The sequence below is a fragment of the Strongylocentrotus purpuratus genome, unplaced genomic scaffold (assembly GCF_000002235.5).
Source record: "Strongylocentrotus purpuratus isolate Spur 01 unplaced genomic scaffold, Spur_5.0 spur5_scaffold_12, whole genome shotgun sequence".
NCBI classification, from domain to species: domain Eukaryota; kingdom Metazoa; phylum Echinodermata; class Echinoidea; order Camarodonta; family Strongylocentrotidae; genus Strongylocentrotus; species Strongylocentrotus purpuratus.
In genome coordinates, this window is record NW_022145597.1 from 25,382,128 (window position 1) to 25,501,523 (window position 119,396).

At 36.8% G+C, this 119,396-nt stretch overlaps 3 protein-coding genes and 1 long non-coding RNA gene across 4 annotated transcripts; 3 read left to right on the forward strand and 1 right to left on the reverse strand.

The window, feature by feature from the left end:
- Nucleotides 1-17,114: 17,114 nt before the first annotated feature.
- On the forward strand, nt 17,115-41,634 carry LOC589419 (heparan-sulfate 6-O-sulfotransferase 3-B). The gene is made up of 3 exons (XM_030982220.1): nt 17,115-17,192; nt 36,182-37,351; nt 38,104-41,634. The coding sequence occupies exons 2-3, from the start codon at nt 36,783-36,785 to the stop codon at nt 38,717-38,719; spliced, it is 1,185 nt and encodes a 394-aa protein (XP_030838080.1). The 5' UTR covers nt 17,115-17,192; nt 36,182-36,782; the 3' UTR covers nt 38,720-41,634.
- Nucleotides 41,635-46,491: 4,857 nt separating this feature from the next.
- LOC589445 (rho-related protein racB) lies at nt 46,492-93,031 on the reverse strand. The gene is made up of 8 exons (XM_789084.5): nt 92,901-93,031; nt 89,514-89,698; nt 63,500-63,533; nt 62,208-62,343; nt 59,616-59,730; nt 56,242-56,359; nt 54,860-55,020; nt 46,492-52,247 (listed from the first exon to the last, which is right to left on the reverse strand). Exons 3-8 carry the CDS (start codon nt 63,510-63,512, stop codon nt 52,167-52,169), a joined length of 624 nt encoding a protein of 207 aa, XP_794177.3. The 5' UTR covers nt 63,513-63,533; nt 89,514-89,698; nt 92,901-93,031; the 3' UTR covers nt 46,492-52,166.
- On the forward strand, nt 63,503-80,326 carry LOC115922728. The gene is made up of 3 exons (XR_004063582.1): nt 63,503-63,535; nt 67,940-67,944; nt 80,315-80,326. It is a non-coding gene; the product is annotated as an uncharacterized LOC115922728 (long non-coding RNA).
- Nucleotides 93,032-97,417: 4,386 nt separating the features above from the next.
- LOC575101 (2-acylglycerol O-acyltransferase 2) lies at nt 97,418-106,656 on the forward strand. Its single transcript, XM_775517.5, has 6 exons — nt 97,418-97,524; nt 98,493-98,640; nt 99,367-99,707; nt 101,246-101,420; nt 104,655-104,854; nt 105,574-106,656. The coding sequence occupies exons 2-6, from the start codon at nt 98,504-98,506 to the stop codon at nt 105,726-105,728; spliced, it is 1,008 nt and encodes a 335-aa protein (XP_780610.3). The 5' UTR covers nt 97,418-97,524; nt 98,493-98,503; the 3' UTR covers nt 105,729-106,656.
- Nucleotides 106,657-119,396: the final 12,740 nt, after the last annotated feature.

A 119,396-nucleotide genomic window follows, 5' to 3' on the forward strand; every position in this document is an offset into this window, starting at 1 on the left:
GTTAATTTTGTTATTTTTTAAAGACCTATGATTAAATGTAATATGATAATTTGTTATTTGCTGCTTCTTCAGTTTAATGTGCATGTCCCCTCTTATCTGTAGTATACCGTTGATATATCTCTAACATATTTTTGCATTTGTAATCATCTCTGAAATTAAAGTTATCAACATTCTACCCTTTTATTCAAAGCGCATAGAAACTTCTATAATAGTAATACGCTAAGGCTCCGCGGGGGGCGCGACGTCTCCGCCAGCCTTTGTATTCTATTGTTTTTTAATGAGATCGCCGACCCAAGTTGGTGCAGCTATCTCCTCCTGAACCCTCCCCTCGGGTACCGGTGACCGGTGCCGTCGTCCGCGGGAGAGTCTACTCTAGCGAATTGGCTATACTCCGCCCGAGGTCCTCCTCCGTGTCGACGTCCAGGGCGAAAACAGACGCGACATGCATAATGCAGGATATGCGTGACGACAGAGATACCTCATGGATATTCAACATGACATCCGTAGACACACGACCGATGACTGTCCACTCACATTAAGTTGCGTATTAAATGCACGACGCACAGGGTCGGGCTTACCCGAGTAAAGCATCTTTCTATAGGATATCCATTGTATAGTAGCTGCACGAGCCACAGAGATACACACGAAGCTTCCCGTCCACGTCCAAACTTAGGGACCTATTTCCATCATTATTGCCGCGATTTTTATATAGGTGTCGTGAATGGAGGTATGAAATGAAAGCTTATTTTGTGATTATTACGGCCATGCTACTAAATTTTGATTATCATTTTCTAAAGGAAAGTTTTCACAAGAAAACCATTGGACTGACAATTCAGTCGCAAGCTGCCTTTAGTCAGTGCAGTGCTGCTGTGCAGTGTGTGTGAGCTGCAATTTAACTCCAGCAAGCTCCAACACCGGCTCCGCGCACCGCAGGCGTCCGAGGCCTGCGGCGCCGGTGTTCGAGCTTTCTGGAGTTACACTGTGTGTGTGTGTGTGAGTTCAGCTGAGCTGAGCTCGAGTCGAATAGATTTGACACTTTGAAATTGTTATCTGTTGGTTTGCATCATTATTGCCGCGATTTCAATATAGTTTCGTGAATAGATTTACGAAACCTGATCTTAGAATTAGTAAAAGTATTACTAATGTTTACGTTTTTAAACGACTGTCTGATTTTCTTGTGAAAATTTTACTTTGAAAAATGATTATCGAAATTCATGGTCAGAAATAATCACAATCTAGGGTCTATTATGTTACAGTTCTTGCATCAAATCAATGCATGAAAACTTAGTTATTGAACTAGAAAAATGTTTTTTTTTTTAAATAGGCAATTATGAAGTATAGGAAGCCTGAAACCTGTCCTGAGCCTACTAAACAAATCTCAACAAAGTGTAGGCCTATCCTTTTATGAATTAATGAAAAAGTAGCCCCAGAAAAAAGAGCCCCCGAAAGTTGGAAAAAGTAGTCCCCGAAAATTTCCCACAAATTTGAAATGGAGCCCCCGAAATGAAAAACTTAATTTTTTGCCTGCGCCCCCTCTAGAATCCCTCGGATTTCCGCGGGTCCTGAGTTGAGTGTATATATAATATAGGCGTGGGGTCCACGGGTTTCAAGGGGCCATAAAAACCCCAAAAGCTCGGGGTTACATTCTTCAAAGTTGGGGGGGGGGGGGTGTGGGAGATCGAGATCAGATCACAGCGAGTTGAGTGTATATATAATATAGGCGTGGGGTCCACGGGTTTCAAGAGTCCATAAACCCCCGAAAGCTCGAGGGGTTTAGGTGTTTAATTAGGGTCAGATGAGCATATTTTTAAAACTTTATTTGTGACACTTGCGGGTCACTAATTGGCGTGGGGTCAATACGTAGAGTTGCGTAGTGTTGCGTACAAACTACGCTGGCCTACGTTACTATATGCTGAGGAACGAAAAGGGGTACGCAAGATGAAAGAAAACAATTCAACATGTTTAATTTTTTTTGCGTACTTTCGGCGTAGAAACTTGACGCAGAAAGCAGCCTTTTTACGCAACACTACGCTACATGCCTACGCAACAGTACGCTACCCTACGCCAGATCGACAAAGCAGTAAAAGCTTTCCACACAGTAAGCAACCATAAGCAAACCTGTACGCCAGCCTACGCATAACCTACGCAGGGACTATTTTCCCATTAATACGCAGCCTAATTTCTGCATAGTCGGTACGCCACACTACGGAACTATACGCAGTTCCAGTGGCTTAAAGAATAATTACCGGTACAGTTGGATCGTTTTTTTAATTTTTATATAAGGCCAAATTAAAAAAAAAACATTTTTAGCATCCTGTTTTTTCGAAAAATGGGAAGGAGGAGGCCCTTTTTTTTTTACTTTCAAAATGGCCGCTCCGTACATTTTTCCCTGACATTCGGGCTATTTTTCAAGATGGCGGCCGACAATTTTTTTTTTTCTTATTTAAAATCAGAAATACATTTTAGCAGTGCTTTTCATGTTTTTTTTCTTTCAAAAAATAAATAAATAAATTTAAAAAAAAAAAAAAATAGGAGGCGGCCCAATAAAAAGGAAGCAGGCGGGGACGCTGTTTTTTTTTCTTTCAAAAAAAAAAAAATAGGAGGCGGCCCCCAAAAAGGAAGCGGGCGGGGACGCTAAACATGTATATTTTTTTAATGGCCTGAATGGCAAATAAAGTTCTTGGTGGTTTTAATTTAGACAGTCTCTATATATCTATTTACACCCCCCCCCCCCCCCCCCCCCCCCCCCACCTCTAGAATCCCGCGGATTTCCGCGGGTCCTGCTAGTCATGATTATAATGCACCAATGGGTTAAAACTAAAATACATAACCATTATTTCTCTTTGTGCGAACACACCCTATGAGCAAGCAAATAGACTTTGTGCATCATGTTGCTGTTAAAGGTAAAGACCAGTATTGAAAACGCCCCAATTTCAAAAAATGAAATGGAAGCTCTCATTACCAATCATGTGAAAGAATATGTTTTGACTAATACATGATGATCAAAAATTTGCCGGGAAACTGCCTACTAATTCATATATTTGGTAAATTTGTTTCTCTAATGGTCTGTGAGAGATATAGGGTAGTCCCATATACATCTTTCTGTGTATAGTGCTTGTAACTTTACGAAGAATGGGCCAAATTTCTTATCATTTTGATGATTCCAGAACCTTGCAGATGCTAGATGCTAGATGATCAACCTTTTCTGATCGATTCCACAACGTTTCTTTCACAATGCAATCGCATGACCATAACTGGTCTTTACCTTTAAGAACGAACTATAGAGTCATATAACACCACCGAATATAAACTCACTTGAAGAGGAATGCTACATGTGAACAGACCTTTGGTCTCCCTGAGATTCAAAAGGCTTATTTAACCATGGATCAAACTACAGATTTGTTATTGCTTGATGTGAACACTCCCTAAGAGGGAAGCTAAACAGACCTGGGGTCTCCATGCATATTATACCCCAGGCATATATAGGGTCATTCATGATTTGGGATAAATTGCACCAGAGACGAGATAAATGAAGTGCAGATGTGAATCACGCAGAATTCACAACAATTCTTGTTATTGCCAGAGTCCGGGGAGAAAGTGGAATAACGTCCCGGCCTCTTTCTCATCGAGGAATATCACTCTGAAACAAGTGATTCATCTCAAAAGGGTGAATATTACAAATTGTATTTGGGAAGGCTGTAGATATGTTCAAGTTTTGAAATGATTGTGTTTGGAAATTCAAGAATTGTAAACAATTGACTGAGTTTAATGTAAGGCCAAGTAGAACATTCATGTATTGTCTGTTCGGAGTTAGAAGGGTGTTAACTCTGTCTGTTTTAATAATGCCCTTCCTGCTCCAAAAATAAAAACAGTATTTTTGTTCATCTCTTCCCCCATCCTTTACTTCTTACTACCTCCCAAGTTTATCAATATTTTTCAAAAATTTGTGTTAAAATAGACCTCATAGCACTTGTCTGTGTAGAGAACACATCAAATTTCAAACAACATGAACGACCTGTCACCCTTGTATATGTTCATAATTCTGGACAACTAGGAATCAATTTTAATTGACCAAATAGCTTTCCTTTGTTCTTATATGTGGTAGCCTTTCTAGAAGCTTAGGTGACAACTCAGCCTCAGCCATCATCTATTTTTTTCCCCTGCATCTACAGCTATTTCGCCCACCCTCAACTATTTGGCACTCCAAATACACACACACATTAGCATTTTGATGATATTATTTCAGCTTCGACAGATCAAATATTGCGCTGGGTTTGGATAGATTCGCCCTCTTTCCGCTATTCATTCGATGTGTAAGTTGACTTCAATGATCTGCGGTTGGAAAAATTGGATCCTTTTTTCGTTTGATGGATCGTGTTTGCCGAGCTGAGATTTTTTTCCCCCAGACCGCCACTTGTCAAAAGAAATGAATGTATATACACTGCACATGAGTGGCATATGGCCCATTGATTAGTGAGGTTTGGATTAGCATAATTACATTTGTTTGCCTAATTCATAACTTCTCGGTTGTACGGTCACTGTCACATTCTGAAGAAGAAAAAAATCACTAGATTTCATCCATTACTAGTATCGCCTGCATACATTTCCAAGTATATCAACCTTCCTTTTTTGTCATTATATTATATTAACCTTCTTCTTTTGTCATTATATTCCACTTGCTCATACCCCTTTCTCTTTTTTGTTTTTATTTTCTTTTCTTGTTTTCAACAATAAAGGAAAATTAATTCAAAGTATTCTCTTGAAAGTACATTTATGATGATTCTTCCGAAGCTTTGTGATGGAGAAGAGATGAAAATTACTTTGGAAAAGAAGTTATGATCACAGGAAGTTATGACAGCTGAATTGATCATAAACCTTTCATTTGCAGGGGGCTGTTATTGTTTGAGGTTAGTTGTTCTAGATCAACTGCTAAATACTTGCCTTTTTGGCCTAGTTACATAATTTGTAATGAAAATGTGGACTTGACCCAGACCCAGACCCAGAGGCAGAGTAATTGTAAACCACAGACTTATTTCCATTATAGCTCAGACCAGTTTCCTAATTCTTTAAAACTCTTGATTACTAAAGTTTGCTGTAAGCCCCACATACTTGTCATGAATTCCATCCTAAGAGGTACTATAATATGTAAAAAGTTACACTATGAATATTACTGACAAAGAAGGCGGACAAAATATACAGTTCCTCGGGTAGACAAAGGAACATCCCTTCACTGCTATTATGTAAAAAGGTGAATATGCATGTGACACCTGTTCTACAATTTTTACATAAGAGCAGTGAAGGGATGTTCCTTTGTCTACCTGAGGAACTGTATATTTTGTCCGCTTTCTTTGTCAGTCATGTTCATAGTGTGTTTAGGTGAATAAGATTATCTAGACATTATGGGGAAGATATCTCTATAAAATTGAAGACAGTAGTAACTGAATTCTATTCAAAACAAAAACAAGTTCTTTTCTCACCCCTCCCCCTGTTCACCAAAAACGTGAAAACAGAGTGACAGCTAAATGTTTGTTTTCCAAAAGAAAGAAATCCATTCCAAGTTTGTTGATACAAATGAATCTACTTTGACATATTAGTATGTATTGTCTGACCTATTTTCTTTTTTGGCTGTGTGGAAGTTACGCTGTATATCTGTGGAAAAGAGAAAGAAATTGATTCACGGACAAAATGGGCTAGGGGCTAGCACAAAAACTAACCTACTGCTCTAGCTGGGTGCTACAGGCTAATGGCACAGTTCTATTTTCCATACATATGTTATCAGTTTGGTACTTGTTTTTTTTCTTCTTAGCCCTGTTCATACAGGGACGTATTTATCCATAAACGTTTGAAATCATAATTATGAAGCTGTTTAGTAATCATTTCAATTTGTGTTAATGTGAACAGACCTCATTGAAACATCAGTTTGATGTAATGATAATAATAGTGGGTTCTTGTATAGCGCTCATGTCAGTCAGATTTGACCCTCCTGGCGCTCCTGATTATTACCCTGGCTTTAGCATGGCTGCCATACGGAATATTTAGGCCAGAATTTATTGGCATTAACGACAACAACAAAAAACAAAAAAAGGAATAAAGAGAAAAAAATTGTTTCTTTTTCTTAGCCTCTTTCACATTGCTGGTGTAAAAATCCTATTGTACAGTATCTCCAAAGCTGTTAAAAGAAAATATGTTCTTAGGTGAATATATGTATAAATGATTTGCACAGATACATCTCGCTGTATGGTGTTTTTTTATGGCTTTACTGCGTTTTTAATTCCTCTTTCCTAAAAAAAGAAATCACCTTAGAGCCCTAACTCAAACCTCTTCATACAATCCAAGCTTTACATTTGGCTACAGAAAGTAAACTGACCGTTACATGAACTTGAGATTGAACACGAACGCTTCTCTCTCTTCCAATTTTCCTTTAATGTCCATACCTGTATCAAAAGCAGAAGTATGTCTAAATGGAATGGGCAAATTCATCTCTTTGTGTATTCTCTCTCACTCCGAGAAGGATCAAGCTCGATGCAATCGAAAGAACAGCCGACCTCCGATTCTATGTTTCCTGTGAACAGTTGCTTTGGAAATTTTTGTAATGCTGCTTTCAAAATTTTAACAAAAAGGGACAATTTATTATTTGATGTATCGACTAGGGTCAGGCTTTTGGCATATAAATCTTTACAACTATCTCCTCGTCTTTTGCGGATTCAGAGACCTTTGCGTGCACATATCCTTGGGTATATTTGACCAGTCAATATTGATGCCAGTAGTACCTGTAATTGTAGGCACGCTTTGATTTTGATTAGCTTTTATGAGCAGTCAAATTCCATATTACAACTTAAAGGCCCACTAGCTACTTGCGCCCTCTATATAACAAACAATGCCTAATCAGTGACCAGTGGTCCCCCATGATCCTCTTTTTCTTATGTTAACTGAGAGCTGAGTTGATGAGATAACCACCTGTCCAGTGACCTTGCAGGGCAGTCTAATCCCTCCTGTAAACTACGGCAGATAAGCTTTAATACCTATGATGAAACCTTACTTAATCTTACTTAAAATAACCCAAGCACGAAAGTCCAAGCAAAGAGTGAAACCCTTTTGTCAAAATGGGTTTAAAGGGATCGTTTAACAATGTTAAATATGAGATACACGGCCCTACGTGTTATCAGTGTCTGTGATATGGTGTAATATTGAAGCCCTAAAAAAATTGCGCTTCAAAATGATCAAGAAGTGCCTCAAAAAAGTAAAAATCTTTGAGTGACCGGTTTTACCATACTCGTTTTCCCCAATAGACTGTAGTGTTATGAAAACCGTCAGGCGAACGGTTTTCAAAATTTGTAATTCCAATCATTAATATCTTGATAATCAGACAGGCGATCGGCTTGTAAAATTCATGGGGTTCCTGACTGACCTAAAGGTTTATAATTATCATTGCATCATGAGCTTAATCCAGAATTTTGTTTCAGAATTTGAGACAAAGTTACCGGATCCCTTTAAATTAAACTGTATACAAGCAATGTGATTGTATGTACCGGCGGATAGACATTGTGCAGTTTTCCCTGATAAACTTTGTTCATGGAAAACTAATATTACGGCCATTCCAGACAGGTGGTCTTTCGATACAGGTTGTTTCCACTTTAATTTGCGGTTATGACAACTGCTTGTTGTAATTGTTTTTTGTTTTAATTGTTGTTGTTGTTTGTTTTTTTTTCGGTTTTAGTTTTTTTGGCTTTTTTTTTAGGGGGGGGGGTGTATTTTTTTTCAATTTAATAAATACCTAGGTCTTATTTGCCCAGGGTAGCCACATCAGTATTAAAACTGGGCTTCATGCAGGCCCTGAAATTATTATTACCCCAGCAATTGCCAGGTACCCATTTACACCTACCTGGGTGGGGAGTGGCAAATATGGATTGATGTCTTGCCAATGGATGTTTGTTATTGCTGAAAACTGTTATTTAAACCTTCAATCCATGGATTTAGACTCAAATGAATCGCTTGAATTCTAAATACTTGACTAGTTCAGAGTTCAGACACTTCAAACGAATTCTCAAAATCTCAAAAAAGATGCTAACGAAGAAATTGCTCCTTAAAATGCATTGAAGACAAAATTGTCTGGTAGCTAATCAAGGATTTAGCAGACCTTGATTGTAGAAACAGCTGTGAAATAAATGAGGAAGGCTTTATTCTTGTTCGCTTCATTAGAAATGAGCATGACATTTCCTAGCCAAATAGAAGCACCGTGTGCATGACATGCTTGAATTACCCAAGAAAGATGAGGAGCTCTACTCCATCAAAATTAACCATCAAAATTAAAGATAGAGTTTAATTTTTGTCATAGGATTGTCAAAGAAATTATCTGGAAACAATTTGAAAAGCTTGATTATCTTGTAGGTGGGAAGATGTGTATTACTGTGAGGTTTGGAATCGTCAAGTTAATTAGATACTTATTTGGTACTGATGAAAAGTATATGGACTGCACACAGAAATGGGTATTTGGGATTATGAGGCTACACAGATTTGGCTTGGCTGTTTGGTCCAAACACTTAAGCAATTTTGTTGTCATGTGTGCATTTGAAGATGAATCCTTTTCAGAGGACATTTCTTCTTTGATATTCGTCCAAACTGACATAGAAACAACGAGATCGAAAGCAAACAAAAAGCTCACTCCAGAAGGCAAAACTCAGCCTTCTCTTTAAATTCAAGTGGGATTCGATACAGTTTTCTGTGTACTGACCGTGACATGATTTGCCAATATGATGATCACTGCGAATAGTGCGAAATGCATCATTTCCCCGTCATTTTAGAATTGTAGATCAATTGAAGTTTCATCTGATATAAATTGGAGTCTGCAGTTGAACAAAAAGTAATATCTTTATTCTCTCCACTATTACTCTAGTTTTCCTTCCCATATTAGTTGTATTCTACCTTAATTATAGATGCCAAATGCTCCCCCTCTATCTCCCTCCCTCCCCCTATCTCCCTCCCTTCCCCTCCCCTCTATCTCCCTCCCTTCATCTATCTCTCTTCCTCCATCCCTCCCTCTCCGCCCCTCTCTCCCTCCCTCCTTCCCTCTATCCATCTACCCCTCTCTCTCTCTCTCTCTTTCTCTCTCCCACTCCCTGCTCACAGGTGTTCGTCACGCTGTTGACCTCCACGACCCCTGGCAATGTCAAGGTCATAGGGTAAACCACACAATCATATCCCAGCTATTCCAAAAATAAGGAGCTGTGTTTATAAGAAGGTCCTCTGTGTATTCTCCAGCAACCCTTATCAAGTCGCATCCACATAACTGCTAACTTCTAGAAAAAAACGTGTTTGAGAACTTTGTTTCCTCAATCTGTATTGACAGATATTTCCAGTTAGAGTTGAGTTTTTTTTAATTACAGGGATCTCTTTTTTTTAATTTCCCTGCTCTTTAAAAAAAAGTTAGATAGATATTGAATAGACCAGGTCTGATTTTCCTTGTCCAAATTTATAATGTTTTTTTTTCAAAGATTGAAAGCTTGAAAACTAAAATTGCTAGAGTTTTAAGGAACTGAAATCATGAAGGTTTCTTGCTTTTAAATAGACTGCTGTGAACAGTTCTTTTGTTGCAAAGGTATGCTGGTACACAGAAAATGAATTTTCATTTATGAATTATTGTACAGTGATAATCTTCCAGAAGTTTTTCTACTGCTGTGGGAATTTTCTCCAGTCATCTTCCAGCAAAGTCTGAGAGGATGCAGATCCTGCAGTAAGGATGTGCTTTACGTGATGAGAGACAAGTGATGTTCAGAGTAAACCATTCCTCTGTCTATTTAGATTACTCTAAACATCCCCATCACTGATTTTTATGAGGAGTAAAGTGGGGCCCCTCTCGTCAATCTTGCTTTCCTCTTTCATGATATTCCATTTACTTTTATGATTTCGACCCGAATTTCTCTCGTGATTTCCAAACATATATGGATTGTTTATGCACGGTCGTTGATTGATAGTGTGATAATCGGGTTGTCTTGAGGTCTTTTGCCCAGTAGATTTTGCATAGTGATTTCAACTTTCCCTAGAACAATCTCTTATTTGTGTAATACTTAGTTTTGATTGATCATATTCTTTACAGTACTTTTTTTCTTCTTCATTTCTTTGTACACTTTACTTAGTCCGTATCTGCCCCTCCCTTTCTCTTTCTCCCTCTCTTCCCCCTCTCTCTCTCTTTCTCTCCCTCTCTCTCTCTCTCTCTCTCTCTCTCTCTCTCTCTATCTCTCTATCTCACTCTCTACCTCCCTGTGCCTCTGCTGTGATAAGTAGGTCCCCATATCATAGTAAACTCCCACTTCTGGGCAAACTGTTTTTACAGATATGCTCCGCTTCTCTACAAAAAAAAAGGACACAAACAATCATGCTTCCTCATTTTTCAATCTCAAAATGTACAAACATATACACAGCATACTCGAGACCCAAATACCGGTGCCTCGATTCCCCTCTTCCCCGCCTCCAAGATTGTGTTTATCACAGGAAATGACATGAAACCTAATGCTAGCAAAATTGGGCCAACCTCTTTTTAAAAAGCATATTGCTTGATAAAACTCTTTGATTGGACCTCTATGTTACCAGCAGGATGCGGGCCTTGGCTGTGTGACTTCAATTGGGGTGGACAGCAAAGGTCATTATTTTGACGAAAGGTTGCCTGAAATTGGTGAAATGGACATTTGGAATAGAATATAAGGAAAACAATGAATTCCTAGAAGTAATACAATGCAAGCTACTTTGTGATACACGATGAAGGGTTCCGCAGTAACATTTTTTTCCTTAGGGTAACAAGCGAAACTTACTTGGGGTACTGTAAAACAGGGTCTTCTTGTAAAACAGTGTCAAAATCACTGATGAATCCACTCTGGTAAATGATGATGTACATTAATGAATGAATAAATAAGTAAATAACAATAAACCAGAAAAATTTCCCTCAAATTCATGCACTGTCAATGACAGCCATTCTTGTAGTAACAGACTTTCACAAATTGCAAAAACTCCATTGTGAATAATGCATGGTTGTCGTACGTGAGAAAGATTCCTGACATAACATGAAATATTCATCCATGTCTGTATGAATCATCATTCATCAACAGAGACAAAGCACATAATGTTATGCTGCATTCAGACTAACATAATTCATTGTATAGCTATACATTTATTTATAGCTGCGTGATTGATTTTCCCTAATCTGAATGGTAATAATCAGCTCTTGTCCCTATGCGCTACCGAAGAGCTTTGGAAATTATTACCCTAGGTTTAACTCGGGCAGCCGTTATCAGGGCACAGTGCATTTCAAGGAATAATCCTACCAGGTACCCATTTACCTCACCTGGATGGAGTGAGGCAAATGTAGATAAACATCTTGCCAAAGGACGTTATTTTTGTGGCAGGGATTTGAACTCCATACCCTGTGATGATTGGCAAGTTATTATGTCAATCAACTTCTTAAAAAAAAATTCTTTATATGTCGTATCTTCTTTACAAAATATTTTTTTCTAGTCTGTATGCTCCCTTCACTATACAATGATTCTTTATATGACGTTTCTTTATACAAGTTTCTTATAAATAGTTTGAACAGACTATTAGATAAGAAATGTGAAATGGGTATAGGCGTATGTAATAACCATTACCCGTAACCTTTTTTTTCTGTTTTGGATAGCAGTTTGTCATTCCATTTAATGAACCATATAATGGAGTCACATGTACTTTTGAGTAGAGCTATTTGAAAGGCAGACTTACATCCCTTCAGAATCGTCATGACATTTGGAGAAAAGCAATATCTGTGCCATAATTCTCTGCCCAAGGTCTCTGACAATAAGTTATGATTCATATGCTCCATATGACAAAGGGAAATATATATATATCTTTTCCCCCAGTTACTTTAGAGAGAAGCAAGGGAGATATATACTGGCCTGTTTTCAGGAGCCTGGGTTTTCAAAATATCCCAGTGACTCTGATCATGATTCTGAAGGTCAAACTTATTAAACAAAACATATATATTTTGTTCCCAGTTACTTTTTAAAGGTACTATGTCCCTTTTGCAGCCAACCTCAAATGTTGTAGAACTTTGCAGGAATTATGAATATGTCACGTATGTCCTATCTGTGAAATTTAAACATTAGCAGTGTCCTCATATTCAAATTATGCAAGGAAACCCGTTTACTTGCTAGACTTCACTGTCAGACACTATTGAGTGACTGACTGGCTTTTTTTCTTCTTTGGTAATAGCATACATGAAAAGAGTTGTAAAGGGTACATGAGCATTTGTCTACATCAATAACCCACTTCTTGTGATGGCCAAGATTAAACTGATTGAATCTTTGCGCAGCATAAAACGTATGACCATTCGGTACAATTGTCTGAAAATCAAGACTATTACTTTTGGGCTCTATAGCCCTAAGGTCGATTTGACAACTAATAGTCGTTATTTTCCCACATGAAGACATTTTCAAGCCCGACCTTTTTTTAGGGAAGTTCTGAATTAGTATTATCTTTCAAATGCAGTTGGAATTTAACTTTTTCATTTTTTTGGCCTGCAAATGGGACATAGTACCTTTAAAGGAAGAGAAAATATGGCCTGTTTTCAAATAGCCTGGTACTTTTGATCATTTTTCTGAGTTTCTGATTTTGAATTGTTTTGTTGAAATTACAAAAGGAAATTAATATATATTTTCCCCAGGTACTTTAAAAAGGAAGAGAGAAGATAGGCCCGTTTTCATTAAGCCGAGTTTTCAAAATATTCTGTGAATTGTAATCTATGGAATTGATACGACATGGTCTAGCTCATTGGCATTGAAGATGCGATTTCATTCCTGCACTTCCAATATTACATATTGGTCAAGATATTTTCCAGAACAAACTAGGACTTTTTCACAAAATAGCCTGCTTTGTAGTTTGTAGCCAATATGCAGATTACTTCTGCGCTGCAATCACATTAGGATAATAATATTCTCTGAAGCTCAAGCTAATTCTTCGAGTAAGCACAGAATACTCGACTTGAGCTATTACTATTATAGAGGCCAGGTAAATTTCAAACTCGTATATTTTTCTTGAGGAGCATTTATTGGTCTACTAACTCTCAAAACTCATGCTTGTTCAGTCTAATGAGGATGCACCTTGTATGCCTGTAACCTTTCAAGAATTCGAATTGAAGAAGAGAACTTTGCATGATGGTGTCCTGGCCTATTTTAGAACAGATTGAGGCCATCAAATCTTCTCCTTTTTTGTATTCCTTTTTTTCTGCAATTTGAAATACAGCCCTCGTTTTTCTCCCCTAGCTTTCTTGGCACCAAGGATCATATTTTCTGTTTGGCGCTATAGAAGGATGTTAAATCATTAGAATTCGTTAAAAAGTTAATGCCCTTCTGTCTCGAAAATATATTTGGATGAAATAATGAGGTTGACTTATATTTCATACAATGGCCAAACAAAATTGGATTGGGCTTTGGACAGAATTCCCCAGGAACCCTCCCCCCCCCCCCCCCTTCTGTCTCTAGAAGACATTAAGCTGATAATGAGGTTGACTTATCTGTCACTGTACTTTGACTTTAATTTCAAACAATGTCCAAAAAAATAATTGACTGAGCTAGGGGCAATTTTTTTTGGACGAATCAACCCCTCCCCCACCCCCCCCCCCACTCCCAATCTCCTACCCTTATGGACATGATCACCAACTCTATAGTTTTGCTTCATAGTAGCCATCTGAAGTGGGCCTTATATTTAGTTTCTTTATTATCAATTATCAATCAAATTGATACAATAATCTTCCTTGTGAATAAAAAGGGGGTTTACCCTCTCCATATTACCGGTACTCGTTTTTCTATTCCTATGTATAGGAAATAACCCTCGAGACTTGAGAAGAGACTCCAAAATCATTAACATCCAATTGTAGTGTGTTCTATATTAATATATTTTAATAGAATATGCCATTACAAATTCTTTATTGGTATTTAACCTAATTTCTCAACAGATGATATAGGGTCAACCGTCTATCACTTTTCACAAAACTCTATACCCATCTGTCTGTACTGCACAAAGAAATAAAAAATATTAAAAATTCTGGAAGAAGCAGATGGATATACAATTAGCCATAAATTTACCTAGATAGCCTTTTATTCAATACACAAGCCTTTGTGAGTTGACCTTATTATTTATATATTTGATTTTGATATCAATTCTCCTAGAAACTTGCTGCATTTTTGGTGCACTTTTGAAAGTGGGTTAAACGCTCCTGGCTGAATTGACTGGATTTCCATAAATCCAGTGATTTATTGGATTTTATTTATCTAGAGTGCAATAATTTGTCAAATTTTGAAAGTTAATGTACATTCCTTTCATCTGTGGGTAGAATATGAAGTATAAGATTTACCATTTAACTCCCATTAATTGTCTTTGTTATACCCACCCAAGGTTACCAAAACTTATTTTAAAAAAGGTTTTTCCATTTTCACTGTATTTAACCTAACCTAGATCTGTGTTCTCTTGATGCAGAAGAGTTGAAATCCGCTCTTTTAGGAGTCGTATTGGGGATCACTACCATTGGAGTGAAATTCACTCCATATATAGTGGAATCCACTCCACAGTAGTGCATTAAATAGCATTTTTGAGAGTGGATTACACCAATTTTTTAGTGATCACTTCAGATTAAGCCATCCTAAAATCTACCTTCAAAAAGTCATGAGTGATATCAGTCCTTTGTGTGTGTGTATGTATGTTGTTGTTTTGTTGTTTTTTTTGTTGTTGTTGTTTTTTTGTTTTTTTTTGGGGGGGGGGGTGGCGTGGTCCTTTGTTGCACGGTGTTTTTTCCATATTGAAGGTCAGCTTCTGCATAATCCTCCCAATTTATTTTGAGATTCCCAGCACTAAGTACCGGTACCACTTTTTGGGAAGCAGTACTTGTAGCTTTTTCGTTATTGAGATGAGAAGTTGGGAAAACACAATATGCGAGTAAAAAAGGGTGAAAAAGTACCTGGGAGTGGAGTCAGTGGACAGCAATTAACATTTTGTAGCTGTTGGAAGCACCAACAAAGCTCAGGTATATCTATATTGGATGTGTGGAAAATATGAAGAAGCCTTACAAATTGCTCAGTGGAAATCCTAATTTTCTATAGAAAATTTGGTATTTTTCACCTTGCTTGAGATTTGACAAGTGCACTGTGTGTTATTTGAAAATATTCAATTTTATTGCATAGGAGCTAGAAAGACGTTAACTCATGATCATATGATTGTACATAGAGTTAAAGCCCTTTTGGCTCTCTGCAGATGATTGCTGTGACCTTTTCTGTGCATAACTCCAGACGTGGCTCACCAGGAAATGTGCTCATTGGATATTGTGGCAGTCTAAGGGTTAAGAAACAATGATTTGATATTGGAAGGGTTAAACTCACAACCCCAATAGCCTTGAGTGGTTACTTAGCATGCGAGTACATAAATAATAATCAATAATGCTACAGTCTCGAGCAAGGCTTCATCACCGCTCATCCCAATGGTTTCTCTTCGCCAATTTTAGGCTTATAATTGCCCTTGCCCCAGCCCAACATGCTAGTGTCTCCTGCAAGGCTTCATTTACTCCTCCTTGAAATGGCTTTCCTTTGCCAATTTTGGGCTTCTAATTGACCTTGCCCCAGCCCAATAAACCCTGCACCATCAGCAGCATAAATATCATTTGTGGGGCCAAGCCAAATAGACATCATTTTCATCTAATCACATTTTGCGCTTCCTTGGAGCCTGCCTGCATGCATGTATTACAGGCTCTTAAAGAAAGAGTACCGGTCACGCAATTACTTAGTGAAAGAAACTATACTGAAGCAACTTTCACTTTCGCCAAGCTAGGAGCTTCCAAACATTCTTTGAAGTAGCCTTTTTTTACCATATGGGCGATAACGAGAAATGGGAGAGGTAGATCATGTATTACATAGGAACTGATGTACTTTGAGGTTTTACAAAGTGATCAGAATGAAAAGAATGTGACTCAATCTTGCTAACAAGGCACGGTGGCCCATTGGTAGAGCAGTGGTCTCGTAACTGGGAGGTCCCAGGTTCAAAAACATTTTGGTAAGGCATTGATAATCCCTATTACCAAGTACCGCGGAGAGTTTGGTCCAAATATTTCAGCTATAACTCGTCATGTTTTGAATATGAGGGTATTACTTGAAGAGCAATCCTTTTCAGGGGACATTACTACTCAAATATTCTTCCAAACTGACATAAAAAGTATGAGATAGCTCACAAATCATTTTTCATCTTCATCAGAACTCCACCTTCTCTTTAACAGAGTCTCAGCCCACACGATCTTGAATAACATTTGCTCGCACGCACGAGAGAGATAAAAGCCAATGCACTATTCAGGTTGAATCCTATTGTCATTGTCAAGTGGCATATATGATACAGGCCATAAATAGCAAAACATGTTTTGCTTTCTCTAAAACCACTTTCCTTGAGTAGACTTATAATGAATACATAGTGGCTCGGAGATGTTAGAAGTGGTTTTGCTCATGCGATTTGATTGATATTAAAACTGTCTAGAAATTATGAGGAGGTGTACAGAAAAATAGTTTTGTATTGTGGCGTTGAGACTTAAGAACATATGCGAATGAAAGCAAATTGACCCAACTGAAGTGAATTTTTACTGCAATTAAAATGGATTAATAGATGAAATGGATGAGAGGGCTATATACTTTCTATAAATGCACATTGAAAATAATGGATTTCACATTTCCTTGTTAAAAGAAGGTTTTACTGGTTATTCAGTTCAATTAAATTCAAATTGTAGAACTATCATATCAATAAGCACCAAATGTAGTATTACAAAAACCTTGAGTGTCTCTTTGAAGGGGCATTTTTCAGAGAGAAGAAAATAAAACATTGTCCCCCAAAAAATTAAAAAGTAGAATCACAATTTGTTGATAGAATGAGTTATCTCAACCATGCACATCAGCAGTTGAAACATACCAACATAATTTATTCTATCGTATTCAAAAACATAATTTCCACTACAAGAGATTGCAAATGTAATTAAACAAGGAAGGAGGAATTGAAATTGAGGGAAAAGAAATTGTGTAAGCAAAATCATTGACTTGATATGGATCTATAATCCTTTTTCTATCTCTCTTTCTCTTTGCTCTATATCCAGACAGAACGTTGATACAGCCTTGGTGCAGTAGAAGCAGAAGTCACATTTACACAAGGTAAGTAAATGCCATGACAACCATGCAATTTTGATAACAGTAGTAGTACAGGGCAAGATATTGTATTATATATATGTTCACCCATGCTTAGCGAAAACCAACCAGTTTTGAGAACTATAATACATTTGCAATTAAATATTTTATCCATATTTTCACTCATGCTTAGCGACGTACAACCGACCAATTTTGTGAATAATGGTACAATGCAATTGAATATATCATTCATATTTTTCACTGTTGCTTAGCAACAGCCAACAAAACAGTTTTATAAACAATGGTACAGGTCATTGGAATATATCATCCATATCGTCAGCCGTGTTTATAGGTTGAAACCTTGTATTCATGTATCATGAATGATGATAGTCGTACATTTAGATTTCTACATGGAATGATTATTTCTGCTGTTCTCTATGAAAAGGCATACTTCATAGAGTGAAATTATTTTTCAAAACAAGAGGTTTGCTTTCAGAATATGCTTCATTATAGCACTAAACCAAATTACGCTGATATCAGTTTAGTAGTTGATACCGTAAGGGGTAGACCTATAATGGTATAATAATGTCGTGAAAAAGAAGGAAGAGAGAAATAAAAAATAAAATGATGCCATAGAGAGAGAGATAGGATGATTGATAATGAGATTTGGCACAAAGAATGAAAACAAGTTTGTGGAAAAATCGAGAAGTATAAAGAGTCTTACAGAAGCTGAGGGGAGAGAGAGAGAGAGAGAGACCATTTTGAAGGGCAAAGGGAAGAGAGAGAGAGAGAAAGAAAAACACATGAGCAAGAGAAAGACAATAAGGATGAGGTAAAGAGAGACAGAAGAGGAACGAGGGACAGAAAAAGGAGAAAGAGAGAGTGAGAAAACTATATTATAGAGAAACAGGCAGAGGGGAGGGGAGAGGGGAAAGAGAGGGGCAAAAGAGGAAAGAGAGAGAAAGAGGGGAAAGAGTAAAATAACAGTTTTAAAGGAAGAAAGAATGAAAAAAAACATCTTTTTATAGAGAAATTGACAGATGCAGTAAAAGAGAGAAAAAGCAAGAGATCGACAGTCGAGCGAGAGATGGGGATAAAGAGTGGGATTGAATAAGGGATACTTCTCGTAGCCTGTCATGTTGATTCCCCCCTTAACACACTGTCGAGAGGGCCTTCCTTATTGCATGCCAAATCCGCCACCTAATCCGACGCGAGTCGATCGAATTTCAATCAATACCTTCGCGGTGAACGGAAAAAATGTTGTTCACACACTTGACCCTGCGTGTAACTAGCGCACATCATGTGTTCATCTCTGAATTTCTAATCAGGTGGAACATCGCCAATTTAAAGCAGATACTTCAAGATTTTTGTTTCCATATGTTGCTGTTTTGCTTCCTAGTATCGTGCCTTGTTGGCAATTGTTCTTACTCCTTGCATTCTGCTAGGTATCGGTTTCTAAAACCAACATTTACTGGAAGGGATCACTTGAAAAGGGAAGATATGTGGAATTAAATGCGGAGTAAATATTTAAGTTTCAATTAAATTACCTGATCATGTTCCTCTTTCAACTCCAGGATTAGGCAAACATGAATGGAATATTAGTGATACTATTTGATTAAAAATGGTACATGCATTTATGTCTTTTGTAAACTGGAATGATTCAACGAATGGCTACATTGCAAAACGTCATATTATAACATGGTCATGATTACCAAGTAAATATGAATTATAGCAACGCAAACAGACCTAGTAAAGCTTTTTATCTTGCCCTCATTGGGGTAAATTGCAAAAATGAACAGAAAGCTGAAATCAGACAATATAAAGCGAAAGCATGATGAAATGCCTGTTTTTGCTGCTATTTTTCCAATTATTTATACACTGTATATATTTTTCCCAAGTTATTGGTAATCATGGAACGATTTAATCCTGCGCATGAAAGGTTCAGCATTCCTTTCCCCCAAATAATGACAGGAATTAGAATAACATTCTCATATTTCCAAAATGTTTTCAAATCTTCTAACTTCAAATAACCTTAGCTGTGTGACTGTCGATTCTAAAAATGTATCGGGCAATTAGAAGTACTTTCATCACCTGGGGCTCACACTTAGCTCTAGTATTCAACCTTGCTTCATTACTGGAGCTCAGAAAGATTTATTAATGGCATTCTAAGAGTAATTAGTCTGCTATATCTCACCCCCCCCCCCCCCAATCTGCTTCTTCTCCCACCTCTGCTAAGGTGATGTTAAGTTTTGGAAATCAATTTGCATTTTGGTAGAAGCTGTCTTGAAGTCATTATTAGTAGGTTTTCATACAGCTACTTAATCCTTTGGATACCAAGACTGAGACAATTCTACTATAGTCTATGGATAGTGCATGTTAAATTGCATCCCTTGAGTTAATGATTAATGAACTAGCAACATTTACACAAAATTATGGAAACTTGCTGAAAATCACATGCATTGAATATCACCACCAACACAAATATGAACATACAGTATGGGACTGTTTGTGATATTGTGCAATAGAACATATCCTGCTCTATCGATGCATAAGATTGCTCATCTATTAATACTTTCTGTCAAATATTAGGTATTTTATTAGTTATTTTTATCTAATTCTTTAAGAAATTTAGTCATATTAAAAAATTCTCTGTCACATTTATATAGGGATGATATATATTCCAATGTGCTGTAAATTACAAACAATAAATGGAAAGAAACAATGCATACATGTACGCATGAAAATATACTTCAATTTTGTTATATATTGCTGGCGGACTTGCTAGAATACTAAGGATGTCTTTACAATGCGTAAAGCAAAATGTATTTATGTCTATCAGAAGTTGAGATTGATTAACTGGTATGTAATGGGTAAGCCTCCTCCTGCTTCCCTCTCTTAAAAGTCTTTTAAAAAGCCTCCGATACAAAGTACCATCATCCTTTCTAATGCAATTTAATTCACCGTAATTATGTCCAGTGATCTCGTTCGGGGCACTCAAGTAGGAAGCGGCATATTAATACACCCCGTCCATCGATACGTGGCCCGTGAGGGCGACAGAGGGTGCAATCCTCCGTGTTTGCCATTCGTGAAAGGATTAGCGAGAATCTGATTTGGCTTCTTTGTAATCCAATAGGCCGGCACACAAGCCCCGCAAACAGGACCAGGAGTATTAATGCACAGTTATTCCTTACTTCAATCCTCTCCCATCCCCCCATCTCCCTCATTTCCAGCAGCTCGTGTTTCTATCCCGGCTTCTCTCGGCAGTCGTTAACGCTTAATGTTATTATCCGGGCATTAGCCGGTGCTAAGGAATGCAATAGATTTCCCCCGGGGTGTTTGAAAACGAGATTATGATTAGAAGTTTTAAGCCGACACTCGCTTTCTGTTTTCCCTCTCATTCTCAATCTCCTTCTCTGTTTTTTCGCCGTTGCTCTCTTCGTGAATATGTATCCAGTGGATGTACATTTTGGGGAGGGACGCCATATTACCGGTAATTCAAGTGATTGGAGTCAATGTCATATATTGAGGGCCAGAATGGCATTAAATTAACTCTGTGTCAGAGTGCATGCATTAACACCGTTTTAGCTCTAAACAGACCATAGAAGATGTATGCCTATAGGAGGTGTACCGGTAAGCTTATTGTCTGTTTCAGCATAAAGAATTGTATCAGTTGAGAGGGTGTTAACTCTGTGTCAGAGTGTATCAGTTAAAGATAAACTTTAGTACTGGTAATCCGATTGCATTGTGAAAGAAAAGGTGTGGAAAGGATCAGAAACAGTTGATCATGTAGCATGTAAGTATTGGTGTGCACTGCAAGGTTCTGGAGTCATCAAAATCATAATGAATTTGACAGAGTCTTGGTAAAGTAACAAGCACTGTACACAGAAAGCTATATATGGGACAACACACATGGTGTCGGGGCTATAGTACTACCTTGATTTCCTTGTCGTTCTATGCTCATTACTCAGCCAGTTTACATTTTCTTCCAAAATTGTTTGGCACATGTCATTTATTTGTAATCTTGAACATTCAGTGTAAGTTTCGTTTGATTCTGTGAGAATTTTTTTTTTTTTTTTTTACCAGAACTGGAGTTTATCTTTAACGCCCTTCTGGCATAGATAATGGACAGATTGCCCATGCCATTAGATTTTGATGAGGTTAACACTTTTATCACCAGTGATTTATCGAAAGTTTCACTTTCATATTATAGGAAATGAAGTCAATGTAGCCATGCAAAATTAATATTTCACCGTTTAAAGGGCTACTGAGTGTATTGTTTTGTTTTCATCAGTATTTCTATTTTAGGATATCTGATTTTAACTTGATATTTGATTTGAATTTACTTTCCACTTTTCTTATGAAATTTTGATACCTCTGGCTATTTTCATTCAACATAATATGGCATATTTCTTCTATATCTTCAATATATTTCATGAAGTTTTTCTTTGTGACGATTATATTGCTCACATGCATATGGTGGGTCAACTTTCTCTAGCTGGGTGGAGTATCAATTTTCGCGATATTAGTTTTCTGGAAGCTATTCTTTGTGATGATTATATTGCTTGCATGGTTGGTCAACCTTCAGCTGGATAGAGTGTCTGTTTAAAAAAAAAAATACCTTGAATAACACTTAGTCTTTTATTCCATGTAGGCTGTTTCAGATTTATTCCAGACTGTTATTCTCTGTTGTTGCCGTAGAAGGATATTATAATTTTAGACCTTGTAACGTTATATTCTCATGAACGCACTGTAGGGAAGTTACCATCACCTTGCAGTTTATAGAGAAATTATTTGTTTTGGAATATCTCTTTTGTCTTCTCCTTTCCTTTTTAAATTTTCTCAAAGCAACATGGGATTTTTCAAATCAAATTGTATCCATCTTTCTTTCTTATCTAAAAAGAATTAATTAAAAATTGTCTTTCGATTTATCTATTCATTCAGTTTTTATTTAATATTTGTTTATTTACTTTTAGTATTACAGTGCTCTTTGGCTTTTTTATCTGTCCAAAGCTACATGAAATCAATCAGTGCTCCTTTGTATTTTTTTTCCTTCATAGTTACTATATTAACCCATTGATACTGAGCCTGTATGAATCAATTTTCTATTCAAATTGGCACCATTGATATTGATTGTCACTCGTTCAGTGTGTTATCAAGTTGAAGATGATGCATATATTCTGTCAAAAAATGTGTGACCCCTAATATCATTTGGTAACTAATTCATCCCTATTTTCACGAAGTGACGGTAGTGAGGAAAATTGTAACGCAAAGTGAATGCAATTTTTTTCACTACCGTCACTTCGTGAAAACAGCGACGAATTTGGCCACAAGTTGCATATCAGTTGGTCGCATGTTGTATATTTTAGAAGTATGATTCAGAATTCGATGTGCCAATTTGCCAAACCACATCATTTAAACATTTTGCCCTTGAAAAATGGATCAACTTCTGTTATGAACTCATCTGATACATTGAATGAATCAGCATTTCTACTTAAAATTGGCAATGCTGTCAGAATTATGATTCTTTACGATTATTTGTGACATATTAAACATTTAGAGGTATGATTCAGAATTTGATGTGCCAAACCACATAATTTAAACATTTTGTCCTTGAAAATTGGATTCATTTCTGATATGAGCTCATCTGATACATTGAATGAATCAGCGTTTCTACTTAAAATTGGCAATGCTGTCAGAGTTATCATTCTTTATGATTAATTGTGAAATATTGAAACAAATTGTAACTATCTTTTTTGGAAGGGGGCAGATGTACGAACCCTATATAAATACTTCACATTTTGGAGATCCAGACTTAGATTTTGGGTGCCCATGTGCCCAGGGTGCCTGTTGGTATTGAACCCTAGATAGAGGTATGTTTTATAAGGCTAGCTCGCGTATACATCATCATCATATTTATCATTATCATCATCAGTTGTCAGCACCAGTATTTGTTACCAGTATTTAAAACAAGAAATTTAAAAACGAAAAGAACCTTTGAGAACACTACATTTTAGGATTGCAGGGCCCTCGGGAGAACTGTATTATCATTATCACCATCATTTGATAACACCATTATTTATCATGAGGCTTCCTGGGATAAAGAAGACATATTATGTTTATGTATATTATTATTATTACAGTGAAACCTGTCTATAAAGACCACCAAAGGGAGACAAGAAAGGCAGATGGTCTTTATGTACATGTTCCTTTTAATACATGTTTTAATGAGGACCCGTTTTCAAGGGAAACAAAAATTTGGTCTTTGTAGACAGGTGGTCACTGAAGCAGGTTTGACTGTATTATCACTATCATGAAGAGACTTTCTGTGCATTATTCTCAAAGAGGTTGGTCTCGGGGAAGATAGATCGAGGTCCATTTTACAAGACTAACTCCCTCCTAGACTAAACTGTGTAAACCCAATTATATCATGGCCGTGGGCAGAACATACTGGAGCTCCCCCTGCCTCGGTCTGCGTAGCAGCGGCAGCGCAAGGTATACATTAAGATACATGCTTCCAATATGGCCACTCTCATTCATTAAACCCTGTGCTTAACCTTTCCAACCCATCCAGACAGTCGCTCAGTATTCTGTAGTTTGACTCTATGACTTTTGATTCAAAGCGCTTAAAAAACTATACCGGATGCATGGGTAGAACAAAATTTTGCAAACACCATTGTCCAGTGTCCATTTAATATTGTTGTTGTTGTGTTTTTTCTCTTCTTGTTTGCATGCCCATATTGTGTTTGACGGTAGAAATTTTTAAATGGATTTTTTTTTTCTTTTTTTTTCTTCAAATCCTCCATTTGGCAACATGTTGAGAGGTTCAAAGATCGTTTTCAATCGTAATTGCATTTTGTTCAACTTTTCGGCAAAGTTCCTGTCTATACATATTTTTTCAGAGACATTACATTACATTACATAAGAATAATTTACCATCAAAAGAAAAATATTAGTTTTGCCAATTTGAAGAGGGACCTGTGATCAATTTAGCTCTTGAAAATGTCCTGACCTGAAAGGGTTAAGACCAGTGTGAGGTACATGAAAAAGATCAGTCGTAGTGGATTTATGGATGGAGGAGACGATTCTATTCAGTTCTGAATCAGGCCGATGTATCTATTAATCCAACCAATTCTTACTGTCAATTTGTCTAGACATAGTGCAATTACTTTCAGTAGAGAGGGAAGTACTTTTGTTATTCATTGTTCATCTGAATTTATGGACATTTTGGAGAGGATGTAGATTGATGTTTTCAATTACGGACACTCTTCAGGATGTGGTCTGAAATGTTTCATTTTTCCACAACCATCTCTCCCCCCCCCCCCCCCCCATCCGAGTAATGAACATTCATTTATTCTATATAGAAGCCTGTGTCAATAGGCCATTTTCGTAATTTAACCAAGTTTATGCATATATGCCTATTCACCTGTTACAAATAAATGTTTCTTAATTATCAGAACTCAAATAGACCATTCAATTTTATGCGCAAATCGTTATTAAGTGCCTTCTTACAAATTATTTCATTTATCGTTTAAGAATAATTGTATTTCAATAGTCAGAATGCCAAACATTATGGCTTGTCCTGCCTAACAACTTGTAACGTATGCAATTCACAAAGATTTGTGCATTAAATTTGATTACATTATGAAAACAGTCCCTCTCAATTGTGCATGTGTGTAAATATGTATTCCATAATTATTTAAACATTGCATCATTTGAGAACCATATGAGCATCAACTCATTATTTTTACATATAATTAATGCACTTCTGGCTCTCAACAGACTGTGTGCACATGAGGTAATCAGTACCTGAAAACTTGTTCAATTATTCAAGCGAGACCTTGTTTGGCACACGCATCGTTGATTAGGCAGTGTTAGAATTCTGTGCGGCCATCAACACCCCTAGGTGTGGACGCCCTTCAGTTCCACATCAAATTGGCAACATTGATTGCGTCTTCAAAGTTAAAGATTAAGCTGATTACTGAACGTGTGATTAGGCCTACATTGTGTTTTTTTTATAAAGGAATCATGTGGGATTGGTTAATTATGTAGTACATAATGATAAGAATTAATGTAAATGTATATTGTGAAGTTTTGGAATGATCTTGCTGCAGATAAAATATACTCCGCACAGAAATGGGTTCATGGGACTATACAAACACACACACACAAATATTTCATCCAAATTTCTCAGCTATTCATTATATTTGAAATATGTAGGTATTTTTAATAGCAATATTACAGGGGACATTTCTACTATGATATTCTCCCAAAACTGACTTAAAAATACAGAGGGAAGCTCACAAAATCTTGTTCTTTTTTTCCCCAGAGCTCAATTTACCTTCTCTTTAAATTCTGTTGATCCACCAGCACTCCTATGACAAGGTTAATTACTTCTTAATGATTTACCAGCTAGTTATACCTACAAACTCTTCATGCATTGCTGGAGGAAGGAAGGAAGTTTGGAAGTACATTCAAGATAAACTAGACTTCTGGTAAACATAGAAAATAAATTCTCGCAGAATCCAACAAAACTTACACTGCATGTTCAAGATTACAAGTAAATGACATGTGCCACACAATTTTGGTAGAAAATTTGTAATGATCATAGAAAGATAAGGAAATCTGGGTAATTAAGTAGGCCCGATACTATTTGCTAAATACAGGTATGCGCAAACGAGAGTTCTGGTTTTTATCAGAGATGATGCCCAGTAAGTTTTTGTGCCTTTTTTTTTCACGGGTTTAAACAATCAATCAACTGCAGGATAAACAATCCAGACTTAATCAAAAAATATTGTGGTGACATAAGACCTTTAAAAATAAATCAACCGAAGGCAATTTCAGAAGCCATGTTCATTACATCTTGAAAAATATGAAGGTTACAAAATGATGTATTATAATGTAGCCTGAACATGTTGTGTATGGGATATACAATAAGGTAATCACCTTGAGTTGCATGGAGGGAGCTGCAGCCAGCCGTGATCGTTCCCGTCACAGTTCCACGAGTGTAGGTGTAGTATGAAAACAGGTTGTCCTTGAGCGTCCAATGTTTCTAAATTGGCGCCTAAACGCTTTCAGAGGATCAAGCACCAATCTTCTCGCAACACTTGAACACTCATCGAGGTACGTTAACGCATCCATCATGCTCGCTAGTTTCTCCACGGCAATTTGGAGGTTCCATCGTATATAGTGACGTTAGTGACATTAGTAGCGGTAAAAGGGTGTATCATCTATTAAGAGCCAAAAGGACGCTAACTCTGTACAAAATGATATGAGTTAATGCCATTCTGGCTCAAAATGGCCAATATGTGCCTTCTAACATTGGACAAACTTCCATTAATATTTTTATTCAGGAGTATGAGACTTTAAGATTCTAATAAAAGAGTATCACACCGTTTGCCTGGAATGCAATATATATAAAGTTAGTTTTTTATAAATGTAATGCTTTCTGGGAGAAATTTAAATTATTATTTAAACATATTTGTTGCTTACACCCAGTAAATAAGATTGATTGATCGATCTGTATTGAAAAACAAGTCAGAAAAAAAATGTTGGAAGCAGCCGGATTTGAACCTGCATCTACTGGGCAGAATACAGATCGATCAATTGATCTTATTTACTGGGTTTAAGCCTTAAATATGTTTGAATAATAAATGAAAGTTAGTGTTTGTAATCATTCAGAAATATTAAGTATTAAATATTACACCTTCCGGTATTCACTTTCACATTAATCATCTGCTTGACCCATGTCATGATTTAGTATAGACAGATTTTTGTTAATTTACTTTTGAGACAAATGTAAAGAAATCCATGTTTCAAGTTGGCAAATCAAAATCGCATCGTACCTTTAATCCAAATTCAATCCCTAATGCATTGCCTTCCTTACAAGATACATCCATTTCTGTTTTGTTTTCAACAAACAACAGCCTTTAGATGTTTGGTCTATTGCCCCTACCTTGCAGTTGTTCTGTTCCCCTCCTTGTTCTACTACCCCAGTTGTTTCATTAGATACACATCTCTGCTTTGAAAGCAAAATAATCAATAAACAGATTTAGGATTTAGGCCACTAAGAGCAAGAAATCAAATATTTTGCCCCATGCGGTTGTATTCATTATTTCTTGTGATGAATAGTGTGACATATAGATCCATACATTTCCCACAGGCCTTTCTTGTTCCATTTTTCTCTAAGCCTAGAAATAAAATTCTAAATTTGTTGTGTATATGTTAGAAAGAGAACTTAAAGTGCTCTAACAACTATACTGTATACTTTCTGAATCGATGCCCAAACCTGAACAACCAGACGCAGTCTTTTTCTGATTGAGATGAGCTTCCCTTTTTGTTACAGATTTTTTATTCTTCTAAGCCAAGGATTCTAAACTTGGTGTGTTTTTGGTAGAAAGAGAACTAAAAAGGCTCTACCAACTACACTGTATACCTTCTGAATCAGTGCCTGAACCTGAACAACCAGGGGCCCGTTTCACAAAGCCTTTTTTCAACGCCAAATGACAAAAATCAGTGACAAATCTGCTGATAACCAATCAGAAGCAAGGATTTCCGTAGCTTTTTAAAAAAATGGTCATTTGTCACTGATGACAAGTTTTGTGAAACGCCCCCCTGACGCGCTCTTTTTCTGATTGAGATGAACTCCAGATTTTCTGTGTTTCATCAATAAATAAAAAATACCCATTTTTGACATGAGACAGATTTCTGCCACAAGCCCTGTTAATGATCTGTAGCGTGAGGGCCAGATGGCAACCGATCCCCGTAGTATTTATGATGACTTGAAGAGTGATGGAGAGAGTGTCAAAAGGAGGAAGAGTTAATGGCTGTGTTCACATGGGACCGGAGTAGGTTTAAACTATAAGTTTGTGAACCATAACGTTATGAGCAACGATCCACTAACAATGACAACTGTTCACACAGGAATGCAAAAGGAGTATTCAGAATTAACTACAAGCCAAAGAAAGCGTTCATTTTAACTACAAGGTGGAGTAAACTCAAATTTAATTGCGTCCGGCACATAACTTAGAGTTAGGACCCCACTCTGCTCGTAGTTATTGTGCAACCCTTAAAATCTGTGAGTGCGTCTGCACGGTCCCTAAAGATAGCTTTGAAGTTTAAAACCATGACCTAAACCTGATTTTAACCAACAGTCGTGTGAACCTCACTGAGGTTTTTTGACGTGTACCATTTTCAAACAATTAAAAGCCAAGCTTGTTTTACAAGTTTCCCAAATGTGTGATTAGGTAAACCAGAGCCTCATACTAACTTCTAAGATCAAATTGAAAATCAGTTTTCTTAATTAGCTGTAAATGCTCTGAGTTGACTCTTTAGTAGGGGTAGGGAAATCCAGAAATTGAGAAACAAAAATTGACCCCTTTTACTTTCACCAACACTCAAAACCTTAAGAATGTGCAATTTCATCAATTTTTAATGGATTGTTGCACTATTAACTACAGAATCATGCCAACAGAATTATATTGAAGTGGGGAGATAATATGATATCAATTACAGTGCAAAAATCCTTTAACTCATCATACAATTAGGATGATATATGAGTTTCAACCTCTAAAAGGCTTTTACCAAAACTATGTATAACCTTTAACGATATGTACTTTTCATTAACCATTTTAAACTAGATTACTGCTCAATTAACTACAGACGAATGCTGACAAACACTGCTGAAGTTGCCAGATATGGAACAAAGTAGGTTGAATGAATAGCACAAGTTCAGTATGGCCGAGAGTAATGGATTAGTCAAATAAATTTTGTATCACATCGTTAGCTTCCAATAGTGGGACGAGATTATTGGTATTATGCATGGAGAGACAAGCTAATAATGATTGATGATGATGGTAATAATGAGGTTAGGAGCGAGTGCAGGATGTCCAAGCTTGAAAGGGGGGGGGGGGGCTTGAGATCCATATATTGTTTTAGTCATCTCATGCACATGCAATTAGCATGAATGAATAATAATAATTGCATGAATCATAGTTGGTCTCCAGTACTATTGACTGTAGGACAGAAAGTTGAATGTAAATAATGAGCATATTTATTGATTTCGTTACCTGGGGAGGGGGGGGGGGGGAATCGGTGTCTGCTGAGAGAGGGGGCATAATTTTAATGCCACAAATCATATACAGACGGGGTAATAAGGTAATAAGTGTCGAAGTAGTTATTGATTTAAGCTAGGTTGGCGGTAGTAGTTATAAATTGATTGTTAATTAGTCAAAACTGGAGATATAATTAATAACTATGTACAGAATAAACGGTATGATGTCAAAGCAGACTTTACTTTATTTACATTACTTTATCAGGAATGATGATAAGACAGATCAAACATAAATGTAATATGAATGCTGTAATCATGGCAACAAGGTAAATATTTGTAAATGTTTAATAAGCCAATAACTATGATATGTTCATTCTTGAATGGATCTTATCTGTTGACCCCATGCCAGATCCCTACAGTCAACTGTGAATAGGACCCCAGGATTGTCTAGACCAGAAATACTAGTAATATACGATTCCCCTCTTAGCCTTGTCAAACTGAACCAGGTTCACACTCAGATAGGACCATACATGTATGTTATAGAAGCAAATTCCAAAAATAACTTATTTGGATAGGTCCTGTGTACAAACAATTCATTTGTTTATGTTGTATATCTCAAATTAGATCTAGACGTATAGGTATGACATTTCTATACAAACGCATCGTCTAACTTACAATGTAAGAATGGTTCAGAAATGTTTCCATTATTCTCGCAAGAGTCACAACCACTGCTGATGTGACCTTGGAGGTATACTCTGCCTGCGGACCAACGTACCTTATGTAGTTCACTTGAATGAAACAGTGGTCTTACCAAGGATGGTCTGGCTAAGGACACACTTAATTTTCTAGTGAGAACAGGGTCTTGAACACACCTGCTCCTGCCCCACTGACATCTGAGTCATTCTCTTTGCCAAGGACATGGGCAAATTGATTTTGACGCCCCTTACATTTCCTACATGTACGTTCCCTTTTTCATTCTTTGTGTCTTTCCCCTCTCCCTCTCTCCCATTTTTCTACCCACCGCTCCCTCCCCCTCCTCACTCTCTCTTTCTGATTCACCTAATTTCCTCTCTTTTTCTCTCTCATTCACTCCTCTCCTCTCTCTCTCTCTCTTATTCTCTTTCTCTTTCTCTCCATCCCTCCCACTTTCTCTTTCTCCTTCTCTCTCTCTCTATCTCTCCTTCTTTCTCTCTCTCTCTCTCCTTCTTTCTCTCTCTCTCTCTCTCCCTCTTTCTCCCCTCCCTCTCTCTCTCTCTCTCTCTCTCTCTCTCTCTCTCTCTCTCTCTCTCTCTCTTCTCCATTCCTAGATCATTCCCATGCATGCGCCCCTACCCTGGATGCTAGGGAGTGTACTAGCTGGCACACCTGGGCACACCTGGGTGAGCCGACAATGGGAGTGATTAATCATAGTCCTACCTGTTTCATTTCATGCTGCCTTTTTTCCTGCCTTTTTCCTGCCTTTTCCTCCCTTGCATACTGTTCCAATCTCGGTTTGCCTGCATAGCTGTCTCTCCCTTTGTCTCTTTCTGTTTGTTTGTCTGTCTCTTTCTCTCACTCTCTCTCTCCTCTCCCTCGTTCTGTCTGTCTCTCTCTCTCTCTCTATCTCTCTCTCCCCATCTCTCTCTCTCCCCCTCTGTCTCTTTTCTCTCTCTCTCTCTCTCTCTCTCTCTATATCCCCCCCCCCCCCTCTCTCTCTCTTTCTATCTATCTATCTCTAACTTTTTGTTTTATTTATTTGTTGCAAATTAGCTCTGCAGTGGTTTAATTTTTGTACCCACTCTTCTACTCTTAAAAACTACTATTTTATTTGCAAGAGCAGTTTTTGAGATTTCCAGGGTTGCGTCGCTCAACGCTCCTGCCTGATTACACTATTTTTTTCTGCTGATCACCTTTTTAATGAGTAAAATGTCCAACACTTAATCGTTAAACAACGTTAAATAACTGAAAGTGGAGTTATGGAGAACCTTTTTTCATCCCCTCGGCCAATCACCACGTCATCGTCATAGACCGTAGCATGTGACAGTATCTAATGAAGGTCGAAAAGGCTACAGGAGATTATTCTCCGTAGGATCATCACAGCTATCGGTAAACCTCATTAATTTCTACCCACCCGTCTTATTCAGACCTTGACGAAAACGAGGCAGCTTGTTTGCCGCTTGGTTAATGATGTTTGTTGCCCTCATCCATGTAATGGTCGCCCCCAACTCCCTGTCACAGGCCGTCAGTTAGGGATGGCTACACGAGGCTGACAGTGTGTGTCAATATGCGGCCATGCCTATTATATGCAACACCAATTGGTGACACTATCAACACATCAAAAGTGAGATTATGTCATTGGAAAGGAAATTGTCAAGTAGGTTTCTAGCTTGCCCTACCTAGCAACACCTACCTTGTATGTAATGAATGCAGTTCATACTCCGACTGTTGAGATACAATGCATGCAGAACAGGTGAATGGAATCATTCATATGGAGGCACTTCACAAAGTCATATATGCGTTAAATTTGGTTACATCGTGGAAATGGCCTCTTAGATCATGGCAATCAAGATTTCATTCTAGCAAAACAATGTACGTGCATGTTAAAGAAGTTCATTGATTGAAATTTGACTATATAAAAGTCGTTATTTTCTTATTGATTGTTCAAATTAACCTAGGTATGCACATTTGTCAGTTTGTGAAACCAGCTAAAAAAATGATGCTATATTTGCCACCTGGGACAATTTGTGAAAATAACCATAGTTATCCCCTAGCAAATATGAACAGCTTTAACAGGAGTTTTTAAATTTTGTTTAAAAGCTCTGATGCTGATATAATCTGAAGAGACACATGAATAGAATAAAAGGGGTTACAATAAACAACACACTCTTGCTCTGGAAAATTCCGGCTGAAGAATTCCAAGATCGTCTCGGAGATGAATGCGTCATTAAGATTAATGTAGAATAAATGCAATCAGTCAGTTTAGATTAAGATTTCAAATGATATGGGCTCCCAATAGACTGCAGGCCTATTAGCTACACAGCCTACCACTTTCCTTTAAAGGTAACATCGACTTCTGGCCATGCAATCAGTCTGTAACAGAAACTATTCAGAACGGATGGTTTAATAGTAAACAGTACTCACTGTATATTTTTTGAGGACTTAAAATCATTGAAATGAAACAAATTGATTTAATCGTGCTGAGAACGGCTCATAGTATAAGACACCGGACACAAATGTGGAACTACACACACACACACGCACGTATCAGAAATCGGTCAAAAGTTTCAAACATATCTTTATAAAAATGAGTGTAAGTAGAGAGGAATCTTTTTCAGATGATTTTCCTGTTATAATTTACTTTCACATCAGAACAAAAGATTAGAAACCTCACCAAAATGCAACTTTCTCTTAAAAATATTATCTCTCAATACTTCTTCAATTATGATTATATTTATAGCTTCAATTTAACCCCGGATGCTGTGTCAATCCTTCTCAGTCATATTCCTTTGTCATGTTTTTACATATATTAGATGGCAGTGTTTGCTTCTGCATTAAGCTAAAGAAGAATGAATGCAAACACCATATCCAATTTATTGATTTCTAATTTAGGTTTTACTATCTTCTGCTGATGGCCAAAAGGTTGGGAAGTCATATTTTTATTTGTGAAAGTCTATCAGATGGTAAATCCAAAAAGTGATTTTTAAAATTACTTTTATTTTGGATTATGAATAGCAAAATCATTTTTGAAATCATTTCTCTGTAGTCATTTTCTTCAGAACAAACAATTCATATGACAAGAAAAACAACTTTAATATCCACTTAGGGTCTAATTGGCCTGTTTGTTCTCCTTCTTGTATTTTGTTTTCTAATTGTTTTTTAAATCTCCCCATTGACTTCGATTTCTCTGAAGCAGTGTCTCCTGTGCTTGAAGGGAATGATTGCCTCGCACATTCAGTTTATAGACAGAAGTAAAAAGGCAATTATCTCTGAAAGTATATTTCTTGGGAATTGGGCATCATCAAGAGGATTTTACAAGTAGAGGAGCAGTTAAGAGGGGGTGGGAGTGTTATAAATCTAAGAACTCATTAGTGGTGAATTTTCAAAAAAGTACCGGTAATCTCTTTAAGATGCAGAGACAGACAGAGAAATGAACAGAAGTTAAAAGTGTTCTACAAAGATTATATTGATTTATTTGATTATGGATTATTATGGAGAAATGGAAGAAATAAAGTAATGAAATGAGACAAGTATGATGCCACCGAAGCATCTTTGACCCCAGAGATTCATTGGACGGATGCAAATAAATCAAGCATGCATGATTGCGAGAGATAATTTACTTCTGAAGCTGGGTGACAGTCATAGGAAGGCAAGAGGGTAATTTTAAATCTGGAGCCATGTTCAAAGATGAAGAAAAAAAATCTAGATTTGAAACTAGTTATGAGTTCTGATTTATGATGGAATTTTGATTTCTTGCAGAACCCTATGAAATTTTCCTTTGATGCTAAAGACTGCTTAAGTATATCATAATGTAATGGAATAATTTAAGTATATTGACAAAAATTATGACAATAATCATAATAAAGATGATGATTTATAATGATAATAAATATGAATATAATGATAGTAATGAATGAATATAATAAAACTAATGAATATCATAGTAATAACATTATGCCAATTGATTTTTACAGAAATAATACGCATAATAGACATTGATTTTACATTTTCATCAAACTTTATATCATTTTGTTTTCGTTTATTAAAGTCATGATGTAATGAACTTTGAATAGTTTGTGTCCAAACTCAGATTGATGAATAGGAGAATTTTATATTTCTATAAAGATTTTTGATTATAGAAAATTTATTGTTATGTAAATTTAAGTTGATTAGTTGTTTACCAAGGTTGCCTCTTGTAGGTTTTGATGACCCGTGCTCGAACACAGATTTTCACCCGTTTGCAATGTTTTAAAATCAAAGATTGTAATGCTGGCTGTGCATACCAACTTTGGGTACGTGCGTGATTTGAATGCGCTTGCACATGATCTCATTCAAGTCGCCCGAAGGCTAATGGGCAAGTGGGTTTGTATCACCCCCAGGATATTGTCTCCCCTAGACAAGGGGAATAACAAAGCGAGGTAATGAACCCTCCTTCTTGCCCTATCTACGGTGTTTTCATAGCGGGTTTCAATATTCACATCCAATATTCAATGACATGGGACTTGTTTTGAAATGTATTTGAGCTGTGGTCCCACACACTGATTACCGCGTTGTGTTGGATCGCATTTTCTGTGCTGATGCTGTGCAGTGTTGTATAGGAAAGGGGTTGGGATTGGGGATAGGTCATTGGAGATAGAGCAGAGGGAACGGACCCTTTTATGGGGCTCATTTCTAAATGAGATGAAATATGGTTTAGCTGTACTATGCAGTCCCATTTACTGAGTAATATTGCATGCTAGCTGTCTCACTACCCCTACTGTTCTGCTACACTCAATGTGTTATTGGGAAAGGGTGGAGATAGATGTACCAGTAGTGGATACAGCAAAACCCCAAACCTTAGTCACTCGTAAACAAGAGCTATTTACAAGGCAAGAAAAATTAACAAAATGCAAATGTGCAGAGCTGGATCAGTTGTGGTTCAACAATTTCGCAACATGAACCATTCACAAACCTCACAAGCATTTCATGAGTGCAGCTCCGTCTGGTTTTGAGAAAACAGTCCAATGGGAACAGGCCGTGTCTTAGAGCAAGATGAAGATGAATTTTGCGGCATGAACCATTTGTGAACTTCACAAGCATTTAATGAGTGCAAAACCGTCTGGTTTAGTGGTAGTTATTAGGAAACAGTCCAGTGTGAACAGACCACGTCTTAGAGCAAGATGAAGAAGTATGGTGATCAATTTTTTGGGTGCTTATGATTGATGATCTGGCCATCTTGATCAATATCGCTCGCATATTCATGACGTGGAGGAAAATAGTGCAGCACTCTAATTTAGATGAGAGCGATAATGAAATGAGCAAGTGAGTGAGTGAGTGAGTGATGTCAGGTTTGGGTAAAGAGCAGAGAAAATTTAAGATGGAGAAGAGGAGATGAGGGGCGATGAGAGGGGGATGGGTGAAAGGAGAGGGAAGGTTGATGAAAGAAAGAAAGGAAAAGGGCAAGACTTTTTAATAGTCAGGGGTATGTGATGATGTAAGATATGGAGAGAGATGGGAGAACAGAATTGTAGATACATTGAGGTAGAAAGATTTGGACAAGTGAAAATACTGAGAGAGAAATGAAGATTGGAAAGATGGAGGAACAGAAAGAGGAGAGAGAGAGACGGACAGACATAGACAGACAGACAGACAGGCAGATAGAAACTGAGAGAGAGAGAGATAGAAATAGAGAGAGAGAGAGAGAGAGAGAGAGAGAGAGATAGAGATAGAGATAGAAATAGAGATGGAGAGTGGAAGAAAGAGATCCAGGGAGAGATTGTGAGTGAGGGATGGAGATACAGGGTATGACAAGGATCAAGAGTTAGAGTGAAAAAGAATTGGGGAGCTAATGAGAGAGAGAGAGAGAGAGAGAGAGAGAGAGAGAGAGAGAGAAGGTAGGTAAAAATTGGAGGGAACATGGACATATGAAGATCAAATAAAATATACTGGGTATACTTTCCAAACTTATTCTTTTTTTGGATTACCAAAGCTTTACTCTTGTTTTTTCAATTTGTAGAGTTGCATATAGTGAACTATATTTGGCTCCCAAGGCAGAAATCTGCCGTGGCTGCAAGAGTCCATACTGGACCGATATCAGTCTCTCATTCCTCTCTTCATCGTAAGCCGATCATTGGCAAGCTAGTGAGCCAGCCCTCTCTCAATTTGGCTTCATAAAGACCGAAGCAAACTCATCCCTGCCATGCCCGCCTTCAATGTACTTTCAATAAAGCTGTTTTATTTTTCTCACTCTAAGTTGATCAACCTTCTTTTCTTCTCTCACCTCTCTGCACAGATTGCCAATTATATAACTTCACAGCGGGACGCCTCTAACAAACTTCATTTTGATCAGAGCGATACGGCGGTGAGCTTGGCATAGCAAGGCATCCGATTGATTGCTCGTGAGAAGACACCCTCACTGGTTGAGACGATGCCAAGCCCTTACGCATCCTTGCAGCATTCATGAATGGCTTCGCGGATCCGGCGCTGTATGATTCGAGCAAGGCCAGCGGAATGCTTGTGGATGGATGAACTAGGCTGACTTTGATGAGGTCGTCGTAGTGTAGGTTATTTAGCAAGAAAAGTATAACACCTTGATGCTGTTGGGCAGCTCTTAAGAATGGTGCAGAGAAGTTATGCAGGTGGTTTCTAAAAAGCTGGAAATTGTACTGTGGATAACCTTGGACCAAACTTGATCAAGCTTTGAAGCAATGCCATGGTTTTATCTTGAATGAAGTGATTTATTTTCTTCATAAGTTAATTTCTATATCTTGAGACACAGTTTAAACATTTTTCCTCTAATAGCTACGAGAAACAAGTTAATTAGTAGTTGTCGTACAGTTCAGCCAGAACGATTGTACCGAAGAGGAGTCGCGACATATGATTTGTTTTCCCCCATGCGAGGGCGCATCTTAGATGTTTTGATCGGTAATCGTGATCCAGACGTCTTCTCTGTCATGCAGCCGTTCCCGACGATCCTGCGCAAGTGGCGATACGGCTTTGTCTTGTCCCTGCTCCTGACCCTGGCCCTGATCATCTACAACTGCTCGACGGAGCACAAGTATGTCCACTATGCCACGGGCCGTCACTCCCTCTCCATCACCTCCACCCAGCTACACCAACCGTCGGAGTACCATCACCAGAACTTCCCCGATGATGTCCTCGACCGCGACCTGATCTTCCACATCAACGGTAACGATGTCATCGTCTTCCTGCACATGCAGAAGACGGGCGGGACGACCCTCGGGAAGCACCTGACGCGGAACCTGGACCTGAGCTCGCCGTGCGAGTGCATCAAGACCCACAAGCGGTGCTCCTGTTACCGTCCTTCGAGCAAGCACCAGATATGGCTCTTCAGCAGGATGTCGACAGGCTGGCTTTGTGGCCTTCATGCAGACTGGACAGAGCTGCAGGGCTGTGTACCAGAAGCAATGGATAAGAAGGAGAGGATTAAAATCAGGAGGAGGTAAGGTTCCCTGAAGTACTGTCCATGAGGGCGTTTCACAAAGCGTTTTTTCAATGACAAATGACAAAAATCAAAGACAAATCTGCTGATAGCCAATCAGGAGCAAGTATTTCAGTAGCTTATAACAAAAACCGTCTTTTGTCACTGATGACAAGTTTTGTGAAATGCCCCCCTGGGCCCTGTTTCATAAAACTTGATATCAATAACAAGTTACAAGAATTGTTATAAGCTACTGAAATCATGGCATCTGATTGGCTGAGAACAAATTTGTCATAGAAATCCAGCATTTGTTAGAGATAACACATTTTATGAAACAGGCCCAAGATTTGATGATTACATACAGCCTCAAAAGCCGACCTTGGCTAAACTGATCATGTAAATGAATGGCAAGAAGCAATATTTAGGGGTTAAGTAAAATGTAATATATACAGCATAAATGAGTGGCAAGAGGCATTATTTGGTCTCGTTAACATTCTTTATAATGGGCTTACAGCCTCATACCTAAAATAGTTTTGATACATATTTAGCCAGAGATCATTTGAGGCTATTTGCAATTGACACTTTTAAAAGCACTTTTATGCATCGTATCACTTCTCTTCAAACCATATCCTTTCAATATTTTCATTATTTCATCATCATCTGCAGGAACTCTTTTTCTAAAACTCTCATTGAAAGAGATGTCACTTATCGATGATGAGGTATGGAAATTTCTGTTTGATCTATTTTTTTTTCTTTTTCTTGTATCACTGCAGATATTTCTACATCACCATGGTACGCAACCCCGTTTCAAGGTACATCAGCGAATGGAGGCACACGCAGCGGGGGGCCACGTGGAAGATGACACGCCACATGTGCGGTGGACACGTCGCATCGGAGGAAGAGATCCCACGGTGCTTCAAAAGCAGTACGTGGATGGGCGTGTCGCTGCAAGACTTCATGGCCTGCCCGTCCAACATGGCCAACAATAGACAAACGCGCATGCTCGCGGACCTCAAGCTCGTTAATTGCTATAACAAGACGGGGATGTCGATGCAGGAGCGGAACCTCATCATGCTGTCCAGTGCAAAGGCAAACCTGGAGAGCATGGCTTTCTTTGGGTTGACGGAATTCCAGCGCGAATCGCAGTACTTGTTTGAGAGGACGTTTAAGATCAACTTCAACACCCCCCTATATCAGGCCAATCTGACCATAGCAAACGCCTCGCCGATACAGGACTCGGAGGTGGAGGGGGTGCGGGCGGTGAACCCTCTGGACCTGGAGCTATATGCCTTCGCCAGGGACCTTTTCTTCCAGCGGTATAACTTCATGAAACTCATGGAGAAACAGGAGCGAGAGGATAACATTCATCACGTCAGGATCAACAGCTAACAGTGACTCATGTCTGAACTCAAAGACTATCACAGCCCATGTTTCACTTTCACACGCACAGCACCGTTATCAAGTACACAAAATAGATCAAAATCGTCCGTTTGGAGCCAGGGGGGCGATAATTCATTTACTTGGACACAAAGTTAGGCCCTTCTGGCTTTAAACAGACAGAGTGTATTAAACCAGGAGCAGTCTAGTCCACAAATGACACTCTTTTTTCCAACTTCCGCTCAATCAAGAAATCTTCCCATTTTCCATAGAAGAAATTATCTAGAAATCACATTTTCATCATTCTTTCCCAATTTCAGGTTGATAAGTATCTATGGCATGGATTTTTGATGCATTTCATCAAGTCATATATCCTTCATCGTGAAGAAATATGTTGAAAGAATAAACTAAACCGGAGGATATCTACATTAGTTTTAGATATTAAATACAGGGTCATACAGTATACATGTAGTCCTCGCAGGTTAAGAAGCATGGGAAGATCATTTTCTGCCATTTTTTAATGGACATGGATTGGCATAATCTTTGCGGATACCTATATGGACCAGAAAAGTTGGGCCAGACTAATAATACTGTTCCTGGAACATCACACTTAGGATCTGGAGAGCTAGAGGATCGTTAGTCCCAAATAATCGACTAACATCTCTCTGGCTCTCAACCAACATTCTGCCTTTTAGCGTGTTAACGTGTGCAACATGAAGCATCGAACCATGGGCATTGCTCAGAGTTGTGGTGAAGAAGAGGGGGAAATTATTTTATCAGGTATTTATATTGATGCGATTCTCTGTATCTCTTGTCTGTATCACATACAGTGTATATATTCAGTGATTATACAGACTAAGAACAAAAACTACAAAAAAAATACTAACTGACGGGTGCCTATTGAATGTTATTATGAACTCCATGTAGGTTTATGATATTTGTACAGAATTATGCAGCTAATACTGATGTTTTTTCTCCTATGCATTGCTTTGATGATGTTCGACAAAAGAGGGAGTTTTTGTCTCTTTTTTGTGCTTTTGTTTATTCTCTTTGTGCTTGAAATCTGTAGCGAGAGAAGGAACAGATCTAGATCTGTCAAGCGTACTACAGCATAAGACAGATTTATCTAATGTGCTATTATTTTAAGCTGCTCCGTGCCAGTCCTTATGTTTCCATGGAAACAATTATAACTTATTGCAAGTTGAGTCTTGTGTCAAGACTGAATTTGTTCAAACTTTCGCTGACCGGTTCCTCCCAGTTTGTCTGCTTCTATTAAAACCAACTTAATATCAGGGTGGACTCTCCCTTTAATAATGGTTAATTTGTGATGTATGTCATGTGACCTCTGTTGAGAGCCAGAAGGGCAATAACTCTGCGCAAAACAAAGTGAGTCAATGCCGCTCCGACTCTCGACAAACGTGTCAAATAATATTCTTAAAATGATTCCCATGAAATTGACAGCAAAATGTTTGAGGTTTATAATTATGAATTACAATGTAGCAAGTAAACTTTGGAATGATGAATGAACTTCAAAAGTTCAAAGTGGTTTCTAAGAAATTTCTAATAACGAGTGTGATGGCCAACGCGTATATGTGATAAAGAAACCTGACATTGTTTGGGTAATCATAATAAGTAGTTCAAGTTTCTACCTGCCTTAAAATTTAGTTGGCAAGCTTTCGCCCACTCCTGTGGACTTTCTCAAGCCAAGTGATTATTCACACATTTTCTTGCTGTCTGCTGCCTAATGATCACCAGAAAAAAAGATAGGTTACAATGAATAAACAGAGTCCCTATTCAGAGAAGGATTGATCCCTTTTATCCAGGAGGATTCTTTCACCTTTCTTGACCAAAAGTGGCATTTGAACGTCAATAATATGAGTATAATTCCATCCAATGTTATGTCCAGTTTATAACGCCAACAAAGAGTGTTTGAAAAGTAGAGCCTTATCGCTTGTCTTGATGAAGACTAACACAGCACCTACACCATACACCAATGTGAATATAGTGCTAGTGTCTCCATTGGTGTAAGGTGTAAGAATTCAGTTTTAAATATTAAAGGCCTGAAAATAAACTTTTGGTTGTACACTGATCAGTATAGTGCCCTAAGCAAAAATATGAATAAAGAATTCAAGAATTCAGTCAATTTTGTAAAGGGCACATAATGAGGTGGTTTAGAAGTGTAGAAGTGCATAGAGATATAGCATTTAGTGTTAACTTGGTACATCAAAACCTGTCTATAATGGCCACTCTAGGGAAGCTGTAAACGTGACCACTGTAGACAGGTTCCACACAGGTCCAGCAACTCATATTTTATGCCAGAGAAACTCCGCATAAATGAACCCATATACCCAGGTCATCTTAAAATAGCGAAGATGGCCACTAAAGACAGGTCAAGTGCATTTTGGTTGTTATTTTCTCACATTTTGGTTGAATTGTTTATAAATCTATCTGCAGTTGCCATCTATTATCTTTGGTTTTGTTGTTGTAAATACTAAAAAGTTGAGGAAGAGGCGAGGTGATAATGTGCCATATTGGTACGCTATAACTCAGGGAAACTAATACTACATGTCGCTGTTAGTAACAGCGTTTTTTTTTTTGTATCTGAATTTCGTTACGAGGTAGGTAAAAGGTTCTAAGTATTTTGTGATTTGTAACAAAAAAGAAAGAAAGAAATTGAATGTTGTACATGGATGACCAACTTAAAGCTGTGTTTTGCGGACCATGGGCTTCTTATTTTGAATGAATGCTCATTTATTTCTTGATTGCTTATGGTTCGCGGCAGATTATTTGAGAACTTGATTGTAAAATATTCTGTTATGTATTTCTACTTGAATTTTCTATCCATGGAAAGTAATGTTCAATGAGAGATATGTTAAAAAGTTTAATTTCATCAGATCATTACAAGACACAAATAAGGTTATCACAAATGTTTGGCAAATATCCATGGAACTATTGGATGCACACTGGAGGCAAAAATCATACTTTCGTTGCATGTTAATTTCAATGGGATTTTTTTTTTTTGTGGCAACAATGCCCCTTCTAATCTTGAGTGCTCAAAACACCATCTGTTGCAAAATCTTTTCATTTTTGTTTATACCATTGATGCAAAAGTTGAGAACTGGGTTGTTATGGTGGTTATTTTTTTCTTTGTGATCCCTACCCCCCCCCCCCCCCCCCCCCCCCCCCTTCACTCTCCCTCTTCCTCTCCCCTATGAAACATGATGTACACATTTTTTTGAAAAAAGTGAGCTAGTTATTCAGGGTAACAATGTGTCTGAAATTGCTATCATTTTACAGTATTTTTTTTCCTCTATCTACCTCCATATTAAGTTTGCTCAGAACAGAAAGAAACCATTAGCAATATTGCAATGCCATGCTTTTGAAGAATTTTTGTTATAGTTTACAATTTGCACTCAAATAGAGTACCGAGGTGTGACGTCATACCGGCCCAGTCGTCGAGGTTGCTGGTTTCAAACAATTTTGTGCTAGACAATGGCTAGTTGATCACACCAGCCCCAAACACTTTAAACAGCCCTGCTCCAGCCCGTTGCTGGAAAGAGTTTTCGGTGAACCTCATGTGCAGGCTCTGTTGCTAAGAACCAGTAACCTGGACAACAAGAGAATATGGCGTTAGAACTTTGGTTCTCCATTTGTTCTACCCTGCTTTCCCTGTTGATACAAAAGACTCTTTACAAATTTTAGCAAACAACTAGCTTAATATCAAGTATACTAGCGATTTGAATAATTTTGGTATTAGCAGTAGAATATTTGTGGAATACAAACTGGACATTTTTAAAGCGTATGATGCACTTTAACCATGCCCAAACTAAAGAAAAATTAGATCAAAATTTCCTTCATATATTTAGAATTTTCTGTTGGAAGTAAACCTAGGGTTACACAACTTTTCACCATGTAAAAATGTAGAGATTATCTTTTGGGAAGCAAAACTCGGGTTAAATGACTTTTTCGTAATGATGAAACTAAATGTTAAATGACTTACCTGAAACTTGTTGGTATTACCATGTTAGATACAATGTACTTTTTTAGGGTAAAGTGGATGCATTGTCCAATGGTACCCCTCCCCCAATTGTGATGTATCATGTACATGTACCTGTAAATTGCAAAAGATTATCTTCTTCTTTTTTTTACCTACCTCTTTGCCATCGTACAAGTATTGTAAATATACTCCAAATCATTAAAACTTTGTTGGGAATATTTTTACAGACAAAAGACTGGCTAAAATGCTCAAACATAGCTTTGTGAAATATCTTGGGTTAGAGACTATTGAAATGTGGGGAGAAAGGGTATAGGATAAAGATTTGTTTTTCTCTTCTTCAAAACTCATTCCAAATCTTAGATTTTACAAGGATAAAAACAATTTCATCCCTTGGAAGAAGATGCTTTATTTATTTGCTATCTCAGCGACCCAACCGCTAGTCTTGTTGGAACCTTCTGCAATTTCCTGCCTCATAACATTGTTATTTATCACCATGCACCTCATGCACTTTTCTTTGCTCATGAAAATCATGTTTTATTGCATTTTATACAAGTAGTTATAGTCTTTTTCATGTATTTATATCGAGTAGCTACATATAATATCTTGGCACTAGTATGTTTACTTTTAATATCGCTGTTTTTTAGTTCGTAGCACTTTGTTCTGTTTGAATAGTGTAAATTGCCTATCAAGTTTGATTAGTATGTTTAGTGGTTTTAGACTGTTAGTTAGTCAGCTGAAGAGTCATAAAGGTGTTAACTTATATCAATAAACACTCAGTTAATGCCTTTATGCCTCTCAAAGTATATGATGATGGTCTTTACAAGACCACAGATAAGTAGAATTTTGTGTGTAGATGGATCGTAAGAAGACCTATGTGGATATTTTGCACCATATAAATCATTTTCATTGATGAATTTTACTTGAGAAGTTAACGCTCTGTGCTTGCTCATTTGTGAATTATTATGAGAGTTGTTCAATTTCACGACACTTTTGTTGTATATAGTGGGACTATCTAGGGGTTCGTAGCGTACAATTAATGAAACTTGTTAAATCGGATGGTCAATGTTGTCTGCATTCTTTAGTGATCACATATAAAAGGATAGTTGTATTTTAGAGAGCTTTTAGGTTTAGCTTGAAGGGAAAGCATTGATTGGCTAATTTTAAAAACATATTTTCCCCCTTCTTTTTAACAGTTCATGTGTGCTATGTGCTAGAAGGGTACTAGTTAAAAAAAAATTAAAGGTCTAAAGCTTGCATCATGGTTGCAGTACGAGGCATAGTTTGTGGCTGTTCTGCTTTAAAAAGTAGGATATTTGTGGTGTGATTTCTTTGAAAGTTATTTGTACATCTCGTCACGCCTGCCAGAGTGAGGAACTGATTTCAATAATCACTGCTGTTTGAGATTATCATTATTAAACTTGGAACTAAAACTAGTTTCTTATTAACTTATAAAACTCAAGTGGTCAACGTGAGAGGATATATTGTCATAACCAAAATGATTCGATGAAGAAATGCACTTTTCTGTCACTTTAATCCTTTAAGTTCTGTCTGGTATAAACTTGGTGTAATTTGAGCTTTTGGGATCAAAATAGTTAATATTTCTTTTCATGTGAAAGTCTTCACTTTGTTTGTCAAAAGTAGAATTGTGTTACACCATATTTCCTGAGATCGGTGTATGGTTAAGTAACTATTATATAAACCCCTGGTGAAAAGGGGCGCCTTTGGTGTTAATACGAAAGTGTTCGGTTTAAAATTTGTGCTCCTGTACAAGTCTTTAAATCCTTTGCATACTTATTTCAAAGCTTCTTTTTTTTCCTACTTTTGCTTCAAGTACCAATTTAACCTCAAATGTCTCGCTGTGTTGCTTAAAGTAAATGAAGAAAAAAAGTTTGAATGAACTTTCAATTTTGGGTGAATGACCTTTGTGAGAGACGTTGAGTATAGTTGTCATAGGTATGGAGTTGCTTTCAAATTTTTCTTAAATCGGGCATTTACATTTATGGACCATTTATGACACCGATTATATTCTTCTTCAGATTTGTTTGGTGTTTAATTATGCATATGCGTAGCTGATGAAACAAACGAGTATCAAATATTTGTAACATAGATGAAGTCATCAGTGCTATTTTTGCTTTGTCTTGATGTGAGACTATTCATACAATCACTAGTCTTGCCCCAAGCATGCTCTAGGCAGATGTCTATTTTTCTCTTTCAAAATTGTAGAGGAATGATTTCAAAATTTATATATATATATATATATATATATATATATATATACAGTATATGTATGCTCTTTCAAACATCGATTAGAACATTTTCATTTTTAACACCAGGGTGTATCGATCTTCTTTCTACTGGTGTTAAATCTAGTGTTAGTGCTATGCTATGTAGTGCAGAGTATTTTTAGTGTGATATGAACATATGAATGATAATACAAACTGCTGTCGTGTAGAATGTATTACCCCCATAGCAATACACTCTTTATACACTTCGATGACTATATATTAAATAAATTATGTACTTGTTATGTGAAAGATTATAGAAAATGGAGGGATACACGTAATTCTCTATTTTCTCTACTATTTTATATCAAATTGATGGTTTTATGAAACAGGGCCCAAATCGGGTTTATTTTAATCTCATCTGTTGTCCATAGATGTACATGTACTACACCCAGATATAACATGTATCTTAAAACAAATGGAAAATTGAGATATATTATCCCTGCTCCTAAAGTGCTGAATCAGCTTGATATTTCACATTGGTTAAACAAGGTTAGAATTATTAATGATAACTGATAATGAACCGTTCTTTTGTAACACATATCACATTATGATATTACGTCCCTATGCGCTTCAAAAGAAGTTTGGATACCATCAAAGCAGTCCTAATATGATAATAGTCAAAGAAGGATAATGCAAAGGTGCTATTTTTCTACATTTCTCATTTCCTAGAACCCTTTTCACAGGGTGAGGGGGTTCTAAAAACAACACTGCCAATTGGAGTTGTACCCTTATTGCCCCAACCTGATTAGGTTTCATAAAAAATCATTCGTTTGGATCCCGAAGCGCATTTAAATGAGATTATTTTATCATTAACGCCCTTCTGGCTCTTGGTAAACAAAATGTGAGTAGCAGCCCCCGCAAGAAGGCATTACTGCCATCAAAATGCGCACACAGCTCTAACGACCTTTTCGCAGGCAGCCCTCATTGTCGAATCTTGATGAGGAATAGTAGAGAGAATAAGAAGAGCTTAAGAAGAAAACGTGATTCATACTTTATGATCTCGATATTGAATGTATCATTCATGTTGTGTATATAACTGTTGTTGTTGTTGTCCGTTTGAAGCCAGAAGAGCGTTAGTTCATATCATTTCAAACAGGGTTAACGCTCTTTTGACTCCATCAGAGACATCTTCTCTTTTTTTACTTGTAGAACTGGGAGTACTAATGTTCATAAAAATAATACTAAGAAGAAAGTGGATGATATTGTTCACATGGAAAATGTCATTTATGTACAAAATATGATGTATAATATCCAATTTTTCATTATGTAATAAAATCTAAAAACAAACTTTGCTCTCTTTTTTTGTTTTCATTTGAGCTTCTCACGTATTTCTAATCTTTTCTAGTCATCTCCATGCAATATGAATTGCTCTGCACCGATGTAAAATATCATCTCATCTCAAGAATTGAGCAAGAATTGAGCGATAAGTTTGCTTTTATGTCCTTTTAATTTAGAAATTCATAAGCATGACAAACATCACACTCGCACAAAATGAAATACCATTTCCAATTTCTCCAATTTCCATAATTGAATTCCTGCGTTAAAGACCAGGCATTTATTAACATATTCATCATCAATTATCAACATACATAATTAAAACATCAGCCACACATTTTCTTGCTACATGTAAACTTCTCCACTGCCAAAAAAATAAAAAATAATAATAATTATGTGCCCATCACCTTACAATTTCAATTTTAAAAAATGGTTGGAGGCATACAAAAAAGGGAGAGACACGGCCCCAAAGAGCACCATCTATCCATTTGGTGCATTTGGTATACTGACTTTTCCCCCGTCTTATCTCTGTATTATATACAAGAATAGATTACAATACAATACACAATTACACATTATACACATCTTTATGATATCTGGTTACGTTGCTATCATTCAAGTGGAGTATTTGGTCAACTCCAAAACATTTTGTTTATACCGGTACCAGCAAAGTTTTAGAGTCGTCTATACTTCCCAGTGAGAAAACCAATTGAGCTTTGAAGTTTTGTAATAGGACTTGCTATGGATAATGATGTACTTTCTACATTCAAATGCCTGAATTGTACCCATAGTCACACTGAAAAGACCGACGCCAGACTGACAAACAGACTGAAAAGTCGGTCTTGAGTCGGTTTGGCGGTGTGACCGAGGTATGACTGCAGTTAGACCAGACGCCAGGACGTTAGTCGTTACAAACAAGGGGAAAACTTAGACCTCACTCTAACTTCCTTTGATAAGCTTGACATAAACCAAGCTTGAATCTCGCATCAGATTTGAACTCTAGTGGAATGAAGAGGAAAGGGTTTCAAAACACCTTAACCTATATCTCATCTAGAAGTGATTTTCATACACAGGCGTACAGCAGCCAATTAAGTGACTTGAGATTCGATACAAGCTCTTTGGTTTCTCACACAGAATCCAGAAACTGACATGGCTTCCATTCTCCAACAATACCATTAATTTCCTTCAAAAAAAAGTCTTTAAAAAAAAGTCTTAAGAAATTCTTCAAAACATCCATACATTTTCTTCAAAGATTTTATCCTTCAAAAGAATTCTTCAAACAAATTGTTCAAAAGTCTTTGAAGAGTCCTGTCAGCTCTAAACCTGCACAGTTTGGATCCCTTGCTCAGCCCTACAGAAGAACACATTCAAACTGAATCATTTTCGAAATGTTAAATTTACAAAATGTTCACTAAATATACACAGTGCAGATTATATTGGATACAATGTTAAAGAGCTAACAATTTCATTAAGAGAATTGTGGAAAAGACAGATGCAAGAACATAAAATGAAGCTTTTTACTCTCAGTATGTTTATTCCTCATGAGTCGCAGATATTACCTTTCAGATTTCTGGTACTTATATTGAATTATCTGTTTCAATCCATTCTCATTAGCATAAAATGGTGAGCCGTAACATACAACTAAAATATCGAACCCCTTTTCCTTATAAACTTCAGGAGACCGATTTGGAAACAATTTCATGGTTTTCGTTATCGGTGACATCGAACCAGCCCTAGAAGGATATGTAAAAACAGATGAATAAAACATTTTGTGAGATGCTTCCTTGTGTATAGCTACTTATCATGCAGCATACATAAAAATGGGTATCAGCATCCATAATATACATGTACATATTATCTGGGTAGCAGCTCACAAAATTTGTTTATCAGTACAAGTTCGAAATGCCACTGAAATGCTTGTATTCAAATTACCGGTAACACATGCTATAACGTGATGCCTGCGAACTTGTCCTTCGGACTGTTTCGCAAAAAAATGCAGAAGTGAATCTTCACAAGGTCAATTTCATAATAGGTAAAAAAGACAATCTAGATTTAATGTCCATTTAACAATTCTGTTGTATGTCTATGGTACTAGACTTACAAGCACTTCTTTCGAAACCAATTCCCCATACACAAATTTTCATTCTAATATACTTCATCAGAACTCGACACATAACACAAAACTGGCGTCACTTATCTTCCCAAGAAATTCCAGTAACTAGTAAAAGAAAAAAAGAAAAGAAAAGAAAGTGTTTGGAAGAACAGGCGTGATTTTTTTAGAAAAGAAACATAATTTAGCGAAGGATTATACTAACAAATAAAAGAACTAAAAATATGCAAAATTGATCATTGAAATTTCATACCCAACAAGGAACAGATAGAATAGAAAAATGGAGAATCTCATTATTTTGTTGGTGTTTGACATACAATTCATCTGTTTGAAGCAGGAAAAAAAAGGAATGACTTGTGATGTGTAACCACAGCTTAGCGAAACAAAGTGGAACGATACGATGCGTCTAGCACGCAAAATACAAGATACACACATAGTTTGTGTATCTGTGGATGAATAGTTGCAATTTGATAAGCTTCAATGACTTTTTATGGAATTAATTTGTCCAATCAAGGTACAGTCAAACCTGCTTTAGTTACCACCTTAATATAAAGACCACCTGCCTATAAAGACCACTATACTTGCCTCCCTTGGGTGTTCTTTATAGACAGGTTTCACTGTAGAAGACAGGCTTACTAGCTCTGTTGTAAAGGGTTCTACCGGAATGGAATAAGACAAGAATCTTCAATAATTATGCACTTTGTATTCCGGACGCGTCTTTTTCAATGCCCCTTCGTTTCCCAAAGCTACCAGACTTTACACAATTCAATAGATCTTGAATCACTGCAATTACAATCGTTCTTGGAAACATTAATGTGATAAAATAAGAGAAAATAATCATTGAATACCATGCTACAAAGAAGGAAATAAGTACGAAATGCTGCAAAAGATGGGCTTCTATGTTTCTATTGCATGTAGATCCAACAAGATCGGTTTAAAAATGCAATTTTCTCTCTAGCGTCAAGCTAAGAGGACAGTGGGAAACTCGCACATTTCTTACATGATTAGTCATAGTTCAAATAAAAGTATCGAGTTTATTTCTTTTACCTCCTTCAACAAAAAAGAAGAAGAAAGAAGTTCAGAGGTGCACTATTTAAACCATGCTCACTAATTCAAACATTGTTGGTACCATTATATAAGAACTGAATATATTATACAACTAAAGTCAACATGTTGCCTCTACATTAAAAAAAAAAAACAATACGCAGTGAAGTGGCTAGGTTAGATGTGGCCTTGTGGTTACAGCCCTGACCACCTAATGAGTGAGTCCCAGGATCAACTCAATCAAATTAACTCACTAAAACTCCATTTCCTTGCAAATCTAACAAATCTTCCGTGCCTGTACAAAACAAAATTACAAAAATCATCACTTTTTCTGTGCCTGCACAACAAAATTTGTTTTAAAAAAGGAAATTAATTCTTAGAGCATCACAATAATATCATTAATACTATTTCCATTAAAGAATGCATATTCAAATTCACAATTTCACACAGAAAGAGAATAAAAAACGAACAATACTTACTTGCAACAACTGACAGATGTGTTTCCTATCAAAGTTTGGGCAAAAAAAAATCCACTTCAATTTTCACTTTACATCAACAGGCACACATGTATATCCTCACAATATTTCTGCTTTTCTCCTTTCTCATTTTCTCCTTCCAATTTTGTCTATAATTACTTCATTCAAATCATTGTAGTAGATATTTACACATATATGAATAAGGCTAGAAAATGTTATCACACCATTTTGCAGGGCTACTGCCTTATGTGCCTCTAAACGAAAGAATCAAACCTGGCGATGTTACAGAGGGTTAGTTTCTTCCAAAGCTCAGGTGTAGTTCTTGCATTTGCTTTCTATGTGCCTCACTAATATTCATTGATAAACCAAAATTGACCAATCTACTATTTACTCGCAAGGTCGGCCCCGGGTAGTCCTGAAAGTTTAATACAGAAAAGGCTTTTCTGGACAATTTAGATGCTAAAGGATGTCATGACCAACTATAACTTATTCTGGGGTCATTAAAGAACACTTTTTTTCATTTTTTCAACCTTTTTATAAAATGTCATTCAAAAGTGTACGATTTCCTTCACCTAACCCAAATGCCATCAAAATCATCAATAACATACAAGTTGCTGTCAGTACACCAAAAGAGAGAGACACTTAGAAAATAACATACAGGGAGAGAAAGAGAGATAGGGATACTGTACGTATATATACAAAGAATATAAACACAAGTGTAGAGGACTAAAGCATATAGCTAACACTATTAATCAATACCGGTATTTTCTCAATGAAAAGTGATATTCTAGTGACCATTTGAACATTTAAAGGTGGAAGAAAATCATGCATATTATTTTTTACAACAGATATATATATATTTATATATATATAGATGTATAGATATTTATAAGTTAATTTAAAAATTGCTTTTTTTTGGACTCGAGAATTCCATATTGTGTGAGAATGCAAAGATTTTGATGGTCTTTATCCTGATATATCAACAAAAACTTGTTCTCATTCTGTATAAATGCATAGCGAAGTATAAAACGACAGACAATTACACACGACGAATGGTCCTAGTCCCACGTATGTCAAAATTTGTTGGGATAACACTGTACAGACAGATGAGAATGTTTATCGTAGAAGTGGCAGCAGGAGAGATATCTTTACCTTAAATTTATTGTCTGGATGAAAATTTGAAGGTTTAGGTTGTATGGTCCGTATGTCGGCAAATCTAAGCTATTATTGTCCCATACATTACAGATCACAAAAGAGTTTATGTAGTATGCATGTACCTGAATAGTTCATCAATTTGCAAACCCTACTGGAGCTTGCATCAGACCAAATAGAAAGTAAATTATTCTTCTGATGATAATTTCATGCTCATGATACCATAAAACTTGGTGACATGTGGGACACTAAAGGGCCAAATGACTTGGACTTGCCGATGCATGGACCATCGAGTCTAATACATCGCTACTGATCATATCAAGGAATACATAACTGTTGCTAGGAATAAATATAAGCCTAGGCATATTTTCTCTAAACTCGCATCACTCTTTGATCAACACCTGATTCAGGGGGGCGTTTCAAAACTTGTCATCAGTGACAAATAACAGTTGATGTTATAAGCTACTGAAATCCTTGCTTCTGATTGGTTATCAGCAGATTTGTCACTGATTTTTGACATTTGTCATTGAAAAAAGGCTTTGTGAAACGGGCCCCAGATTGGCTGCTTGTTAAGAAAAGGGATCCAACAAAATACAGTATTTCAATTCATCTTGAAGGCATTTCTCCCCGAGGTGCTTCCCCTAAATAAAACTAAGATTAATAACACAATAAGCTCCAATGTGGCTTTCCCCAAGGAGGCATACGCTCCCCCTATTAGTATAATGGTCACGATGCAGGATGAACCGCATCTCATTGCCATGGAAACGGGCAACAAGAAGCATATTAGTCAACAATTCCAAGCTGCTACAAAATTCAGCTTATCCGTCCCAATATAGAGGAGAAAGAAGAGCCTTGGAGAAGTATTTATCAACCATTTTTATGGCAGGTAAATTATTTCTGTACAGAGTCCGAACGAAGCCCCTCTTTCTCCTGCATACGAGTCCACTGAACGATTCTCAAAGTTCTCGCTCTGCGTACGATGCCGTCGCCGACGTGCAGCAGAGAGATTAGATACAGAAGACGTGAAACGGAAGTGGACCACAGCTGTTATAGATGATGGAACGAAGAAGAAAAAAAAGGACTGTACATGGGAGTGCCAATAGATGGCGCTATGCTGGACTCAAATAATACGACATAAGGGTTTTTTGTTACTCCTTGGCTTGGGCGGGTTCAGCACTGTCATTACAGCCTTCTCAAAGACCTGCAAGGGGAGAGAAAAAGATTGAAGAGGAGGGTAAAAACACAAAGAAAATCTCTTTCACTGTCAGGTTTTTTGCATGTATCATAGAAATTAGAGTGAGTTGTACCATCATTCTGTTTGTAAATGATTTACAGTACCTACACTCTAAACAGATTTTAACTCAGTCAAAAATATTATTGAAATGGATTGTAGATAAGATGAGAATGGTGTATATATATTAGAGCATTTCGTTATCTCATCAACAGCAACAAAATGCTAGTCCCATTCTGTTTGACTGGTAATGATAACAATGACTGTTCTTTAAATTGTTCGCAAGTCAGACTCATAAAGCTAATGTGAGCAGGCTATATGTATTTGGATGGCATCAGTGTTGGAATTCCACTGATCTGAGGAGAAAAAAAGGACCCAATAAATTGCAACTCTGAAGTGGCTCATTGCTCTGAGCTGTATGTTATCAAAGATATACAGTCAAACCTGTCAAACCTCTCCATAAAGGCCACCTGCGCTGTAAAACAAAGTAGCCAGTCTCTCATGGGATAGGTCACATGGGTATGGGTACCAGGTCAGGGGTCAAGGGTCAGAGACAGCCCTAAAAATCCTTTTTTTTTTTTCTTTCAAGGGCTTTTACAAGTTTTTATCTGAGAGATGATTTTCCTATGATACACAGGTGGAAATATTTGTTTCAAAGAAGGCAAATGAAGGGTGTTCATGAAGCACCTCCATCACTTTGGCAGAGATTATTTTAAAATGCTTAAAGTTGGACTTCTCCATGTTTAATGGATTTCTGTGGATATATTCAGGGTTCATTTGTATAGGTGCTTCCTCCAAAATGGCTTACAGTATACAGTGCGTCCCAAAAAAAACTATACACTTTTGAAATGGCTGCCGAATAAAAAAATATATGATTCTGGGGAAAGATTTTGATATGTATTGAAAGCTCATAAACTCAACTTTCATATGACACCAAGAAGTCTAAACATAATTTATGCTTGAGTGAGCACTGGTCACTGTTGTAAAGGATATGAAAATTAGGTTGCGCAGGAATTGGCCTTCCAATTTGTGAGAGGTAAATCCTTTGGAACTTACGGAATTGAGGATGATATGACCAATTTATGATCAATTGTGGTGATTTTGGGTTTGAGTGAAATTTGTGGTTTATGGGATTAACATTTTATGCATGAGTGAACAGGAATTGCATTTGTTATTACCGTAGACTCAGTGGTGTGTTAATGGGAGTCAGGACGGGGTGATGGAACATGGTGCAGGGGAGGTGAAATGTAGGGTAGGACTTTGTTGGGTAGATGGGATAAGGGTCAAGAGGACACGTATGCCCCTACCCCTCTATCTCTCTCTCTCTCTCTCTCTCTGCCTGGGTGTGCTTTTGCATATCTTGATAATTTATTAGACAATCAACATTCAGCTTACATCACTTAATCAACAATGTACGGTATCAGTCAATCGGTCAATCCATTAATCAATCATAATTAGTCAATAACTCAGTCAATCACTCAATCTATCAACCAACCAACCAGTCATTTTAGCACTTGAGTTTCTGTAAATGGTAAATGGGTAACCTGAAGAATAAGTAGCCAACATCTGTGATATTCCTTTTTCAACAAACCGTATTTGAATAATCAATTAACATAATCCCCAGCTGGTTATTAGGTAAATCAATGAGATGTTCAACTAATCTTACAATAACTGAAATGTGGGTTGAAGGTTTTTATTCAAAGCCACAGATGTAAAAAAAAAAATAAGAGTGTGTAAGATGGAAATTACAACATGTACCATCACCCCATCCTGACTCCCATGAACACACCACTGAGTCTACCAGAGAAAGTTACAATGCTACAATAAAAAAAATGAAATTCCTGTTCACTCGTGCATAAAATTTTGGTTTAATAAACCATGAAATTCACTCAGCAAATCATGAATGTATCATATCACCCTCCATTTTGTAAGCACCAAAGGATTTACCTCTCACAAATTGGAAGGCTAATTCCTGCGCAACCAAATTTTCATACACTTTACAAAAGTGAGCAGTGCTCACTCAAGCATGAATTTTTTTCAGATTTTTTGGTGTCATATGAAAGTTGTGTTTATGAGCTTTCCATACATATAAAACTTTCCCCCCAGAATCATATATTTTTTTATTCAGCAGCCATTTCAAAAGTGTATAGTTTTTTTTGGGACGCACTGTAGAGTTCTAAAGTATGTCATACTGGACTATGGTGTCGTGATCACACCAGCCCCAAACACTGAATTTACCCTACTCCAGCCCGTTGCCTTGAAAAAATTCTCAGTGAACCTCATAGCAGGCTCTGACGTTTAGAACCAGTAACCTGGACGACACTACTCTAATGTTGCCGGAGCAAATGTGGGAGGAGGCGCGATAGCTCAGTCGGTAGAGCAGTGGTCTTGTAATCTGGCGACCCGGGTTTCGAAACCAAGTCGATGCGCTAGTGCCCTTTGGTAAGGCTTTTTAATCCTCATTACCAGGTCTTTCGGAGATGACCCAAAGCGGTCGGTCCTCTGGCTGCTTACTAACAAGCATTTATGCTTTCTTAGCAATCAGGTAAAATAACTACCACTACACAGTTCTGGCTACTTACATCTTTAAGGCCTTTCTGTGTTAAAGCTGAGCATTCCATGTAGGCTACTGCTCCTAGTTTCTTGGCTTCCCTCGTGCCTTGTTCTTTCCTGAAGGGTAGCTTGCCCTTGTCTGCAGGGGAGATGACATGGTCAGGGGCGTCCCTCAGATCTATTTTGGTACCTGAGAAGAGAAACGTCAAGTTATGGTAATCATTATATCACGTCAAAGGGCAATCCAACATTAAAGGCATCGTTTAACAATGTTAAATCTGAGATGCATGGCCCTACGTGTTATCAGTATTTGTGATATGGTGTAATATTGAAGCCCTAAAAAAATTGAGGTTCACAATGATCAAGAAGTGCCTCAAAAAAGTACAAATCTTTGAGTGACCGGTTTTACCATACTCGTTTTCCCCAATAGACTGTAGTGTTATGAAAACCATTAGGAAAACGCAAATTTTGTTTACGATTTCCAATCATAAACATCTTGATAATCAAAGAGGCGATCAGCTTGTACAAATCATGGGGTTCCTGACTGACCTTAAGGTTTATAATTATCATTGCAGCATGAGCTAAATCCAGGATTTTGTTTCAAAATCTGTGACAAAGTTACCAGATCCCTTTAAGGTACATTTGTAATCATTATATCACATCAAAGGGCAATCCAACCTTGATTAATATCAGTCAATTTGTGTGAAAGTAGAAGAATAAGAGAAGCAGAATGGTGAAAGTTGAAATAAAATTTGTCCTTCAGATCAATTTTGGTACCTGAGATGACATGAATCAAGTTACGGTAATCATATCACATGAAAGGGCAACCAACCTTTGTAATAACTTTATTTGTGTGAAAGTAGAAGGATAAGAGAAACAGCATGGTGAAAGTTCAACATAAATTGGACCAACAATAACAGTGATATCAATGTCTGAAATACGACATCACTAAATCCATGCAAATCTCAAACTGGCAATTTGTTCAGTGGATTGTGATGCAGTCAAGGACAACTCTCCTGTTTGCAGAGTACAAAAATATCCTTGACCTCACCTGGATAGAGAGTGGCAAATGTAGATTAATAACTTGCCAAAGGGCGTTAGTGCTGGGGTCAGGATTTGAATCCTGTACCTTGTTTATTGCACAAGGGTAGAAGCAAATCCCCTGTAAGTCTTAAAAAAGTAAGTTTTAAAAAAAAAAGGGCTCTTGTATAGTCAGAGGTCTAGCGCCCTCTCGTGGGCATTGTTTCTGAAGATTTCACAATATTGGAAAATTACTGTGGTTTACAATACCAGTATACAAAATTTTAATTTTGCAGAATGTTCTGGTTCTATTGAAATGGTTCTGGTTTGAATTAAAACCATACTAAATATAATATTACATGATTAATGATTTACCTAATACCGTACTTACCGACTAAGATAAAAGGAACACCTGGTGCGTGATGCTGTAACTCAGGTATCCATTTAGTTGCTACATTTGCTTGTGATGCGACACCAACTACATTGTAACATACTAAGAATATATCTGTCTGTAGGTGGGAAAGAAATGTAGAGAAGAGAGAGAGGAAGGAACATATAGAAATTAGCTTCTCAAGTCAAATAGTGACATCAATTTATGTATTAAAAGTACCAGGCCTATATAAGAACTAGCTATTATTATTATTATTATTATACATTTAAGTCCTCTTAGAATCTTTGAAGGCTTCAATGGTGATGATAGATTTGAGCGAAGCTTGCGATTACACCACATATTCTTTTCACATTGTTAGTTAGCCCTGAAAAGGGCCCACTCATGTGCAATAGGTACAACCTTATTGAAATGTGGAGATAGAGCATGTGTGTGCCCTTTTCAGGACCAATTAATCCCGTCATGGAAAATGTGGTGTACCATAATTAACGATGTATTAACCGCACCTTTTTGCCGCCGAAAAAATTAAAAGTCGGGGGTGCGGCTTATACACAGTACACCAAAAAAAAAAATATATATATATATATTAAGTTTCGATTTATGCCCCTCTACCTGGCGCTATGCCTGGCAATGTCTCCCAGCTCGGTAATCGGTGTGTTGACTCACCACTCGGAAGCTAGAACAACACTCAAATTTGTCTGTCATCTTAGTTTGAAAGTAATCTTTCTGATAGATCTCAATATGTAGTTTATAAAAATAATTCCTCCAATTTTTCTTCTATTACATGGTGTACCACAAGGTTCTATCCTAGGTCTCTTACTGTTTTTTTTAATTTACAATAATGATCTTACACACACAAAAAAAAATCTCAGCAAAAAAAAAAAAAAGTATTATTTTTTTTTTTTTTTTTTTTAAAGGCGAAAAAGAGGGGTGCGGTTAATACACGAGGGTGGTTTATACAACGTTAATTACGGTAACCGCAAACCTTGCTCAAATCCTCTTAGAAATCTGAAACAGATAATACAATATCCTTCTCTTATGTACAAAGTCTTAGTTGATATCAAGCTTAGTTTAGAAGGTATAACATAACAGAACAGGCCACGACAAAGAGCATGGCATAGTAAACGCAAATTGCATGAAAAGCAGGCGCGCGGTTTTTGCCCAAATCGGAACAGGCTCCATCATACAATCATGATTGAGAACTCCGTCCGTTCAATCGAATTTTAGCGACCGTGATTCTGCAGAATCATGATACAAAACGCATCTTTTTCAGCGTTTCATGTTTGTGTATTCAAACACGTTTATTTTTACGACCGACGAAAAAATCGCTTGAACGCATTGCGTTTTAAACTAAACGTCTTTAGAAACCGTGATTCTAGGGTGAAAAAGTGTCAATTAAATGCACCCTTACATGCACATGTACTAATAATTTTTCAGCAGGTGGTTTGATAAATTTGACTGAACGATTAATATATATAACCCAAATTTAACTTTTCAGAATTACTCATGGTTTAAGGACAGTTAAGTAAAATCTAATCCACCTTTTAGCAGAACCTGTCTTCTAATCATTTCGGTAAAGGTCTGCGTGTCCAATTAGGGCAAGTGAATTATTGCGATTGCTTAAATTGCTTTCCCTATGAAAGTAACATGGAGAAATATGGGGGAAAGGACAAATTTTATTAATTTTGGTTTAGATAGGACCTTCAATACATACATGTACAACTCATATATTGCATATTACAAAGTCTTCACTCCATGAATCTATACTGACAAGCAAATACAACTGATCATACCGTCTTATAAAGAATTGAGATTGATCAAAATCAATCGCAAGTCCTCGAACCAATCACAAGTATACAAATCTCCTATCTCTTATGTACCGGTACATAGTTGCGATTGATATCAATCAAAAATAAGTTTATAAAATTTTTAAAAATATTGTTGTGCAGCTGAACACTTTTCCACTCTTCTCACAATCTTAATATCACAACCCATAACTTGCATGTACTTGGAGTATGTTCATTTAGTACATTTAATGCACTGTCCTTGTAATTAAGTATGTGGGGACTCGTTTGTTCTTGTATTACAGGGGAAATGAGATACTTTTGTTATCAATTTCTCACAGAGAAATGCAGTAAAGTATCTCAGTGATCATCTTACAGATTCTCTCTAAACCAAAAAGAAGTAGATGGGTTTTTCCCTCTTTGCTCCTATTCATCCTCTGTTCCTGTTTCATTTCTCTTTCCTTTTTTTTATAAATCTTGTCCATTATACTCTAGGGCCCCGTCTTACAAGAGTTGGGATCCAAAACAATCGTAAGTCCTCCAATCAAGTTTGCAGTCTCCCATCTCCTATGTACAATGTACATAGTTGTGATATCAGATGGGTCAGACTCATGAAATAGATTTACTATCTTATTCATAGCAATTGAAGATTTGTATAATACTTTTAAATATTCTTTCCTGGGTCATTTTACCTGTCGGTATGAAAGTGGTCAGATTCTGTGACATGACATATTTTTTATTATATACCTCACTTAAGAAATCCAGCCATCTGATTGGTCGAATTGCATTCATAAACTTCAACTGTTCCTGTAAAATTCCCGGTAACCATGCATAAAACATTTAATATTTTTAATAACCATGGTTATTAAAAAAATAGGTCAGCCTCCATGGTTACCCCATAGGTTTACATGTTAAAAAATGGTTTGAGCGATCGAGGATACCGTATGTGTGCGGAGGATTGGTCGGTAATTTCAATACAATTGAATCTCGATCGATCTTACCGACAATTTTATCTTGCATTGTTGACATGAAGACGAAAATAAACTTCCAAAAACAAAAAAACAACATCTGCCGATAGATCTTGATCTAAGTTCGTGCCAATATGCATTGCAAAAGTAAAAGAAGGGTGCTTTTGCGAAGCATTCATCACGCCGAAGCCGGTTTCAATCCATTTTAATGTATATATTGTACAAAACTGCCAAGCATGTGAACAGCGCGCGATGGCCGAGTGGTGTAAGGCGTTGGTGTAAGATTCATCACTCATTGTACGCAAGGGTTCGACTCTCACCTTCGACAAAAAACAAAAAAAAAAATATTTTTTATTTTTTAGTCTATTTTTTTTCGGCATATAAAAGTATTAATGACTGCTTTAATATTCGAGAAATAGTTGTTTTCATACGCTCTCGGGAAGGTTACAATTGGGCTATTCCCCTCGGCAAGCCTCGGGGAATAGCACAATTCTAACCTTCCCTTGAGCGTAATAAAACAACTATTTCTCTCAAAGCAGTCATTAATACTATACTATCTCACTCATAAACGTTCAATATTTGTATACCGGTACTATTTTTCTTGGATATATTCCTATATTTTTACCTGTGGATATGAGAGTGGTCTCAATCTGTCGTAGTCTTCTTGCCCCGCCGTATCCCACAATCCTAGATTCACGTTCTCATCTCCAACTTTCATTAGTTGTGAAAAGTTATCAAACCTAAAAAACAAGAAGAAAAAAATGGAACGTTAGTACTGTTTCATGGTGAAAAAATACTATGAAATCTATGATTTTAATCATCTTAATTACCTATTTAGGGCTGTATGTAAAAGAGGCTGAGTGTGGCAGAAGTATCCTTACCAACTCTTGTCTATATAAACTTGGAAGATTTATCAATCATATATTCAATCTAAATTCTCTCTTGGTCCGATAGTCATGAAAATACATGTATCATATGGAATTAGCCATGTTCGTAATGTAATCTAGTTCAATGCTTACATTTTTGTTAAGTGCCTTGATATAAATTGTTTCATTAACCTTTTACAAATAATTGTATTTCAATAGTCAGAATGCGAATTGCATACATTATGTGTTATTAGGTAGGACAAGCATTATGGCTTGCAATTTGTATCCTGACTACTGAAATAGATTCAATTGTAAAAGGTGAATGAAAGAATTTGTAATGAGGCACTTAACAAAGATTTATGCATTAACTTTAATTACAGTATGAAAATTGCCTATTGTGTCCCCTTTTCAAATATGGATGCCGATTTTCAATAATAAAAAGCGATATCTTTCTAAAAGTTTCATTTAAGAGTATGAAAATGTGGTAATACTTATTTACAATCATCTTGACAACTTCACAGAAAATTGCACTGCTGCATTATGACAGACCATGTTGCAGTATTGGCAATACCAAAACCACAAAGTTGTGATTACTGTAACTGCAATATGTTTACGTTGCATTTTAAAGGAAAACCTCAGAATAACATTGGGTATTTCTAAGTGTGGGATTTTTAGGTGAATCTGTAATGCCTCCAACTAAACTGAAACTGTACTAAACCAGAAATGTTTAAGGAATAAGTAGTATTTAAACTAAACCATTTTCATCTTAAAATACATTTTTTTTCAATATATATATTTTGTTATTGTTACTTGAATACTGGGGTTTTACCACTATCAATACCAGACTGCAATAAATGAGAGATTTTGGACACAATTTTATTTTAAAGAACACATATTTACTCTGTTTCTCTCTGTGCCTCTAGATCATTTTCTATCTCCTCCTCCCCCCCCCCCCTCAAAAAATATCTCAAAATTTCTCTTCTCCCCCACCCCTCAAAAAATTTGCAATTTCTCTCCCCCAACCCCCCCCCCCCAATCATGTTTTATATATCTTATTTTTCATATTTATCTCACTCTCTCTTTCTCCCATTCATGTTCTATCTTTCTTTATTCGCCTCTCCTCCCTCTCTCCCCCTCCATCACTCCCTCTTTCTCCCCGTCTCTCCTTCAATATCTCTCACATGATTCTTTAACATGGAATTAATCGCAAACCTGATCCTTGTTTTCATTAGGAAACACCTCCTAAGTGCGATCAGAAAATGAAACTAGATTCAATCTCAGCGTCTTATCGTAGGCATAAATCTCTCTCCACACACACTCGATGCCAGCCAACTACAGATAAAACCAAGTGTCAGGTTTGCTTTCAATTTGTTCACACGACATGGAATTACCAAGCACTTTAATAAGGCATCTTCTTACTACCAAATGAAAGAAAGCCATAAAATAATAATGGTCATTTTGAATTTCTGGGTATTATAATTACATCAGTGGGTGCCACATCGCCCCTCCTTCCCCCACCCCTTTACAATTTAGCAACACTAAAACAAGGGAAGTGTGAGAAGGATGTGCAAATCAAACTTTTCTGGTATGCATCATGTGTGCAGGACCAGAGTCAGGTCAGGTGTGCAGGTCCCAACCCCTCTCCAGGTTCAATCAAGGTAACCCCCCCCCCCCCTTCCTCCACCTCCTCCTCCTCTTCTTCCAACCACCCCTCCCCTACCTGCATCCTTGTTGATAATGAGCTTTCTTCACGCTTTCACAAGACAGCCTTTTGGGAAAACAATAAGTTACTTGGAGTAGAGCATACATGTCCAGTCTACAAATGTCTAGTCTCTTCCATCCCCCTTCTCTTTCCTTAATCCATCCACCATCTCCCCCCCCCCCCCCCCCCCACCTAAATGTATTGTGTGGGACCAGATCATATTGGGGGTGTTTCACAAAGACTAAGATCAACTTTAATTTGGACTTAACTATGGCAGGCTGTTCTTTCCACTGGTTGCTCTCACCATTGGTTTCACGATTATGATCTTTAGATTATATTTTTTCCTTCAATAATGAACTATCAAAAAAAGAAAGTTCTGTAGATTTGTGACCATGATTGGTACGTCCCTTGAGAAACCAATGCCAGTAAATGATGAGAGAAAATAGTGGCATGAACAGCCCGTCATAGTTAAGTCCAACTTAAAAGTCGATCTTAGTCTTTGTGAAACACTCCCTAGGTCTAGTCTCCACATCCCTCTTCCTCTCCTCTCCTCTCCACCCTACTCCTATGCTGCCTCTTCTACAATCACCCCCCCCCCCCGCCCCTCCCTATCCACACCCCTCCTTTTCAACCTCCAACCTTCACTTACACTGTGGGAACATATTCTTTAGGGAATGCATTTCTTGTGTAGGACCAGAGCATACAGGTCTTTCCGACGGCACCATCTCCTACGACAACGAGCTTGACCGGCCTGGCGTTGGAGCAGTTCAGCCCCTCTCCGTTACCTGCAGAAAAGGACAATTTCACAGTTAAGTTGGGGTTTATGTTGTGGGATAAAGAGGACAACTAATCAACAAAGAGATACAATGATGAAAACGTGTGTGTGGGAGAGAGAGAGAGAGAGAGAGAGAGAGAGAGGGCGGGGTGTTGCACTTTTTAATGTCTCAAGCTTAGGTAGAACAAAATTGCCCTTGTTTAACCATATTCTATCAAAATATAATCAGTGATGATGACTCATGAGCATAAATTGATTTGATTTTAGGTGACTCCTGAGACACTGGTATTCAAGACCTTTTTAACATACAGGTACACTTCAAAATACCAATTTGAGAATGACTTGTAGTTACAGTCATTCTTGTTGTTGTTGGTCAAATGGGACTAGCCCTTATACCTCAGTCACATCACCAAACTAAGGGGGTTGTTTCCAGGGGGTGTTTCACAAAACTTGTCATCAGTGACAAAAGACAGTTTCTGTTAAAAGCTACTGAAATCCTTGCTTCTGATCAGTTATCAGCAGATTTGTCACTGATTTATATCATTTGTCATTGAAAAAAGGCTTAGTGAAACACCCCCAGACCAACTCGAAGCCAACCATGTAATTGTTTTGTTCAGTCTGGAGTCAGTCAAGTGTCGGTCTCATTGGTGTGACTGAACCTGATTTAGTGGCCACTTGTTTAAAAAGACTACTACCTACAGTATCTATGAAGACCACATTTGTTTGTTTCCCTTTTAAATGGTTTCTTATTAAAAGATGTACACTGTTCTACAGGAACCTGTACATAAGACCACCTGCATAGAAAGACTATCATTCTTGTAGTCCTTGCCTGTTCTTTATACCTGGGCCCCGTCTTACAAAGAGTTGCGATTGATCCCAATCAATTGCAAGTCCTCCAATCAATCGCAAGTTTGCAGTCTCCTATCTCTTATGCACATAGTTGCGATTGATATCAACTCTTTGTAAGAGAGGGCCCAGAAACCTGTATACAAAGACCTCTCAATGGAGAAATGACAAATGGTCTTTATAGGCAGGTGGTCTTTATGTACAGGTTTCTTTAGTGAAGGCTTCAATGAGAATATGAAATATGTGATCTTTATAGACAGGTGGTCATTAAAGCAGGTTTGACTGTATACAGGCTTCACTGTAGGAATATCTTTTCTTACCTCCTGTGTCCATAAAATCTGTCTGTCAGGTGACCTGTAGAACAAAGAGAACAAGAGGAGAACAAAAATAAATATTAATGTTATAAAACACAGGTAAAAACTTGGTTTTATTAAGTTTTAGTAAAGACAGAAGATACAATTTCACAGATTTTGTATCATACAATAAATGTAGTCGGCTGCAAGTAGCCCATTATTGTCATTGTACAGCCTTCTTCTCAAAGCCAGGTAAAAGTAAGAAGCTCTTAGAAGGTTGGATACTATAAATTGACCTAAAATTGATATTAGCTTTTGATAGTGTGCGTATCTCTCAACAGAATCAAACTGTTTCCTTATCACTGTGAAAATTTCCCTTAGAGCCTCGTTTATAGGCAATAAATTGCCTCATATAACCCCTGCAGCATAAGATGGCTCTTATTAAAATGATTACAACAGTATATAGGTCCTTTGTTGCATAGTATGCATATACAGCACATACTGTACATGTACAGTACATGAATTTTTTTCATCCCCGTTTATTATTCCTTGACACTGTATTTATTGCATTGCATTTATTTTTCCATGGCAGGTTTTTTTTTAGACAGTTTATCATATCAAACTGTTAATGGGCTTTAATTGATATTCAGTATTCAGTCTGTAAACAACCAGAATGAGTTAACAAATAGTATGATATGTACAGTACATCTAGAATCATGTTAAATCAACTGGGGAGGAAAAAGATCTGTTTACTTCACATTCCAAGACTTTTAGTATTGCTTTTCAGGCATCAATTTACATCCTGGCAGGTTTCTATTCTCATGACAATATATATGTATCTAGCTAACCCTCATTCACACTACAAACATTCATCATATGGATGTACAAAAACATGTACATGTACGTTTTTTAATGTCCAGTCTGAATGTGGCATAACAAAACATTGTAAAAGGCAAAACGCATGTCTGAGTATCATTTTAAATGAAAATCCAATATGAATCAGGATCCCGTTCTGATCTGAATGTTGTATGAAATTGTATAACTGGGATGGGCTTATTGTGAACGCACACTGGTGATTGGCTGGCCGTCATGTCGACTGACCTTTTCAAAGCTAGTTCCTTGACATGTTTCTTTACAGTATAATATTAAATATTTGTTGGCAAAATTTCACTTAAATTGTATTTTAATGTGGAAGAGGATGTTATTTAAGACACTTTTCTGCAAGGATTTTCAAAACATTTGTGTTAGAAGTTGAATATTGATGAAAGAATACAAAATTTAGGTTTCCCGCATTCAACAGAAAATCCAAATTATGTATTCTTTTATCAATATTTGTCTTAAAACACATTTGGGAGGGATCTTTTCAGAAGTGTGTCTTAAATTATATCCGCTTTCACATTATCATACAATTTAAGTGAAATTTCGCCATCAAATTTTTGGCCAATTTGGGGCTCTCAAAACTTTAGAGGGGCTTGAATACAATGTTGTTATCCAGTCGGTGCGTCCCCTTTTTGCTAAGCGATGATTCTTAATACAACGTTTCTTCATACAGGTTTTGTATCAATTTCCCATAGTCTGAACAAGCTATAGACACCGTGACCTCTAAAATTGTAAATACATCCATGTGAAACTGGTCTCGAATACACTCCAATTTGACAGACACGAAGTAGGTTTCAACGATATAAAATTGGACGCTTCTTAGAATTGAGCTCCTACAAATGCACTTTCAATAGTCCTGAAAACAGTATTTGATTGGGTATTGCAGTGCTAGAAAATCCATCACTATATAGTACCTCAAGATTTTATGACAGCATGTACATATACATGACACTAGACAAAGATTATTCATGATCTCATGTTTCCATCATCATTTTTTCAATATTTCTTCCTCTTCCTTTTCCATTCAATTCAATGCATCCCAATCAAGGTTTATTTTAGAAAAACATGACTGGCGGTCATACAGACTGAATTGTAACAGTGCAAGTAACATACATGTATATGATATTCATACAAATTACAACAATAAGAGAAATAGAATGGAAAATGTATAGATGTCATAATGAAACTGTAAAAAAAACCTTCTCTCTGCACTTAATGTACATGTACATATTCTTCTCCACTTCAAGGGTGATTCATGATATGAACTTACTTCTACACAATGTTGGACCTTCCACTTCTGAGTACATTTCATAAACATGTATACACTGCGATGGCACATACATGTACACATACATGTACACATAATATCACATATACATATATGTGTAAATGTATGTGCCAGCATGTTAAACTGCAGCATTGAATACTGTAACATTGGACCAGTTTTTTGTGGAGTTCACAAGAATGTTTTTCCCCCGTTTCCCTGGCACGATTCGCCATGGAAATCCCAGCCCTGGATATCATCTGTCATTGTCAGGTTCGGACCATGGTGGGACCCACAATCACACAAAGCGCTCGTCATCTCATGGGACACACATTAACATACTAGGGGTGTGTTCACACCAGCAACTTAAACTCGGTCACACTGCCAAACCAACCTATACTGGCAATTGGGGATAATGTGATTTCTTCGTTTATCTGTTGTGTGAACATGTGTTAATAAATTCAATACATTCGTTTCAATGACTTGTCGGCGAACTTGTACTTAATTATATGTTTTTGTTTGTGTTTTTTGTGACTGAAGAACGAGAAGTGGACTGGTTGAAATAGAGCCTTAGTTGAATACTTTTAGATGTAAAATTTAATATGTCACATTCTCAAGTAACATGAATTGGGATGGATTAATTTTCACATACTTTAAAAACTACAGAATCTTAGTAAGGGTACATGTACATGTATGAATAATTCAGGTGCTAACTGTATGAGAACAGTTGGTTACATTATTCATTAATTTTTTTTTTATGAATAGTGGGTTTCGCTTTTAGAATACAGGAAACAATTACAGCATATCGTCACAATTTGAGCCCTTTTATCCTGGTGTGCGGTTGGAACGTTTGTTGCGCGAATGTGTGTAATCATAATAGCAAAACTGAAAGAGAAACAGCTGGGTATTTAAAGAGATTATCAAAGTAGGGTAATTCTTTCTAGTCATATTAGCCATGTTCACACAGGAATGTTAGTTTTACATCATATTAGCAATGTTCACACGGCAATGTCATAGTTTTACATCATATTAGCAATGTTCACACGGGAATGTCATAGTTTTACATCATATTAGCAATGTTCACACGGGAATGTCATAGTTTTACATCATATTAGCAATGTTCACACGGGAATGTCATAGTTTTACATTATATTAGCAATGTTCACACGAGTATGTCATAGTTTTACATCATATTAGCCATGTTCAAAGTTATAAACAACGAAGAGGGTTCACAATCAACAGAAACAAAGCGTATTCAAAGTTTTAAAAATGAAATAAGATCGCTCGTTGTTCATAGCTTTGAGTAAATTCAAAAGTTTTGTAATTAAAATCCCTAACTTAACTACAGGTATCTATAAAAAAAAAATTAAAAAGTTGAAAACCATGACCAAAACTTTAAGTAAGACAAGTCTTTATTGTTGATACATGCAAGTGTCTAGAGTAGATATACAACCCCCTTATACTGTATATCACACTCAAGTTTACTAACTTCAAACCATTCCTCTCGGTTATAAAAATGGGTGTGTGTGGATGCGGCTCATGTGTCTAGTGAAATCTATACGATCTGACTGTCATCGCTGTGAATCACAGCTCTTTGTCAATGATCCCTTAAATGTTTAAAGGTACAAAATAGCTTGAACATTGCCAGGAAATTCACTGAAATGTTCTACATGTATATTCACCATCTATAAACCCACCACTACCAGTTAAATTTAACTTCTTCTTTTTCACTGAGTTGCTTATAAACTTACAACATGAATATTGCTTAAAAATATGCCAGTCAACTGTTGATTACAATGATCTCAAAGGACGAGACAAAGAATCATTAAAAATGTACTGTACAGGTGTATTTCAAATATTGACTGTTCACTGATTTGCGTTTTGGTTTTTGTTTTTGTTTTCTTTTGTTTTAGTCAACACCAGTACTAAAAGTATATTTGTAAAGCACTAAGAGACATTTGTATTAAGCGCTATATAAAAATTAAATATTATTATTATTATTATTATTAAGGGAATCAATCTTCAGACAAAACAAAATTATGTGAATCATACTTTTTTTCTTCTTCAAATTCATATAGCTATCCACAAGGTTCATTAAATTCAGGCTAATAAAAGTACCCACATGGGATAGTTACATGTGTACGAGACATTTTGTTATAATAAATATTTATTACCATCTAATACAGGCATCACAATTATGCACTGTACTGTCGTACTCATAATCATAAATTTCTATTGATATGTACATGTAACTGTGCATTCCCTGATAATGCTTTGGAACGCCATTTTTTTATGACATGCTCTAAACAAATAAAATTAACCAGCGAGGGTTCAAGGTACATGGAATCACTCATACTACAAAGAGAAAATGATAAAAAGCACATAACAACTGCCTTTGTAGTCAAGCAAAACAAATATTGTCTGTTCGGAGCCAGAAGGGTGTTAACTCAGTGATAAAGCATGTGAGTTAACCATCCTTCTGACACTAGACTCTATAGATGTATGTGTTTGGAGCCGGAACAGCATTATTCTCATATAATTTTCTACACAGTTATCTCCCTTCTGGTTCTGAACATGCAAGTTCTACAGTGACTGTCAGAACGGTAAAAGGGCACTACGACATGTAAACAAACTGGACACGTACATGTACTTAGGCTAAGGGGGAAAAATTGGGTTTTCTTTTCGAGCTCTTCTTTATAGCTGAATTTTGAACTTTGGCTTGGCTGTCATGTCAATTGAGTTATTATTTATTATAACTAATATAACCCAATGACAAAACAAAAAGGAAATTTGGGGGCTTTTCTTTTTTTAAGAATCTGTCCCTGGCAAAATGAAACTGAGCGTCATTCACAAATATGCAGTAAATTACCCACAAATGTGATAAAAATTAAATGAAATAAAATGGAATAAACAGCCCAGCAAAATAACTGCCATTTAACATGAAAATGAAAGAATGGCAAGTGGGGTGTGTAAAAAAAAATAGCTGCTTGCAACAGAAAGCCCTATGTGTATTATTATCTCACATGTACAAGTACTGTATATGTTAAAAGATAAAGAACTACATGCATAAAGCCCACTACACTGGGTCATTGTATTTTAGCATAATGGGGTTTTGTTTTGTTGTTACTGCTGTGTGTTTGTTTATCTAACCATGTTCATTCTTTACTTGTTCTTCAGTTTAAAAAAATATGCAAAACACTGAAATATATGCAAAGCATTTCAAAGTAAAATTCAATGTACGGTACATTGATTTCATATAAAATATGAAGAATAAATTAAGGACCATCATTAATTTAAAAGCGTATTCAGGCTTGACAGGTTGATGGTCCCAAGAGTTATCAAGTTGAAATATGAGAATAAGTCTTTAGAAATGAAAATAGTCTTGAGACTTCTGGACAAGTGCACACATCTGGACATGAAATTTGTTTAGTGAGTAAAAGTGGCATTTACATTAGGCCTGATAGCCCGCTATTTTTGATTTGGGATATAATCCCGAAGTTACAAATCGCGTCTTCATCAGCTCGAGACCTGACCTCGAGAAATTAGCTCAAGTTATTTCGGTCAGCGTTCGCGCATAGTGCGAGTCTTCGGGCTGGTAAGGATGCACCCGACAAATAGCGGTATATTTTGCCAAATAGCAGGAAATTTTGTAAACTAGCCCAAGATATCCTGGGATGATATCTCAACCAAATATCCCGCTAATTGCAACTTCGGGCTAATGAAGACGCAAATCAACTGGATAATTTGCAATCGGGATGTACCGGTAGTTGAAATGGCGGGATATCTGGCAATCTCGAGCTGGTGAAAACAGGCCTATTGTACACTGTGCCAGGATTAACATGTTGATAACATTATAATGACAGGCAAATCTTCTGCTGGGTGTGTCTCAAACATTTTCTCCATAACATAAAGTCCATAACATAAAGTCCAGGACATGACAGTCATTGGAATCTATCTAGAGCAAATGAGCCACTCCTCATTCACAAATAATGATGGCTTAAATTTTAATTCAATTTGTATGTGGATGTCATTTTGTTTTGAGTAAATATTCTGGGTGTTGTGTTCATGACTTTGCCATCATATTTCTAAGAGGGTCACATATCAAATCAAGTACAGTCAAACCAGTCTATAGCGACCGCCCAAGGGAAACACAGAAAGTGGTCTTTGTAGACAGGTTGCTTTAGTACATGTACATGTTTCAATGAGAAACCATTTTTAAGGGAAACAAGAAATGTGGTCTTTGTAGACAGGCGGTCACTAAAGCAGGTTGGACTGTACTAGTATAAGCATGTACACCTGTACGTTAACAGCAAACTCTTTCAATATAATTTGATTTCCAGGTAAAATAATAAATCAAGTGATGGCGACAACAACAACTACAACAACAACGAAAATTGGAAATTCAAGCTACATTAAAATAAGATCCTGTGTACAAATAATGTTCATATTCGTCCGCAAATATTCATGCAACATTTATATTTCATAATACAGTAATGTATTAAATCCATGGCACAATGCTCCATCAATGAATGCTCATGTATTGTTTGCTTTTATGAATTGTATTTTCAGTGTGGGAATTCCCTAAATGAACTACTTTTGTTATCGGTCGACAGGATACGGAGTGGAGTTTCCTCATTGTGCAAGTGGACGATTCAATGAAAGGAAATCGGCAAGTTTTCGATATAATCAAAATAATTCCTCTTTTATTTTCGTTTTGGGTAATGCTGAATACTTAAATAATGACAATAATAATTCTATAAAAAACTTTAACAAGAAACAACAATAATAATAATGATAATATTCATGAAATTTTCATAAAAAATACTATAACAATAGTTATGAACAATAAAATATTGTACATTTCTTAACTTGCATAATTTGTGAATGTTATCTGCCATCAAACCGGTTGTCACTGACAGTTTGCAATGACAATTAATCAAAAGAACAAGTGAAACCATTCCAATATCAATGTGTGTGTGGTTTATTCTAATAATCCAAAAGTTTAACAGAAAATTAATACTAATATCAAATGCAATCATGATGTTATTTGTTTAATTAAATAAATCTTCTTCAAAGAAAAGAGATGTGGCATCTGCTTTAAAAAGCCAGAAAGACTCTCACTCTGTACACATATCATTTTACACACTTCTGTTTCTCAACAGGAACAATATTAGCAATACAAAATAGACCCTACCTTACTAAAGACGTTTCTTCTCCTTTTTTCTACTTCATGCACACAAAATACAAAGAGCAGACTTTTTCTAGACTGTCCTCACAACATGTTGTCCGTCAGCCTATATGTGTTTCCACAGAGTTCTATTATTAGAACTTGATGTCAGGAACAATAGCCTTTGTAAACCCAACTCTGATTCACATTTGAGGTGTGTTCTTTGATATTATGCAATGCAAACAGATGGCAGGCTAAATTTCCTTGTCAAATTTGAAATTGGCAATAGAGTGATTCAGATTGGAATTTGATTGGAACTGGTCAACTACTAATATGGTATATTTATTTATTTATTTATTCATTTCTCCATGGTTCAACAGTTTACATAGTATGATCATGACCATCACGGTAGTAAACACTAGATGTACATGTAGATTACGATCATACATTTGCAATTGTAAATAATACAGAAGCATACAGAGGTATGACAATATAAAGCTTAATGCTTCAGAGATTGCCACACCTTATCATTTAACGATATATTAGAAGAAGAAGAGAGAACAAACAAAAAAACTATACTAAAAATAATACTGGTAACAATAAATAAATAATAATGATAATAAATAATGATTATTATCATTTGATGAATCATAATAAAATCGGTGCTTATAGAGCACTTTCCATCAAAGTCTCTAAAAGCTACATGTACATGTGGAATACATTCAAATCATGAACCTCATTCTAAAGGCTTTTATCATTATTGTAGAAAAGGTAGCCACTGTTGAATAAGCGTTCACTTCCACTAAAAGTCTACAGATATTGACTAGTAGGGGGTGTTATAATTTATGTTTCCTTTAATGCTGAAGGGGATTATATTTTCCTGAGGGGTAATATTTTTTCATAAAGCGCGTAGCCCTGAGGGAAAATATGATCATGAGGAAAAATATAACTCCCTTGCAGTCCGAAAAATTGTTAAATATTGCAAATTTTACTGTTGGGTTTCGGTTCAGGCTCGACTCTCCAACTCGCAGCACCATCCGAAGCTCTCAAACTACTTGTACCTGGCAATGGAATAGATATGGATGTGAACAAACCTTTTTAATCTTCATGAACCATAGTCTACATGTACCTGGCTATGGACTAGATATCGATGTGAACAGATCCTTTTAATCTTCATGAACTCCAGTCTATCTGGCCCTTCACACTCATCAATCAAGGTGGAAGACACATGATTGCAAAAAAGAAACGATTAGCGACCACCTTGAGGAAATACGAAACCAGACACCAGTTCCTGCTCTAGAGGTCTTTTCAGTGCAAGGACATACAATACAGTGGACCAATGAAGGGCAAACAGCCTGTTTTAATAGTGTTCACACGATAAGAAGTTTATCCGAAACTCGTATAAAGAAACGTTGTATAACGAATCATCACATAATGAAAGAAAGGGGGATGTTCACACTATGAGAAGTTTATCCGAAACTCGTATAAAGAAACGTTGTATACCGTATCATCACATAGTGAAAGAAAAGGTGATGTTCACAAGAAGTTTCTAAATACAATTTTTTTTGGGGGGGTTTTATCGATATCGGTTTTATAAGTGGATTATGATTCTCTATCAAGTTTTCTATGAAATGATGCTCAAACCTCCACTTCGATATACAACCTTTTGTTATACCTGTACAACATTCAGACTAAAAGAAGAAAAAAACAATTACATGCACTTTAATATTTTATAGCTACCAGTATACGTTTTTGGTATATGAATTTTTTTTCGTCTGAAGGGGGATTATTGTTTTTCAATATCAAATCAATGGCCAGTAGAAACTACATGTACAATGTAGAGGGAACTAATTAAGTTTATTGTTATTGAGTGACTTTGATTTTAATAGTGATGTGTCAAATAGGGTTCAGGATAAATCCCATAAATTACATGTACAGGGGGTGTTTCATAAAGCTGTTCGTAAAGTTACGCATGACTTTACGAACAAATTGTATATGAAAAGCCAAATGGGATTGTTAGGTCGGGACAATCTACTCATATTGGCCCTTCCACAACTCGGAATTATATTGATATATAATGAAAAATCAAGACGATTTGGTTACCTTTTGATCCGATTCTTCGTTTATTATTCTCAACTCGAGAAAACCCGTGAAAATTAGCATATTCATCAATCATCTAATTTGCATATTCGTAACAGGATGCTCAATCATTATTGAATATTATTTATTAAGTTGAACTGTTCAAAACAAACATTTTTAATGCAAAGAATATTTTTTGCCATAATTTAATTGAGGTTATTGGAAATATCAGAAAAAAACTTTGGGCATCCTTTCTGGCACTTCATATACAAGTCATTCGTAAAGTCATGCGTAACTTACGAACAGCTTTATGAAACACCCCCAAAAATGTAGAGGAAAGTTGGGGTCAAGGGGGGTTGAGGGGTTGAGGGGGGAGGGGGTGTTGTGTGAGCTCTTTAGCAGGATGCTCCTTCAGATCTTCACCTGTATCTAAATACCGCTTTTGAGATACAAGAAGAAGTGGTCTTTAAAGGCAGGTTGTCTATATCTACAGGTTCATTTAGTGCATGTTTCAATGAGAAAGGTTTGACTGTACATTTCATTATCATAATATTTTTTTGTTCCTTCTATTTACAGGTTACATGCTAGCTATATACTACATGTAGATTAAAATAAAACCACCCCCAAAAAAGCAAAATACATCCTATACATGTGTATGTATTTGGCAATTTGCACCACAAATGGAGAAGAAAAAAAAAATAGAAGAGCTGTGGATTTATCAGCAACAAGGAAAGAGAACAAAAACCTTTGAAAAATAGGATAATTCTAGAGCGTTCAGTTTACTCTAGCATGCACTGTGTTGTATTATGATCTTGCCATTAGCTCACTGACAATTGTGTCCTGCCGTACGCATTTCCAATGCAAATTCCAATGGTATACAGTATGTGCGTGAACTGATGTATTGTTAGTTTGACTGCACAGGCATTTATTGAAGAGTTTGACAACTTTGGAGTTTGCATTTCAAATGTGGTAGTTTGGACTTGAAAATTCTGATAATGCCATGAAGAATTCAACAGATTTGCATTGAATGGTAAAAAGTACAAGGAAATGAAGATAAAAAAATGACCAAACTTTCCTTCCCCCCCCCCCCTACTGCATGGTCATATTAACCCCACCCCCTTCTCTTCAGCATCCAGACTAAAGGGTATGCAGGTGCAATCTTCATGGTACACTCTAGATATGAAAAGTATTGTTTATTTGAAAGCCAGAAGGGCATTGACCCATAATATTGTTTTCTATTGAACCCTAGGTTGTTCACACTAACAACGAACCTGTATATTTTCGTATATGTAAAATGAATGGTATGCGAAGATGAAAAAAGTTCCAAAATCCAAAGCATACTAGGTACATGTACTTTTAGAGGCATGATGGCTTAGTGGTAGAGCAGAGGTCTCGTAACTGGAAGGTCCTGGGTTCAAAACCCAGTCGATGCACTTGTACGCTTTGGTAAGGCATTAATCCTCACTACTAAGTCCCTCAGAGAGGACTTAAAGCCGTTGGTCCCCTGGTTGCATAAGTAGGCTTTCTTAGCAGGCTAAAACAAGATAACATCAATGCCGTGTGTGGTAAGATGAAGAATGTATGATATGCATTTGATCATCAAGTAACACCTGGCTGGAATGCTCCCCAGGGAGTGGAGAATGTGCACAGTGTGTGTGGGCAAGCACTGAATCCAATGACAGGGATAATAGTATATCTGTAAAGCGCTTAGAGACATTGTATTATAAAAGCGATATACAAAAGCGGATTATTATTATTATTCACGTTTACCATAATACCACGGCTGTTTATGGTGACACATGTGAACAAACCTTTAGCGCCCTTCTGGCTCTCAGCAAGTGGTATAGAATATACTCTCTAAAATTATGACCCTGCAGGACATCACACTCAACACTACAGATAGGTGAAGGGTGCCCAACCTTCAAATAACATTCTTAGCCTAATTGAACTAAAAGGGTGCATTACCAGAGCGGAGGATCTTGACTTATTGAAGCCCAGCGTGAAACCGTCTGCGACCTCTCCCCAGTTCAGACTTCCAAATTTCACTGCATGGCTATACCAAAACGGTATAGCTACACAACATTAATTTTTTCTAGTCTGAATGAATGATACATCACATAATGTAGTGCAACGCATGTGTGAGCATGATTACAGAAGAAAACTCAATACAGAATCAGGGTCCCGTCCTATCTGAACATTGAAATTGCATCGAGCATACAACAACCGTATTATAACTGGATGGGGCTTGTATTAAGTGCATTGATGACTAGCCAGCTGCCAATCAAGTGAAGTCACATGTACATGTAGTCAACAGACCTCTTCAAAACAAGTTTCTTTACATCATGTTGTTTAATCAAATGTGTACGCCCATTGCACAACACTATGATGCTTTTATTTTATGTGATGTCTCTTTAATATACACAAGTTACATATAACTCTCCACCAGTCTGAACAAGCCATCTGCATCCTATGCAATCATCTGCTCCACCCCCCCCCCCCCCACCACCACTGGATCGCATCTCGTTGCATCACGTCAAGTGGTGTTTGACCTCTTTCCCTATGAATCATCACTGCCGACATGGAGATGGCAGCCCCCAATTTCACGGATGACCGTCTTTTGACTGTCTCTCCTAGACTCCAACCATGGGATGCTGGCTGTCGCAGCTGAGGGAAGACTGTTTGGGACATCCCGGGATTGCCTCGGTTTCGGAAAGAAACACTGCGGGATTAAGGAATCATTTCTTAGATCATGGAGGAATCATTCAATTTCAACTAGCTGATCCAAAGCTTACATGTACATGAAAACTTTGTATCTTTTAAAGAGCGATTGGCCTATAAATTTAAAGGGACACATTGTAAACTAGATGGAATTTTGACTGCGCGCAGTCGAAAATGATGCCTCCGCCATAGAGCAATTTAAACAAGTTTGGAGTTTAAATCTCCAGTGGTTCTTGAGATATCATGATAACAATCTCAATGTATGGAATTTCATAAGTTGACCTCTGTGACCCTTGACCTTTGACCTACGTGCTCCAAAATCTAATCAGATTGTCTTCCTATGGTGATACACACTATCATTAAGTTTGAAGTTTAAATCTCCAGTGGTTCTTGAGATATTATGATATGGTGATACATACTATCATTAAGTTTGAAGTGAAAATTCTCCAGTGGTTCTTGAGATATCGTGATAACGATCTCAATGTATGGAATTTCATAAGTTGACCTCTGTGACCCTTGACCTTTGACCTAATGCTCCAAAATCTAATCAGATTGTCTTCATATGGTGATACACACTATCATTAAGTTTGAAGTTTAAATCTCCAGTGGTTCTTGAGATATTATGATAACAATCTCAATGTATGGAATTTCATAAGTTGACCTCTGTGACCCTTGACCTTTGACCTACGTGCTCCAAAATCTAATCAGATCGTCTTCCTATGGTGATACATACTATCCTTAAGTTTGAAGTTTTTACATCTCCAGTGGTTCTTGAGATATCATGATAACAATCTCAATGTATGGAATTTCATAAGTTGACCTCTATGACCCTTGACCTTTGACCTACGTGCTCCAAAATGTAATCAGATTGTTTTCCTATAGTGATACAAACTATCACTAAGTTTGAAGTTTAAATCTCCAGTGGTTCTTGAGATATCATGATAACAATCTCAATGTATGGAATTTCATAAGTTGACCTCTGTGACCCTTGACCTTTGACCTAATGCTCCAAAATCTAATCAGATTGTCTTCATATGGTGATACACACTATCATTAAGTTTGAAGTTTAAATCTCCAGTGGTTCTTGAGATATTATGATAACAATCTCAATGTATGGAATTTCATAAGTTGACCTCTGTGACCCTTGACCTTTGACCTACGTGCTCCAAAATCTAATCAGATCGTCTTCCTATGGTGATACATACTATCCTTAAGTTTGAAGTTTTTACATCTCCAGTGGTTCTTGAGATATCATGATAACAATCTCAATGTATGGAATTTCATAAGTTGACCTCTATGACCCTTGACCTTTGACCTACGTGCTCCAAAATGTAATCAGATTGTTTTCCTATAGTGATACACACTATCACTAAGTTTGAAGTTTAAATCTCCAGTGGTTCTTGAGATATCATGATAACAATCTCAATGTATGGAATTTCATAAGTTGACCTCTGTGACCCTTGACCTTTGACATACGTGCTTCAAAATCTAATCAGATCGTCTTCCTATGGTGATACATACTATCCTTAAGTTTGAAGTTTAAATCTCAAATGGTTCTTGAGATATCGCGCTAACAAACTCAATACAAGGAATTTCATAAGTTGACCTCTGTGACCTGTGACCTTTGACCTATGTACTCCAAAATCTAATCAGATCGTCTTCCTATGGTGATAAATACTATTCCTGAGTCTTAAGTTTAAATCTTAAATGGTTCTTGAGATATTGTGATAACGGTCAAACGGGACGGACGTACGGACGTACGGACGGACAACCCGAAAACATGATGCCTCCGGCACCACCTTCGGTGGCGGAGGCATAAAAATTTGATTAACCATAGGAGAAGGTGAAGTGAAAATGTAAAAAAACATGTAATGTACATATTACCCTTAGCCGCCCTACATTTATCAGATCCTAACCTTGTATATCAAGACTGGAGAGTTACTTTTTTGTCAATATTTCCAGGAAAATTGGTTCAAGAAATATATTCAGTTAATTATCTAATTAAATTATTCTGGTTTGGCGATTACAACAATTTACCAATTTGGAATAAGCCTGACTTGTATTCCACAAGTGAAAATTTCCAAGAACGTGGGTGGATTCAGAATAATTACAATGAACTCTGCTATTCAGTATACAATTGCCTCCCATTTAAATGAGTCATTCCAGAATATAATTCCAAGCGCATCTTCCCAATGGCTTTGAAAATGACCTAATTGTTCCTTCGCCTTCTGTATATCATCACTATTCAAGTAAATACACGTGGGTGTCCGATCATAGTCTGCAGGAACAGACTCTAATTTGATACTTGAGCACAATTCCATAAGGCCTTGAGCTGAGCCTAGCTCTGTCAATCTCTGGCTGTGTCACGAGCAGTGAGAGTACACGGCCTATGGAGTGCAAGAGACTGTGCTGTCTGGATAGTCTCAAAGTTCAGACTCTGTTTCACACTATGACCGACAAGGGTCTGTGCCTGAAAACAAGTCTGATATGGCAGACAATCTGATAAAGGAACCTACCACACGAATGATCATAATATGCATTGAAAATTAGCCTTGATGAGGTATAATAATGCAAGTAAATTGCAGATTAAATTACCATGATAATTTGATATAAAGAGCGGCCAATGTCATTGATTTTATAGGGAACATGTACAGTACAAGGAGGAGCTCCCCACTATTTTGCGGAGGGTTCATTTTGACAGTTTTGACAGTAGGGGTTGTATCTTTGTTGCTCCATCTTCTCCCTCCTCCCCTACCCCCCCCCTATTTTTTTTTGGGGGGGGGCTGCTGCTCCTTGCTCACTTCTATTAAATCTCACTTCACTCCCACTTGTATTAAAGGCATGGGCACTTTTTAAAAATTCTGGTGCCTGGAATAGAATTAAGGCACCCTTTGTACAGGGCAACTGTACATATGTAGTTAGTTTCAGGCCCTGGGCCCGTCTTATAAAACAGTTGCGATTATTATCAATTGCAACTACAGGGTATGTACATAAGAGATAGGGGACTGCAAACTTGTGATTGATAAGAGGACTTGCGATTTTTATAAGGCGGCAAAAGGGCTCCGGAAGACGACAAAGATGTATACAAGGATTTAAATTGTAGGAAAGATTGCATTTGGGTTTGGGTCAGAAGTGAGCAAGAAGAAGCAGCAAAAAAAAAGTGGAAGGGAAAAAAAAAGACAAAATTTGAATTCATTATTAAATTAACTACCTGTATTTATGGGCTACATCTTCACTGTCATAATGGATAAATATAATTATAATTAAGCAGGAAATATGGTTTAATATCTGAGACTGCTGTTCCTCAGGGTATTATTATTATTCAAGGAAACATGCTTTTATATTTCTTTTGATGAACACAGAAAGGACTCTATGTACAGTACTTAAATTGAATATCATTGACGAGCTCTTCAACATTTCCTCTCTAAAGGGTCTCGAAAGAGAAAAAAAAGGAAAGAGTCTTGGTTTCAAATGTACATCTTCCTCTCGAACATGACTCTCAAATGCGATACAGTTCAAATTACATGCTGCGTGACTGTCAATATACATGTATGTGTACTTTTACAAAGCGTTGTAAATACATATACATGTAGTTCTTGTTCCAAAGGTGCATATGAATAATTTGTGTACATGTACACATAAGTGATGAAGATCTGAAAACATTTAATGCATCAATCTCATCAAAAAAGGCAGTAGAGCTCACAAATAGCATACTGTACATGTATCTTAATTGATTTAAGTCACATTTACATACATGTACATGCAGAGCTGCCAACCTCCAGAACAGAAAATCAGTAATCACAAGGCTCAAAATCAGTAATTTGGGGTATAAATCAGTAATTTCTTATGCGGCGCTATGAATCTAAAAAAACGACACGCCAACACTGCGCGGACGCGTGATTATCTGAAATTTTTGGTGATTTTACTCACACAAAGATGTTAAGTATTGAATTTCAGGTCATCACAACACAGTTTATCATGAAAAATGGCTCCTATTCACAGCACTCGCTACGATAAATCATATTTAATTCATTAAAAAAATAAAAAAAAAAAAAAAAAAAAAAAAAAAAAAAAAAAAAAAACTTTTTTTTTTTTTTTTTTTTTAAATCCGTAATTTGAGACAACATTCCGTAATGGTCGTTAATTTCCGTACCAATTACGGAAAATCCGTACTAGTTGGCAGCTCTGTACATGTATGCCTAGGCAGCCCACATCAGCTGTTTTATAATGTACTGTAGTTACTTTTTAAATGAATGGCAAGTGGGGGAGAAAAAAAGGAGGTGTAGGATGTTTCTACATCATGTGAACACCCTTGCACCTAGTGGCTATTAACCTGGGATAGCCAGAGTTGCAAGGTGCATTTAGCATTCACTCTGATCACTACATTGTACATTGATTTTTATAAGGTGCTTCTCCTGCTCAATGCACTAAAAACATGTTTCTAAATCACCATTTTCTTCCAACGTGAACGTGCTCGCACCCTAGTGACTTTGAACCTGGAAGAGCCAGAGTTGCAAGGTGCATGACTCACGCTGAGTATCTCGGGTTAACATCACACTGCATTGCTAAACAGCCACTTCTCACTGATGCACCGCACGCTGGCGTACAACGGTAATGAAACTAGAAATTGTATCTCACTTACTGTACATTCATGATCGCATTAAGAGTCATGTACTGTACAGACTGCATGAATTCGTCTCATGAATCATTCACGGAACATTCTGGATCTCCGGAGAGAAAAAGAATTGTTGATTCACTGTCGATCTGAAATTTGCTTCAGCAACAGTTGCATCATCCAGGCTTTATTTCTTTAAATATATTTACAGTAAATGTTAGGATAAAAATACAACCCTCACCAACCCCCTTTGTAAGGTCAATCAAACCTCTTTGTATAAACTCACTTCCCTCTCTCCCTATTGCAGTTAATGTAGAAAGGGGAAAGTCCCGTGTGCTTGTACATGTACATTACATTTCGCTCTGTGTATCATGTGACAAAACTTTCTCACGATTTCCTTGTTTGACCAATTAAACAAAGTTGTAAAAAGATATAAAAAAGAAATGTAGAAGGCAGGAAATGTGGTACTCCATAATTGCAGGCTTGAGGCTTTGCATTTTTATGAGGTTATAACGACAAAATGATATCCTTTCACTACCAAAATTCTTATCACTCATATCATGGAAATAAGAGAATTTAATTATCTTGGGTGACATTGAAAGAAAAGTAGTTCAATGCATTAAAACTACATCCTGGTATTCTTGGATATAATTAACCTAGATATAAAACTATGTGTTCATTTACATGTACATGTAAAGTACAGTGGTTTTTGTTGTATTCATTGTCATAATCATGAAGGCCCCAAGAAGGCTTGTCTAGCAACTTACATTACATGATCCAGTTATCCATTTTGACTGCTTAACATGTTTTTTTTTAAATCATAAAGATGAACTTTTGCAAATAAAAACGCTCATGAATAATGGACAACATTGATCTACATCTATTTAAGTACCCCCCCCCCCCACGAACAACATCAATTAAAAAATCCTGGTCTACACCCCCCCCCCCCCCCCCCCTCCACCCACATATCCCATTTCCCTTTTCTTCCCCCCCCCCCCCTCTCTTTCTATTCCGTCACTTTCTTTAGACCTCTTCCCTTCCTCCCTCCCCCTCTCCTTCCCATTCCTCCCTTCTCTCACCTTCCCTTCCTCTCCCCCTCCTCCTCCTCCCCTCCCCCTCTCTCTTTCTCCCTCTTTCTCTCTCTCCACCTCCTCCTCCCTCCACCGCTCATCTCACACCTGTAGGACTATCCCAAGATGAGTTCAGCATCTCAATGATGATGAGTCATCCCCTGACGTACTGAATATTAGATATCTAAATCACTACCCAGTCATCAGGTTTATACACAGTTGAGCTGGTCAATTGGCAATGTCTTGGTCATCCCTTACTGTAGTCTGTTCCAATGTGGTATGTATAGTGCAGAGAGAGAGAGAGCATCATTATAATTATATCATCTTTTGAAAGACAGATGATACAAGTCAAAACCCTTCTGACTTTAAACAGAAGATGCTATGAAATGAATGAATGACTCCCTGTACAGGTACAGGCCATTTATTCAGCAAGGCATAGCAAATATTTCTCTTTATTAAATCATGGAGATATAATATATATCTTATATCTCCATGATTAAATCATAATGCGCCTGTTTGTACAGTGCTTGTTCTTACCACCTGCTTGTATGAAAACCTCTCAAACAATATTCAGAGATGAAACTTTTGTTAAGAATCAATTTTAAAAAAAATATTGATAAAGACATGGAAAAAATACAACTTTTCAGAGAGTATTGATCAATTTGATGCATACCACTGTATATTTTCCCAGGTGATGTACATGTGTAAATGGGTACCTGGCAGGAATTCATTCCTTGAAATGCTAGAGCGCCGTATGGCAGCCATGCTAAAGCCAGGGTAATAATTGGGAGCACGAGGTGTGTCACGTATGACAGACATGAGCGCTATACAAGAACCTAGTATTATTATTATTATTATTATTATAGTACTTGTAGTGCTCATAAGTACATTACAGTGTATGTCCACCACACACGGACCCGGGTACTTATTTTACACCTGGGTCACTGGGTGGATCTTGCCAGGCCTTGAACCCTGAACCTTCACAACTTCAGTCACATGTTTCAACCACTCAACTACATGTACATGTACATGTACATGTACAACATCTCTTCATTTACTCAGAGCTGGAAGCCGGGTGACCTTATCTCTATATTTAAACTTGACAATCACAGTGCGATTAGAACCATTACAATCAAGCAGCAGTTTCTGAGATTAGTCATTAGTTGTCAATTAATTAACAGATTATTTTCCTATGAACACACCTAGCATCTTATCTGGATGGAAAACGTATTCAAACATTTTCTGAATGGACTCTGTACTCATTAAGAAAGAACTCAACTTGAACCTAATTTATTTTATGTATACACTACTGTAAACATTTCTTTTTCTTTATATGGTCTGCTTTGTATTGAGTCAGTGGGGCATCAAAAGGCACTACATGTGTACATGTACATGTACATGTATTTTCCACTTCAACATGGTCAGCGAAGTAAATGTACATGTAGATGATTATTTGTTTTAGAATAAAGAATATAAGAACAATCCTGCAACTTTTTTCATTATCATTATTTTGATCAAAGAGGGACATTAGGACATTTTCCAATTGGTCTATACTTTTCATTAATGTTCACTGTATGAAAAATGTATAGAAAATATCTGTCCTAAACATCCCTTCTTTTTTCAGGGTCACAATTTTTTTTGTTCTCATAACAATTCAAGGTGCTAATGTTTCTACTGGTACACACATAACAGGCCGACAGTATGTAATTCAATGATCATGAAAACATATTGGTAGAATTAGTGACCTCGGGCATAAACATAAAATATGATCCGTATTTAAAGGATAAGACCAAAATTCTCATGAAATCATTATGTTCATGTACAATGTACGTTGTAGGCCTTTGTAGGCACAATAACTGTTGAGAGTCAGAAGGCATCAACTCTGTGTTTAAAGCTTATCTGCCGTAGTGTACAGGAGGGATTAGACTGCCCTGCAAGGTCACTGGACGGGTGGTTATCTCATCAACTCAGCTCTCAGTTAACATAAGAAAAAGAGGATCATGGGGGACCAATGGTCACCGATTAGGCATTGTTTGTTATATAGAGGGCGCAAGTAGCTACAAGTAGTGTAGTGGGCCTTTAATGCCCTTATGGCTCCCAATATATGACACATACATTTGTAATGTAACGATGCCCCAATGCCAATAGCTGCATAAAGAGTTAATCAATTGTATTTGTACACTCAACATGACAGCGAAGAATCAATTTAGTTTTACCCGGAAAAAGTGTGAGTAACACTTTGAGTCAAACCAAGTACAATACAGGCCTACACGTACCAGTACATACATTTGTATGTGCAGTGTAGCCTATGTGGTATCATGCTCTATAGCATTATTCCAGCAGAAGTCAGTTGCAGAGTGAATAAACAGTCGAGGAGGATGAATCATTGGTTATCTCACTCGTACATCATGCACAGAACATATCAGAGCTAGGGAGGGAGGGAGGAGTGATGAGTCCTAGCTGCCTCGAAATAATCATGTGTATCATAATGCACTGATACAAATCATACAATTGTACTGTACATAATTGTACATGTACATGAACATGTACATGTAAACGGGTGCATTTTGTAAACTTGCTGGGAAGTGAAAGGAAATACGTACATGTACTTGACTTTTTATTGGCATACACATACATTATGCACAGTTGTATTTAGTGGACACAATGTATGTATACAGTTTACATGTATGTGCCAACATTAAAGATGAAGTTGAGTTCTGGTCATGCGATTGCATTGTGAAAGAAACGGTGTGGAACCGACCAGAAAAGGTTGATCGTCTAGCATATAAGAATTTGTGTGTATTGCAAGGTTCTGGAATCATCAAAATGATAAGAAATTTGGCCAAGTCTAGGTAAAGTTACAAACACTGTACACAGAAAGATGTATACACGAACACGTGGCGTAAAAAGCCGGCCCCCGATTTTTACGATGTTACATGCATATTTAGAATATGAAGGCATTTGAAGAGCCATGCTTTTCAGGGAACATGTCTTTAATGTTCTTCCACACTTGCATAATAAGAATGAACAACGCTCACAAATTATTTTTCACCTCTTCCCAGAACTCAACCTTCTCTTTAAAGTCTACGCCATCATAATGTTTTCATGTTTGGGGGTTTTCCAACTTTGCAACTGCATGTAGTACAAACACAAGTCGGTACACACATGTACATGGTGAATATGTACCATTTCCTTCTTGTAGCACCCTGCAATAAAAGCATTATTCATTTTACAACTGCATTACATCATACAGTGCATATACAATGTACACTGTACATGTAGATTCCAGAGAAATCAATAAATATCATCTTTTTTTCACACAAAAGCAAATACATGTACCAAGATTTGATTTAGGTAAACAGGAATCAGATGTCACAGAGGCAGAGGTCAAAAGGTCAACATGTTCTGCAACATTGTACATGTATACACATACAATGTAGCAGATCCATGCTATTCAGGTTCACTTGAATTGATCAGCACATTCGAAGACAAACATTATATTCCGCAATCATACACTCGATGCACAGGCCAAGCTAAGCCCAAGCCATTTGACGGGAACAAGGTGCACCTTTTATTTACACGCTAAACCTCCCCTGCACAAAAGTGGAAGGCTAAACACACCCCATTCATTGTAGGTGTGGCCTCTTGTATTGTAAAGTGCATACACATACATTTGTACAATGTAGGTGTACAGGTTTACATTTACATTGTACAACTGTACATAGTCATGTACATTATGTAATCAACTTTGCAAACATGCACAATTGATACACTATACTGGATATGACAATGTGAAAATTTCACATTGAGTCATGGCTGATCCGATCTGGCATGAAGAAAATAAAAGCAGAAGATATCAGGAAATTCTTTTGGGTGTTTCAATCTGATCAATATCACCATTTGAAACTTTTTGATAAATTGTAAACACTTTTATGGCATTTAATCAAGGTCATAAACCAAGTTCCAACACTTTTGTTTTATCATTTAAAATAAAAAGTAGTACTGGTACCTTTAATCATCCACCCACTAATTTGTTGATTGGATATCTGATGATGTGTATATATTGTGTAGGCCATATATTAGGCCTGCATCTACATGTATCTATTCAAACTCTTTTTTTGTGACAGGAAATATAATAATCCCGCTTGGTTGAATAAGCTTGCTCTCTGAACTGGAAACATTCCATTTCTTAATCCCCATTCATTATTCTTTATTTCCTGTCATATTATGAAGCTGATCTAATTCACAAATAAGTTATTGTCAGGAAATATAAAGAAAAATATGCCCACAATCTACATGAAGGCTACATGTACATTATTGTGCTAGTAGACCATAATAGTTTGTGTACATTTTGCTTGTAACTATGTGTACACCTACATGTACAGTAGTATTGGACAATACCGGTACATATTACATGACAGTATTGTGAAGAAAGTGAAATTTGTGATTTTTCAGCACAGATTCCACAGAACAAATGGGAAAAGTGTTTATAAAGTCTACATGTACATCACAAAGATGCATATATTTGCATTTGATCAATTCCTACTTTCAAACTTATAAGTATGTAACTTTCCCTCAAACTGTTATCTGTTCTGTCACATGGAAAACATCCATGTTAAAGGGAGAGTTGTCCCCAGCCTCTGGCTATTTTTTTCACATTTTTTGGTGATATTTCTGTTTCTTTTCTTTTTTCTTTTTTTAATATCGATGACCTGTCAAAATGTACAGTACTAAAAGTGTAAGTTAAATACAGAAGTTGCTCAAAGCTATTTAATGCTATTATTTATACAACGCAAACTCAGTCTATTCATCTATTGAAACTCTGCCCCTGTTGTTGTAATGAGGACAATCAAAGAGAACTCCTTAGAACTCCATTCGATTGTGACCTGTGCTAAAGTGTTTGAAATGTACTCTAGCAAACAATGACCACCACCACAATATATTCAAGTCTGGCATCAATGGGCACTGAGAATTTTTTAGGCAAGAACTTGCCTTTTCCAGAATGCAAAATCAGTTCAGAAGGGGAAGTGGAATGTCCATCTACATGTACATGTACACTGTTGTATAGGTTGTAATGTACAGTAAAGTCTCAGAAACACACACACACATGTATACTAAATTTTTTTTTTTTAAATACTAGATGCAAGTACATATACATGTACAGTACATGCGCAAACATGGTAAATTGCCTGAACTCACAGCTCGATACCAACATGCTTCTGGGACATACATGTATGGGCACCCAAAATCTTACCTGATGTCCGGGCCACCAATATTTAAAATTATTATCATAAAGCTCATTTGTGCAGACTTGGTTTGAAGAGTTCCATACGGAGCCCCTTCCCCCAAAAGTTAGCGCGGGCCCCGTCTCATAAACTGTTGCGATCGATCGTAACTTGGCAATTGATATCAATCGCAACTTTGTACATGAGAGATAGGTGACTGCAAACTTGCGATTGATTAGAGGACTTGCGATCGATTCAGATCAATCACAACTCTTTATAAGACTGGACCCTGCCCTGCTAAACCTAACCCTAATCTATAAAACCTACATAATGTACATTCAAACAGTAACCTGTATCCTATTAAATATGAAATAAAAGTTAGGCCAAATGTCGGGACACTATTTTTTCCTCAAAAAATGTGCAAGTGACTTGCTTCAGCTTGAAGTTGAAATTGTTTTGAAGGTGTAATACGAAACCAGGAAACCTAGTATTTCCTGAGAGCAAAATCTGTTTTGTTATCACGATCAAGGACCTTCGTTTCTATGGTATTCTGTATGTTACAGATAAATACGCTGTACAGTGCTCATACATTATAATTCAGTGTTATACTTTTCTTGGTCACAAAGTATACATGAATAAGGATCATAAATAAACTTTTGAGATAGGCCTACATTCTAAGTTCTAACTTTGATCCTTTGTCAAAAACTTGTTCTGATATTTTTTTGTTAAAGACTAAGTTTACAAATCTGTTGAAATTCCTCTTTCAGAAAAAGAAAGCTTTATAATGTTTGGAGGGAAATGGTAAACAAGATACAGTACACATTGTTACAAAAAGGTAGTATATCTGCCAATAACATTGAAAGGTTTCAAATGGGTCATTGTCTATTTCAGTTCTTTTTGCTAGACATTATAAAATTGAGTGTAATGACCATTTGAAAATCTTGCTCAAATTTGCAATATTCTGTTTGATACCTACATGTATCCTTCTTTTTACCCAAATTGTACCCCTGCAATTGTACATGTACGATATGGCGGCCTATACGTGAATGAACATACAATGAAAACGTACGCACAGTGATAATATAAATTGACGATGATGCTGCAAACAAGGAAATTTTGAGGAACATACAATTACATGTACATACAATGTACATGTACATGTACATGTGTCATGTACGTGCATTTGAGTATTCCTCTCGAACAGGAAGTCCTCATTGAAATTCAAAATCCCCCAAGCCTTGGGGGATAAGGCTCGCCTTTTTATTGTCTTCTCTTTATGAACTCATTGAACTGAGAGGCAAACAGTTGAATTATATTGTGGACAACTTCTGGGTCAAAATGGGCTATCATGCCACGTACATGTACATGTATGTACATGAGCATTTACTTCATAGTACATGTACATGTACATGTATGTGTATGTCAGGTGTATGTGCAATGTAAATGTGTGTATGTGCAATGTAAACGTATGAATCTAGCTAACAATCTAACAACTCCAAATGTACATGTAGTTTATGTACATGTATCTAGTCATTTGGAAGCGCATAGAGACGTATATCATTATGTGATATGCGCCATAAAAGAAAAGTATATTAATGTTGTTGTTGTTTTTATTATTATTATTACATGTAGAAATCCACATTAACTACAAACCAACAGCTGGCACTAGTGATATCAAAGGCAAAGTGCTGCACACTTTAATACTTGTATGGTTTTCATTCAAAATTACAATGTCCTGGATACATGTACATGTATTTTCCTATGAGAATGGATCATGTTTTCATTAAAATGATGCACAAACCTCTGTTTCTCGTTATGACAATAAGCACGTCTTGATGGGTAAAGGTGCCCGGGACACACTGGCACCTAAAATCGAAGTTTGGATCCCGACATTTTCAAGATGTTTACATCTAGGGCTTACATGTATATATTGACCACCTTTCAAAAAAGTTATAATGGAACGTTGCATTAAGTTGAAATAAGTGTTGTAATATGATGTACACACTAGCAAAAGTCCATTACGCTAAACTGCAGTTTTTTTTTGTTCTACAGTATTTAATTCTGGATGGAAATAACTTTCCCTAGAAACTTAGAAATCTATAAGAACAAGAATTTTGTATTCATTATAAAACAAAGTAAACTACATGTCGTCTGTATGGGGGATAGGCTACAATCTACATGTACAATGTACATGTAGGTACTTGATCTAGAGTGACTGGGCCTCTCTACTATCGCCCAGATACAGGCCATTAAAGAATGACTTCATAATTAATTCCAATCCCCCATTAATCCACCACTGTCAGTCTACATTCCCCCATCTTTTGAACAGCTGCCAAAAGAAGTGGAGCAACTCGACACATGGCCTACAGCAGAGCCAGGGGTCTGTCTGACTGGCTGGGTAGGCAACAGTTGGTGCAGAAATGTCTTTGGCATGTGGAAGGGACTTAAAATGTCATTAATGTGCTGCACGCAAGCTTTCGGCTGATTGTTTTGTCATTTTACGTGTACATCTGTTTGGCATACGAATGGTATACAATGCATTCGTTAAACAAGTTGGTGTATGCACTTCCAAGTTCCAACCTTTTTGCCTACCCTATGGTCGATCCTGCTTCACAAAATGGCACTACCTCCCTAACACCATCAATACCCCAGTCAAATCTACAAGAGGAATACTAGACCAAGAAGTGACCAAACAGAGAAACAACATTTCCCTGAATGGCCAAGATTTGTCAATCATGAGTCAGTTTTGCAAGTTTGGTGGTTTAACTGGTGTTATAACAGTGAGCATAGTCTGCAAGCACAGACTTGAATTTTACACTTTACAATTATTTCTAAAGCCTTGAGCAGAGCCTACATGTAGCTCTCTGTCAGTCTTTGGCTGTGTCGAGAGCAGCTGAAGTGTGCAGTCAGCCTAGTCTCACAGTGCAGACGCTGTTACGCACAACTGACAAGGGTTTGTGACTACAAACATTGCACTTCATTTCTCATTACTGAGCATCTGAAAAACGATTTTCAAAGAATTACCTCGAGGTGAAAAAGAATTTATCAACTTTTCTTTCCTGCAACCAAGAGCAGGTTAAACCTCAGATCAGATCAAGTCTCCTTTGGACTCTGGAGTACAGGTGTGTCGTTTCCTCTGACCTCAAGAACTGGTGAAGTGGTGGTGTTGAAATTCAAGGTGGTCTCAACAAAATGGCACCGACAGCTTCCTGAACGAAACAGAATAGGGGAAAATGGGTAAAGAAACCACAATTAAATTTCTTTTGTATTTTTTTTTTAGTGACTTCTAACAAATACCTCATTCACACAGACTACATGTAGTAAACTGCCACAGCAGGATCCTGATTCAACTTGTCACCAATAACAAAAAAGTGTTTAAGTTGATTTCTAATTTTCTTTAAAAATGTACATACATGTAACCCTGTAACAGATCATTGGATCATTGGATATGCCGAAAATTTTCAAGTTTTGGGTTATCAAATGCTAAAAAAACATGCATAGCTTGGATTATTTTTGTCATTTTAATAGAGTTGTTGTGGACCATGTTTGTTGATATTTAGTGCCTTTTCATGACTTCGAATAATATTATTGGTCTAAGAGAAGAGGCAAAACATGCGAGCCGCCATCTTGGATTGTAATGTACATGTAGGCATGCATTTTTGTCCAAAACAAAAAACAAACAAAAATTGCCGATGCCAATCAAAGGTGCGAGGGTTGTCGCTCCCATCTTCCGATACGATCACAGCCCCAACTTACAGGGTGATATGTACAGTACACTACACACACATAATTTGTTCAGGTGATTGGTACATTTTAAGCCCTAATTACTTACTTTACTTTACTTTAATACAATGTTGTAGGTCTAAGCCTGTTCATCGATCCAGAATTCTTCCCAGTCTCATCTCTCTCTCTCTCTCCCTCTCTCATCCTATCTTTCATCACGTCACACTTAATCTTGTACAGTACACCGGAAGTGCAAAGACTGTTTATCAAGTTCTTCCCTTTTATAAATTGTATCTGAAACCGGCTTTAAATCAAATAAACATCTGTACAACTGGTTTGACTGTCATGACTGGGCAAAGCTCAAGTGGTATTTAATATATTTCTTTCATTCAGCCCACATAGTAATTTGCATCACAGGCGATAACTTTTCATCTGGGATTTTAGAAATTTGATTCCAAACTGTTGGCTGAAAATCAAAATACATTGTTCATTCATTATACGAATGCAATCTACATGTAGCAACTCCCAGTGACGCTGTGTGCACCTTCCTATTATGTCTACTCAAGTCTTAGCCACTCATCTATTGTCAATGTGCTTTGTGGCATTTGTGCTGTAACTTTGCTGAATTCAGAGACACTCCTTGCGCCCTTTTCCACTTAAACTAATCATTATTTTTATAAAGTCAGCAACAAATCGGCAATGTAAAATTATCCTTTTTTTCATACACTGCATTGTTACATGAGGCTCCAACCAGGATCAACATCTCAAATCCCATCAGATGTAAATCGTAGTTCTGTATTCATGTAAAAAATGAAAAAATGTTCTACAGTATATATTGTTCACCAATTTTAAGCCTTGTTGCATGACCAACTTTAGAAAGATAAGTCTTCCAGCATACTCTGAAAGTAGTTTCCAAGGTTGGATGTGTGTTGGAATAGGTGATTGCGGTAATATTTGCATTTTTATTGGAAACATATAGCTCTCCACACAGCACGCCACAGGCGATTGCATAGTAGGAAGGAGGCGTGAATGCAGTTTCGCACAAGGCATGCTTCATTCTGTCATACGCAAGTTAGTCTACAGAGCTCAAGTGGGATTGAAGAAACCAATGGTAATGAGGAATGAAAAACGCCTGGACTAGTGGCGCTGCGAAAGTACACTAGCGCAGTGGGAGGATTGGGGGTATCAAATATCATAGTTTATAAATCATCAAGTCCATAAGAAAGGAGGCTACCGTTTCAAACTTGCAAATCTAACATCCAAGATCCAACATGTCAAAAACTGAAAAGTTAAATTCTCAATTATCTATTAACTTAGTGCAGGCTCTGCTCTGCTCAGCTCTCGCAGACTATTTTATTTCCATGAATTCTGACACAAGGACTATCGGACCCTAGTCTAATCAGCTCAGTAGGGGCGCTGGTCCGAGAATGAGGATCGTCTTCGTAAACACAGACAGACGCGTCCTAAAAAGTAAGGATTGTCCACATTTTTTTGCGGACGATTCTTATTTCCGATTCGTATGTTGGCAATGCGAAAAAACAGGTCCCTTGATGATGCTCCTTGATGCATTTATTTCACACTTACTTTGTACAGAGACTTTCATGTTGTGAGCAATAATCCTTGGGAAGACAGACAACTCATAAAAGTAGACGATGAACTTGGGGTATTTTCTATTACGAGGAATCAGTTTTTCGCATTGCCAGCGCAAGGATTGGGAACCCTTCACCCGTAGAGTTGCGAAGAAAAAAAACATCCGTGAAACTGCAGACAATCCTTATTTTACGCAGTAGGGATGCTGGTCCGAGAATAAGGATCGTCTTCATAAACGAAGATCATCTTTGTAAACGCGGACCAATGTGTCCTCAAAAACAAGGATCGTCTGCAAAAAAGCAGATGTTCCATATTTTTTATCTGCACATATTGGCGATGCAAAAAACGGATTCTGGGATGATTTTCTTGATGCATTCAACATTGACTTTGTACAGAGACCTTCACATTATGAGCAATAAATCCTTGGGAAGACGGACAACCCATAAAAGTAGACGGTCAACGAGAGTTATTTTCCCCTAGATCTAGGGAATCTAAATTTGGCATTGCCAGCGGGCGGTTCGGTAACCCGAAACCCGCAGAGCACCGATGAAAAAAAACGTCAGCGAAAATGCAGACGATCCTTGTTTATGAAGACGCATTTTGTCCGCGTTTATGAGGATATCCTTGTTTATGAGGACGATTCTCATTCTCGGACCAGCGCCCCTACTGTTTAGGACGCGATTTGTTCGCATTTTACAAGGATATCCTCGTTTATGCGGACGATCCTCATTCTCGGACCAGCGCCCCTACTTGCTAATAATGCTAATGATCTTGCCGTCTCAGCTCTAAAGGATTAATAACAGTTTTCTACATAGAATTATCTATGTTCGAATTAAACACTCAAGTACGAGCGGAGTGTAAACTATTGTGGGTATGACTGAGGTGGAATGGCATGTATTTCATTCACAATCACACCCCTGTCCGATTGTTATCAAAGTTCAAACCCCCATTGACTTTACACAGGACAAATGAGTGTGCAGACTGTGTAGAAAATTAATCGACTCCAACGAACGATTATGAACTGAAACATTGAATATATACGACAATAACTTTAACTCATGCTTCCTTGTAATTCCAATAACTAAAGGCAATACATACCTGTCTCCACTTTAAATTTTTAGGCCAGAAAGTGAGAAATTCCGTAAATATTATCCTGGAAATCGGCGGAGAATATGGGTTGGGCGTCTCACTTTCGCTCTCTGTGATTTTGGAGCTGTAATTACTCTGTCGAATGGGGGCGCTGCTACAATAACCATTTTTCCAACATTCGGAACGAACAGAAATTTAAAAAAAAATTGCTCAGATTTGGTTTAGAAATCTATGACAATTACGAGTTAATAATTTTTATTTATTTGATTCCTTATGAGATGAGTGGAGTCGCATAGAATTGTGAAAAAAACAATAATAGTAAAATCTTTGAATTAGTATTTCCATTTGTATGTATCATAGGCCTACCGGTATAGCTGACTATTGAGCAACAAACTCTTTGAGAACTAGTGTGACAATTTTCGCAAAATGTTTGTTAATGTAGTAAATTGCCTGAGTGATGTATTTACTGTTTGAGTCAATGATTATGGTCACTTTTCCTCTTTCTGTGTTCTATTCTTCTTCTTTTTTGTAAATTACGACTCTCGACGTGTAAAGAACTTATGAGGGCATGGGATGTTGCTTCTTTTCTCCTCTCAGTCCTAAATGCATGTTTCTTCATCTTCATCCTCCTCCGACTCCTCCGCCTCCACCTGCTCGTACGTACCCTTCTCCTCCCCCTCCTCCTCCTCCCCCTCCTCGTCGTCCCCTTCTCCTTCTTTCTCCCCGTCATATTCATCTTTTCCTCGTCCTTTCCTCTCATTCTTCCCTTTCAAGTTCTTCTCCCTTCTTTTTCTGAGAGTGCAATTAAGGTCACCAATTACGAGTTAGAATATTTTTAAGCACGAAATTCAGCCTTCATTGTGTGGTCCAGGCAATGCGGGATAGACAACATGAAATTAAACTTGACAGGGCTACAATTGGGGAGGGGGTCACTTCTTTGCTACTCCCCCCCCCCCCCACACACACACACACACACCCTCTCTCTTTCTCTCTCAGTCTCTCTCTCTCTCTCTCTCTCTCTCTCTCTCTCTCTCTCTCTCCCCGGCCCCCTCGCTCTTTCTCTCTCTCAACCCTTATCAACCCATTTCAATGTATTCTCTCAGAAGCGGATCTAGAGGGGGGTTGGGGGGGGTTTCATTATTATTATTATTATTATTATTATTATTATTATTATTATTATTATTATTATTATTATTATTATTATTTCTTTTGGGGGGAGGGGGGGGGGTTGGGCGAACAAATGACACAGAGTCCCTTGCCCCCCCCCCCCCCCCCCCCCCCCCATTCAGCTTTTTTGAGGACACGGGCCACCGCCGAAGTGACAAGCTAGGCCAGCGTTGCCGATTCTCATCCCCAAAATCCCCACATTAAAAAAAAAAAAAATTGGGGGATTGTTGAAGTCTTTGGGGATGAAAAATAAATATTTGGGAATGAAAATAATATTGAGTTTTATGAAAAACGAATTTGGGGATTTTCTGTCAAAATTTGGCAACTTTGGGGATATTTTAAGTGTCGTTTGGGTGGGGATTTTGTGAAGATTTAACCTGGCAACGCACGCTGAGCTGGGCTGCTCATTTCCTGGATTACTTGTTCAAGTTGCTCACTTTTTTATCAGTCTGGTCTGAGTGTAGTGCCAAGCAATATGGAAGCAAACAGGGCAAAGAAGTTGCGGCAATCCAGTCTCTTTTTTACTGGAAGGTATGTTTGAATCATGCAAAAAAGTTGGCATACAGGGTAAATTACCATACATGGGGGTGTAATACGGACGTGTTCATGCACTGCTTTTTATGGTCTCCATTGTGTTAATAGATGCCAGGAAAACATCACTAACGGGGTTCAAATAAACACCCCAAAAAAATCGGCTCGCCGCTTCGCGGCTCGTGGACGATTCTCCGCATCGTCATTATTGGTCAACCCCCCCCTTAGCAAAAAGCTAGATCCGCCCCTGTCTCTTCACTATTTCTTGCAAGCCAGGACACATGCCCTATCCCCCCCCCCCCTCCCCACCCCGCCTCCGTAGCTAGGCCACTTCTGTTCTACCTAAATAATTAAGATTTTATTGGCTTAAACCCTGAAACCACTAAAGTTCCATTCCACAAAATGAAAGGGCGCCATCACAACGGCCATGGCTAAAAATTAAGTTTCAAAAATAAAATATGTTCCGATGGGACCATGGCATATAAATGCATGGGTGGGGCTGGGACAGGCCCCTGGATATCATCCCCTCGAAAATAACCTGATGGTTGTTAACATAGGAGTATTTATAAAGCAGGATGCGTTGATATGCAGGAATGTGTTCCTTTGAGCCTGTTCAACATCTGTAGACTCGGGTAGCTGTCTTAAGATCAGGTGGTAAAGATCCACCCATGGGGGGGGGGGGGTGGAGACATTTGTTAAACGTGGTCAAATGCCATGCACAGAATATTAGCTACCGCACTTCTGGTAGCCGTCTCGACACTATCAACACGGACTCTTTGCCTTCCTATGGATGATGGTGGGTTTTAAAAAAAAAAAAATCATCGAATGCATTTTGGCTTGCTCAATCAACTAACCCCCACCCCACCGCCCCCGTCCCCAAAACACATATGTGGTGGGTTAAAAAAATATATTTATATATTATATCCCTCTATCTTCTTGAAAACTCTTCTGGCTCTTTCCTTGTATCAGCCGGGCTGCCAGACCGGTGTGATTGGCAGCTAGTGAAAATGTTCTTCACAAAGTGGAAAGACGGCAAACATGACCAAAATGGGCATTTGGGAGCAACAAAGATAAATATTAGTTACAATTGCAATTTTCCAAAACTGTAAGGATATTCCGATATCGCTGGTATCAGGGAATTAAGCTTAGGGACCAGTCATAAAATCACAGGGTTGTCTTTTTCTTCTTTCAATAGGGTTGAAAGTGTTGGAGGAGGCGGAATGCACCTATACCGACTTCTATCTACCAGCCGCTTAAAGGTTTGACATTTTGTCTCCGTGCCCCCCCCCCCCCATGTCCATTCTGACCACTGCGCCTGTCCCCTCCCTGGTGCTTCCTGGTCCCTCATCTTAGAGGAAACTATAAGTCTAAAATAACTATACAGGAAAAAGAAGTGTTTCTTTATAAGCTTATTCGATTCAATGGAAAACGTACTCGATTAGAAAATAGTAATAGGGAACTAAAGGTAAGGGACCTACTTTCTTATTAAAAATTTGGATAATGTATATCTACTGACAATTAGAAAAAAAAACGAAGCACTTCCTCCAAGTTGGAAGCGGAATATAGAAAGTATAGATTTAGATAAAGATAAAAGTCTTAATGAATTGATTGTTATACAATTCTGGGATAAAAATATCTCTAGACACGATTATTTCTAAAAAAATATATACAAGGAATTAGTGAAAGAAATAAGTGATTAGAGGCTGGTAAGAGATAAAATAAAAAAAATATATACATAATTGCGATTTTTCTTAAAAAGAACTGAATAATAAGCCCATGCAGATGGAATACTTTGAGCAGTTTTTTCAGGGAATTCCAATTTAAATTATTGGACGGAATCGAGTACACAAACTCTCGCTTATATAGTAGTTTATTGTTACTGATTTATGTTCATTCTGTGAACAAGAAGAAGAAACTTATACCGGTAAGCATAATATATGTTTAATGTGTATCTACTCGGAAGGTATGGGAAAGGTGCAGTACTTTCTTTCCTTGCTAGATGAATTAGAAGAAAACAAGTTAGCACTAATAGCGCTTCACCTGAAAAAGTGGAAACATTGGCATGTGCAATTATTGTCATGTAACAGTTTTGGAATAAGTTTGTTTATAAAACCGTGGTACTATATTTGTTTTCATGTATTGCTTTCAATTGAGATACTAATTCAGTTATTTCCTTTTTGATTTTTATTTATTTTTTATAATTAAGGCAATATTTGTGTTTTCCCCCATCGCAAATCGGGTAATTTGGGAGGGAGGAGGTGTTCGGAGGGGTAGAGGAGGGGGGGGGGGGTGGGGGGGGGGGGGGGGAGAGGCTAGGTTTCTTGGGCAGGGTGCCAAGGGGGGGGGGGGGGGGTCAAGGAGAACATTTTTATTTTCATCTTCATTCAATATTATGACTTGTAATATATTTGTTGTTGTTGCTATTTTAATGTATTTCCTGTAACTATAATAAGCCCATGTTATCAAAATCAATTACTTTTTGTGAGATATAAAAGAGGTTATAAATTCACAATGACACAATCAGTCTATTTTTGCGAGATTACCTTTGCTCAGGTTAAACATCAGGAATTCTATCTTTAATAATCTCTATAAACAAAATATAATTTCCACTTCAATTTGTTTTCTTGCCGTTCTGAATTGAAACTTGAAGTTTTAATTCAAAGCTCAATACTCACTTCTGAACTTCTGCAAAGTTACGTCATTCTCGTTACTCCGTTCACTGCGCGATCGACAGTGTACCATAATATTTCGTGCACTTAGCTGGTTACATGCCTTCATTGCGCGCGCACTGGAGAAACACGGGCGATACTAGCCACGCACGATAACTGGGCATGCTTAAAGTTTTACGTGTCCGCGCGGCTGTAGTCTCGATCAGCTGTTTTGATAAATCAAACTCCGGACCTGAAGAATTAAAAATCCGAAGGCACTGGTAGTGGTAAGTGATTGTACGCTTTAACATAATAAAAAAGCCAAAATATAGTCTTTACGTTATTGAGAGAGTAGAATATGGGCACCAGAATATGTATGATGATGATATGGTCAAAAATAGATCTGGAATGTGTGAGCACTTTTCTCTTTCGTATTCCCCCGCCTCCGTCGGCCTGGGTCCCTTGACCGCCGGCTTGGCACCAGTAAACAGTTCAAGATCAAGGCATCCATGTTGTAACAGGCAGCATTGCCATCGGTAGGTCATATTGAAGAACTGATACAACTTTACGAGTAGGATAACAATATAATGCATCCGTGCAATATAAATTCTCATAATCATCGTTTTTCTTCTTGATCATATGACATTTTGAGCCTTTTTCTCTCTTTTTAAGTGCTTGATCCATGAGATTTCTCACAGTAAATTTTTCAATCACCATGCAGATCTTTAATCAATTTTTCAGTGGATCAAGATGCAAGCCTGATCAGGGAGGTGCTATCCCTTTTTAAGAGACAGTGTCAGTCTCGCATATATTGGAGATTCAGCTCCCCAAATAAGTAAACAATACCCAAAATATGGCTATTTTTCCGGCCAAAGTTTTGCCTCTCTGTCTCTGCAGTCAGAAGCCCATGGTTTTGTGTGTGAATCATTAAAAAACAAAATTAGACACCAAATTTTTTAATTAGACAGACAAAAGGGTTTTTTTTTTTGCTAGGAATCTGCTCATCCTATGTATATTTGAGCTGAGATGGTTCCTTTGCCACAAATGTAAATGTAAATTGGTATCCCAATTAAATAGGAGACCGTCTCCCAAATACAGTGACTGCAGAACACTGCCCCGAACAATATAGAAGAAAAAAAATTGTGATTAATGATTTCTAATTTTCTATGCCATTTGTAATTCTTACTTAATCTGTATTTTCAGTCTAATGATTTCTTAGCATTTATTCATCCTGAATCTTTATTATCTCTTAAAGAAACAACAGACATGTTGCCAAAGTTCGCCCCACTCAACACTCCTCTCCACCGACGTTTGGAGACTGGAGCAGTTCTCATATGGTGGTTCATCTTCTTGTGGTTCAGGTTTACCGTTCAAATATTTCTTGTAGCTCTACTTTTCACAAGGTAAGTTTTTTATTTGTATTATTTTTTTTGTGTCTAGTTTTGTCATTTGTTGATTTGTTTTACTCTGGTTTACTTTGTTTTGCTTTATTTCTTTGTTTTTCTATGTATGTGTTTCTTCTTTTTCCTATTTTTTGGGGGAGGGATGTATGTTTGTGTGTTATGGTCAGTGATAAAGCAAGGAAATTTAGGAAATGTGACATTCTCTGTACTCCATCAAACAAAAAAGTAGTTCTAAGCTGGAAGATACATGTATAAGGAATTTTGATCATGTAGAGTTGCCATATAGTCAGGTGGTATAATAATAACTTGACCAAGGATGCAAAGATCTTAGATTCAAGTCCTAACATAGCACCTATGTCCTTGAAAAAGGCATTTTATCTTTGTTGCTTCTCTCCACCCAGGTACAGAGAAGCAATGGTGTTAATTAAATGGGTACCCAGGTGTCAAATAGGTATCCAAATAGGGTGTGAACATCAGTGCAATGTGCAAAATGTCAACTGGCTGGAATGCTTCCCAGGGGAGCAGAGAGTGCATTGTAAAGTCCTGAAAAGTATTTGAATCCAGTGACCATGGTGATAAAAATTATAAATGCTAATTTTATTACACGAAACTGCAGGTACCACGTTATTTATAGTCATATTTTGCAACAAATTTGTAATGGCAGTTTTTTAATTTTTAAAAAATTATTTTGCTGTTACTGGATAACCGATTGCAATTCCCCCATAGGTATTTCTGGGTGTCTTTCGTGCTGATGGGCTGGGCATACTATGACAGGCACACGCCCAAGAGAGGCGGTCGCCGTAGCGACTTTATGCGTCGCGGCCGCATCTGGAAGAAGATGGCCGACTACTTTCCGGTCCATCTGGTGAAAACTTCCGATCTGGATCCGAACCGGAACTACCTCTTCGGAGTACATCCCCATGGCATCATGAGCGTCGGCGCCTTTGTAAACTTTGCAGCGGAAGCGACATCTTTTAGTGACCTCTTCCCTGGGATAAAATCTCATCTGTGCACCCTCTCCGTCATGTACACGTATCCTCTCGCAAGGGATTTAATGATGGCTGGGGGTAAGTGAGAGGGTCAATTTCTTTTCTGATGGGTTTGGCACGGGAGGGGGTACATTATGTGGATGTGTCCATACTTCAGAGGACTATTTCTAGGCTTTAATCTGGTTCTCAACTAGAGTGGGACACGTCAGTCGGTCAATTGGATCAATAGCAAGTTTTATAGAACATGGTCCCGTGGCCGTATTCTAAAAACTAGGTTATCTGTTATGTTACAGAAAAAGATGCTGTCTAAAAAAAAGCCTGTTCAATTGTTAATTTGCCAGTAGGCTTCTATGAGCACCGAGTATTCTTTTGAAAAACTGTAAATATTTAACAATCAAAGGTCACCATTATTTTGCCATGCTAATCTTATTTTTAGATTTGAATGTTTTTTTTTGTCTGAACTTCAATAAACACAGCTTGAATAAAAACATAGATAGATAATAATGTTAGTGTTATGTGACTGTTAGCAATTAATTTGGGAAGAAAAGCTGCAGATGTCTGGAACTGTGCAAATGGGACCTGTTTAGTGATCTCACAGCATATTTTGTTTATTCTACATTGCATTTAAAGGGAACCAATTCTATGAAATATAAATTGTTATCCCTGAAATTATGATATTATCCTCAAAAACAAAATTTACTTGGCATTTTGTTTAAGGGGTAGGAAGAGGATAGAGGATAACATAAAATCATGTGCACAGAAGTCAGAACTCAGGTTAAAGTTTGGTTCCGTGCATGCTCTATTCTATGCAAGCCCTCTCACATGCTTCATCTAGTATACCTCCAGTCATTTGTTTGGTTGTAAAAAGTGTATTTATACAAGTTTGCAATAACTGTTGGTAGGAGTAATACAGTCAAACCTGTGCAGACAGGTGGCCTTAATAGACAGGTTATACAACACACATTCTCTCTCAAGGGAGACACAATGCATGGCCACTGCAGACAGGTGGCCTTTATAGACAGGTTCTACAACGCACATTTCTCTCTCAAGGGAGACACAATGCATGATCACCATAGACAGGTGGCCTTTATAGAGAGGTGGCCACTAAGACAGGTTTGACTGTATTTGAAGCTCATATTTTTAATGTATATAGTATACCGACATGGATCTGCTAACATACAGGGCAAGACATTTTTTAGAGATTGTTAAAGCTTTGATTCTCTTTACAATATCTGGGGGTTGTTTCACAAAGATCCTACGTTGAACTTATCTCTAAGTTGGACTTGACAATTATGGAAAGCTGTTAGCATCCTTGAAAATATTTTGTAAAAGTTATTTTAAAAGGCATAAAATGTTGATTCAAATCATTCATATTTTCTATTATCATGGGAGATTTCATGTTCTTGATGTAGAATATATGAAAAGTCTAAAATTCTTGATTTTTCGCTTTTGAATATATTTCATTATAAGGCTACAAATGGCTCTCCATAATATTAAGTCCAACTTAGAGTTACAGTAAGTTTGACTTAAAATCTTTGTGAAACACCCCCCTGTCTCATTTCTTATCTACCCTTTTCTAAATTTCTTTCTGCTGCTTTTCCTTCTGTTACTCACAGGTATGTGCGATGTACACAAAGAGAGCATAGACTACCTGCTCGGCCAATCAGGGCCCGGGAACGCTGCCGTCATCGTAGTGGGCGGGGCCGGTGAAGCCCTGGAAGCTCGGGCAGACAATCATGTGGTCTGCCTCAAAGAAAGGAAGGGATTTATCAAGAAGGCTCTACAACATGGGTGAGAAATTCAATTTGAAACCCATTTATTTCATTCTTGGTTAAAAATTGCATTGATACAAAAAATACAAAATAGTTCATGTACAAATTTAGAAAATGAAATGGAGAACTACATAAATAAAGCCCTCAGTCCTTGTACAAGCGTAGTTCCTAAAAGCATTCATAGCATAATGTGAAGCAAAGATAACAAACAAAAACAATAAAAAAATTGACTATATTCCTGCTCATAAGGTCAAAAAAAATAAATTGTTTGGTTGTCCTCGATTGCTTTTCTGGAGTAGGGGCGGGCGGCCTTTTTTTTTTTTTTTTTTTTTTTTAATTCATTTTTTGTGTGTATTTTTTTGATTTTTTTTTTTTTCCCCATTTTTTTTTTTTTGTTAAATAATTTTGTTTCCATAAAAAAAATCCAAAAAAAAATCATTGGGCTTGTCAAGCATTTAAAAAAACAAAGTCTATAAAACACTTAAATATGGTAAAAGACTAGTTTAATGTACAATCAATATCAAGACCAACACAGAAAGTATTTTGGGCTTTGAAATACAGCACCTTTTAAATCTTCATTGTACTACTTATAGCTACTTGCGCCCTCTATGTAGCAAACAATGCCTAATCGGTGACCATTGGTCTCCCATGATCCTCTTTATCTGCCGCAGTGGCTGCCTTGCTAAAGCCAGGGTAATAATCGGGGCAGCGCCAGGAGCGTCACAATGTGACAGACATTTGTGCTATATAAGAAGCCACCATTATTATTATTATTATTATTATCTTATATTAACTGAGAGCTGATTTGATGAGATAACCACCTGTCCAGTGACCTTGCAGGGTGGTCTAATCCCTCCTGTAAACTAGTACAGATGGGCTTTAAAATGAGATTAAGAATGCTCAGAACCTGATTTGAATGAACAGCATTTTGACATAGGAAAATAAAAATGGCAATTTTAATAAATACCTAATTGCGTACTGAAAAGACCAAACTGGCAACGGGACGCATTTTGATCATTGCAAATGCATAAAATGGTATGATTGGCATTTAAGATTGCTCCCCCCACCAAAAAAAAACAAAAACAAAACAAATAAATAAATAAAAAAATTAAAAAAAATTAAAAAATTAAAAAAAATAAAAATAAATACGAGCGGCCCGAAAATGATGAGCGGGCGGTCGAGGACAACCAAACAATTTTTTTTTTTTGGCCTAAGAAGAGGTTATATCGTCGGCCTTATGCCAAAAGGGCCTTAACCCGATTTCGGGGGTTATTGAGTTATTAACATCACCTTGTAGATTTCATCATTCTCTTTAAAATGATGTGCTTTACTTGTTGAAATTCGATTTATTTATGAAGATAATTATGAATTTCAAAAGGGCCTTAACGCGTATCTCATCTTTTTCCTTACGCCAAAAGGGCCTTAACCTACACGGCAAATCTTTTATCAATAACAGATTATTTCGTAATTTCTATTTATTTAATAAATATCAGTAGAAACACCATTTAAAACATGATTAGTCTAGAATAGACACAATGTACTTAAAATAATCACTGAAAGTATATGTCATGAATTTAGATCTTGAAATCTGAGTGAGATTTGAATTAGGTGTGGATGCATGAAATGCGACCGACTCGTTGAAATACGCAGATGTCAACGTATGGGACTGTGATGAAAAATAAACAACGAAAAAGGTGTTCTAAATGTACGATCTCTAAAAAATAACTTTACCGAAAGCTGCATTATATTAATAGAAATATTCAGATATCAAAAATACTTTTTCAAACATTTTAATTAACCAGTTTTATCAGTTTTCGTGATCCAGTAGCCGTAGGAGGGCCTTTCTGGCAAACCAAAGGTGTTGCGAAACAAGAAATTTTCCTTATGCCAGAAGGGCGCTAACTATGCGCGCGTACGATAACGGCAGGTTAAAGCCCTTTTGGCATAACGCCGCGTAGGTTACGCCCCTTTTGGCACAATGCCGAGTAGGTTACGGCCCTTCTGGCATAAATACGCTGCATTCAAGCCTTATGCCAAAAAGGCCCTAACATGTTTTTTGCACATAGCATGTACAATTCTGAATATTTTATAACACATTTAACACATTTCATGTAAAACTTAATAACTTAACATATTTATCGAAATTGGCTTCAAAAACAAAAAAACGACCACAAAGTTTTGATTATTAGAGAGGCCAAAACCTTTAAACGCGATTATCTCGGAATGGCCAAAAGCAGTTAAGGCCCTTTTGGCATAAGGCCGACGATATGACATCATCATCAATAGTGATCTGTCAGTTTATGACAGGTTCAGTAACCCAATCAGAGTTCTACTTCAAGTGTCTCTCCAAGTACTTTGGTCTTTAGCCATCCGTTTCAGCATATGACATATACTCCAGCAATGATTGCTTGTTGATCAATCCTTAACTAACTAATGCTTATCTTCAATCCCTTGGACCTAATCTAGATTACTACAGACAATGGATGAAAATGTTTGCTTCTTGTCTTCATTTTTTTTTAGGACACATGTTGTTCCATGCTACAAGTTTGGCGAGAACAACCTCTACTATCAGTTTCCTTGCTCATACATATATGTGCTTCATATTACATTATACTATAGCATCTTGATATGCTTTTAAAGTTCTTTGGAAATTTTATTAGTCTTTAATCACAAAATAATATATTTGTGATTCTCAGTGCCATTGATGATCAAAATTTCTGAAAAATACACTTGCACCAACAGACTATTCCACAAGATTTTAACAGCACTATATCTGTTCAAAAGATTATCTTACAAGATTTCAACAACACTAGATCTGTTCAAATATGTTTTTCAGGGTGCATCTTGTTCCATACTACACGTTTGGCGAGAATGATGTCTACCCTGAAACACACTTGTACCAAAAGATTATTCCACAAGATTTTAACAGCACTATATCTGTTCAAAAGATTATCTTACAAGATTTTAACAACACTAGATCTGTTCAAATATGTTTTTCAGGGTGCATCTTGTTCCATACTACACGTTTGGCGAGAATGACATCTACCCTGAAACACACTTGTACCAAAAGATTATTCCACAAGATTTTAACAACTCTAGTTCTCTTCATATACGTTTTTTTCAGGGTGCATCTTGTTCCGTGCTACACGTTTGGCGAGAGCGACCTCTACTACTCTGAAAAATACATTTGCACCAAAGAAATTATTCCACTAAGATCTCAACAACACTAGATCTGTTCAAATTTGTTTTTCAGGGCGCATCTTGTTCCATGCTACACGTTTGGCGAGAACGACCTCTACCATCAGCTTCCAAGCACAGAGGGATCCCGAACAAGGTGGATACAGCAGCAGACGACCAGGTTCTTTGGCTTTTCCATACCAATCTTCTACGGGAGGGGTGTCTTCCAGTATAGCTTTGGATTTCTACCGTTCAGGAAAGAGCTCAATACCGTCGGTATGTACCCAAAATATTGAACTGTATTTGGATTTAGGGTGTAAATATTATAGGGGCGTATCCAGAAATTATCAAATGGGGGGGGGGGAGGGGGGAGGGGGAAGAGAGCTTTATACAGTCAGTAAGCATACAAAAGATTAAACTATATTTAGATTAACAGTGTTGATAATAAGGGGCGTATCCAAAATTGATAAATGGGGAGGTTTTTCTATTTCTCTCCATAGGAGAGATGGAATGTAATGTACCTTAGGTACTCTGCATGGGTAGATATCTGTCTTTTTTAGCTAAAATATATTATCATCAATCACGAAAGAACTTGACATAGTTGGTAAGCACAACAAATTTGTTGAAATATTTGGATTTAAGGATGAAGATAAAGCAGGGGTGTATCAAGAAATTGATTAGGAGGGACAACTTATCCTTTGTAGCCTTGATTCTTATAGGTTTCTGACACTGATCAATCAAATACCAGAGTTTGAACCAAATGATACTGCTGTACCACTTAACCCCCAAATGATGATGGTGTGGAGGCGCGTTAGCTCAGACGGTAGAGCAGTGGTCTCATAATCCAGTGACCCGGGTTCGAAACCAGGACGATGCGCTAGTGCCCTTTGGTAAGGCATTAATCCTCACTAGCAGGTCCCTCAGAGAGGGCCTTAAGCCTTCGCCGTCTGGTTCTCTGTCAAGTTGGTTAAACCTTTTCCTTTTCCCTTTTCCAGTTGGTAAACCCATTTCTGTGGAGAAGATGGAGAAGCCCTCATCCGAAGCCATTGAAGATCTCTGGAACACCTACATTCAGGCCCTGCAGGAGCTCTTTGAAGAGAACAAGGTCAAGTTTGGGGTCAGGGATGACCTAACCCTGCAGGTCAAATGAGGTCAAAGTGCATTATCAGGTATGACCTCATGTTACAGGTCAAATAAGGTCAAATCACAGCACAGGGTCTTTGAAAGAAGAGATTCTCATCAAGTTTAGGTGATTCAACTTATTCCTCAGGTGTCTTCCAAAATTCAAACCATTCCAGTGCTCATTTTGTTATGCTTCTGCACATTCTTGTAATAATTACTTCATTTTGCAGGTCAATTAAGGTCAGAGTGCTGTACAGGGTCTATAATTCGGCTGAAGAGATTCCCATCAAGATTGGATGATTCAGCATACTTGTATTTCTTGCATGTACAGTAGATGTCTTTCAATATTGTAACCAACTATACTACAAACTGTGTAACGCCTGCCCGATTCTTCTCAGGAATGACCTCACACTGCGGGTTATGTGAGGTCAAAGTGGGGAATCAGGGACAACCTTTTGCTATGTACAGGTCACATGAGGTCAAATAGCAGCACAGCACCATTAAGGTGTTTCTTGGAGGAGGAGATTTCCATCAAGCTCAGATGATTCCACTATTTGTTATGTCTTCCAATAATTTAAGCAACTGTAGTACACATTGTGTTTTAACACCTCTCCAGATTCTTCTCAGGGATGACCTCATACCGTGTGTCAAATGAGGTCAAATTGTATTATCATGGATGACCTCACACTCCAGGTCAGATGAGGTCAAATTGCAGGATCAAGAATGACCTCGAGAGATTCATAGTAGCAGATCAGTTTAAGTGTTCAAAAATAATCTTCAAAAGTATCTGTTTGATTCGACATATTAACTGTTCTCTTTATTTTGTATATGTTCTATCTTACCCCTGTTCTTTTGTTTATAATGCAGATGCTTTTGTGTGATTTCTTATATTTTTTTTATAGCATGTCATTTCCAGTCGATTTGGTGCCTAACAAACCTAATATATCTTATTATGAAGTTATAAGTTGGTTAGATTTCATATACATGTAGAACAATCATGTAATTTTAAGTTTGAGATTCATCAATATCATAAATATTTAGAAATATAATAAATATTTATGAATATAATAAATATTTATAAATATAATAAATATTTATAAATATAATAAATATTTATAAATATAATAAATATTTATAAATATAATAAATATTATAAATCTACTTAATTTTCATGAAAATCAAAACTATTGGAAAAAACTGGGTACAGATACCACTATATATATATATATGTATGAATACAAAAAACATGGCTTCAGAATGTTGTCAAAAGTTCCAAAATGGGAGCTTTTCATGAGCAAATTATGGAAATGGAAATAATGAGAAAACCTACAAATTATTAAAGGAATATGATCAGTTAAAAAAATACATTTATAAAGAATATTGCAATCTAGTGCATTAAAAAACTGTAATGTATCTAACTACAGAGGGCACACATCAGGGTGAACCGTAGCATATGGATAAAGAAAGTTGTACATGCAAGCGGTCATAGGTCACGTTAAGAAGCTCTGAAGAGTTCCCTTCTCTATACAATCTGTGTGAGAGGGAACTATTTTTATCTCCATGAAACGACTTGACCAATGAGAAGAAACAACTTCTGGTGACCTAACTATTTCTCTCAATAACCTATTGAGTGAGCAGAGAGTTGCAACTTTTATTAAGTTTTTTTTTGCCTTCCATGCACAGTCGGTTAAAATTAGCTTTCACTTACTAATAAACAAGTTATTTTTTATTTGTTCTTACTGATTGTGCAAAAAGAACAACTTTTCAATGCTATCACGCAACAGATGAACCTCTTTAATGAGTTGGGACTTGATAATTTTATGTAAACCAAAAATGGAACAATTCTATTTGATACTTTTCTTTGTTTTGTATTGATTCCAATTGATTGATTATGTTTTACATTTCAGAGTATTGATTTCTTTCACAAGACTTTGAAAGAGAAATTTGAGAGAGTATTTTCAAGATTTTTTTGAGTTTGTATTACAGTGATTTCAATTGCTTGATTATGTATAACATTTCAGTGTATTTATTTCTTTCACTAGACTTTGAAGGAGAAATTACAGAGAGTATTTTCAAGATTTTGTTGAGTTTGTAACAGTGATAGCAATGACTTGGGTTTTCCTTTCATTGCTGCTAGGAAAATATTGTAGTAAACATTAGCTAATAATTATCTACCTCTTCTGCATGTAACGTATAAGATATATGATTATGTTCTATGCATTACTACATATTGTTGAATTGCATTATAGAATTTTGAACATAAATTGACATCAAAATATCATTTTATTTGAAGTTTTGTGGTAAAAATCAGCTAATAATTAGCTACCTCTTTAGTATATAATGTATAAGATATGTATACATGTTTATGTTCTATGTATTACCAGATATTGTTGAATGCTATTATAGAACTGTGATCATAAATTGACATTAAAAATGTCATTTTATTTGATGTTATGTTTGATTTTGATGTTGATTTTATATAAACTATGTACTTAAGTTATCATTATTTAAAATATTTTTTAAGAATCATTTTCAACTTGCCATTTATGTGCTTTTTATGATCCTACCACTTCAGATATATTATTATATATATTTGTATTTTTAAGATTATTTAATATTGTTTTATCTTGACGTGGAAACGAATACAGGTAAATGAAATTTAAGATCTAGCTAGTAAGACAGGTTGAAACAGTCATCAGGTATAATAAAATCTCATAACAATAACACCTTACAAGGGCTCTGTAACATAAAAATTAACTTACAATCAATCGTAAAAATCTGTCTCCTTTCAAATCTTGCTGCACTCATTAGTATCTTATGATGCATTGTATCTATCTGTAACACAGAATTAATCCTAAGTTTGATCAACCGCGAATTAAGTTAGATTGAAGGAGATACAATGAAATTTAAAGAAGGTACGGTAATCTCTAACTCTTAATGTTTAATACAGGGCAGTGAACATGATTTCCATTGGAAATACATAGGGTATTGAAGTTGCTCTTTTTGTTTATAGTTTGAAAGCCTTTGCGATTTTTCGACGACCACACTGACTCGTCCCTTTAAGATATCAGTTTCATTGCCAATCAAAAGTACTTACAATAAATACTTCACACTCTATTATGTGCGGTTTCCTGTTGCTTGGCGGGTTTCTATTCAGATTCATTGCAGTATTCTGATTTGTATAACATTTATTGTTCCGAAGGTTCGTATGCTACTAAAAATTTAAACCTGACCTTGGGTTTAAGCTCTTGTTTGATATCAGGGGGGTGTTTCACAAAGACGAAGATTGACTTTATGTTGGACTTAACTATGGCAGGCCATTCATCCCACTAGTTCCTCTAACCATTCCTGGCATTGGTTTCTCAAAGGATGTACAAATCATGGTCACAAATCTACAGAATTTTCATTTTTTTATAGTTCATTATTGAAGGAAAAAATAAAGATCTAAAGATCATAATTGAGAGACCAATGGTGAGAGCAAACATTGGCATGAACGGCCTGCCATAGTCCAACTTAATGTTGATCTTAGTCTTTGTGAAACACTCCCCAGGTTTAACAAAGGAATTTAGTTGGAGGTCTAAGTTTAACTTAAAATCTTAATCTTCGACCCAAAGTCAGGTGTAAATAAATTGATAGACTACGGACCAAAAAGCCATTTTACCAAAGAGACCTTATTTCAATCTGTGCAAGGAGTTTTGTATATTGTAATTATTTAAAGAATATGTTTCTATGGTATTAAAAGACTTCCATTTGTACTGGTTATTCTGATGTTTTCTTGTAAAATAAGTCTTTATTTTCCCTTTTCTTTCATACAAACATGTTCATTCAATTGTTGTAACCAGTTACCACTACTCGTATCTACCGGTATATGTTCTAAGGCTGCCAGTATCTAGTCCATGTACTGCCTGGACTGTTCTTAATTCGTCTGTAGGCAATGATGAATTTGTGGGTTGGGCGCAGGCGCACGCACTCAAAGGTAAAATATTAAAATGGCCAGAATCTGGTCTACCACATACTGTACCATCTTCAAAACTGTCTTATCTAATCTCTCTCTCTCTCTTTCTCTCTTTCTCTCTTTCTCTAATTTCATTCCGATTATCTTCCTATGCGCTTAGAAACATGGTATAATAATCTCTCTCTCTCTCTCTCTCTATCTCTCTCTCTCTCTCTCTTTTTTTTTTCTCTCTCTCTCTCTCTCTCTTTCTCTCTAGTTTCATTCCTATTATCTTTGTACCGGTATGCGCTTAGAAACGTGGTTTATTAAGTACTTTATTAATGATGCATATTATTATCATTATTATTATCAGTAGAAGACGTAGTAGGAGTATTAGTATAGTTATTGTCATTATTAATATCATTATTGTATTTTTGCGCAGTCATACAAACTGAATGCTTGCAGAAAGTCAATGCCATGCAGTTGCATGTGTCTTGGGAAGGTGTTGGCCTCTTAATCCTAAAAATTAAAATCCCTAGAGAGATTGCCACTTAGTTATTCTTTTATTTATAAACTTGATTTTAAAGAAGATATTTTCACAGCTTGTATTAACAAAACACTTGTAAGCAATACAACAATATTGACGCTATGAACCAAAAGAGCGTTTAAAACAACATTAATGTCATTTTTGGCTCGATTTTAACAAAATATTATTTTTTAAAGATTTGGCCTTCATAGTCTCATTCTTTACACTGCCCATTTCCTTACAGCCTTGCTACAATTTATTAGATGCTAGGTAAATAATATGACACTATAATACTATTTCTTTAGATTATAGGCCTCATTTTTGACAACTGTCTATAAATGTTCACCTAGTTGTTACAAAGTTCACAGAATGAATTAGTTCACCTATTATTCATCAAAGGTCATAGAATGATTAGTAATGAGCAGTGGTTTACTTTTCACTGACCTCCTGTAGTTGTCCCACATTGTTTACTCTGTATTTCTTTTCTCTTTCTGCCTTTTTCTTTTTTGTATTATATTTTCTGTTTGTTATACAAAGCACTTTTTGTATAAAAGGGCCACAATTCCCTTAAAAGAAAAAATACTGCAATCCTTAAAACTTTGCAACTTTCTTTAATTACCAAAGTAATGAAAACAAAAACACTAAAACTTACCTTCCAAAAGCAGACTTGTAAGTATAATCTTGGCTATATGAACATGAAAAGGGACATGGGAATACTGTGATTTTTTCCTTCATGAATACATAAGCCAATCCAGTTTTGCTACCTCTTGGTCAGACAACTGTTCTACGTTCACAAAAGTATGTATCCAAAGTTCACAGAAACCATTGTGATCTGCTCTTTTATCATCAGTAATATACATAGTTGATGTTTGATATTACCACGTAGGCCTAATCCTAATCCTAATCTTAATCATGATAACCCTCTCCCTATTTAAGTCTGTACATGAAGACCATTGATGAACATTTGATCCCCCACCCCCATCCTCCTGTCTTCCCATATGATCCCCTCCCAAAGTGAAGATATATCCTTTAATTCCTAATCCTAGACTTAATCTTAATCCCAACTATTTTTCTAATAAACCAAGAGTCTGTTCATGAAGACTATGGTTAACCCCCACCACCCCCAATTTCCCCCTCTCCCCTATGATCCCCTCCCTGCCCCCCTCTCTGGGGTGAAGGCAGCCGAGTTTGGTAACCTCCTGCCAGAATTTCACCTGCTTCCGTAGCAAGAAGTGAGTCATGGATCACTTGGGGGTGCCCGAGAGGTGCTGTGAAGGGGGGAAGCTTGGGGATCAGAGTTGCAGAAGCCATGTTCACACAAGAGTCATTAAACCTAAAGTTTAGCTTGCATTTTAAACTTTGAGATTAACTTGTAGTTAAGGACTGTGCGGATGCCTTCATGGTTTTGAACCTTAAAGGTAAAGACCAGTAATGGTCATGCGATTGCATTGTGAAAGAAACGTTGTGGAATCGATCAGAAAAGGTTGATCATCTAGCATCTAGCATCTGCAAGGTTCTGGAATCATCAAAATGATAAGAAATTTGGCCCATTCTTCGTAAAGTTACAAGCACTATACACAGAAAGATGTATATGGGACTACCCTAACTCTCTCACACGACCATGAGAGAAATAAATTTACCAAATATATGAATTAGTAGGCGGTTTCCCGGCAAATTTTTTATCATCATGTATTAGTCAAAACATATTCTTTCACATGATTGGTAATGAGAGCTTCCATTTCATTTTTTGAAATTGGGGCGTTACCAATACTGGTCTTTACCTTTAAAGTTTACTCACAGTTATAAATCACAAGCAATCTTATGGTTAGCATGATAACTATGAGCAGCGGGGGTCTGTCCTCCCACCTCCCTGCTTGAAGTTTTGTGCCGTGTGGACACAATTAATTTCCAAGTTTCCCCAACTTGTAGTAACAACGACTGCTTGCTCATCGTGTCCATGTTGTTTAAAACCTTTTTTAAAATATTAGAGAATTATTTTTTTTAGGGTTCCCTTGTAAACCTTCATCATTGTTGGTAGGTTGTTGTTTAAAACTTCAAGGTTTCGCAAACTTGTTTTTTTTTAATTATTACAGTCCCGTGCAAACATAGCTATACTGATAGTTGTGCAGTGTCGGTGATAACTCAGGCCCTACGATATTGAATTTGTCCTGTGGTGCAATACAGAATTGTCTCCTGCTATTGGAATAGGGTCACGTTTTTATTTTATGCATTTGTCAAAACCTACCGGTACACCTTTTTACACATAGAGGTAGTTTCCTATCGCTTATATGAGTTTTATTATTAACTTTATTAGCACAATGAAAGGCAATATTTATTGCACATCAAATATCAGCAGCATTTTATAACTTGGCTTCTCAAAGAATGAAACAAATTAGAGACTGACAAATCTCTCACCCGGAACTCATTAGATAGTCGTTATTTTGCTTGAAAATTTCCTGTACAATATTTTGATTAAGGTTTTTAAAGAGATATGTATACAAACACCTTCTTCACTTGTAATGTAGTATGGACCAAATTACATTTTGGAAATTTCAAATTAAAAGGATGATAGGTTAAAAATGTAGAAAATCCTTCTTAACATGCTTAAAGATAATAATTGTCAAGAAAACTGATTACCATTTAGAACTATGAATAGTTTGAACCTGTAATTTGTGTCCGTCACTGCATGCTACTTTCTTATTTTAAAGCCCCACTGTACTACTTGTAGCTACTTGCTCCCTCTCTATAGAAAACAATGCATAAGCGGTGCCCGTTGGTCCCCCATGATCCTCTTTTTCTTATGTTAATTGAGAGATGAGTTGATGAGATAACCCCCTGTCAGTGACCACGCTAATCCCTCTATTCCCTTCTGGTCAAACTAGTGCAGAGGGGCTTTAAAACATGATGTAGATGTTGAATCTTGTTTGGGATTTCATTCATCATTCTATAGCAATATTTCATTGATTTTGCTGCATGGAAATTATCAAGTCTTTTAGTCTGAGTGAATCCACAGCTACCTTGATGCACACATGGAATGATAAACAAAAGATCTACAAAGTAATGGGGAGCAAATCGACACATTGCCAAAAAAGCTAGCAGTAATGGCTCTGTTTGATATCATATCCTTGTCCCTTTTTTACTAATTGGTCACCTTTTTTCTTCTTCAATGAATGTGTTCCAAGTCTTTGTCTTTTAATTTCCATGTTGTACATTACTTGTAGTCATTGTTTTGATTAGGTCTGCTGTTTGATATGGCCCTCTTAAAGTTTAGTTTTTTTTAAACACCCTAAGGTGATATTGAGGATTCAGTTAAGCACTGCCATTTGTATTAAAATGATTGGAAAACATTTCATTCTGTTTCATGATCATATATCTTTGTATTAAAGTGATTTAAATTCTTTGGAGCTCTGTATGGTCTTTATTAGTACCATCATCATTCTTCTTCTTCTCCATCTCCTTCTCCCCTTCCCTCGATCCTCTCCATCTATTACTTTAATGAAATCCCTTTTTGAAATGCTCAAAATTAAACTCTGTTTACAATGAGGTTCCTTTGAAAATGCATAATGGTTTCGCCACCATAACATAAGTAACATCCTTTGTTTGTTTTTGTTAGCATAATGTTATTGTTGCCACATATATTAATGGTAAATAAAAAAGGAAATTAGGTGTGATCGTACTAATCATTGTATTCCTGCTTTCAGGGGTATGGATGTATATTCATTGCCTATATTTAGGTCAGTAATGACAATGACAGTGACAAAAACACTCTATTTATCAGAGGAAACAAGTAGCCTAGTTAATGATTTGTTCAGGCATGAGCAATCTCAAAGTAAAGGGTAGGCTAAGTAATGGTTTTAGAAGTTTGTCCAAAAGTTTAAATCTAATCAGAAATTAACAGCAATATTTTGAAGATATGAATTTGAAGAATTAATCTAAATCTCATCCAAATATATGGCATCCTTTAACTTTACAATGTACAAACTTTGGTCCGATAGTCTTTTTGGTTTATCAACAAATAACTTCTTCACACTGTGTAGTTGATTTGAACATGGGCCTACTAGTCCATGATATGATCCTGAAAAGACCCCCTGAAAATACATTTCTCAAGCCATGTATCTGCTACCAACCATTAGGGCAGTAACATCCTTTATTAGTTTATCGTAAGTAAATAAACGACCTATATGATAAACGACCTATATGACCTATATAAAAGAGGGAGCGCCAGGAGTGTCACGTATGACAGACATGAGCTCTATATACAAGAACCCATTATTATTATTATAGTGGAATTTTGAGAATTAATAATTTCTAGCCCATTATTAATTTTATTTTATTCCCCTTTGGCTCATAATGATAAATTACTGTCAAGCATTTAACCCTCTTTTTGCTGTACATATCATCTGTTTGGAGCCAGTAGGGCGTTAACCATATACTTAAACAAAGGGTTGATGCCATTCTGGCTCTGAAAAGGTAATCTATAATCTAAAGGTAAATATATGTCCTATAGGAACTCAGTGTTATATGCTCTGGCTCCTAACCATCAGGAGCCAGAGCATAATATAACACTGAGTTCCTATGGGGAGTATATTTATTCAGATGGTCATATATATATCAGCCAATACTTAACATATTCAATTGGTTTTCCACATTTGGACATTATTTTTGATGTTCTTTCGGAATATGAAGAAAAAATTGAGAAATTCTAAAAATAGATTTTTATGACGTCACAGCTTCGGTACTCTATATTGGGCAGCTATCTGAATACAGTACCCAAAAATAAATGAAAAAAGTTACCATTAAAGGGATTGGGTATCTAGTCTCAGATTCTAAATAAACTCCTGGACTTAGCTCATGCTGCAATCATAATTATAAACGTTTAGGTCAGTCAGGAATCCCATGACGTTAACAAGCCGATCCCCCATCTGATTATGAAGATAGATATTTTTTTTGAGGCACTTCACACGATCATTAATTTGAAGCACAATTTGTTAAGGGGCTTCAATATATTAGACCATATTACAGACGCTGATGACACGTAGGGCCATGCATCTCAGATTTGGTATTGTCAAACAATGCCTTTAAATGAAAGGCACAAGAATAAGAAAAAGGCATCCAAATGCAAATTCCTTTGAAAATGAACATAAATTTTATTCATCATCACTCAATGGTACAATAATATTCAAAATCAGCATATAATAATAGTATGACATAAGCAAAGAATTCATTTCACATAATTGCAAATACATTCATAATATCTGCAGATCAAATTTACTATATTCCCATGTTAATGTTTCATACACGAACAATACAAGAAAATATCATAATTATACATGTATATCATGTCATTGATATCCTATTACCCTATCGTAGCACTAGGTAATAGTTCATTATTTCACTGTACCAAACTTTATCTTGAATCATAGACAAAGTGTATGATATCAATACAGAAAAAGGAACAAAAATAGCATTACAATTTATGTCATGCCATACACATGACCAATATAGTTTATCAATTGAAATGAAATAATCTTCCATTTTCCATTCAGACTTTCCTGCCTTTATCCCAAGCTTGTTCATACTTATGAACCAAAATCTGTGTGATATTGGATGAGATACAAGTTTAACTTATTGCAATGTTAATAATAAACACGTTAAACATAAAAAGGGGAGGTTGAGTATCTGTAATAACATAGCAGAAATAGCTTGTTGAACACACAACACATGCAAGCTTTGTTAATCAATATATTCTTATTTTCATAATGTTCTACTCTCTGAGTTGTATATGCAGTTGTTTCAGTACAATGATCAGCATTTCAATTCAAACATAAAAAGGGGTAAAAACTCAGGGGAGAGAAGAAAGAATCTGTAACGTTACAAAATCATGAACGTTAGATTGACAAGATACACATTGAATCAGAATATACATGTATGTTGCAACCTGTTTGTCATGTTCAACTCATGTGTCATTGAAGTAATAACACTGTTTAGATGAAGACGTCAGAAACGTACATGAATGATCATGAAAGCAACACAACAAGGTGACTAAAAAAAGAACAACCTAAAATAACATTCCTAAGTCTCATGAACCACCAAAAAAAGGAAATGTAAAATTGCACAATAGTCTTATATCTGCTCCCAACAGTATAGTCTAACATTAGCACAGAGATCGTTAGGCAAACTGTGGGCTCATGTTTTTATGTATTTTAAAGTAAGTTTGTAAAAGTGATTGTAAGCTCCAGCGATGATTGCCTCTATGTCAATTTCTAATGCTAAATGATTTTATAACCAAATCCAAATTTACGGTTTACCCAACACCATATCTAACTCCAGAGTCCAGACCCAGCTTATAGGCAAATATCAACCAAAAGCTGAATCCTACATCTTTTGATATAATAAAGCTTGGAGCAAATGCAGCAAGAACAACTTTGTATCTCTTTATTTGAAAAGTTAAGGTTTTTATCAAGTTTTTGGACATTTGTGATGATGCATGGTTTTAGATGTAAGCGTAACTCAATTTTTAAAACTGTTTAGCAAGGCATAAATTGTAATGATGCGCTGATTAACACAGTAAATGTGTGTCGACTCACAGAGTAAAGTTCTGATAGTAAATTTACTCTTATCAAGAGGTGTCAAAAGAGAATAATAATAATAATAATAATATTTAATTTTTATATAGCGCTTAATACATAAGTCTCTAAGCGCTTTACAAATATACTATTGATCAGAATCCCTCTACGGTATTTTGTATTACTCCATCCACTATAAGCAATAATAACCCAAAATGCGGATAAAAAACAAATTAACAGTTATTTTGTCGTCGAAGAAGATGCCAAATCTAACAGTGTTGGTCTGAATGAAAAGAATGACAAACTGTACAAAATTATTTCACCACCCCCATCAGAAAAAAAGCATACATATCATATCTGTGTTAACATGTGAGATATCCACGGCCTCCGCTCCATAATTTAGTCTCTGCGTTTCTCTATAAAAAAATATATGATATCCTCAAAAGTAGAAGTGTAGGAGGAAGAGGAAATAACTAGAAGAAACGATAGTAATGATGACCTTTGTAATGTCTTCAATGAATAGAAATAGTCATTTTCAAACAATTGAAACAAACCATTCTTGAGTAGGATTTAGATTACAAATGTATCCATTTAATATACAATAGAACTTATGAGATGGTATATGATGACTAGTGTCGTATTATTTCTATTAGAAGATTCATTAAACCACATTTAACAAGATATGGGGGAAAACTCAAGTTGGATGTGGATTACAAACATATGTATCTGAAGTGAAATCGAAGGAACAATAGTCATGATGACTGGTGTAATTATACTTCTTTCTGAAGAGTCAGTTTCCTCTACACTTAAAAAACTAGACATCTCAAAACAAAATAAAATCCTGAAGTTGGATTTGGATTACAAAATTTTGCATTACTGGTATATTATGTCTTGTTTACCCAGGGCAGCCTCATCAGTATCAATACTGTTCTCCCTGAGGACCCTGCAGTCATATTTAGAATGAAATTTAGAATAAAATAGAAGAAAGAAATAAAAACAATGATGAGTTGTGTGAGCCGTGTTACTATTATTCCCACCCAATTTTTTTTTTTTTGCTGGGTTGAAATTAAAAAAGTATGCATTTCAAATAAACTGAAACTCCACCATAGGATTGACTTAAAATTAGCAGCGTTATTTCTTAAGTCACATTTTCATGTTCATTCGTATGTACACTGTGAAAGATGTAAACCTGTCATGAATATATATAATATGAATATATGCAGGATACCAGGGCAATAAGATTTGTGTTTTTTTATGTTACAACACATATACAACAAAATAAATAACCTTTTCTACACTTTTAACACTAATTTACAAGAAATTGTACACACTATTTTACATACAAAAGGGTCACAGAGCTAGAAACTATGATTTTCTTTTTTTTCAGAACTACGCAATTGGCATTTTTTTCTCCAAAGCAGCAATGTCACAGTACAATACAAACACTTGAGTAGCACCTTTGATTAAGAGGGCGAATTCAAGTTTAGGTGTTTGGTGTTAAGTGTCAAAACCAGTGTAATGCTTTAATACACCAAGTATGCATGATGTTATACACCAGTGAATTTTTCAATGATTACAGAGTGTAAATCAATTGATGTAGAAACAACCAGTGAATTAACACTGGAATATCTGTTTTAACACTGGGATGCCATACCCTTTCTAACACCACAATTTTAACACCAAACTTGTATCACCATAGAGTCACACATCTTGTAAATGCATATGAACTTTGCAACAAATATTGAAGAGATGTGCATGCTTTATTATGCTGTTTTTTGCATGATTTAACACAGTAACGAAGACACCAACAGGAATCTCATGGGTTCACAATTTTGACACCAGACCCCAAGAATTTTGAGAATTAAAAAAGGCCCCACATATACAGACCGGAATTTTGTTTAACCCAATATGCAGGAAGTTAATGTGTAACCCCACTTTAATCCTTTGCATGTATATAGAAGGATATCAATTATCCGTCCACATTTTATACAATTGATGTTTGTACGCATATACATATATTTCACATAATTAAATGTTTTATTGAAGATGGTTTCAGTAGTTTGTGACATTAATTGTTTGTTGAACACATGTTGTGATACGAATTATTCATTAAACTTGTTCAATGAATAATTTGTTTAACATTTCTTGGGATACGAATTATTTATAGAGCTTTACTGTCTAGTGTCTGTGATATTAATTCAACAAGCCTTGTGGTATGAATATTCAATGAATATTTTGTGTTGTAGGAACTATTCATTGACACATCTTAAGTTATGAATAATTCATCAAACATGACTTGTGATATGGATTATTCACTGAACATATCTTACGACATGAAAATTCATTACAAAGCTATTATGATATGCAATATTCAAAAGACATGTCTTCCAATATGAATTATTCATTGCCTTAAAGAATTCATCTCTTCTGCCTAATATTAACAGACAAAACAATTTCAGTAGCTTTTCCCCCTGATAAATGAATACGAATTGGACCAAACATGTATATTTTATGTATGCAAACGTGCTAGCCTATGAATTATTCATTCCACTTGCGGCAATGCAGTCTACCCTTAATAGAGGAAACGACCTATAAAATGTGCCACCACACTGGAGGAAGGGGTTAAAAGAAAGAGGAAAGGGGGGCCCCTGCAGGGGGTCATTGAGGGGA

Coding starts and splice junctions, on each gene's coding strand:
- LOC575101 (XM_775517.5), top strand. CDS start 98,504: ATGTTGCCAAAGTTCGCCCCACTCAACACTCCTCTCCACCGACGTTTG. Junction 98,641..99,366: donor GTAGCTCTACTTTTCACAAG/GTAAGTTTTTTA, acceptor ATTCCCCCATAG/GTATTTCTGGGTGTCTTTCG. Junction 101,421..104,654: donor AAGAAGGCTCTACAACATGG/GTGAGAAATTCA, acceptor TTTGTTTTTCAG/GGCGCATCTTGTTCCATGCT.
- LOC589419 (XM_030982220.1), top strand. CDS start 36,783: ATGCGAGGGCGCATCTTAGATGTTTTGATCGGTAATCGTGATCCAGAC. Junction 37,352..38,103: donor AGGATTAAAATCAGGAGGAG/GTAAGGTTCCCT, acceptor GTATCACTGCAG/ATATTTCTACATCACCATGG.
- LOC589445 (XM_789084.5), bottom strand. Junction 56,360..59,615: donor GACCACTCTCATATCCACAG/GTAAAAATATAG, acceptor TCCCACCTACAG/ACAGATATATTCTTAGTATG. Junction 52,248..54,859: donor CACAGAAAGGCCTTAAAGAT/GTAAGTAGCCAG, acceptor CTCCCCTTGCAG/GTCTTTGAGAAGGCTGTAAT.